The 144,179-nt window shown below is 40.4% G+C and overlaps 2 protein-coding genes and 1 long non-coding RNA gene across 4 annotated transcripts; 1 reads left to right on the top strand and 2 right to left on the bottom strand.

The window, feature by feature from the left end:
- The first annotated feature begins 25,905 nt into the window (after positions 1 to 25,905).
- On the top strand, positions 25,906 to 76,438 carry LOC132405464 (prostate androgen-regulated mucin-like protein 1 homolog). The gene is made up of 4 exons (XM_059990294.1): positions 25,906 to 26,180; positions 26,758 to 27,450; positions 70,367 to 70,445; positions 71,159 to 76,438. The coding sequence occupies exons 1-4, from the start codon at positions 26,129 to 26,131 to the stop codon at positions 71,241 to 71,243; spliced, it is 909 nt and encodes a 302-aa protein (XP_059846277.1). The 5' UTR covers positions 25,906 to 26,128; the 3' UTR covers positions 71,244 to 76,438.
- LOC132405466 (uncharacterized) lies at positions 39,164 to 126,535 on the bottom strand. Its single transcript, XM_059990297.1, has 3 exons — positions 125,604 to 126,535; positions 61,341 to 61,526; positions 39,164 to 42,501 (listed from the first exon to the last, which is right to left on the bottom strand). Exons 1-3 carry the CDS (start codon positions 125,805 to 125,807, stop codon positions 42,268 to 42,270), a joined length of 624 nt encoding a protein of 207 aa, XP_059846280.1. The 5' UTR covers positions 125,808 to 126,535; the 3' UTR covers positions 39,164 to 42,267.
- On the bottom strand, positions 89,399 to 125,007 carry LOC132405467 (uncharacterized). Of its 2 annotated transcripts, none has more exons than XR_009515881.1 (2): positions 117,750 to 125,007; positions 89,399 to 105,956 (listed from the first exon to the last, which is right to left on the bottom strand). It is a non-coding gene; the product is annotated as an uncharacterized LOC132405467 (long non-coding RNA). The 2 variants fall into 2 exon arrangements; XR_009515880.1 differs by lacking the exon at positions 89,399 to 105,956 and adding an exon at positions 112,983 to 113,676.
- Positions 126,536 to 144,179: the final 17,644 nt, after the last annotated feature.

The raw sequence follows: 144,179 nt of genomic DNA, 5'->3' as shown, positions 1-144,179 counted from the left end.
AAAGAAATCAATGTCCATACATTGTAAATATGGAATTGTCCTTTGATATTTGGCACATAAAATATCGCGGCCCGCGTTGGGCCAGCCAGACCTTTCGACCATAAGCATCCCCTGCTGTACCTGGTTTTGTCCAATAAAGAAGCTGCTTTGTATCTATCAGTATTTTTCTCCAGTGACTTCATTCACGCAATAATATTTGGAGCCAGGCGCGGGATACCTTCGTGACCCATTGTGTGGCCAGCGATCTTAGCAGTCTAATAGGTTGAGTATTGTTAAAATTAGTACACGCACTTGGATCTGTTCGGGTCGGTGGTACACGGGAACACGTTGTATCACGAACACTGAGAGCTGAACTGGTAGATATAAAAGTAGTGTGTGAGCATGCGTGTGTTTATGTAAGGGACAAAACTTTGTGTGTTAATTTGGTGAGACAGAGCCAGCAGTTGCGAAAGGTGGTAACCAACTGTTCGGGTATACTCGTTCGGGAAGCTGCATTTTAGCGTACACGTTTTGCGAGTGTGTTGCAAGGGAATTCAGCAGGCATCATGAGTTCAGGTGCTCAAAAGTAGCAGATTGCGGAGCACGTACTCTGCGGTTTTAAGTGTGTTGTGGCGACCCACTTTCAGCGCCGGCCAACCGGCTCACAAATAGCCAGCGTGCGGGGGTGAGACTTTGGTGACGTACCGCGGACGTCATTTCCGCCCGGAGAGGGCGGGCGCTGGGGATTAAATGCCGGCGCCGCGAAGTTTGAATAAACTAGTCTCGAAACGACTTACCGACTGTGTGTCGTTATTTCAGCGCTGTGTGTAGCACATCGCTACATCGGTGACCCCGACGGTCCAAACGGGATTTGGACCACAGATGACCGACTCTTCATCTGTCCACGCAGTTTCGCTAAAACTGCTGACTTTCTGGACGCTGTGACCACGCGTGTGGTTTAGCCGAGCAGAAGGCCAGTTCCAGGTTCGGCAGATATTCTCTGATTCCACGCGTTACTACCACGTGGTGAGCGCCCTTGACCAGGAGACGGCCGCCCAGGTTGCGGATTTCATACAGTCACCCCCGGAAGAAGGCAGATATGAAGCATTCAAAGCGCTGCTCATTGCGACCTTTCGCCTCTCACGGCGTGAGCGAGGTGCCCGCCTGCTTCACTGGACGGCTTGGGAGACAGACTGCCATCAGCATTGATAAATAAGATGCTGTCCCTGGCTGATGGACACAAGCCCTGCCTTATGTTCGAGCAAGCGTTCCTAGAGCAACTGCCCTAAGACATACATCTGCTGCTGGCCGACACAGATTTCAACGACCCCCAGAAAGTGGCGGCCCAGGGAAGACCTGCTGTGAAAAGCCAAGAGGGAGAGCGTGGTGTCCGTTGGTCAGATTACCAGGCCATGTGCCCAACAGCAGACCAGGCCTGGCAGGGGGGCGCACACAACACAGAGGCAGGAGTGAGGAGGCCAGTGAACAGTGGTGTTTCTACCACCAGCGGTGGGGCACAAAAGCCCGCCGTTGTCGCCCACCCTGCAAGGGCCAGGGCCAGCTGCGGCGAATGACTGTGGCGGCTGGCCACCAGGACAGCCTCTTGTACGTCTGGGACAAACAGTCGGGATGCCGCTTCTTGGTCGACACCAGAGCGGAGCTCAGCGTCTTGCCCCCGACAGGGTACGACACCTGCAACAAGAAGCCAGGACCCACCCTGAGGGCCGCAAACGGCAGCACGATAGGGACCTACGGCACCTGCACTGTGCAGCTGTAGTTTGGCGCCAGCCGGTTCACGTGGGACTTCACACTGTCTGCGGTGGTCCAACCACTCCTGGGGGCGGACTTCTTGCGAGCTCACAGCCTGCTGGTCAACTTGCAAGGGAAAAGACTGGTACTTTCCAGACGTTCTCCCTGGGTGAAGCCAAGTTGCCGGCCCCACACCTGGACTCCATCAGGCTGTTGGACAATGAATTCACTAGAACCCTGGCGGACTTTCCATCGATTCTGGCACCGCAGTTCACGGCAGTCATGCCCAGACACGGGGTACAGCACCACATTCCACCCAGGGACCACCCCTCCATGCCCGCACACGCCTGGTGAAGGAGGAGTTCAAGAGGATGGGGGAATTGGGGATTGTATGGCAGTCCGACAGCCCATGGACCTCCCCCCTGCACATGGTGCCCAAAGCAGCTGGGGGTTGGAGACCATGCGGCGACTACCACAGACTGAACGGGGCTACCACTCCAGACCGCTACCCCGTGCCACATGTAATCCAGCTACTCGGAGGCTGAGGCTGTCAGATTACTTGAGGCCAGGAGTTCTGGGCTGCTGCGGGCTGTGCCGATCGGGTGTCCTTACTAAGTTGGGCATCGATGTGGTGTTCCTGGAGGAGTCCGGAATCACCAGGTTGTGTAAAGAGGGGTGAGTAGGCAGGCTGGTGACGTTGTTAGAACTGTCGGGTACAATTACCTCGAAGTGACAGCTGCCAGTTCTGGGAAAGTGGGAAAATGCGTTTGGTTCGACTGGAAGTCAAATGCCGCAGCTGCGCAGCTGGGGGGCTTACCATATCCGTGGCAGGAGATTGGTGGAAAGTTTTTAGGGTATCCCTTTTGGCTAGGGGGGCAGATAAATTGCTTGCGGTGCCAGGGGTATCTGTCAAGGGGATCAGCTCCTCCCTCAGTTGTTCAGTTGATCCGAGAGATGTCGGGAAACTTAGAGGAGGCCCAGTGGGGGAACGGCTTGGGGTCTCTGGGGGGAGCATGTTCCCAGCAATGTACCAAGGAACTCCTGAAAGGAACAGACCCTATTCCTGAAGGCTTAGAGGGGCCATGCATTCAGGTGTCGTTACGGATGGATGGAAGCCAAGTTAAAGCCATCCTCAACACTGGGGTGCTGGTTAAGTTGCTGTACAGTTTGTTTTATAACCGTTATTGGAAGCATTTACCCTTGACGATGTTGAGGGCACTGGAGATTTGGAGTACCTGTGCCGGTGATTATCCAGACGATGGTTGTTGGTCAGTGAAAATGGAGTTCTTAGAGGCAAATGTGGGGGATGTTGCCAGATCCCAATGAGTGGGGCCGACAAGGAGAAGAAGGCTGTTATAAGTTCCCTAGGATTCTTCCTGTCTGAAAAGATGCCACAGGGCATATCCGGAGCCCTTGCAACCTTCCCACGGGGCATGTGGAAGACCATGGGGGATGTGGAGGTGTTTGGAGTTTTGGCAGATGTGGATGACCTCCTGGTATTTGGATTTGCCTCGGGAGAATATGAAGTGAGGTCGTTGCAGGAGCGGCTGAGAACTACAGAGTTAAAGTGTTTTCTGGACATATGCCAGGGCTGGCGAAGGTCGCAGCCCATGAGTGACTGTCTCTACAGAATCAAGTTTGAAATGAAGATGGAAAGACTGGAGAAAGTTGATCTGGAAGGAGTCATGAGGAAGAAAAGGCTGGAGATAAGGGCAGTGAATACTGAACTGGAGGCTAACCAATCTTTAACTGCTGCTTTTCAGGTCAGGGTGGAAGAAGCTGTTGGAGTAACTGCGTCCCAGATTGAGATGGCCGGGATGCGTGAGTCAGAATCAAACAGCAGCTACCGATTGCAGAAATGAGGAAGAATACGGATTCGAAGGATGATGTGCTGGATGTGTGGTACATGCTGCCTTTTGCTGACTTTCCTTCGATTGAGGAAGAGACCTTTGGCCCTTCTCCCGCTGAGTCAGGTGTAGTGGGGAGAGTTAGCTGTGTGCAGTGGGGGGCATGAGTGAGAGGTTGAGAGAGGAGTTGGTAGCGGGCCCGAGGTATCCCCAGTTGTGTCCGAGCCTGAAGGGTTTAGGTGAGGGGATACGGAGGTCTCAGAGGGTTAGGAAACTCCCAGAGAAGTTTGCCTATGTAGTGCCTGAGGAACAGGGCGTGAGGTTTACTGTTTGGGAAGAAATGTCACTGTTTGTGCCTGGGTTAGGGTTTGTGTTGGCAGGAAGAGTGGGCAAGTTATTTAATAGTCATGAGGACATGACTTTTATTTGCTGGGGGGAGAGTGTAAAGGGGGCTTCTTTTTCTTTGTTACTGCGTATGTTAATCAAAATGGCTTCTTTGTTTTGTTATAAGTAGGAACGCTTCTTTGTTGCGAGAGAGTTCTGGAAGCTTGTTTGGGTTAAAATTTACTGATAACGAGAATTGTATTCCTTTGTAAACCAATTGGGATTAATGTTGTTCTTTCTTCTGAGTCTGTAAGCTATTGTTGGTGGGCTTTTGGGGAGTCGGCACGAGGGGGTGAGAGAGAGAGGACACAGTGTTGTAAACTGGGCGAGGAACGGACCCCAAGTGGGAGTCCGAGGCCAGGAGGTACCCCGAGGAGAGGAGATGAAGCTAGATGTGCTTGGTTGACCACTTCGGATGGTCCTGAGCTGTGAGTTGAATTCGGAGGGGATCGAATGGTGGCCAGAAGACTTCAGTAATTGAGCTCCAACAGTAGTGCATGAAGTGGTTTGGACTTTGATAAGTTTGGCACCTTTTCTTTATTTTCTTTTCCTTCATATATACTGTATGGTTATTAATCAGTTATCGTAATCTTTATAAATTGTAATCATTTAATCGCATATGGTGTCCTGTTTGTTCTTTGGCAAGACGGGGACATCAGACAGCATCCACACCAGCTGATTACCTAGTTTGGAGGGGCCGAAGGCTGCTCCCCCTAGACGAGTACGAGCTGAGCGAGCCTGAGGCGACCCAGGGGGTTACACGCACATACAGGACTTTGCAGCAAACCTGCACAGGGCAAGAATCTTTTCCAAAATAGACTTTCTCCGGGGATACCATCAAATCCCCGTGCACCCTGAAGACTTCCCCAAAACAGCACTCATCACCCCGTTTAGTCTGTTCGAGTTCCTCTGAATGCCGTTCGGCCTGAAGAATGCTGCACAGACGTTCCAGCGGCTAATGGACGCGGTGGGACACGACCTGGACTTTGCATTCATCTATTTGGCTGACATCCTTATAGCCAGCAGTTGTCGTCAGGAGCATCTGTCCCACCTCCGCCAGTTCTACTCCCCCCTGAGTGATTTCGGCCTCACGATCAACCCGGCCAAATGCCAGTTTGGTCTTGATACCATCGACTTCCTTGGCCACAGGATTACCAAAGACGGGGCAACACCGCTTCCTGACAAGGTAGACACGATCCGCCACTTTGCCCGGCCCGGCAATGCGATATATTAGTGGTCATAAGGACATTAGTATCTATAAATGACCGACCCCTGCCAACAACTGGATAGGCTATTCATATTAAGGGTGTAGGAGGGAAAACAGAGAAAGCAGAAAGAAGCGACTCGCAGATACTCGAAATTCGTGGGTGCAGCTTCCAGTGTATTTCTGGGTATGTTCAAATAATGAGTGCAGATAATGGAACAGACATCCCTTGGGAAGCGGGGGGTCGCTATAGATTCGGGGAAGGGAGAAATAATATGGACAAATTCAAGGACATCGAACATGTACGAACATGTTCAATGGTCAATAGAATACACAATCTGGCTTGCATGAGCCAGTTAAAATAGAGGGCGGTCTGCATACACCCCATAAGCAGCATCCTATAAAAACTGACGCACTGACAGCTGCTCAGGGTATAGTGAAGAAACTAAAATACCAGGATTACTCAGAGAGACCGTGGCCTGTAAAGAAGCCCGATGGATCATATCGATTAACAATAGACTATACCGCCTTTATTACATCCCATTGTGCTGAGCCTTGCAACAATCTTGAATGGCCTGTCTCCAGAACAGGGGTGGGCAAACTTTTTGACTTGTGGGCCACAAAGGGTTCTAAAATTTGACAGGGGGGCTGGACCAGGAGCAGATGGATGGAGTGTTTTGGTAATCCACCTCATAAGAGAAAATAAAATATCATGGGATATGTAGAAAACATGTGCTTTAATTTCAATTGAAAATGAACGAATGCATTACAACAAAATATCTGTCTTTGAAGTCCCATGGTATTTAGCTATTTATTGAAATGACTTTTAAAACACTGAAAATTAAATGAATAAAATACAGCTTTTTTTAATAGTAACAGTTATTATTTTAAAGCACTGAAAATTCTGTTATCCTTCAAGATATTATCATCATCACTCTCCTCCTGACTGTCTTTATTTCAAAAACGGTAGGAGATGCAGGTCTACTTGTCCTGCTCCTTATTATTCAATTGTCCCCTGAGCCAAAACTCAACAACGACCAGCACAAGGACAGAACAGTGACAGCGCGCCAGTATGCGGAGCGCGTTATTTGATCTGGAGCGCATTTTTTATTTTGAGAACATACGTGCACCTGCGCACTACTCATGTCCATCACTTAACAGAAATGACATGTAACATGTAAGGCTTATTGAAAAAAATATTTTCAAATGCTTTTTTTACATAACACAACGAAGAAACTTATTTTTAATTTCAGTGGGAACAGTGTTGTTGATCTCCCTTTTTAGCCAGCGCATCAAAGTCTGGATTTAGTTTTGTTGTGGCGATTCTCAGGATGGATCTGAGGTGTTGGTCAGTTAACTTGGATCTGTGGCTGGCTTTGTTGATGTTCATGATGCTGAACGCCTGTTCACACAAATAGGTCGAGCCGAACAAAGAGTAAAGCGCAAATGTGGAGTAATACGCTGCACCTCAACAAAGGTCAATGTATATAGAGTGCGTCATCTATTGGGAAAATGCCAGAATTGCGGGGAAAAAACGTTAACAAGGTTTATTAATATAATTTCATCAAGTTCTGCGGGCCGGATTAAAAAGCTTAATGGACCGCATATGGCCTCCAAGCCGTAGTTTGCCCATGCCTGCTCCAGAACATAACGTTTTCTTCAGTCCAGGATATTGTTAATGGATTTTGAGGACACCCCTTAGCACCTGAATCCCATGACCGATTTGCCTTTATCTGTACATGGGCCAGATTCCCCCGGGGATTCCACAATAGTCCAACCAGTTTTCATAAGGTCATGGTGCAGACGTTGGAAAAGCTCAATCTAACGACCCGTTTACAATATGCAGATAATTTACTAATCGCTTCAGAAGATGAAGCAGGTCATTTAGGGGTGATAGCCAGTGTTTTAGAGATTTTGCAGGAAGGTGTGGGGGTTAAAATCAGTCCCCACTGTGCTCAGATAGGAAAACAAACCGTACAGTACCTAGGCTACACCATTCCCCAGCGGAGGAAGGACAGGTCCGATGACAGACAGTCAGCAATCAGCTTCATGCCACGCCCAGATAACTTAAGAGGAGTGAGGAAAGTAATGGGTCTATTCAATTACGGCCGTAATTTCATGCCAGCACTATTGGCCCCAATACAGGCCTTGATTCAAGAAGGGAAGGCCCCTTTGGAGGAAGTAAGATGGGGGCCAGATGAGGAAAAGGCTTTTACAGATACTGTATCACGAAAGCCCTGGTCTCTGCACCGCGCTAGGATTACCAGATGCGGCTCGCTCCCTGTAGCAAAGCAGTAGAGGTGCAGGACCATGGGGACACGAGAAAGCCAGTGGCATATTATTCTAGGAAACAGACATCCATTGCAGTAAGACTTCCCCGCTGTGTCGCAGCTTTGGACTGCGGCGCCTGGGCAGTGCGAGTAAGTGTAATGACGGTTCATCCCATACCATTGTAGAGCTCCTGAATACTGGAAGGCTGACAGTAGAAGGACAGGTATTCAGCACGGGCACCTAAAACAAAAACTGCTGGAAGCAGTGAGTCTGCTGGCAGAGGTGACAGTAATTAAAGTAAAAGCTCACCAGAAAGAGAGTCAGGAGCTGAAAGGAAATGAGTGGGCAGACATCAGTGCAAAGAAGGCAGCAGAGGAACAAGAGGCAATTGAAATTGCAACTGTGCAAGAATAAATGACTGAAGCCAGTTTAGTAAAATTATATGAAGGAGCGGAGGCAGAAGAGAAGGAGAAATGGAGGAGAAAGAGGGACCAGATGAGAGCTCGACACAGGGAGGAAGGAGTGGTGGCACCACCATGTATTAGGCAGATACTACTGAAGTTGTATCCCGGGGTGATGCACCAGGGAAGGCAGAACATGACCATGACCCTTCGGCAGGAGTGGTCGTGGCCAGGGAAGCATGAGGATGTTGAGAAATTCTGCTGCTGTTGTATCATTTGTGCCCAGCATAACCCTGGTAAGGGTAGACAGCTAGAGCTGGCAAATCAACCACAGCCAAATGGGCACTGGGAAGACATCCAAATGGACCTCTCGAGGCCCCTGCCAAAAAGCTGGGGGAAAGCTACTGTCCAGCAATTATGGATCATCTCACCTGGTGGGTATAGGCTTTCCCAACTGGGGCTGTACCACCAGCACAGATTCTAGTTCAGGAAATCCTCCCAAGGTGGGGAACACCCACTTCAGGTGGAGTCGGATCAGAGAGCACACTGCACAGGGAAAGTGATGGAAGAATTGTGCTGACCTTTTAACTTATTGCAAGATCAGTCTAACCTTACCTAGCCACACAGCTCTCCATTTCCACTATCCATGTGCCTATCTAAGAGTGCTAATCTATATCTGTCTCTACCATCACCACAGCAGTGTGTTCCATGCACTTGCCCCCTCTTGTAAAAAACCTACCTCTGACCTCCCCCCATACTCTCTCCATTCACCTTAAAATTATGCCCTCTCATGTAAAACCTATAGCACAATGCTGTGCTGAAAAGGTACTTACTTTAGAAATTACCTCGGGTTACCATAGCCCTCTATTTTCCTAAGCTCCATGTAACTGTCCAAGAGTCTCTTAAAAGACCCTATTGTACTCAAAAGACCCTCTCATAATAGATATTGCCACCTTGGGAAAAGGTGCTGGCTGTCCACTTTATCTATGCCTCTTAACATCTTATACACCTCTATTAAGGATCCTACTCACTGCAGTGTTTGCTTCATTTATGGCTTGTTCCAAATCTGCACCCTTTTCATCAGCTCCAGGCTCAGTTTCACTTCCTGCAGCAGCCACAGTAGTGGTAAAACTGCTTCCTTTAGCTTGAGAATTAATCTGAGACCCAGTTTTGTTCACACCCTTACTTACTGTTGGCTATGTAGCTTTGTATTTCTTTCCAAATATTGGGTGTGCAGCAATCTTCACTTGCCTTTCAATAAAATCAACAGCGTCTGTGAAAGTAACTTTATGGTTGTACCTTTTGTGCAATTCATACACTCCCAATCTCCATTCTTTCCAAAATTCATCAGACAATTTATTTATGATAATCTTCATATTAGCAGGCATGTTAACTCATGCATGGCCTGCACATCTTCTACTCCATTGCAACAACTTCCAAGAAAAAGACTGTAGTCTTGAAGATCTTTCATGTCTTCAGATTTGTTATGTGGCCAAAGAAGAGCCTTTTCCATGTAGGCTGCAGCAAATTTGTGCTCATCTCCAAAATGTTACTATAGTAAAGCTTGGGCCTTTGGATATTCTTGTTCCAGTCTGGCCCACTGACAACTTTTGACAAGCTCTCTAGGGAAACCTTCTGTGTACTGTTCGAGAAAATAAAGATGGTCATCGTAGTTATCAGTTTTGCCTTCAATGCTACTCTTGAAAGCCCTCCTGTAACTTATCATCTTTATATGTTTTCAGACAGAATCAAGGGTTGAGCACTATCAAGGCAACCACTGCCATAGCTTTCACGTCCACCAAACCAGACACAGCAACGTCTGACCACCTCAAAACTGTGTTTCAAATTCACAGTGAACAACAAAAAAGGTCAGACTCGAGCTGTTTGAGGCTGGTGTAAGTGCTGATGTTCATTTGGTATAACTGTCAAAAACTTTACTGTAGCAGCAAAAAATTGATCCAAAATCAAAACAAAACAATTGTTGCTAGCCTGCGACCTCAGACTAAATTGTTATACTTATGTAACTCACCCACAGCTCCAATGAAATGCCTGTTCCAAAGAATTGAAATTTTTATTCACTCCTTTATTAGCAATTAGCAAACATACAATCCTGAAGTGATATTAACTGGTCAGCAAATATATGACCTCCGCAGTCCCAAGCTACAAACTGCCTTGAAATAAGCAAGAATACGAAATTTATTCCCTTTGTTTTTACTACACCCCCCCCCCCCCAGTAATGTGACTAGATACCATAGTACACATAACAAAAGCACAGCTCAGAATACATGACTCCTACAACTTTCTCATCTAAGTCATTTAGAAATATCACAAGGAGCAGGGATTCCAGAACAGATCTCTGTAGAACACCACTGGCCACCAAACTCCAGGCTGAATATGTTCCATCTACTACCACCCTCTACCTTATGTGAACAAGCCAATTCTGAGTCCACGCAGCCAAGCCTTTCTGGATCCAAATACTCCTGACTTTCTGAATAGGGATGTTGATCTCCTTACTAAAATCCATACACTCTACCACATCCACCACTCTACTTCAATGAGGCTCAAGAGGCACGACCTACCCCTCAGAAAACCATGCTCACTGTCATTGATCAGACAATGCTTGTATGCAAAGATTGAGATCACTTTGATAATTGTTTGTGGAGTGTAGCTTCAGATTTAAAAAGCAAGCGACCCTGTTTGGACATTCTGCAGAGCTCAAGATCATACAAAGAAGTTACAGGAGGTTTAAGTGGAGCGACCATTGTTGAAGTGAGGCCGAGTTAAAATGGGGAACTCAGGCTTTGGCTCATAGGGATCTGGTGAGGTCATCGGGATCTCTTCTGGGCAAGGATGATCTGTGCCAAAGGGACATGCTACATCTGAACTTCAGAGGGACCAATGTCCTTGTGGGCAAGTTTGCTAGAGCTGTTGGGGAGGGTTTAAACTAATTTGCTAGGGTGATGGGAGCCAGAGTGATAGGTCAGAGGATGGAACAGTTGATATAAAGTTAGATGTGCCATGTAGAGAGACAGTGAGGAAGGATAGGCAGTGGATAGGACATAATTAATTGTAGTCAGTTGGATGGGTTGAAAAATGTCTACTTTAATGCAAGAAGTATCAGGAATGAGTGTGATGAACTTACAGCAAGGATCAATACATGGAGCTATGATGCTGTGGTAGCAGAAAAGGTTACTGGATGTTCCAGTGCTTAGATGTTTCAAAAGGGACAGGAAGGTTATGTCTACAGAGCCAGTGTTCTGTTCTGGGTGCAGGATGTGGGATTTCCAGGAGACTTCCAGCCTCCCTGATGGCCACATCTGCACCAGGTGCATCGAGCTGCAGCTCCTTAGAGACCATGTTAGGAAACTAGAGCTGCAGCTCGATGACCTTCGGCTTGTTAGGGAAAGTGAGGCAGTGATAGACAGGAGCTACAGGCAGAAAGTCACCCCAAGGCTACAGGAGACAGATAAATGGGTGACTCTCAGGAGAGGGAAGGGAGAATGTCAGATAATGGAGAGCACCCCTGTGGCTGTCACCCTCAACAATAACTACTCCATTTTGAGTACTTTTGGGGGGGGAATGACCCACCAGGGGAAGCATCAGCAGCCATGCCTCTGTCACTGAGTCTGGGCCTGTGGCTCAGAAGGGTAGGGGATTGAAGAGGATGGCAGAAGTTATAGGGGACTCTATAGTCAGGGGGACAGATAGGTGATTCTGTGGATACAAAAGGAAAACACAGATGATAGTTTATCTCCCAGGTGCCAGGGCCCATGATGCTTGTGAATGCATCCACAATATCCTGAAAAGGGAGGGTGAGCAGCCAGAAGTCATGATGCATATTGGTACCAATGACATAGGAAGAAAAAGAGAGGAGGTCCTGAAAAAAGAATATAGGGAGTTAGGAAGGAAGCTGTGAAGCAAGACCTCAAGGGTAGTAATCTTGGGACTGCTGCCTGTGCCACGCGACAGTAAGGTTAGGAATAGAATGAGGTGGCAGATAAATGTGTGGCTGAACAATTGGAGCAGGGGCAGGGATTCAGATTGCTGAATAATTGGGACCTCTTCTGGGGCAGGTGGGACCTGTACAAAAGGGATGGGTTGCACTTAAATCCAAGGGGAACCAATATTCTTATGGGCTGATTTACTAGAGCTGTTGGAAGTGGGGATGGGAACCAGGATGATAGAGCTGAGGATGAGCCTGCAGGTTTACAAATAGATGATGGGTGTACCATGAATGTAAGGAAGGACAAGCCAATGACTGGGTACAAATGCACACAGAGCAAAAAGCTACAAGGTACCACAGAAGCAGTATTTAAAAGGGCGAAGAATACAGGACTGAAGGTGTTGTATTTAAATGCATGTAGCATTCGGAATAAGGTGGACAAACTCAATGTGTAATTACAGATTGGTCAGTATGACATTGTGGGCAACACGAGTTGTGGCTGAAAGAAGGCCATAGTTGGGAGCTTAATATCAAAGGATATACTTTGTATTGAAAGGACTGGCAGGAAAGCATAGACAGTGATGGGGCTCTATTGGTAAGAGATTAAATTAGATCTTTAGAAAGAGGTGACATAGGGTCAGAGAATACTGAATCTTTGTGGTTGGAGTTAAGAAATTGAAATGGTGGGAAAAAAACATTATGGGAATCGTTTATAGGCCTCAAAATAGTAGCCAAGATGTGGGGTTGAAATTGCAAAGGGAGCTGGAAAAGGCATGAAATAAAGGTAATGACACAATTGTAATGGGGGACTTCAGTAGCAAGGGGATTGGGAAAATCAGATTGGTGTCAGATCGCAAAAGAGGGAATTTGTTGAGTGCCTATGAGATAGCTTTTTAGAGCAGCCTGTGCTTGAGCCTGCTCAGGGAAAGGTTATCTTAGATTCGGCATTGTGTAATAACCCAGATCTTCTTAGGGAGCTTAACGTAAAGTAACCCTTAGGAGGCAGTGATCATAATATATATAACCATATAACTGACTGATAAACATATGACTGAATTCATACTGCAACTTGAGAGGGAGAAGCATAACTCACATGTATCAGTATTGCAATGGAATAAAGGGAATTACAAAAGCGTGGGAGAGGAACTTGCCCAGGTGAATTAATGGAAGATACCGGCAGGGATGACGGCAAAGCAGAGATGGCTGAAGTTTCTGGGAATAATTCATAAGGTGCAGGATAGATATGTTCCATAGAGGAAGAAGTTCTGAAATGGCAGGGGTAGGTAACCATGCTGACAAAGGAAGTTAAGGACTGCATAAAAGCCGAGGAAAGGGCATATAAGGTAGCAAAAGTGAGTGGGAAGTTGGATGATTGGGAAGTTTTTAAAACCCAACAAAAGGAACCTAAAAAAGCTATAAGAAGGGAAAAGATGAAATAGACTAGCCAATAATATAAAGCAAGATGTCAAAAGTTTTTTCCAGTTACATAAAGAGTAAAAGGGAGGTGAGAGTTGATATTTGACCATTGGAAGATGATGCTGGTGAGGTAGTAATAGGAGGCAAAGAAATGGCAGATGAACTTAATAGATACTTTGTATCTGCCTTCACTGCGTGCCAAAGATCTGTGAGTGTCAGGGAGCAGAAGTGAGTGCCATTGCTATTACAAAGGAAAAAGTGCTAGGAAAACTCAAATGTCTTAAGGTGGATAACTCACCTGGGCCAGATGGACTACATCCCAGAGTCCTGAGAGAGGTTCCTGAAGAGATAATGGATGCATTGGTCATGATCTTTTAAGAATCATTTGATCCTGGCATGGTCCCAGAGGACTGGAAGATTGCAAATGTCACTCCACTCTTTAAGAAGGGAGAAAGACAAAAGAAAGGAAATTATAGGCCAGTTCGCCTAACCTCAGTGGTTGGGAAAGTGTTGGAGTCTATTATTAAGGATGAAGTTTCAAGGTACTTGGAGAGACTATTGATAGAATAAGCCAAAGTCAGCATGGTTTCTGTAAAGGAAAATCTTGCCTGACCAATCTGTTAATCTTCTTTGAGGAAATAACAAGCAGGGTAGGCAAAGGAGAGGCAATGGATATCGTTTGCTTGGATTTTCAGAAGATGTTTGTTAAGGTACCACACATGAGGCTGCTTAACAAGATAAAATCCTATGGTGTTACAGGAAAGATGCTGGCATGGATAGTAGAATGGCTGATAGGCAGGAGGTATCAAGTACAAATAAAAGGGGCTTTTTCTGGTTGGCTGCTGGTGACTCGTGGTGTTCCTCAAGGGTCAGTATTAGGACCACTGTTTTTTACATTGTTTGTCAATGATTTAGGTAATGAAGTTGAAGGTTTTATGGCAAAGTTTGCAGATGATATGAAGATAGGTGGAGGAGTAGGTAGTGCTGAGGAAGCAATGCGATTACAGCAGGACTTAAACAAATTGGAAGAATGGGCAAAACTGTAGGAGATGGAATTCAGTGTTGGGAAATATATGATAATCTATTTTGGTAACAGGAACGATAGTGCGGACTATTATCTAAAAGGGGAGAATGATCAAACATCAGAGTTGCAGGGGGTCTTGGGACTCCGCGTGCAAGATTCCCAGAAGTCTGACTTACAGGTTGAGTCTGTGGCAGACAAGGTAAATGCAATGTTGGCATTTATTTCAAGGGGAATATAAAGCAAGGAGATAATGCTGAGCTTTTAAAAATGCAAGTCAGGCCGCACTTGGGGTATTATCAACAGCTTTGGGTCCCATATCTCAGAAAGGATATGTTGTCACCGGAGAGAGTCCAGAGGAGGTTCACATGGAGGATTCTGGGAATGAAGGGGTTAATGACTGACAAATTAGGAGCATTTGGCAACTTTGGGCCTGTACTCACTGGAATTTAGGAGAATGTTGGCGGGGGGTGGGGGGGATCTCATTAAAACCTATTGAATATTGAAGGGACTAGGTAGGGTTGATGTGGAGAGGATGTTTCCTGTGGTGCAGAATCCAGAACTAGAAGGCACAACCTGAAAATTGAGAGGTGACCCTTTAGAACAGAGGTAAGGAGGAATTTTTTAGCCAGAGAGTAGTAAATCTGTGGATTGCTGTGTCACAGATTGCAGTGGAGGCCAAGTCCATACGTATATTTAAGGTGGAAATTGATCGTTTCCTGAATAGTCAAGGCATCAAAGGATAAGGATATGGCAGGTGTGTGGGGTTGAGTGGGATCCGGGATCAGCCATGATGGAATGATGGAGCAGACCCGATGGGCTGAATGGCATAATTCTGCTCCAAAGTTTTATGCTCTTATGAAGCTAGAAGAGGTGGAAGCATTGAGGAGCAGGTGGGGAGACAGATTTTGGAAAGGTGCAAAAATGATAGGTTTGTTATGGATGACTTAACTTCCCCAGTATTGATCAGCTCCACCTTAGTGTAAAAGGTTTATATGGGACGGAATTTGTTAGGTGCATCCAGGAAGTATTCCTAACATAATATGTCGAGAGGCTGACTAGAGTAGAGTCCTTACTGGATGTGGTACTCAGCAATGAATCTGCCAAGGTGCCAGATTTCTCGGTGGATAAGTGAAGTAACCATAACTCCCTGAGCTTACCATTGTTTTCAACATGGATAGGAGCAGCCCTCAATTGGGGGAGGCCTTATTATAATGCTATTAAGCAGCAATTTAGGAGTGTAAATTGGGAACAGATGTTCTCAGGGAAATATACAAAAGAAATGTGGAGGTTGTTTTGAGAACACTTGAATGGGGGTTCTGGATGGGTTAGTCTCATTGAGGCAAAGAAAGGATGTCAGGACGAAGGAGTCATGGTTGACAAAATAATGGAGTATTTAGTCAGGAAGAAGAAGGAAGCATATTTAAGGTTTAGGAAGCAAAGCAAAGGTTCAGGAGCATAAGACAGGACTTAGGAGAGCTAGAAGGGGACATGAGAAGGTCTTGGTGTAGGATTAGGGAAAACCCCAACTCGTTCTACTTATATGTGAAGAACAGGAGGATGACTGGAGTGAGGATAGGACTGATCAGGAATCAAAAAGGAAAGGTACCTAGAGTCAGGGGAGATAAGGGAGGTCCTTAATGGATAGTTTGCTTCAGTATTCACCACTGAGAGGGACATTGATGTATGTGAGGCCAGTGTAGAACAGGCCAATGTGCTGGAACGTGACGAGGTTAAGAAAGATGCAGTACTGGAGCATGTGAAAAGCATTAGGACGGACAGGTCCTGGGGACTGCAGGTTACTAAGGGAAGAAAGAAAATAAATTGCTATGCCATTGGTGATGATTTTCGGTTCTTCACTGGCCACAGGAGTAGTACCAGAAGATTGGAAGATGGCATGTGTCTTTCCTTTGTTGAATTAAGGTAATAGGAATAATCCTGCGAATTATAGAGCAGTCAGTCTTATGTTAATGGTAGGCAAACTATTGCAGAGGATTCTTAGAGACAGGATTTAAAAGCATTTGCAAAACATAGAACATTGAACAGTACAGCACAGTACAAGCTTGTTACCCCACAATATTGTGCCAACCTTTTAACCTACTCTAAGATCAATCTAACTTATCCCTCCCTCATTGCCCCTCATTTTCGTTCATTAACTTGTGCCTATCTAAAAGTCCCTAATGCATATGCCTTGACCCCAACCTCTGATGGCACACTCCACATACCACCACTCTCTATGTAAAAAAAAAACTACCTCTGATGCTCCCGCTAGACATTCATCCAGTCGCCTTAAAATTATGCCCCTATGTATTAGCCATGCCACCCTGGAAAAAGTTTCTGGCTGTCCGCTCCATCTATGCTTCTTATCATCTTATACACCTTTATCAAATCACCTCTCACCACCCCTTTGCTCCTAAGTTCATATGACAGCCTCTCTGAGCCAGGCAGCATCCTGATAAATCTCCTCTGCACTCTTTCTAAAGCTTCCATATCCTTCCTATAATGAGGTGACCAAAACTTAACAAAATACTCCCAATGTGGTCTAACAGAATTTTATAGAGCTGCAACATTACCTTGTGGCTCTTGAACTTAGTCTCCTGACTAATGAAGACCAACACACCATTCTTAATCACTCTACAGTAAATTTAAGGATCTATAAACATGAACCCCAAGATGCCTCTGTTCCTTGACACTGCTGGTGATGGAAAAGAGTAGGTCAGGTCCTATGGTTAGGGTCCTAAATTGAAGTAGTGCTAATTTGGGAGGACTTAGACAGAATCTAGCAGAGGTTGAATGGGTGAGCCTATTTGAATAGTAAGAAATGAATGGCAAGAGAGAGGCCTTTAAGAGTGTGATAGCAAGTGTTCAGAAGCAACGTGGTCCTGTTAGTGTGAAGTGTAAACCCCAGCAAATTTAGAGAACTTGGGCTGAAAAGTGATATAGAGGCTCTGGTCAAGATAAAGAAGGAAGCAACATTAGGTTTATGAGACACACACAAAATGCTGGTGGAACACAGCAGGCCAGGCAGTATCTATAGGAGAAGCACTGTCGACGTTTCAGGCCGAGACCCTTCGTCAGTCCTGAAACATTGATTTGTTTGAAACATTGAAACAAGTTATGATTTGGATCTGACAAGTAAGGTTCAGGAAAATCTAGAGGTTTCAGGCCAGGGGTTCTAGAGGTACATTAAGTGTAAAGGAATGGTTAGGGAGAAGGTGCATCCCCATAGAGATCAGCATGGCTACCTATGTTGTGAGCCACAAGAGATGGATGGAAATTTTAATGAAAATTTCTCTTCAGTGTTTACTGAAGAGAAAATCATGGTTGCTCAAGAGATAAGGGAAACAAGTGGAAGCGTTTTAGATGGCATTCATATTACCAGGGAGGACGTATTTGCAGCCTTACAACATTTTTTAAATTAGTTTTTTATGCATTTTCTACATCGCTACAGATAGAAAAAAAACCCCAAATCAAAATGAAGAAAATGAATACAGTGCAAAAATAAACATACAATAATAATATAATACAAAAAAGATAATTGAGAAAGCACTCAAATTGAAGACATGTAAAATTAGTATCCTCCCCAAGCCCCGCAACAAAGAAGAACTCCAGACCAACCACAACACAATATAGAGAGTATACATCAGGACATTCAAACCCCCAAAACTGTAAATACACTTAGCAACAGAAGATAATAATGCCTACTACAAAAAAAAAGAGCTGAAAGCAAGGGACTGTAAAAAAAACCTTAGTTAAGAGGAAGGTTATGAAAGTACTCAATAAAAGGTCCCCAGACCTTATGGAACTTTATATCCGAATTAAGAACTGAATAATGAATTTTTTCAAGGTCTAAGCAGGACATAATATCATTAAGCCATTGAGCATGCATGGGCGGGGCAACATCTCTCCATCTAAGGAGGATTTAACGTCTAGCCAGGAGAGAAGCAAAAGATAATATTCGACACTTAGTCGAACTCAAATGTAAATCTGCCTCACCCAAAAAACCGAACAAAGCAATTAGAGGGTTAGGTTCTAAGTGGTGATTCAGAATATAAGATAAAGTTATGAAGACATCTTTCCAAAATTTCTCTAAGCTAGGACAGAACCAGTACATATGAATGAGAGAGGCCTCGCCCCTTTTGCATTTATCACAAAAAGGACTAATATTAGGTAAAATTGAGATAGTTTAGATTTAGACATATGGGCTCTATGAACAATCTTAAACTGAAAGAGGCAATGGCAAGCACAAAGAGAGGTTGAATTAACCGATTTGAGAATCGAGTCCCAAGTCTCATCAGATAAAGAGATATTTAAATCAAGCTCCAAGCCATTCTAATTTTATCCACAGGGGCACGCCATAAGAATGCTAATTTATCATGAATAAATGGTATTAAACCTTTACCCAGTGGATTAATAGAAATAAATAAATCCATAACATTTTTCTCAGGCATTTCAGGGAAGTTAGGAATTAAAGGATTAGTAAAGTGTCTAATTTGGAGATATCTAAAAAAATGAGCATTGGGCAGATTGAACTTAGCAGAGAGCTGTTGAAAAGATGCGAAGCGATTATCAATAAAAAGATCTTCAACATGTCTAATGCCCTTCCTATACCAATCATAGAATGTTGAATCATACATAGTAGGTAAAAAAAGGTGATTATGTAAGATAGGACTAGGAAAGGAAAAACCGTAGAAACCATAAAATTTCCTAAACTGAGCCCATATTCGCAAAGTGTGTCTAACAAGAGGATTAACAATTAATCTGGACAAACTACTAGGGAGTACAGAGCCAAGAAGTGCAGAAATAGATAAATCTTCAGTGGAACTCAACTCCATTGCCAGCCAGTTAGGGCACTCGGGTTGGCCATGGAAAAAAGACCAAAAGGTAGCACAACGTATATTGGCTGCCCAATAATATAAACGAAAGTTAGGTAAGGCCATGCCACCCTCTGTTTTAGATTTTTGGAGATAAACTTCATTAATTCTAGAATGCTTATTCTTCCACAGATATGACAAAATAATAGAGTCTAAGGAATCAAAAAAAGATTTAGGAATAAAAATTGGGATTGATTAAAATAAATATAAAAATTTAGGGAGAATATACATTTTAACAACATTAATACGACCTACCAAAGTCATAGATAGAGGTGACCAATGTAACAGACTCTGTTTTATAGTATATGAAAGATTGGCAAAATTTTCACGAAAGAGATCTTTAAACTTCCTTGTGACTGTAATCCCAAGATAAGTAAATTGATTATGAACTACTTTAAAAGGGAGGTCACGAAATGTTAATTCTTGTGCTTCTTTATTAATTGGGACAAGTTCACTCTTATGTAAATTAAGTTTATAGCCAGAGAACTGGCTAAACTGGTCAAGAAGTGAGAACATTGGAGGTAAGGATGTAGAGGGATTTGAAAGAAAAAGTAATAAGTCATCAGCATAAAGAGAAACTTTATGCTCAACACCCCCCCTCCAAATCCCGGTCAATTCAGGACAGCTTCGAAATGCCATCGCCAAAGGTTCTATAGCCAAATCAAAGAGAAAGGGAACAACATTTTAAGATGGATAAATCCCCAAGGCCTGACTGAGTGCATTCTCAGACCCTGTAAAAGGCTAGAGAAGAAATTGCAGCGGTCCTGGTGGAGATATTTGCTTCAATGTTAGCTACTGGTAAAGTTCCCAAAGGCTGGAAGATGGCTAATATTGTTCCATTGTTGAAGAAAGGTGGCAAGGACAAGGCAGGGAATTACAGGCTGATCAACTTGACATCAGTAGTTCAAAGGTTCATTTTATTGTCAAAGTATGCACGTACAATACAACTCTAATATTCGTCTTCTCCAGATAGCCACAAAATGCAGAAAAACTACAGGATTCATTGAAAGAAAAAACATCAACCCTCCTCCCCACATGAAAAGGAAAAAGAAACAAAACCCACTAACCACAAACTACCCAACCCCTCCCTCACACAAAAACCAACAGATCACCCACACAGAAAACATCAACTGGAACATCAAACCCCAAACCCCCTCCCTTGCAAAAAAAAGGGGACAACAACATCAAATGCCCAAACCCTTCCCTTGCAGAAAAGAACAGCACCAACAGCACAAAGCCCCCAACCCCTCTCCCACAGACACAAACTAACAGATAGCACACAGAAAAAAAAGCATGAACATTAGACCCCCAAGTCCCCAAAACATCTCTCTTGCACAAAAACCAACACATTGTCCAACTGGAACCCCAACCTGCTAATCAGCCACAAAAAGGAAACCACAGTAAACTAAAAGAGAGCAATATAAACTATAGTCCAATAATCACGTAAATCTCAGAATTTTGAAAACATCCTCCTGCCATAACCCAAGAGCGGCTATTCAAATTCAGTCCTTCTGAAAAGAATGACCACCGCACTGCCGACCTGCAGCTTTCTGACCACTGTGCTGCTGACCTGCAGCCTTCTCAGCACAACTGACTCATCTACAAACTGCCATCGACCTGTGACCTCCGTGGAAAGCAACTGCTCCCTCCTCCACATTTGCCTCAATGCTTCAATATTTCTCAGTGGTTTGAAATGGAGACAGTCATGGTCCTGCACCCCTTCTCTGGTCTTCTGCACAAGGCAGCCTGTGCTCGTGGTCCTCTCCGGGACAGCAGAGTACCAGATCACTCGATCGAACTCCAACCTGCACATCACAGTCTCCAACAGTCTTGGAAACACAATCAAGTCAAAAAGAACAAGCAGAAGGCATAGAAAAAGTGATATAATTGGCTACCTGGAAAATGTCGCCTGTGGTAGCATTCCTTGGCACCATCTTGACCGAAAGTCATGACCAGTAATGGGAAGGAGGACAAGCTAGAAGGTGATAGGTGAAGTCAGGTGGGTAGGAAAGCTAAAGGGCTGAAGATGAAGAAATCTGATAGGAGAGGAGAGTGGACCATAGGAGAAAGGGAAGGAGGAGGGGCACCGGGGGTGGGGGTGATAGGCAATTGAAGAGGTAAGAGGCCAGAGTTGGGAATAGAAAAAGAGGAAGGGGAAGGGATTTTTTAATGGATTGAGAAATCAACATCCATGCCATCAGGTTGGTCCAAGGTGATGCATATTGGGATGACTAATACACGTTGGGCATACACCATGAATAATAGGGTCCTAGGGAGTACTGAGGAACAGAGGGACTTAGGGTAGAAGTCCAAGGAATTCTGAGATAGCAGCATAGGTGAGTAAGATGGTAAAGCAATCTCATGGGTTATTTGCCTTTATTAGAATATAAGATCAGAGAGGTTATGGTACAACATTATAAACCTTTGTCATACCACAGGAGAACTATTGCAAACAGTTCTGATCACTGGACAGGAAGAAAGATGTGGTAGGATTGGAGAGAGCGTGGAAGAGATTCTCCAGGATGATGCTGGGAATGGAGCATTGCAATTAGTTCGGGTTTGTTTTCTTTGGAGAAGAGGAGGCCGAGAGGGGAGCTGATAAAGATATATAAAACTAAGAGGGGCATAGATAGGGTTGATGGGAGAACACTTTTCTTCATAAGTGTCTCAAACTAGATGACATAGCTTAAGATATGGGGTAAGAGTTCAAAGAGGATCTAAGGAAGATTTTTTTCCACCAATACAATGAGTAGAATGAGGAACACTACCTGAGAGGATGATGGAGGAAGACACTCTCGCAGCACTTCAAAAATAACTTGTGACTATGGAAGGCAAAGTGCTTGTTAACAGAAACAGTATGGTTGGGTACCTGATGGTCAGCATGGATGGTTGGGCTGAAGTTCCTGTTTCTGTAATGTATGACTTTCAAATAGTTTAGGGTTTGCATAGATCATGCACAGGCATTCTATATGCAGTCAAATATCCTGTTTTAAAGCATTTATTGATGCTACTAAAGAAATAAATTATATTGCAACTGTTTTACATGCAGAATTGCTCCATATTTGTCCTAAAACTTACTATTAAGCAGCAAAAATAGGTTAAGGTCATTCTTTAATATTTCATTTGTTGAGGTGGAAAAGTCAAGGTTGGTAATGAAGGGAGCTTGGAGAATTGGGAATTCTGGGGGAACAGATATCGGATATTCTCTTATCCACTGAGCTCCAAACTATTGATTCTTTCAACTTTTCTTTTACACAGTCATGCAAAGTTTAGAGCTGGGAATGGCAGATGTGACAGCAGCTGAAAGGCTAGTCTGATAGGTCAAGCCAATAATTTAAATATTTTACATAATTTTATATTTATTTCTTGGGATCTGGGCATTACCATTAAAGCCAGCAGTTATTTCTTATCCATAACTACACTTGAGAAAGTGGAATGGAGCCACCTTCTTTAACCACTTAATTATCAAATGAATATAATTGCACAGAGCTGTTTAGCAAGCTGCTGCAAGATTTAGAGGAATGATGATGAAAGACTGTTAAGATGGTATGTAACTTAGTGGTGGTGTTCCTATGTAGGTCTCTGGTGGAAGAGGTGGTGGGTTTTGGCTGTGCTCTCAGAGTAGATTAGGTGAGTATTGCTCTGCACTTTGTACGTGGTTTGCACTGCAGCTACAGTCTCCTGCTGGTGAAAGGAATAAGTGTTCAGGGTGTGCTTCTGAAGAGTACCAATGTACTAGATGGGGTTTTATGACAATCCCCTAATTTCTTGGTCACTCATATAAATAGAAAAACAAATTGTACTGTAGTAGCCCTTATACCCATCTCTTCCATGTAAGTGTCAAATTTATTGTTGATTGTCATAGGCATACATAACCAAGGTATACATACCTTGAAAGTTAGCCTCTTGCTGCAGCAACACAGTATATAGCAAAAATAAGTCTTATCTAATTTTGTGCCTTCCTCCATTCACCTCCTCAACACTATTTTGAATATATAGTATGCATAGAACCTTTGACAGTACAGTCAGTGTATTAATTGCATTAATTCTTAGTAATTATGATCTATTCTGAGAATTTTCTATTGTTTTTAACTAAGTGTAGTGTGGTGTTGTGTATCTTAAATTCTGTGATGTTGTCCTTACGACTGCACAAACAAAATTCCTTACAGAAAATAAAGTGAATTGAATTGAAATCATCATACAATTAAATCACATAAATTATACATAACCTATATGACAAAATAAACAAATAAACTTAACAACATTAGTGCAAGTTGAAAGAAAGTAAAAAGAAATATAGTCCAAGGTAGTTAGGGGTTTTCTAGTTGGTTCAAGAAATGGATGGCAGTGGGGAAGATGTTATTGTTGACTTCCCCTTGCCCCTCAATTTTGTTGACATTGAGTGCAAGGTTGTTGTTGTGACACCACTCAAGCAGCTGACTTTTCTCATTTCTGTATGCCCCCTCATCACCATCCTCAACAGTGATGTTATCGGTGAATTTGTAGATGGAGTTGGAAATATGCTTAAACATGCAGGCATAGATAGAGTAGAGCAGGGGGCTAAGCGTGCAGTTCCGAGGTGATGGTCAGCCCTTTGTTGATAGTCAGTGAGGAGCAGATAAGGTGAGGAATCTAACTGCAGAGGGAGGTGAAGAGGCCCAGAGGATGATGGTGTTGAACCCAAAACCATAATCAATGAGCAAGATATCTGACACCATATCCCTCTACTTCTTTCCTATCCATGTACCTGATGAAATGCTGTAAAATGGTCTTTCTCAATAACCATTAACCTCTTATGAAAAACTAACCTTCCAGATCAGTTCTAGGCTCCCACCCTCGCCCCACCACCCTGGAAAATTAATTCTGATTATCTATCATATCTATGCCCCTCATAATTCTGTAAACCTCTATAACAGGGGTTCCCAACTGTTTTTATGCCATAGACCCTTACTATTAACTGAGGGGTTTGTGGACCCCTGGATGGAAACCTCTGCTCGATGTCATTTATAATTTCAGTTTACACAATCAGCAGGTCTCCACTCCAAGCAACAACCTAGCAACTCTCTTTTATACTCTCTCTGTTGTGCCACATCCTTCCTATGGTGTGCAACCCGAATTGTACACAATACTCTATAATTCGATCTAACCAATATTTTAATCAACTGCAGCATGACATCCTAAGCAACACACACAAGATTCTGGAGGAACTCAGCAGGAGATGTCAACTGTTCTCTTTGTCATAGATGCTGCCTGGCCTGTCCAGTTCCACCAGCATTTTGTGTGTGTTGCTTGGATTTCCAGCAGCTGAAGATTTTCTCCTGTTTGTGATTGAATGACACTCCAACTCTTGTTGTCTCTAGGGCAATGGAGGCAAACATATCAAATTCTTTTCTTTCATTACCCTTTCTTCTTGTGCTTCCACTTTCAGCAAGCTATGGACTTGTACCCCAAGGCCTCTCTACGTCAATGCTCCTACTGTCCTCCACTTGCTGTGTATGCCCCCAACAGAATTTGACCTCCCAAAGATGGCCTGTCTTGGGGTACAGGACCGTCTATGTGCATGGGTGGCGTGGAAAAACGAGGCTTGTTCAGCTGTTGTTACTTGTTATATTCTGTGTTGTTCTACCGAGTATTGTGGGCCTGTTATGTTGGCTGTCGGCGCGCTACACTGTTTGTATCGATGTGCACGTTATAAATAAAACTGAATCCTGAATCTTGAACAATCTTTTCCCTTGCTTCCCATTATATTCACCCCAGTTTTAACTGAAATCCACCAGCCTACACGGTGAGATTTCAAACTTCTGTCACCGCATCTGTACCAATGGGACTTTATTGAAAAGTTGTGATTTGGTAAAGATCGACATACAGTTACTGTATTAGGTCTTAAATCTGAAACGTTATCGCTTGCTTCTCTCCAAAATGATGCAGTCTAATCTGCGGTGTATTTCCAGCGTTTTCCGGCCATCAGGATTATGCACAGGACATGGATAAAACGATACTGAAACACCGTGGTCTGGTTTTTAGCAGAGAAGGCCTGGGGCTAATGATGTTATAGTAATCTATACATTAGAGAGGATGAGAGGCTCATCTCCGCATTGAATAAATCACGGAGCTGAAAGTACTTCAGTTCAGCGCGTGACGGCTGCAGACATTTTGGCTGAGTCAGACCCCACCATTCGCTATTAATTTTGAAATACTTTATAAATGCTCCAGGTTCACTGGACTCAATGAATCAACCCTATTATAAGGTATAATTAGGGGAAATGTTTAAAGTACTTAATTGAAAAATCAATTACAATGATCATTTATAAATAAGCCAGAATCAGACTTCAGGCAGCACCGGCAACAGAGACAGGTTGCATTCATCGATTCCGGAAGATCGTACCCTTTAGAAACCATTGCAGAGGCGGGGGCGGGGGAGCGGCCTATTTTGCAATATAATTGAATTAGATACCATATCTGATACCAATTTCGGATGGCCGGTAAATTCTGGCCCGTGTAAATAGTCCAACCAGAGGAATTCCTCAGTGCTCCGCCCATTGATGCAGCGCCGTGTTGTGCAGACACCTCTGCGCGGTTGGTTAAGAGATCAGCAAAAAAAAAATGCCGCACATCCGCAACTAGGTTGGCATGCCCGCTGCAACAGGTTACGAATAGTATTTCAAAATTAATTTCTGCCAGTCCCGTTTAACACTGCTCCTGCGTCCAGCCATGACCCCTAGCCCTTGTTTCTCATATATCTACATCACTCCAAGCGCTCTTCGCCGGGGGTTGGAAATTGCGGTGGGCTGGGTTTATTGTTTAACTGACGCGCTGCTCCAACTTACTGGAAGTGTAGAGCACAAACCTAAGTCGATTTCTTTCAGTTCCGGCTGTAGACTGTTGCTGCTCTCATAGGCTGCGTTGTTCATCGCACAATACTGTAAATGCATTTTCTATTCAGGGAGGTTATGGTTTCAATTTTGAAGGCGTGTTTTTCACGACTTTGACAAGTTATTGGAAGGCTGAATCGATTTGGAGGACAATTCAAGGAACCACGATGTGGGCGAAACTGATGTTCATTGCGTGGCAGCACTTTATTTTTTCCTCAGGTATGTAAATACAAGTTGTTAAATTGTGAACGCTAAGCAAAAAAAAAACAAACCCTGCACTTTCAGCTTCAGTATAGCATGATCATTATTTGCGAAGAGCTAAAGAATATTCTGATATTTATAATGCAAATATAGTTGTTTTTTTGACATAGCTAGCATTTATTTTAGTCGGAAAAACCTTGTTTCACCAAATGGCTTCTGGCCATATTAATTTGAGCAAATCTTTCCACCCGATACGGCTACTGTATTTCGCGGTCCTCCACGGCAGCCCAGTGTAATGCTCGGACTACAGTGGCAGGATACCAAAGAATAACAAGATAGACGGTCTTCTGTAAACTTTTGCTTAAATTAGAGGGACTGAAAGCCCTTATTGTGTAGATACCTCAAAATAAACAGCACGGCTCTATGCAGCGGAGCAGTCGCTTCAGAAAATGAACAGGCAGAATACGAAAGTATCTCTTTTAAAAACAACTACATAGCAAATTGTATTTCGCATTTTGGCATCTAAATCAATATATTTTCGTGCACTTTGTGTGGTGCTAAATAATCAGTGAATATTCCCTTTTCTTTTCTCCAGCTAATGACTCGACTGCGCACGAAACACAACGAACAGGTTTTTCAACAGACGTCAGTACATTTCTATCAGAAAATTCACCCACCACTTTTACCTCCGCCACGCCTCTTGTCACAAGCTTGCAAAACACAATGGCACACAGTACAAAAGTAGGTCGCAATTCGGAAAACGGTACCGCGACACGTTCTATATCCTCTATCTTCAATCAAACATTTTTACCAAATACAAACCACTCAAACAAGACTGTGCCCCTCAACACTGCGGCGATGAACCTCACTTTTGAAAACAACACAGATCCTAATGTCACAATCGCGCCGAACACAATAGCTCCCAATGCAACTTGTAACAGTTCGGTAACAGTAACAAGTTACTCACCCACTGTAACAAATAGTTCAGTAGAAGAAGAGATTACAACTAATACAACGGATAGTCCGATTGTAAATAGTACGGCCCAGCCAGTTTCACTGCACTCTTTGACCAGCAATACTTCTTTCACAAGCCAGGAGCCAACCTCCTTTACAACTAGCATTGAATACCGTAAGACCACCGCAATTAATGTCTCTACTACCACCTTTACACATCCTGTTGTTTCTACCACCCTTGTATCATCTTCGAGCATAACTCCTTTACTAAGCAAGAATCATTCAAATACTAGCGCGGAAAGAGGAAATACATTTGCAGCTCCAAGCAAAACAGGTGAGAATTTATAGTACTATGTCAAATATGTATTGTTGAGGCCCATAAATCAGCACTCACTGTAAAATATGTACTGCTTGTCTGTCTGTTTCCATTGCGTTCTTGTTGACAAAGAGAGGGGTAATAATACTTTGAAATAAGAGGATAGATAATGACATTGATGAGAGAGACTTGAATATGTAAATGTATTTGAAAGGCCAACTTATGGAGGCAGACTGGTTCAATAATTTTAAAGCTCTTAACATTCCACTGGATTTCTGAGGCTTCATCTCAAGTGATGGAAAATCAAAATGAGTTATAATGACCAGCCTGTAGAAAACATTAGTAATACCCTGGGCAGAGTACTGTAGTATATGCTGCATTAGGCAACACACTATCAGAATGACATTGAGACTTAAAAGGATGGACAGAGAACATTTAACAAAATGCTTCCTCATATGATGAAATACCAACCTGAAGAAAGACTTGGGCCACATTTGGAATTAATTTAAATTTGCTGTCCCACTGTTGTCTATGTCAATGTCAGTTGTGAAACATATTGAGCCATAATTTGATAGAGCAGTGCATCTTACAAATTCTGGCATTACTTAATCATGCCATTATAAGTTTGAGTTTTGAATGTTTTGTTTTGCTTGGAAAGCTGCTAAGTGCTGTAGTGAACAGAACAAGGAACTATAACAAAATATGATATAACTATATATCAGTATAATCAAACAAACTGATGAAAGCAACAGCTCAACTGTAGAAAGGAAAAGGAGAAAGCAGGGAATGAAGGTTTGGTTAAGTGACAGTAAAATGAGAAAGAAATTGTTATGTATTAATCTCAAAATTTCCAAAATATCAGTTAAATTTAACCCAACGAATTGGTAATTCCCAGTGCAATTGAGATCCAGTAACTAGAATTAATCTAAATGATTTTGGCCTGGAGTTTCTGACATTGGTGAACTGCCTGTACTTGTTGCTGTCTAACCCATTAAGTCTACTTTAACTTGGAATGGATCTTCTTCCACAATTTCCTGAACAAAATTGCATTGAAGATGTTGGGCAAGTTCCGGAGAGAGCAGCCTCTGACTTCCAAAAACAATTTAAAATAATCACCTGATTAAAATTTGGAAATTTAAAATAATTTAAAACAATTAATACATTTAACTCAATCAATTCAGACAATCATGTCCATGTTCTGAAACAAACTATCCAGCTATTTCTCAACCTACTTTGCATGTTGAAATGTCCGTCACTACTGCTGAGACCAATGTTTCATAATGCTGCAGAGAAATTTCTCATGCATTCATTGTATTAGATCTTATTGTCATTAGTTACTCTAAATTTGTTTGTTTTTTTCAGCATGTTAGTTATTTAATTCTGATTCACCTTTTATTCTAAACATAATTGCCAGATAAATTTCATTTTATTTCTGCTAGTTTCTCAAGTTAACAATTTTTACATCTATTCATTTAAACATAATAGCTTCACTTTTATTCTTGATTCTTATGTACTATTTTTAGCAGTTTTGTGGCCCCTTAATCTGCCACATAGTTAAAGCCAGAATTTAAAAAAATCAAATGTTTGACTTTTATTTCTTGGTTTTTATGGCTATATCATATGCATCTGCAATGGCATAATTTTCATTTCTTCACTCTTACCTCATTGCTGACTCATGAAGCACATTATTTACAGATTTTTTTTAAGAATCTTCATTGCAAATGTTTATTTGTCATGTTCCTGATTTACCTTGCTGCTGTGATATGGTCTGGGATTTTTCATTGATAATACAAGTTATTGCCATAGCTGTGTACTTTTTCAGTTTCAGCCATTGAGTGATCAGATATGTGACTGTGTAAAAGAAAACTATCCAGTCTTTGTAGCTAATCAGTTTGACTTAGTCACTCCCTAGTTCTAAGTTATGTTCCCATGAAAATCTGGTATGAACCCTGGAGGATTCTATTCAAGGAGGCAGAGGGCACGGCTGAGCTCTCAGTCGAGTGTTTAAAATATGCCTTTAGTTAAAAACAGACAGCTGTTGGAATTTCAGCAAAGGATAATACAGCTGAGACTCTACAAGGGCTAAAAATTGATGAAGAGCAGGTACTAGAAAGATCTGTTGCACTTAAAGTAGATAAATCAACTTGTTCGCATGTTTACATGGAGAATAAGCAAGATGTTCTGGCCATATTCTTCCAAACATCATATTTAGGAGTGGTGTTTCAAGGAAATGTTACAGCTTCGTTAAAAACAAGATATAGGAATACAACTAGCAACTACAAAACAACTAGTTTAACCTTGGTGATGAGAAGTTCTAGAAACAAAAACCAGGGACAAAACACTCCATGAACAAATGTTAAGAGATGTTAATGTTAAATGTTAACAAATGCTATTATGGATTGGTTAAAAATAAAATGTTTCTATATATATATATAAAAATCAATGAAAAAATTTTTAATTGATTACTTAATGCATTTTCTACAACACTACAAAAAAACCCCAAGAACAAAATAGGAAATTAATACAGTGCAAGATAAACATACAATGGTAATATAATACAGAATATAATAATTGAAAAAGCACCCAAACTGAAGTCGTGTAAAGTTAGTATCCATCCCCACCCCCGCAAGAAAAAAAAACTCCAGACCAACCAGAGCAAAATGTAGGAAATATAAATCAGAACATTCAAACCCCCAAAACATAAATACAATTAAAAACAGAAGATAATAATGCCTACTACCAAAAAAAAAGCTGAAAGCAATGGACTGAAAAAGAAACTTAGTCAAAAGGAAAGTTATGAAAATACTCAATAAAAGGTCCCCAGACCTTATGAAACTTTATGTCCAAATTAAGAATTGAGTAATGATTTTTTTCAAGATCTAAACAGGACATAATATCGTTAAGCCATTGAGCATGCGTGGGTGGGGCAACATCTCTCCAGCTGAGAAGAATTAGACGCCTAGCCAGGAGAGATGCAAAAGATAATATTCGACGTTTAGTCAAACTCAAACGTATTATCTGTCTCAGCCAAGAAACCAACAAGAGCAATTAAACGGTTAGGTTCTCAGTGGTGATTCAGAATACAGGATAAAGTTGAGAAAACATCCCTCCAAAATTTCTCTAGACTAGGACAGGTCCAGTACATATGAATGAGAGAAGCCTCGCCACTTTTGTGTTTATCACAAAGAGGACTAATATTAGGATAAAAATGAGATAATTTAGATTTGGACATATGAGCCCTATGAACAATCTTAAACTGTAAAAGACAGTGGTGAGCACAAAGAGAAGTCGAGTCAACCAACTTGAGAATCGAGTCCCAAACCTCATCAGATAAAGGGATATTTAAGTCATGCTCACAAGCCATTCTGATTTTATCCAAAGGGTTGCGCTGTAAGGATATTAATTTATCATGAATAAAAGATGTTAAACCTTTACACAATGGATTAATAGAAAGAAACAAGTCCATAGCATTTTTCTCGGGCATCTCAGTGAAGTTGGGTAATAAAGGATTAATGAAGTGTCTAATTTGGAGATATCTAAAGAAATGGGCATTAGGTAGATTAAACTTAGCAGAGAACTGTTGAAAAGATGCGAAGCGATTATCAATGAAAAGATCTTCAAAATACCTAATGCCCTTTATAGACCAATCATAAAATGTTGAATCATGCATAGAAGGTAGAAAAAGATGATTATGTAAAATAGGACTAGAAAGGGAAAAACCATAGAAACCATAAAATTTCCTAAACTGGGCCCATATTCGCAGAGTGTGTCTAACAAGAGGATTAACAATTAGTCTAGGCAAACTACTAGGGAGTGCAGATCCAAGAAGTGCAGAGATAGATAGATCCTTAGTGGAATTCAGCTCCATTGCTACCCATTTAGCGCGGTCAGACTACCTATGGAAAAAAGACCAGAAGATAAGACAACGAATGTTAGCTGCCCAGTAGTATAGACGAAAATTAGGTAAGGCCATGCCGCCCTCTTTTTTAGATTTTTGTAGGTAAGTTTTGTTAATTCTGGAATGCTTACCCTTCCACAGATAGAACAAAATAATAGAGTCTAAGGAATCAAAAAAGGTTTTAGAAATAAAAATTGGAATAGATTGAAATAAGTATAAAAATTTAGGGAGAACATACATTTTAATAACATTAACATGACCTACCAAGGACATAGATAAGAATATTTTTTGATGAAGTGACAGAGAGTGTTGCTGTGTATAAACTGTATGTGGACTTTGAAAAGATATTTGATAAAATGCCACAGGATAAGATTCTCATCAAGATTGAAGGGACTATAGCAGTATGAAAGGGAAATTGGCCAAGTAAAGAGAAAGAGTGGTAGAAAAAGATTTTCTTTTGGATTGGAATGAATTGTATGATGGATATTCCTCAGGAGGTAAAACTGTACAATTATCATTACAGCAATGGTTTGGACTTGGGTGTACAGAACCAAATTTTTAAAGATGCAAGTATATTGAGCAGTGAAGAGGATGGTAGTGGACATGGAGGACCTATTGATAGAATCAGGAGACAGATGACAAATGAAATGCAATAGTAAGAATCAAAGTGTTTAATTTTGATAAGAACTATGAGAAAAGATGATATAAATTAGAGGTTGTAATTCTAAAAGAAAAGGAACAAAAGGGATTTTAAAGGTTGAAGTTCACTGAAATTGACAAGGCAGTCTGTGAATGCCATAAAAAAGCATGAGGTTTATCTTGCAAAGCAAGCATGTCATGACAAACCATTGCAAAGTACTAGTTCCGACTAATATGTCAAATTCCAGATTATTAAATATCAGGATGCAAGCGATGAAGAAAAATGATTCCAAGAATGAGGGATTTTAGTTATAGAATCAGAGGTTGACCTCCTAGAAAGGGAGGAGACTGCAAGGCATTATAACATTTCAAACCACAGGTGTATGATTAGAACAGAATGAAAGAGACTGCACCCATTGGTGGAAGAATCAACAGTCAGGAGGTCAAGAATAAAGTTGAATGGCTTTTAATTGGCTTGGTTGGAAATGCACTGCTTGGAGGTGTGGGCAGAATTGCAGTTTAGATGTGGAAATAGATTGAGTCGAAGCATTAAAATGGCTCTGAATAAATAACTCTAAGAAAAGAATTAGCATTATTCTAGAGGCAAAGATGGGGAAATGGGACTAATGCATTGCTCTTAAATAGAGATGATATGGTTCTAATGAGCCATATAGCCTCTTTCCATATTATGTATTAAAAGCTATACATCTTGAAAGAAGTGTATTGAACTGTAATTAATCTCATATATGCATTCCATTTCAATATTAAGTGGGGAAATGATCAATATTGATGCTTCTCATAAGATTATTGTTTTGCATCATTAGACATGGCTCAGGTTAGTGGTCCATAGGGCCCATATGACCAAGGATAAGATGTCTCATTTTTATTTAGATATATCTCCATATTGTGATAAATATAATAATGGAGAAGCTTCACTCATTCGTATGTTTTGGACATGTCCAAGTCTTGGAAAATATTGGAAAGAAGTATTTCAAACTTGCTCGATACTTATCAAAGTAAACTTTAAGCCTAATCCTTTGACCGCTTTATTTGGTATTGTTGGAGGAAAGGGTATTATTTTGGAGTCACCTGACTTGCACATTTTGGCTTTTATTTCTTTTATGGCCAGAAGGATGCTCTTGCTTAAATGGAAAGATGTGGTCCCTCCTATTCACGCCCAATGGTTATGTGATGTGATATCATGTTTAAATTTAGAGAAGATCTGATGTTCAATCTCTGAATCTAGTCAAGACTTTCAAACATTGTGGGGACCTTTTCTGAATTATTTTCAAAACCTTTGATTTGCTGTTAAAACACAAATGCTGACTAATTTTTAAAACTTCTTTCTTTACTAATCAACTTTGGTCTTGGTAGTGGGTTAGATTATTTTATATAATAAAATTATTTTTAAAAAATTTAAAAAAAGACATGGCTCAGGTTGTTTTCAGGCAATTGTGCTTATAAAATAGTTTAAGGTAAGAGCGTAAATGGCCAATTTTATTTCTAGGTTCATTTAACCATTTAATCACCATGGCTAAAACAGCATAAGGTGAAGCTGCGTACTTTTGCTGATGGTTTCCTTTTCCATATTGACCAAAAAACTAAAACTCAATGCTTCAGGTTTGAATACAACATACATATTTTGTTAGCTGAAAGCACTTACCACAAGAGCTTTGTCTGGGTACCATGGTAGTGTAGTGGTTAGCGTGAATGTTCTGGTTTGAAGATCAATTCCAGCGCTGTCTTGTATGGATTTTTTATGTTCTTCCTGTGGAATGTGTGGGTTTCCCTGGGGGCTCCAGTTTCCTCCCACAGTTCAAAGACATCCCACTTAATAGGTTAATTGGTCACTGTAAATTGTCCTGTGGTTTGGTTAGTGTTAATTAGGTTTGTTGGGGGTTGATGGGGCGGGGTCGCTCAAAGAGCTGGACAAGCCTACTCTGTGTTGTATCACTAAATAAAAACTTAAGAAAGTATTTTCTTAACTATAATCTTAAAATGTAAAGTATGTTTAAAGTTCACGGTACTTGAATTGAGATAATCTTATTAATACAACTATTAACTAAGGAAAGCAAAATGGACTATATCAAGGTGTTTTCTGCAGTCTTAGAAGAATGGATAGAGTTAAATACTTAAAGATAAATCATGATTTTGTGCTCTACATAATCAAACTTCTGTCATGAATAAAATACTGTATGAATAGAAATCAGGGACTTAAAGCGTGGTCATAAAAGTTTGTGATTTTCATTCCACGTTCCATTGTGCCTGCTGCATGATGCGACCTTGGAACATGCAGATGTGCAGTTGAATCCAATGACTTGGAACACCACTTCTGCGACTGCAGTTATATTAGTTATGATTGGCGAAATACTAGCAAAGCAGGCTATCGTGACAACTGTGATGTGGGCTTCTGTGCAGCTCAAATGGCTTTTCCTTGAGCAGGTTGCCACTGTGAAGTCCACTTTAACTTACTGAGATAAATGTTAAGGCATATTTGTCTTTGTTGTCATACTACCCAACACTGCAGTGGCTTTAGTTGGGTTGGATATGTATAAAAGTTCCTTAAAATATCATGGTTGCATAATTACATTCTGTTTCCAAAATTCTGTGACGTTGCACTGTATGTTATAGTGATGATGATAACTAAACCATGAGTCACTAACTGTCATTCTTCCATGAAACTGATAGCAACTTTGAGGTTTTGTCATAATTTATTGTGGAAATCAACAGTTACTGTCCTGCTGAAAGTCTTTCCATTACAATTAATCATCATAATTGAAACTGATCAAATTAATCAGTAATCAAAATAATTTATGCTTAGTTATATGATGTCTATAAGTTATATAAATACCATATTATTATTCCAAAAACTCCACAGCCCAAAAGTCTATTATTTAATTTGGATATAAAGTTGATTCCGGTTAATAGGGTCACATCGGGTGCGGTACATTTTGGCTCAATTAAGCAGCTGCCCAAATTAGCTGAAGTTTTACATAAATAGTTAAAAAGGTATAAAAAAAGACAAACGACTGTTTAACTGAGTAAAAAAATTATAAAACCATAAGGCCATAAAATGTAGGAGCAGAATTAGGCCATTTGTTCCATCAAGTTTGCTCTGCCATTTCATCATGGCTGATCCAATTTTCCTCTCAGCCCCAATCCCCTGCCTTCTCCCTGTATGCCCTGACCAATCAAGTATCTATCAACCGCTGCATTAAATATCCATAAAGACAAGGCCTCCACAGCTGCCTGTGGCAAAAAATTCCACAGATTCACCACTCTCTGGCTAAAGAAATTCCTCCTCGTATCTGTTCTAAAAGGACTGAGGCTTTGTCATGTGGTCTTAGACTCTCCCACCATAGGAAGCATCCTCGCCATCAAGGCCATTCACCACTTACAGGTTTCAATGTTACCCCTCCTTCTTCTGAATTCCAGTGAATACAGGCCCAGAGCCATCACTCTTCATATGACAAGCCATTCAATCCTGAAATCATTTTCGTAAACATCCTTTGAACCCTCTCCAGTTTTAGCACATCCTTTCTAAAATAAGAAGGCCAAAACTGGTCACAAGTGAGGCCTCACCAGTGTTTTGTAAAGTCTCAATATTAAACCCTTGCTTTTATATTGTAATCCTTTGAAGTGAGTTGTAACATTGCCATTACCTTCCTCAGCACAGACTCAATCTGAAAATTAACCTTTAGGGCATCCTGCACAAAGTCTCCAAAGACCCTTTGCATCCCAGTTTTTTGTATTTTGTTTCCATTTGGAAAATAGACAACCCTTTCATTTCTTCTATCAAAGTGCATGACTATGTTCTTCTTGACACTGTATTCCATCTGCCATGTTTTTGCCCATTCTCCTAATCTGTCTAGGTCCTTCTGTGGCCTACTTCCTCAAAACTACCTGCCCCTTCACTTACCTTCTTAACATCTCCAAACTTTGCAACAAAGCCATCAATTTCATCATCCAAATCATTGACATAAAACAAAACAGCATCAGCCCCAACACAACCCCCTGTGGATCACCACTAGTCACCAGCAGCCAACCAGGAAAGGCTTTCTTTATTCCCACTCTTTGCCTCCTGCCAATCAACCACTGTTTTAACAATGCTCGAATATTTCCTGTAAACCGTGAGTTCATAGCTTGTTAAGTAGCCTCATGTATGGTACCTTGCCAAAGGCCTTCTGAAAATCCAAGTACACAACATCAATTTATTCTCCCTTGCCTATCCTGCTTTGTTATTTCTTCACAGAATTCTAACAGATTGGTCAGGCAAGATTTTCCCTTGAGAAAATAATGCTGACCATGCCCTATTTTTTCAAGTGTGTCCAAGTATCCTGAGATCTCATCCTTAATAATCGACTCCAACATCTTCCCAACCACTGAGATCAGACTAACTGGCCTATAGTTTCCTTTCTTCTAACTCTCTCCCTTCTTGAAGAGTGGAGTAACACTTTCAATTTTCCAATCTTCCGGAACCATTCCAGAATTTAGTGATTCTTGAAAGATTATTACTAATATCTCCACAATCTCTTCAGTCACCTCTTTCAGAACGCTGGGTTGTACACCATCTGGTCCAGGTGATTTATCTACCTTCAGACTTTTTGGTTTCACAGGAACCTTCTCTCCTGTTCACACCTTCACACCCTCTGGCACCCGGAACTTCCACCATATTTCTAGTATCTTCCACAGACTGATGTAAAATACTTATTCAGTTTGTCCACCATGTCCTTGTTCCCCATTGCTACCACTCCAATTTTGTTTTCCAGCAGTCAGATACCCCTCTTGCCTCTCTTTTACACTTTATGAATCTGAAGAAACTTTTGGTATCCTCTTTAATATTGTTGGCTAACTTACTTTAGTATTCCATCTTTATCTTCTTAATGACTTTTTAGTTGCCTCCTGTTGGTTTGTAAAGGCTTCCCAATCTTCTAACTTTGCACTAATATTTGCTCTATCATATGCCCTCTCTTTGGCTGTTACGTTGACTTTGACTTCTCTTGTTAGTCACAGTTCTGTCAACTTGCCTTTAGAATACTCTTCCTGTTTGGGATTTATATTTCCTGTGCCTTCCAGGTTTCTTCCAGAAATTCTAGCCATTGCTGCTCTGCTGTCATCCCTGTCAGTGTTTTTTTACCAAGTGTTTCTGGCAAACTCCTATCTCATGCCTTTGTAATTCTCTTTCCTCCACTGTAATATGGAAACATCTGACTTTAGCTTCTCCTTCTCGAATTTCAGGGTGAATTCGATCATATTATGATCACTTTCCCCAAAGGATTCTTTTTCCTTAAGCTCTTTAATCCATTCTGTTTCATTGGACAAAACCCAATCCAGAATAGCTGATCCCCGGTGGGTTCAACCACAAGTTGCTCTAAAAAGCCATCTCATAGGCATTCCAGAAATTCCTCCTCTTGAAATGCAGCACCAACCTGATTTTCCCAATCTACCTGCATATTGAAATCGTCCAATACTATTGTAACATTGCCCTTTTGGCATGCATTTTCCATCTCCTGCTGTAATTTGTAGACCACATCCTTACTGCTGCGTGGGGATCTACATACAACTCCCATCGGAATCTTTTACCCTTGCAGTTCCTTAGCTCTATCCACAATGATTCAACAGCTTCTGATCCTATGTCACCTCTTTCTAATGATTTGATTTCATTTTTTACCAACAGACCAACGCCACCCCCTCTACCTACCTGCCTGTCCTTTTGATACGATGTGTATCCTTGGACATTGAGCCCCTAGCTATAATCTTCTTCCAGGCCGTGATTCAGTGATGCCTACAACATCATACACGCCTTTCTGCAACTGTGCTACAAGTTCATCTACCTTATTCCATCTACAGTTTGTATTCAAATAATATCGTGTATTTACTCTTTTCAATTTTGTCCACCTTCTATGTTGCAATTCATCCTGTTAATGGAAATTTTGCCCAATCAACAATCTCTTGTCACTACACATTGCCCCGCTTGTAAACCAACTACCTCATCTTGAGCACTATCATCTCCCTTTCTAATCATTCTTCTTGCATTGAAATATATCTAGCTCAGGACAGAAGTCACATCATGCTGAACATTTTGATCCCGAACTTTTGATCCCACAACCTCTCCACTAACTGTTCTGGCACTCTGGTTCCCATCCCCCTGCAGCTATGTATTTAAGTGAAATACAGAACTAATTAGAACACTACCAAAACTACTACCATACTATAAAACTATGTATTAGTCCCCAGTAGTTATTGATGGAGCAATTCATCCAGTGTACACTACCGTGTTCTTTTGACTGACTTTAAACAAAATGAGCATGGACATCATGTGCACATATTAGACTGCCTTCAAACAATGCTTTCGATGATTGCATCCTCCAGATCTTCACTTCTGCTGTAACATTCCAGATGATTGTCAATGTCTTCAAATTCTAGCAATTCCTATCGTGTTGAAGTAGTGAAATTGTTTCATTTTCACTGCAGGATATTTCTGGCATCTCCAAGCCTGAATGCTTGAAACCGCAGTGAGCAAAACAGTTCTGAATTGTCTTACTGCTTACTTCTTGCCAACTATCAATGACAAAGATCCCTGATTTTTGAACGCAAACACACACAAGTGATACTATTTAAAAACTTTTCATACTAAGCACAGTGTAGTGTCTGATAGCTCCAGGAAGTGCATGCAACTGATACTAATTAGAAACTGTTTGGCAACGGTCCCCTGTCCCAATTAAATGGCATAGCGTCCCAAATAAACAAAAGGAATCCTGGCTAATTTCTCGATTTATTTTTGTTCTTTAAGAGATGTCCCAAGTAAGCAGCTGCCCCAATTAACTGGAATCCACTTTTGAAATGTTCTATTATGAAGATTTCAAAATAATGGATTTTCAAAGATTTTTCTCTCAAAGTTTTTATTTGTTACGTTGTTGCTTTTAACTTAATCAAATATTCATTCAGATTTGTTGCCTGTGAGAACTCGTTATTGTCTGAACAGTTAACCTAAGCTGCTGGAATCCAGGGATACTTCAGAACTATTGCTTGATACTGCATCCCTCAAAAGGACAATGTTCTTGTGACATGGACAGAGAGTCTGTCTGTATGTTTATTTCAGTTCAGAAATAAGCATGATGCTCTATTGCTAAGTCACCAAAATTAATTGAACTGACTTTCATATTAGATATTTCATATCTAACAAGCAGCCCTTGTTAGATTGTATGTTTAGTGCAAATGTTCAAAGGTGAATTTTTATCTCTCTGAGATCCTTCACATTGTCAAGGTTTTGATGAGATCATTTTATTTGTTTTTGGAGAAGCAGAATGGTAACATTACATTTTTCAACAATCTGTGAAACTATCATGACATTCTGTATATTGTATAATGCCACAACTGGCCTTGAATTAAAAAAAAAGGAACTTCTTTTACTGAAGGTATTCAGCAAGGGAAAGATAGAGAGACAAACCCTATAGTCCCAATATCATTTACTTTTAAATGTACCAATTGAATTGAAGAAATTATTGCACTTTAGCAAATTTACTTCCTATTTTTTAACATTTTTCTAATCAATTGACAGTAAGACTATTCGAGTAATATAGAATCGTGAAAATGTACAGCTCACAAATATAAACAAGAGAAAATCTGCAGATGCTGGGTACCTGAGCAACACACACAAAATGTTGGAGGAACTCAGCAGGCCAGGCAGCATCTATGGAAAAGGGTATAGTCGACGGTTCTGGCTGAAACCCTTCGGCAGGACTGGTGAAAAAAAGCTGAGGAGTAGATTTAAAAGGTATCTTATCCTTGCAAGTAGAACAAGTGCTACACCTCCTCCCTCACTACAACACTTCACCTCCTGTGAATCTGTTGGAGTCATATACTGTGATCGGTGCTCCCGGTGTAGCCTCCTGTATGTCAGAGCCACCTGCCATAGATTGGGAGACCGCTTCACCGAGAACCTATGCTCTGTCCGCCAGAAAAAGCTGGATCTCTGAATGGCCACCCTTTTTAATTCCACTTCCCATTCCCATTCCGACATGTCCATCCATGGTCTCCTCCACTGTTGTGATGAGGCCATACTTGGCTTGGAGGAACAACACCTGATATTCTGTTTGGGTGGCCTCCAACCTGATGGCATGAACATCAATTTCTCAAGCTTCCGGTAACACCCCCACCCTCCTTTTCTTTCAGCAATTCCCATCCCCTTTTCCCTCTCTCACCTTATCTCCTTGCCTACCCATCATCTCCCTCTGGTGCTCCTCCCCCTTTTCTTTCTCCCATGGCCTTTTGTCTCTTTCACCAATCAGCTTCCCAGCTTTTTACTTCATCTCTCCCCTTCCAGGTTACACCTATCACCTTGTCTTTCTCTCTCCACTCCAACCATCTTTAAAATCTACTCCTCAGCTTTTTTTCTCTTGGTCTGCTGAATTCCACCAGCACTTTGTGTGCGTAGCTCAGAAATATGCTGACAAGAATGGCTATTTACACAACACCAATTGCCCACATTAGGCCAATATCCATCTATCCTTTCATATCTAAGTACCCATCCTGGTGTCTTTTAAACACTGTGATTGTATCTGTCCCTGACACTTCCCCGGCAGCTCATCCCATACATAACCACCACCCTCTGTGTGAAAAAGTTTGCCCCTCATATCTCCTTTTTTCCTCTCACCTTAAACCTGTATCCACTCATTTCAGATTTCTATGTATGATTCCTGATAAAATATCAGGAATATATCCTTTCCCTCCACTGGTGCTGCTTGACCTAATGAGTTTCTCCTGCAGTTTATTTTAACATCCCCGTGGATCTCTTCTGCACTTTTCTAACGCTGTGACAATTTTCCTGTCGCATGATGATCAGACTGTATGCAGTTTTCCAAGTGTAGGTTGACCAGTGCATTGTACAGCTGCAATATGACATCCCAACTCTTACACTGAATGTCTCGGCTTATGAAGGCAAGCCTTCTTTGTGACCCTTTCCATCTGTGTCACTATTGTTAGTGGGCTATCGACTTGCATTCCAATGTCTCTCTGTACATTGTTGCTCCTGAAGCCCCTGCCATTTACTATATATGTCCTGTTAGTACTTGATATTCCAAAGTGGATTACTTTGTACTTGTCTAGATTAAATTCCATCTGCTGTTGTTTCACCCAGTTTTTCAAATCTCTTTCACAACCTTCTTTACTGTCTACTATACCACATTTTTGTGTCATTGGAAAACTTGCTAATCATTCCATCAAAGTCATGACAAACCACAGTGATGCTAGCACTGATCCCTGCAGAACACCACATGTCTCAGGCTTCCAGTAAGAAAAACACCCCCCAGTCACTACCCTCTGTGACCAAACATGAAGGCAATTTTGAACCCAGTTTGCTAGCACACCATGAATCCAATATATTTTAAATCTAATAATGCAGGGCTCTGATATGATTTTTGCTAAAGACTATGTGGGTCACATCTACTGCGCTGCCTTACCTCATCAAAACATTCAGTCAGATATGTGAGACAAGATTTCCTCCGCACAAAACTAGACTGACACTTCCTAACCCGGCCTTGCTTTCCCAAGTTGACATAAACACTGCCCCCTTAGAATGTTTTTTTTCCCAAATATTTTCTACTTTTGATGTAAGGCTTACCAACCTGTAGAGTCCTTGCTTATCTCTACTGCCCATTTTGAAAAGGGAACAACATTAGCTACCCTCTCATTAGCTACAGTATCTGTGGCTAATAAAGATGCAGCAATCTCCTTTACAGTCTTCCACCCCTTTGCTTTCCATAGCAGTAGAAGTTAGATACCATCAGACTCTAATGGTTTTGAGGTGTGGTCAAATAGAGTTGGACTCTCTATATACTGCCTTAAAATTCACTTCTGAATGCACTTGGTAAATTAACATTGTCACATGTACCAAGGTGCAGTAAAAACTCTGCTTGCATATCATTTATATACCGTTTGTAGATCAAATCATTACATCAGTCCATTGAGTTAGTGCAAGATAAAGCAATAGCAGAATAAAGTGTTACAGTTACAGAGGAAGTAAATAATAAGGTGCAAGATTATAGTGAGGTAGACTGTGAGGTTAAGAGTTCATCTTATACTGTGGAACTGTTCAGTAGTCTTATAACATTGAGGTAGAAACTATCCCTGAACCTGGTTGTATTTGCTTTCAGGCTTTTGTATCTTCTTCCCAGTGTGAGAGGGGAGAAGAGAGAATGCCCAGGGTGGGTGGGATCTTTGATTATGCTGGCTGCTGTACTGATGCGGTGAGAAGTACAGACAGAGTCCACGGAGAGGAGGCTGGTTTCCATGATGTCTCACAGTTCTCTGCAATTTCTTGTGGTCATAGGCAGTGGAGTTGCCATGCCAAGCTGTGACTCATCTGGATAGGATGCTTTCGATGGTGCAATGGTGAGGGTCAAAGAGGACAGGCCAAATTTCCTGAGGAAGTAGAGATGATGGTGAGCTTCCTTGGCCGTGGCATCAATGTGGTTGGGCCAGAACTGGCTACTGATGATGTTCACTCCCAGGGACTTGAAGCTCTCAATCTTCTTCAAAGATAAAAATAAAAGATCAGCTTTATTTATATGTACATCAAAATATGTCATTTGTGTCGACAACAGACACAGTCTGACTATTTTCTGTGGGCAACACTTCCTGCAGCAATATAGCATATAATCAGCTTCCTAACCCTAACCTGCATGTCTCTAGAATGTGGGAGGAAACCCATGAGGTCATGGGGAGAACGTACAAACTCCCTACAGAGCGTGGCAGGAATTGAACCCTGATCGCAATCGCTGGCACCGTGAATCATTATGCTAACCGCTACACCATTGTGCCAACCCTCTTGTCCTCTGTGCTGTTGATGAGAACAGAAGCAGGTGTACTGCCACCCCCTTCCTGAAGTCAATGGCCAGCCTTTGTTTTGCTGATATTGAGAGAGAGGTTGTTATCTTGACACTGTCACTAGGCTCTCTATCCCCTTCTTGTACTGCAGCTCATTATTATATAAGATGCAGCCTACCATGGTGGTATCATCTGCACACTTGTAGATGGAGCTCAGACAGAATCTTGAGTGGACAGGTAACAGAGTGGGGGGCTGAGCACGCAGCCCTGAGAATAATCGTGGCAGAGGCAATGCTGCCCTTCCTTACTGATGTTGTCTATTCGTCAGGAAATCAATAATCCAGTTGCAAACGGAGGTGTTGAGTCCCATATCTAGGTGTTTGGAGATGAATTTGCTTGGATTTATAGTACTGGGGAGTATTATAGCAGAAGCATTATAGTATTTTATGATTTCCACCCACCTAAGAGGAATAGATATTAAGCCGAGAAATATTAAGAGGAATAGATAGAGTGGACAGCCAGCGCCTCTTCCCCAGGGCACCACTGCTCAGTACAAGAGGACATGGCTTTAAGGTAAGGGGTGGAAAATTCAAGGGGGATATTAGAGGACGGTTTTTGACTCAGAGAGTGGTTGGTGTGTGGAATGCACTGCCTGAGTCAGTGGTGGAGGCTGTTAGACAGGTATATGGAGGAATTTAAAGTGGAGGGTTATACGGGAGGCAGGGTTTAAGGGTCAGTACAACATTGTGGGCCAAAGGGCCTGTACTGCGCTGTATTGTTCAATGTTCTATGTTCTAAACTGAGAGACTAACATAATCCCAGTCAATGTCAATAAATTCCTGACTACTCATTCATCTTTTTACACTACATTGCAATTTTCCTACATAGTAGCTCTTCTACTTCCCACTGACCATTGTGAGGTCTATAATATCACCCCATCTAAGCGTTTGCCCAATTTCTTACTTCTAAACTCCACCCATTTAGCTCATTCCATCATTCCTCCAGATATCTTCCTTGAGCACCTCCGTAACTCTCCTGATTAGCAGCGCATCACCCCCTTACTATCATGCCTGAAAGGTCCATACCCTGGGCTGCCAGGTTTGTTCGAATGGCTTGTCATATGAAGAGCATTTGATGGCTCTGGGTTTGTATTCACTAGAACTCAGAAGAATGAAGGGTGACCTCATTGGAAGCTATCGTTTGGTGAAAGGCCTTGATAGAATGAATATTTCCTATGGTGGGAGAGTCTAAGACCAGATGACACAGCCTCGGAATGGAGAGGTGTCCTTTTACAATGGGACTGAGGACAAATTTCATTAGCCAGAGGGTAGTGAATCTGTGGAATTCTTTGCCACAGGTGTCTGTGGAGGTCAAGTTTTTATGTATATTTAAAGCAGGCGTTAATAGATTCTTGATTAGTCAGGGCATGAAGGGATACAGGAAGAAGGCAGGAGGCTGGGGCTGAGAGGAAAATTGGATCAGCCAGGATGAAATGGTGGAGCAGATTTGATAGTCCAAATGGCCTAATTCTGTTCCTATATCTTATGGTCTTATGGTTTGCCCTGCCCTCAACAACATTTCCATGGTTACAGAACTATCGTAATCTCAGGTAATGAACCATGCTGTCAGATTATCCATCTTCCCTGTGAGGCTCCTTGCATTAAAGTAAATTCAGTTAAGTTCATCAGTCCTCTCGTATTTTCCCCACCTGTTTATGTCTGCTCTGCCTGCTAGATTTGCCTGTTCTATTTTCTGCAGGATTCTTACTCCCCACCTGTACCACTGTTATTCTCGGTCTCACCGCCTTGCCTGCATCACTAATTTAAATTTTCCTAAGTATCAGTAACAATCTTCCCTATGAGAATATCAATCCCCTTCTACTGTAGGTGCAATCCGTCCTTCTTGTGCCCCAGAATAGATCCTAATGTTCCAAATATCTGAAGCCTTTCCCACTCTACAATCTATTTAGCCATTCATTCAGTTGTTCAATCTTCCTGTTTCTATACTCACTAGCATGTGGGCCAGGGAGTAATTGTGAGATTACTACTTTGGAATCCTGTCTTTCAACTTTGTACCTAACTTCCTAAATTCTCTTTGTAAGACCTTGTCTTTTCTTATCTATTTTGTTAGTAACAGCATGACCACTAGCTGCATGCCCTCCACTTTAAGAATATTTTGCACCTGCTTTAACCCTGATACCAAAGAGGCAACATCCCATCCTGGAGTTTTGCTCACAGCCACAGAAACCCAGTCTGTCCACGACTATCAGGCCCCTTTCTGTGCCTGCCTAATCTTTGCCATTCTCTGGTGTACGACAGAGCCAGGTATGATGCCGCTGATTTGGCCTTTGCTGTCATCTCATGAGTAGCCATGCACCCCAACAGTATCCAGAACAGTAGGGCTGTCAGAGAGGTGAATAGCCACAGGCCTACCTGCCTGCCCCTTTTGGCAGTCACCCTCCTACTGCCAGGCGTGCTGACATCCCTAAAGCTCCTTCATACTTTCTGCCTCGTGTATGCTCTTTCATGTGTTCAGCTGCCACTGCAACTAATCTCTGCAGTCCGAGAGGAGCTGCAGCTGAACAATACGCTTCATTGACTGAGGTAATATTTAAGAATAGCAACCATGCCCCAAGGGAGAAATTGAAAGGAGCTGGCTTAAACTCTCTAGGACTCATAAGAATGAGAGTTAATCTCATTGAAACATATACATTTCTTCAGGGGAGTGGCAACAGAAATGAAGGGATAATGTTTCCCCTGGCTGAATGTCCAAAACTCTGGGACACATTGCCAAAATAAGGGGTCAGCCATTCAAAATTGAGATGAGAAGGTATTTCTTTACCCAAAGGGAGATGAGTATATGGAATTTGTTGCCCAGGATGCTGTGGGTTCTCAGTCAGAATATATATATATATTTTTTTTTGATATTAAGGATATTTAAGGATATAGATTAGCTCAAGAAAGATCAGCTGTGGTGTTACTAAATGGTGAAGCAGGTACAAAGGCAGTATTCTCTATTTCTACTTGTATGTTCTTATAATTTAAAGAATAAGCAGGAGATCTGACTAAATCAGAACTGACTAAAATGCTTAGCAGTAATACAGATGATTTTTTTGTGAATTGAATTCTCATTAACTGTTATTGACATGAAATATTAACTCTTTTGTTCTCTGCATAGATTCATTTACCTGAACAACTGAATATCTTCAGCATTTATGTTTTACTTAAGATTTCCAGCATTTTTAATAATTTGAATAAGGAGTTCTAAGTATAAATTTGGGAACAGATTTGTTGTGTTTTACTAACATGAGAAAAAACTTGCATTTTATATTTATACTATGTAAACATAGGTGCCAGAGAATTTAAAGAATGATATGTGAGGTGATCATTCACATTCTACCTTGCTTCATTGCTGGGTTTCATCATGGGAAAGGGAGGAAAGGAAATTTCATATTCAATGTTGCATTCACTTTAATCAATATAAGATTGAAAGTGCTATGATTTAGTCTTTAATGTGTACTGTTTATCGTTCTCTTTTTCTCCTACATTGTACATATATTTTCAAAGGAGAAGTACATTCTTAAGCAAATGTTATTACATCTCTGAAATGGACCATTACACAGTGCACAAATCATTCAGGTTGTTACTGTTCTGGCAATATTGTTTGTGTTGAGTCTGCCCTGGTTCAAAGTGCTTAGCCACTGCTTTTCAGCTGATTTAGGAACTTTGTGTGCAAAACACTAATTGTAAGGATTATTCAATGTTTTTAGCATCAGTTCATCAAAAAATAGTCTCAGGGCATGGGAGCAACTAACAAGATTGAACGGAGATTCAAACGAGAGGACATGATTTGAGAGTTAGGGGGCAAAAGTTTAAGGGAAACACGAGGGGGTATTTCTTTACTCAGAGAGTGATAGCTGTGTGGAATGAGCTTCCTGTAGAAGTAGTAGAGGCCAGTTCAATTGTGTCATTTAAGGTAAAATTGGATAGGTATATGGACAGGAAAGGAGTGGAGGGTTATGGGCTGAGTGTGGGTAGGTGGGACTAGGTGAGATTAAGAGTTTGGCACGGACTAGGAGGGCCGAGATGTCCTGTTTCCGTGCTGTGATGGTTATATGGTTATATTACAGTGTTTGTTGCCAGAGAACATGTAGTGGTGACAATCACTTTGGCTGTGGAAATCCCCAGCTACTGCTCATTGAAATCAGTAGGTTGCATTGAGTAAGACATTAAGAATCTTTTGAGAAGAGTGGCTACAAACTACCTTTGCAACAGGCTGTGTAGAAGCCCTCGCAAGGAATTTCGATAAATGAAACAAACCATATTCTGTGGCGAAATGTTTTAAACTGAGGTTGAGGGCTTGCGATCATCTTGATATAACAGCTCACACTGGGAGATTTTTCCTTTTCTCTGTCCCACTTTATGCTGTGCCCTGCATATACTCATGACTATCATGGGTGTTAAACTGCTGAAACATGACATCTGGTGACTGAGTAGGTCAATTTTCCTGACTGAGGTGTTCTCAAAGCTGAGAGATCTTCGTTTTGATTTGAAACCTCCATGGTAGTAATCTCTGGATTGCTGCCTGTGCCATGTGCCATTTGAGGTAAGAATAGGACTATTTGGCAGGTGAATGTGTGGCTGAAGAATTGGTGCAAGGGGCAGGGTCATTGGGATCTCTTCTGGGGAAGGTGTGAACTCAACAAGAAGGATGGGTCACACCTGAACCTGAGTGGGACCAATATCCCTGTGGGCAGGTTTGCTCGAGCAGTTGGGGAGGGTTCAAACTAATTTGCAGGTATATTGGAACAGAGCGATAGGGCTGAGGTTGGGTCAGTTGATATGCATGTGGATGCAGTGTGTAGAGAGACTGTGAGGAAGGACAGGGAGATGACAGGGCAAAATTGCAGTCAGTGGGATGAGTTAAAGTGAAAACAAGACTGAAGGTGTTTGAATGCACACAGTATACAGAAAGGGTAGGTGATCTTGTAGAGCAGTTAGAGATAGACAGGTATAATGTTGTGGGCTTCTCCAAGTCATGGCTGAAAGAAGGGGCCTAACATCCAAGGATGTATTGAAAGGACAAGCTCATGAAAGCAGAGGGGGTGGGAGTGGCTCTACTGGTAAAAATTGAAATCGAATCCTTAGAAAGAGGTGACATAGGAGTGAAAGATGTAGAATCCTTGTGGGGAGACTTAAGAAAATACAACAGTACAAAGACAATAGACAATAGGTGCAGAAGTAGACCATTCGGCCCTTCGAGCCAGCACCGCCATTTTGAGATCATGGCTGATCAATTACTATCAATACCCGGTTTCTGCCTTGTCCCCATATCCCTTGATTCCCCTATCCATAAGATACCTATCTAGCTCCTTCTTGAAAGCATCCAGAGAATTGGCCTCCACTACCTTCCGAGGCAGTGCATTCCAGACCCCCACAACTCTCTGGGAGAAGAAGTTTTTCCTTATCTCTGTCCTAAATGACCTACCCCTTATTCTCAAACCATGCCCTCTGGTACTGGACTCTCCCAGCATCTGGAACATATTTCCTGCCTCTATCTTGTCCAATCCCTTAATAATCTTATATGTTTCAATCAGATCCCCTCTCAATCTCCTTAATTCCAGTGTGTACAAGCCCAGTCTCTCTAACCTCTCTGCGTAAGACAGTCCAGACATCCCAGGAATTAACCTCGTGAATCTATGCTGCACTTCTTCTACAGCCAGGATGTCCTTCCTTAACCCTGGAGACCAAAACTGTACACAATACTCCAGGTGTGGTCTCACCAGGGCTCTGTACAAATGCAAGAGGATTTCCTTGCTCTTGTACTCAATTCCCTTTGTAATAAAGGCCAACATTCCATTAGCCTTCTTTACTGCCTGCTGCACTTGCTCATTCACCTTCAGTGACTGATGAACAAGGACTCCTAGATCTCTTTGTATTTCTCCCTTATCTAACTCTACACCGTTCAGATAATAACCTGCCTTCCTGTTCTTACTCCCAAAGTGGATAACCTCACACTTATTCACATTAAACACCATCTGCCAATTATCTGCCCACTCATCCAGCCTATCCAAGTCACCCTGAATTCTCCTAACATCCTCATCACATGTCACACTGCCACCCAGCTTAGTATCATCAGCAAATTTGCTGATGTTATTTTCTATGCCTTCATCCAAATCGTTAACATAAATGCTAAACAGCTGTGGTCCCAATACCGAGCCCTATGGCACCCCACCAATCACCACCTGCCATTCTGAGAAACACCCATTCACCGCTACCCTTTGCTTTCTATCTGCCAACCAGTTTTCTATCCATGTCAATGCCTTCTCCCCGATGTCCTGAGCTTTGGTTTTACCCACCAATCTTCTATGTGGGACCTTATCAAATGCCTTCTGAAAATCGAGGTACACTACATTCACTGGATCTCCCCCATTTAACTTACTGGTTACATCCTCGAAAAACTCCAACAGATTAGTCAAGCATGATTTGCCCTTGGTAAATCCATGCTGGCTCGGCTCAATCCTATCACTGCTATCTAGATATGCCACTATTTCATCCTTAATAATGGACTCTAGCATCTTCCCCACCACCGATGTCAGGCTGACAGGTTCATAGTTCTCTGTTTTCTCCCTCCCTCCTTTCTTAAAAAGTGGGATAACATTAGCCATTCTCCAATCCTCAGGAACTGATCCTGAATCTAAGGAACATTGGAAAATGATTACCAATGCATCCGTAATTTCCAGGGCCACCTCCTTTAGTACCCTAGGATGCAGACCATTTGGACCTGGGGTTTTGTCAGCCTTCAGACCCATCAGTCTTCTCATCACCATTTCCTTCCAAATGTCAATCTGTTTCATTTCCTCTGTTACCCTATGTCCTTGGCCCATCCATACATCTGGGAGATTGCTTGTGTCTTCCTTAGTGAAAACAGATCTAAAGTACTCATTAAATTCTCCTGCCATTTCTCTGTTTCCCATAATAATTTCACCCACTTCATTCTTCAAGGGCCCAACATTGTTCTTAACTATCTTCTTTCTCTTCACATACCTAAAAAAGCTTTTGCTATCTTCCTGTATATTCCTGGCTAGCTTGCATTCGTACCTCATTTTTTCTCCCCGTATTGTCTTTTTAGTTAAGTTCTGTTGTTCCTTAAAAACTTCCCAATCATCTGTCCTCCCACTCACCTTACCTCTGTCATATTTCCTTTTTTTTAATCCTATGCAATCTCTGACTTCCTTTGTCAACCACTGTGGCCCCTTTCCCCCCTTTGAATCCTTCCTTCTCTGGGGGATGAACTGATTTTGCACCTTGTGCATTATTCCCAAGAATACCTGCCATTGCTGTTCCACTGTCTTTTCTGCTAGGCTATCCGTCCAGTCAACTTTGGCCAGCTCCTCCCTCATGGCTCCATAGCTTCCCCTGTTCATCTGCAACACTGACACCTCCGAGCTGCCCTTATCCTTCTCAAATTGCAGATAAAAGCTTAATATTGTGATCACTACCTCCTAATGGCTCCTTTACTGCGAGATCGCTTATCAAATCCTGTTCATTACATAACACTAAATCCAGAATAGCCTTGTACCTGGTCGGCTCTCGTACAAGCTGTTCCAAGAATACATCCCGTAGGCACTCTACAAACTCCCTATCCTGTGGTCCAGCACCAACCTGATTCTCCCAGTTCACCTGCATGTTGAAATCCCCCATAACTACTGCGACATTACCTTTGCCACATGCCAATGTTAACTCCCTATTCAACTTGCACCCAATATCCACACTACTGTTTGGTGGCCTGTAGACAACACCCATTTGGGTCCTTTTGCCCTTACTGTTCCTCAGTTCTATCCACACAGACTCTGCTTCTCCTGACCCTATGTCCTCCCCTTGCAAAGGACTGAATCTCATTCCTCACCAACAGGGCCACCCCACTCCCTCTGCCCACATTTCTGTCCCTACGATAGCACGTATACCCTTGTACATTCATTTCCCAGGTCTGATCTCCCTGCAGCCATGTCTTCGTTATCCCAACAACATCATAGTTACCCATTCGCACCTGGGCTTCAAGCTCATCTGCCTTATTTCTGACACTTTGTGCATTCAGATATAGAATTTTTAACCCATTTCTCCTCTCTCTGTTTGAATTGTTGCCTATTGTGTTTAACCCAGCTCCCCGAACTCCCATCAGGCTATATGCCCCTAGAATTTTGTTGTCCTTCCTAAGTTTACTTATTCTTTCAACACATTTAACTCCATGTTCTGTCAGACCATCCCTCTGTTCATGAGTCCTCATTATCACTTGTTCCGCCCCACCTTCCTCTACTACACACTTAATATTCCGGAACCGTGTAGTCCCCACCTGTCCTTCATTCTTCCTCTCGCTATCCTCCCTCACATTCTGGATCCCCGCCCCCTGCAAATTTAGTTTAACCCCCCCCCCCCCCAAGAAGCACGAGCAAACTTCCCTGCAAGGATGTTAGTACCGCTCCAGTTCAGGTGTAAACCGTCCCTTCGGAACAGATCCCACCTTCCCTGGAACAAAGCCCAATTATCTACAAACCTGAAGCCCTCCCTCCTGCACCATCCTCTCAGCCACGTCTTAATCTTTATAATCCTTCTGTTCCTTGCCTCACTCGCACGTGGCACAGGTAGCAATCCTGAGATTGTTACCCTGGAGGTCCTGCTCTTCAGCTTTGCACCTAACTCCCTGAACTCCCTATGCAGCACCCCCTCACTCATCCTACCCACGGCATTGGTCCCTACATGGACCACAACATCTGGATTCTTGTCCTCCCTCTCGAGAATAACCTGCACCCGATCTGAGATGTCTCAGACCCCGGCACCAGGGAAGCAACATACTATCCGAGACTCCCGATCTTCCCCACAAAATCTCCTATCCGCCCCCTGACTATAGAATCCCCTATCAATACTGCTCTCTTCTCTTCCCTCCTCCCCTTCCTAGTCGAGGGCCCAACCTCAGTGCCAGAGACAGGACCACTGCAGCTTGTTCCTGGTAGGTCATCCCCACCAACAGTATCCAAAACGATATACTTATTGTTGAAGGGAACGGCCACAGGGGTGCTCTGCTCTCTCTGTCTGCTCCCCCTGCCTCTCTTGTCTGTCACCCATTTGCCGACCTCCTGTCTTTTCGGTGTGACTGCCTCCCGATAACTCTTATCTATCTCTGCCTCTGCCTCCCGAATGATCCGTAGTTCATCCAGCTCCTGCTCCAATTCCCTAACTCGGTCTGATAGGAGCTGCAGCTGGATGCACCTTTTGCAGGTGTGGTCATCAGGAACTGATTTGACCCTGACCTCCCACATACTGTATACGGAGTACACCACTGCTCTAACTGTCTCCCCCATTACCTGATCCTAGATTAGTCAGAATAAATGGAAAACAGGCTTCTTGCCGAAGTCCTCTTGCGCCGAAGCCCACTGAGCCAAAGCCCAGCACTCCGCTGCCCGCACCTGAAAGTGGGTCGCTTTTTAAAGCCCGCGTTTGTTGCTGACGTCACCCGCGCTTGCGCAGCTTTACCTTCCTCCTCAGGTATTCTCCAGGTAGGTCCGAGGGTCTCGGCCTACCTACAATGGCTGATCCTCTGATCTCCAGTCGTCTGTCGATCACGAGCACTCCTTACTCCCGCTCCGCTGCTCGCACTGACAATTGGAGTTATATATAGGCCTCTGAACAGTAGGCAGGATGTGGGATACAAGTTACAAAGGGAGATAGAAAAGGCATGTAAGTGGTCAATGTTGTAATAATCATGGGGTTTCAATATGCAGATAAATTGGGAAAATCTGGTTGGTGCTGGTTCCCAAGAGAGGGAATTTGTAGAATGCCTATGAGATGGCCTTTCAGAGTATCTTATGGTTGAACACACTAGGGAAATGGCAATTCTGGATTACATTTTATGTAATGACACACATATTGTGTTGGTGCGTGGCCTAGTGGATAAGGCATCGGTCTAGTGATCTGAAGGTCACTGGTTCGAGCCTCAGCTGAGGCAGCGTGTTTGTGTCCTTGAGCAAAGCATTTACCAACACATTGCTCTGTGACGACACTGGTGTCAAGCTGCTTGGGTCCTAGTGCCCTTCCCTTGGACAATATCGGTGGTGTGGAGAGGGGAAGGCTTGCAGCTTGGGCATCTGCCAGTCTCTCATACAACCCTGCCCAGGCCTGCACCCTGGAAACCTTCCAAGGCGCAAATCCATGGTTTCATGAGACTAATGGATGCCTAGAATGACACATATTTGATTTGGAAGCTTAAAGTAAAGGAACCCTTAGGAGTCTGTGATTGTAATATGACAGATTTCACCCTGCAGTTTGAGAAGGAGAAGCTAAAATTGGATGTATCAGTATTACAGTGGGGAAAGGAAATTACAGAGGCATGAGAGAGTAGTTGGCCAAAGTTCATTAGAAGGGAAGACTTCAAGGATGACAGCAGAACAGCAATGGCTGGTGTATCTGGGGGAAATTCAGATGGCAGAGGAAAGATACATTCCAAAGGTGAATAAGTATTTTAAAGGAAGGATGAGGCAATTGCCTCAATAATGCTGGAGAGGTAAAAATGAGCCATAGAGTCATAGAAAAGTACAGCACAGAAACAGGCCCCATGGCCCATCGAGACAGTGCCAAACCATTGAAATTGCCTTGTCCCATCAAGCTTACATGCACCACTTGTGCTGGCAGCCCGTTCCACATTCTCATGATCCTCCGAGTAAAGAAGTTTCCCTCAGGTGGAATTTACCCTATCTATACCCCTCCTAATTTTGTATACCTCTAGCAAATCTCCCCTCAGTCTTCTATGTTCTAGGAAATAAAGTTCTAACCTATTCAATTTTTCCTTGTAACTCAAGTTCTCCAGTCCTGACAATTTCCTTATAAATTTTCTTGCTACTGGTACTCTTTCAATCTTATTTACATCTTTTCTGTAGGTAGGTGACCAAAACTGCTCACAATACTCCAAATTACGCCTCACCAAAGTCTTATACAACTTCAACATACCATCACGTTTTTTGGACACAATACTTTGATTTATGAAAGACAATGTATCAAAGCTTTACAATCCTATCTACCTTTGAGGCCACTTTTAATGAATTATATTCTTGTATTCTCAGATCCCATTGTTCTACTGCACTCCTCAAAGCCCTACCGTTCACTGTGCAAGACCTACTCTGGTTGGTCCTAAAATGTAACACGTCACACTTCTCTGTGTAAAATTCCATCTGCCATTTTTCAGCCCATTCTTCCTGCTGGTCCAGATCCTGTTGCAAGCTTTGATAGTCTTCCTCACTGTCCACAACATCCCCAATGTTGGTGTCATCTACAAATATGCTAATCTAGTTAACCGCATTATCATTCAGATCATTGATATAGATGACAAACAACAATAGACCCAGCACCGATCCCTATGGCACTCCACTAGACACAGGCATCCAGTCAGAGAGTTAACTAAAAGCTACCAGCCTCTGTCTTCTCCCACATAGCCAATGTCTTATCCTATTTACTATCTCATTTTGAAAGCCAAGTGACTGAGCCTTCTTGACCAACCTCCGATACTGGAACTCGTTAAATACCTTGCTGTACTCCATGTAGACAACGTCTACTGTCTTTTTTCTGTTAACATACTCAAAAAACTCTATAAGATTGGTTAGACATGACCTACCATGCACAATGCCATGCTGACTATCCCTGATCAGTCCACACCTGTTGAAATACTAATCTATTCAGTCCCTTAGAATACCCTCCAATAGCTTTCCCACCACTGATGTTTAGGCTCATCGGCTTGTAATTTCCTGGTTTATTTTTACAGCCTTTCTTAAACAGTGGAACAACATTAGCTATCCTCCAATCCTCCAGAACCTCACCTGTCACTAATGATGATTTAAATATCTCTGCTAGGGCCCTGGCAATTTCTGCATTTGCCTCCCACTGGGTCCAAGGGAACTCATTGTTAGAACTTGGGGATTTATTCACCATATTTTGCTTCAAGACAGCAAATACTTCCTCCTCTGTAAACTGTAGGATCCATGACCTCACTGCTGCTTTGCCTCACTTCTATAGACTCTGTGCCCATCTCCCGAGTAAATACAGATGCAAAAAGTCCAGTTAAGATCTCCACCATCTCGTTTGGCTCTGTGCACAGATTACCATTCTGATGTTTTGACCCTTGCAATCATTTTGTTCTTACCGTATCTGTAGAATCCCTAGGCATTCTCCCTCACCTTGTCTGCTAGGGCAAACTCATGCCTTCCTTAAGCCCTCCAGATTTCTTTCTTAAGTGTTCTCTTGCATTTCTTATACTCCATAAATATCTCATTTGTTCCTACCTCCCCAAACCTGCTATGCACCTCCTTTTTTTTCTTAACTAGGGCCTCAATGTCTTTTGAGAACCAAGGTTCTCTAAACCTGTTATCTTTGGCTTTTATTCTAACAGACACAAGTTTTTTACTCTCAAAATTTCTCTTTTGAAGGTCTCCCACTTACCAAGTACACCTTTGCCAGTAAACAGCCTGTCCCAGTCCACACTTGCCAGATCCTTTCTGATACCATCAAAATTGACCTTTCTCCAATTTAGAATCTCAACCTGAGAACCGGACGTATCCTTTTCCCTAATTACCTTGAAACTAGATGCAAAGCATTCCCCTACACAAATTTCTGTCACCTGCTTTGCCTCATTCCTTATTAGGAGATCAAGTAGCACACTCTCTCTCTTTGGGACGTCTATGTACTGATTAAGTAAACATTCCTGAACACGTTTGACAAACTCTGTCCTATCTAGTCCTTTTGCAGTACAGGAGTTCCAGGTCAATATGTGGAAAGTTAAAAAAAGCCCATCTATAACAATCTTATGTTTCATGCAACAGTCTGCAATATCTCTACAGATTTGTTCTGCTAAATCCTGTGGACTGTTAGGTGGTCTATAATATAATCCCATTAATGTGTCTATACCTCTCTTTTACTTCATTTCCACTCATAAAACCTCACTAGCTAAGTTCTCCAGTATGTCCTGACTGAGCATTGCTGTGATAATTTCCCTGAGTAGTACCACTCTTTCCTCTTTAATCTAAAACAACAGAACCCTGGAAATAATGAGCTGCCAGTCCTGCCCCTCCTGCAACCAAGTCTCAGTAAAGGCCACAATGTCATAATTCCATGTGTTGATCCATGCTCTGAGCTCATCTGCCTTTCCTGCAATACTTCTTGCATTGAAATGTACGCAGCTCAGTACATTAGTCCCAGAATCCTCAATCTTTTGATTCTTGACTTTGTCTGAGGTCTTAACAACGTCTGTCTCCACAGCCTCTCCACTATCTGTTCTGGCACTCATCTCCCTGCAATCCTCCCCCCCCCCCCAGGATATTAGTTCCCTTCCAGTTCACGTGTAAACCATCTCTTCTGTACAGGTCCCATGTTCCCTGGAAGAGTGCCCAATCATCCAAAAATCTGACATTTTCCCTCCTACACCAACTCTTTATCCACATATTAAACTATATCATCTTCCTGCTGAATGGGGGCAAAGAAGTATCTTGCATCAATCTTCACTGTGGAAGGTACTAGGAGAATGCCAAAAATGTGAGATTGTCAGGGGACATTGCTATTACTAAGGAGAAGGCGCTTGAGAATCTGTAAAGTCTGAAAGTATCTGGACCAGATAGACTATACCCCTGGTTCTGAAAGAGGTAGCTGAAGAGATTGTGGAGGCAATATTGATGATCTTTCAAGAATCACTGGGTTATTGCATGGTTCCTGATGACTGGAAAATTGCAAATGTCACTCCACTCTTTACGAAGGGAGGGAGGAAGAAAAAATTATAGGCCAGTTAGCCTGACTGGAAAGATGGTTGGAAAGATGTTGAAGTTGATTATTAAGGATGAGGTTTTGGGATACTTGCAGGCACATGATTAAATAGGCCACAGTCAGCATGGTTTTCTAAAGGGGAAATTTTACCCATCAAATCTGTTTGAATTATTTGAGGAAATAACAGTGAAAGGTGATTCAGTGAATGATGTTTATTTGGATTTTCAGAAGGCTTCTGACAAGGTGCTACACATGAGGCTGCTTAACAAAATAAGAGCCTGTTGTATAATGGGAAAGGTGCTAGAATGGATAGAAGATTGGCTGACTGGCAGGAGGCAAAGAGTGAGAATAAAGGGGGCCTTTTCTGTTTGGCGGCTGGTGACTAGTGGTATGTCACAGAGGTAGGTCCCGAGGCCGCTTCTTTTCATGTTGTATGTCAATGATTTGGATGAAGGAATAGATGGCTTTGTTGGCAGATGATACAAAGATAGGTGGAGGGACAGGTAGTGCTGAGGAAGCAGGGAATCTGCATAAGGACTTAGACAGATTGAGGGAACGGGTAAAGATATGGAATATAATATAGGTTTGTGCTTATACTGTAAGGAAGTAAAATAAAAGTGTGGACTATTTTGTAAGTTGGGAGAAAATTCAAAAATCAGAGGTTCGGAGGGAATTGGGAATCCATGTGCAGGTTTCCCTAATGGTTAACTTGCAAGTTCAGTCGGTGGTAAGGAAGGCAAATCCAATGTTAGTATTCATTTCGAGAATATAAAAGCAAGATTGTAATGCTGAGGCTTTATAAGGCATTTGTCAGACTGCACTTGGAGTATTGTGAGCAGTTTAGGGGCTGCTTATCTAAGAAAGGATATACTGGGAACTGAGAGAGTCCAGAGGACATTTACAAGAATGATCACACAAATGAAAGGTTAACATATGAGGAGTATTTGATGTATCACCGGAGTTTAGAAGAATGGGGAAAATTGAGGGACATCCACAGAATAGGGATGAGGAAACATTTACCACAGATGTCTGTGCTAGTCAAGTCATTGTGTACAGTATATTTAAGGTTGATAGGTTCTTGATTTTTCAGGGCATCAAAGGTCACAGGGAGAAGGCAGGAAAGTAGGGTTGAGAAGGATAATCAATCAGCCATGATGGAATGGCAGAGCAGACTCGATGGGCCAAATGGCCCATTCTGCTCCTAAGTCTTATGGTCTTATGCTATAAATATTGAAGTTGAAGCTTCTGTTTTGATCTAAGAATATATTTGTACCCTGCTCTCATGCTTGTCTTGAACAGGTATCTCCACCAGCTGTTTAATATAATTTTTTGTTATATTCCAAGTGGTCAAACACAAATTCACTTAATATTTCAAGTGGAAACGCAGCGTTATTTGACGTAGGAATCAGTGCAAGTGGAAAATAAAGATATGAAACACTTCCCATCACCTGCTCTCTGTTCATTTACACAGCTTCAAAATAGCGCTTTGTTTGCATAACTTAAGTGCTCTTTATGTTGGCTTTTTATTCCCAATAGAATTCGGCTCAATTGTTTTTGATTTTCTGTACTTACAGCTTACTTAGGGCAGTATTGTGAACATTTTGGTTCTGTGGACTATCAAAACCCATATGGTGTCAGACAGGGGTTTGGGATTGTTCATTTTCAGAGTTTTTAACTTTCTATACAGTTTGCTATCTTTACTGTAGCAGAGCCTAATTACTGTTGGTAATACTGTTCCAAGACTTGACACATGGTAGTTCATTGGCCTGCATTTTAATTGCAGATGCATTTCCTGCTGTGGTATCACTAAGACAGATAGTTGGTGAGTGGGAGACGGATGGCGATAGTGTTGGGAGAAATGTCTAAGTTATTTTTAACTATCTTTTATCTTTGGCATGATAAACATAAAAAGTCTTTTTTAAAACCTTTTTGGTCATTCCAAACTCACATGCAACTTTACTGCTGAGTTGACTTAGCAGTAAACTGTGACATTGTGGTTTCCTGCTCTAGTTATCTAATTAGAATTCAAACCAGGTCCCAAAGAATCTGCAGTAGTTTAAGGCAGGTGCTAACTTGAATGACGGTGGGGTTAAGATTGCAGGCTCTTGTTACTATTTCTCTTGCTGACTTCCCTTGCTATCTTTGGAGTTCTGTTTTTCTTTGTGAGGTTCATGATTAAGCCACTTTGCAAGGCAAATCTGTACAGGCACCATACACAATTACAGTCCTTCGGATCTTAGTTGCATTATGTAGCTGGACTATAGAGTTCTCTGACTAGTCCGGATATTTCAAACCAAAAATGTATTTATTTTTAGTCTAATGTAACAAAAATAATTGTATCTGATATGAATTTAAAAATAAATAGTAAACTATCATAATCCAAGAATGCAGAGATTAAACCTGATTGCCCCAAAACCACATCCTTCTGGGTTAAAGTGATGGCACAGTGGCCTGCCTTAAAATGAAGACTCACAGCAATGCTTGGAAGAGTTTTTGCTTTCGTAAGGCAACACGGCAGTGTGGAAGGAGGTCACTTACTGTAATGATAAAATCCTTTCTTATTAAAAACAATCAAATTTGATGGTCAGGAAAAGAGCAGATAGTCCATCAGTCTTATTCCATATTATGATAGCCCAAGTATATGACATAGGAGCAGAATTAGGCCATTTGGCCCAACAAGTCTGATCTGCCATTTCATCATGGCTGATCCATTTTCCTCTCAACCCCATTCTCCTACCTTCTCTCTGTAATCTTTCACGCCTTAATTAATCAAGAACCTACCAACCTCTGCCTTAATGATCTGCCCTCCATAGCTGTCCTTGGCAAAGAATTCCACATGTTCACCACCGTCTGGCTGAAGAAATGCCTCGTCATCTGCATTCTAAATAGATGTCCCTCCATTTTGAGGCTGTGTTCTCTGGTTCTAGACTCCCTCCACCATAGGAACTACCCCCTCCACATCCACTTCATCTAGGCCTTTCAACATTCGATAGGTTTCGGAGAGATCCCTACTCATTCTTCTAAATTCCAGTGAGGAAAAGCCCAGAACTATCAGTTGCTCCTCATGTGATAAGCAAGAAGCCATCTGCAGTATCCATTATAAAAAACTAATTTTGCTTTCAGGATGTTCCCTCTTAACTGCTGAGTTGAAAGTATTTTTGCATAATCTTCCAGAATTAGTCTGGAAGATCTATTGCCTGTATTGAAGTTACTGGGTTTTAGATGAGTCCAAATGCCTTATGTAATGCCTAAATGAAGTCTTACAATTTCAGCGAGCCACATCCAAAGATAAATGTCAAGCTGATAGTTTGGTCATTCTAATTTATCCCCTTGGAACCACAGATGCAAGCTTCCTCGCTCGCAGCTTATTATCTGCTGATGGGGGGGGGGGGGGGGTCAGGGATAGTTATTGTTGCTGTTCTTTTCTGCGGGGAGAGGAGTAGAGATTTGTTGCTATTGTTGGTGTTTTTTCTGCAGAGGAAGGGTGTGGAATTTTGGGGGTCTGCGAGTTTCATTTATTTTTATTTTTCATGCGGGGGAGCTGGTGTATGGTCTTCCTGTATTTCATGGCTATCTGGAGAAGACAAGTATCAGAGTTGTATCATACATGTATACTTTGACAATCGAATGAACCTTTGAACTAATATACGAAAACCATCTTCAAGCCTAGTAAACTTTTAAAAGGTTACCCCTTCCACTTGATTACTGTTATTTCCTGAATCAGAGCTGCACCAATTTTCTACCTTACTATATCAAGCTGAAGCAATAACATTACCTGTTATAATATTAATAATGTTGTGCAATAGAAAAACACTCTCATGAAAATATCATTTATCAGGTTATTGCTTGATAGAAAGCAGACTTTAGCAGCTCTGTTTCAACATGACATTCAGTTCAAATCTACGGTACAGATATATATGACCACAGTCCTTTGATCCTAGTTACATTATGTGACTGGATTTCCCAGTTGGTCTGGATTATCTCAAGCTGAAAATGCATTTGGTTTTAGTCTAATGCAATAAATTTATTGTATCTAATGTGCATGTTAGTATGCTTCTAGTGCTTTTAATGGTCTCTTAACTTGCGACTTGGCTGAAGTTTTCTTTTGCCATTACCATCAAAATAGTGCATTGCTTTCCTTACGTTATTTAGGTATTCTTATAGCTGTTTACTGTTTGCTTTGATGGGAAGCAGTATTTGCCTTTCTCATGTAAAGTAGCAACCTTAACTAGGTAGAATATTTTCTACTTTCTTTAGATTTACCTCTCTATATTCTTTGTCAACCATAATGCTTTTGGTATTCTGTACATTTTTCTTCTATCAGGATAGACAATACATTTTCCTGATTGAGAATGGTTTTAAATAGCATCATACAGTGTGACCTCAAGTGCCTGTAATGTAGGATTGGCCATTCCACTTTTGCCAGATCTCTAGCTCTAATAAAATTAGCTCTTAAAATCTGGTACCAGATCTGTAGCTGTAGACTGGCAGTAACAAATCAAACAACATTACTGATGCTGGGCCACGTGACTGAATCAGAGGTGCTGCAAACCTTTTCAGTCTTATTTCCTGAACATCCTGTTCTGTTTTTCCAGGATGAGGATGAAATATAGCGAATAATATTTCCTTAACCTGCTTATAAGACCTGTACTTATCAGATTAAAAGACATGCTTGGATCTATTTATTATTTATTGCTGGAATGGCTTACTGGGAAAAACAAGTAAAGATTATTTATGAACTTACTCACCATTGGAAGTGCGATGTCTCTGCTGGGCAGATTGCAATGTGGGATCTTTCCGTGATGAGATATTTGGTCATCCAATACGTCTTCATGCAATGTTTCTGAGCTATCTGGAGTAAAGGGTACCTCTCCTAACATTTTTTGTTTGATTCTAGTTTTGTCTGATAGTGTGGCATTCTTCCCTGGCTCTTCCTGTTTCAAAAACAAAACCAAAGAGGTATTTCTAGGGAGAAATACATTGCTTGTTATATGAAATGATTTTCAAATAAAGATTGCCACAAAACAAATGTTGTGGTGTTATCTTATAGTGTTAACAATAGGAAAGAAGCAAATTTTCTCTTTAAAAAAAGGGTTGGGAATATGTTTCAATAAATTATGTAACTCCCAAGAAATTTGTATGAACAGGTACTTGTGATATTGCTGGAAAATGAAATGGTCCCAAGGTGGAGCCAGCAGAGCAAAGTGCTGGCTGACTTTCCAATAATCATCACTTGACGTATCAGAGCTAATTGTTGGAGTTCTGCCACTGTGCTTTAAAACAGTACTTTATTTAAAAAAATTAAGATTATCCAATTTAATTTACAAATTAGGGATTATAATAGAAATAGTTACACTTGATCTCCATCTACTCTATGCCAACACATCCTTTGGTTAACAGGAAATATCACAATAAAAACATTCATTTCATCTACATACTGTGTAGAAACAGTTTTGTGTTTCTGTTCTATCTAGGAAATAACAGAGCTAAAGCTATTAACAAAATATCTTTTATCAAGGGTAACACAATCAATGATTGTGACTTGTCCAACATTGTGTCATAATAATTGTACATACAGTTCAGAAAGGTAAATTTTATTACACTACGTTGCCTCCCCTTGAAAGAAAGATAATAAAGTCATACAAATCATCAAATATTTACATGCATAAAATTATACAACTAGTTAACAGTTTACATCAATTTGAATTGTAACTTCAATTAACAACAAATGTACTTGATTCTTGGTCTCTTTGTTCAGTAAATTCTTCACCACGAACTTGACTTGATCTCACTGCAATATCCCATTCAGACATTGATGATTCCATCTGTCATTTCTTCAGATTGACCTCCAGAGCATTCGGCCTCAGGACATGCTCTGTAAATATTGTTTCAACAACCACATATTGCTTGATAACTGTCAAATATTGTAACCTGTACACCAAACTATTTAGGTAATACTTAACAAAAGGCTAATAGTAAAGAAGAGAAAATCTGCAGATGCTGGAAATCCAAGCAACACACCCAAAATGCTGGAGGAACTCAGCAGGCCAGGAATCATCTATGGAAAAGAGTACAGTCAGTGTTTCAGGCTGAGACCCTTTATCAGGACTGGAAAAAGATGATGAAGAGTCAGAATAAGAAGGGGGGGGGGGAGAGGAGGAAGGTGATAGGTGAAACTGGAAGGAGGGACCTGTGAAGTAAAGAGCTGGGGAGTTGATTGGTGAAAGAGATACAGGACAGGAGAAGGGGGAATCTGATAGGAGAGGACAGAAGGCCAAGGAAGAATGAAAAGGGGGAGGAGAACCAGAGGAAGGTGATAGACAGGTAAGGGGATAGGTGAGAGAGGGAAATTGGATGGGAATGGGAAGGGGGTGTGAAATTACTGGAAGTTCAAGAACTCAATGTTCAATACATCATGCTGGAGGCTTCCCAGATGAAATACAAGGTGTTGCTCCTCCAACCTGAGTGTGACCACATCATGACAGTAGAGACCATGGACTGACATTTCAGAATGGGAATTGTCAGTGGAAATAAAGTGGGTAGCCACTTGGAGATCCCACTTTTTCTGGCAGATGGAGCATAGGTGCTCAGCGAAGCATTCTCCCAATCTGCATTGGGTTTCACCGATATACAGGAGGCCACACTGGGAACACCAAGCTAATAATGATTTGTTAACTAACACTATTTAAAAATAGATATTTCTAGATTATTTGAACTCCACAATGATCTCCACTTCGGTAGATTATTAAGATTGCATCTTTGTGCATCTGTTTATACTCAGTCTTCATTCCAGATTTCCACTCTAACTCCATTAAACACAACACATTATTCTTTCCTACTGTCACTGTCCTTGATATTTTCTTTAGATAATCACCAAGGTTTTTAACTCTTATCATTATTACTTTTTATTTATCTCACCACATTCTGATCATACTTAATGCCCATCGTTTGATCTTTGGAGATTTGGAGTGGATGTAGACTTCTTACATTGCAGTTTTGACGCAGTGTTTTACAGTAGAGTATCTTGAAAGAAGACCTTTATTTTGTGTGCATTAAATGTAAGCTGCAGTCTGTCATGTTGCCTTAGTGACAAGTTATTAATGACCTGGAGCTTGGCCTTCAAACACACACAGAGCCATTGTCCACATGGGTCCTGCTTTGATAAGTGATGTTGTGGTGATACTGACTCCAGAGTGAAGGCAGTTTAGATTAAATCATTTGACCTGCTGATTAATTTAATTCCATTAGGAAGCTTGTTTGATGTGAAGTGCAGTACAGTGGTGAAAAAGAATTTTCCACATAATATTCCATCACCAATGTCCTTGCCCATTCAGTTCACCTACCTATATCCCCTAAAGCCTCTCTGCATCCTTTTTACAACTAACTCTACCTACCTTTGTACCTTCAACAAACTTAAGTCAAATTACACCTGATCACTTTATTTAAAACATTGATATAGATTGTAAGCATTCTGGGGCCCACTGATTCCTGTGGTACCTTGCAAGTTAGAGAAAGCAAACTTGAAAATTTTGTGTCTACTATCGGTTTTCAGTCGATGCCATTATATAATCCTCAAAACTGGGTGCTAATTTTGTTTAGTAATCTCTTATGTATCATTTTTCAATGATTGAAAACTAGACAGCTTGTTACAACCTCAAAAGAAGTTCCAAAAGACTTTGAGAAATTTTTCTCAAATCCAAATTGACTCTGCCTGGTCCAATTCTTATTTTCCGAGTATGCTGTTAGCATGTCTTTAATAAAATATGAAGGAGCACTTTTCCTGCTGCTCATATCAGGTTAACTGTTTTCTCTGTCCCAAGCTTTTTAAACACAGTGGTGAGGGGTTAGTATATTTAAACGGTCCTAACACTCTTCTTGGGTGTGCAGTAGATACAGTTCTGAATTACTACCTGCACCTCCTCATTTTTGAGTTTCACTGTGTGAACAGTGTCCTAGCAAGACTTAAATCTGAATTACCAAGGAACCACCAATTTTATAATCAGTTACATTTCTCAGGGATTTGCCTCAGTGCAATACAGTCTACATGGTGACTGAACAGCACGATGGTTTAATGGATGCTTCAGATTCTGGTCCATGCAGGCTTGGGTAGGATCTCATAACATTCAAAGCAAGGCTCTCACCATTTGCAATCCATGTGATCCACAACCATCCAGTTTTCAGCGTTCATGTGACCTAACAAACCCATATGTAGCATCTACATGGCTTAATGTGAAGTAGAAAACCTTAACACTATTATCCATTTCAGTAGTCTTGTACCAAGATTCCCAGTTAAGCTAGTCCATTTGTCTGCATTTGACCCATATCCTTCCAGATCTTTCCTTTCTATGCACTTGCCTAAGTAACTTTAATGTTATCAATTTATCTGCCTCAACCACTTCCTCTGGCATCTGACTGCATATAGTTACCATTCTTCGGTTGAAAAGGTTTCCCCACAGGTTTCTTTTAAATCCCTCATGAGGTGCAGGATACGGAAGTGTATAGTCATGCACTTTGGTAGAAGGAATAAAGGCATAGGCTGTTTTCTAAATGGTGAGCGAATTCAGAAATTGGATATGCAAAGGGACTTTGGGAATCCTAGTGCAGGATTCCTTAAAGGTTAACTTGCTGGCTGAGTTGGTTGGTAATAAGGAAGCCAAATGCAATGTTAGCAGTAGTGTCAAGAGGGCTAAAATATAAAAGCAAGGATGTAATGCTGAAGCTCTAAATGGCATTGGTCAGGCCACATCTGGAATACTGTGAACACTTTTCAGCTCCATATCTAAGAAATAATGTGTTGGCATTGCAGGGGACCATAGGAGGCTTATGAAAATGACCCTGGGAATGAAAAGGTTTGATAGCTTTTGCCAGTAATCACTGGAGTTCAGAAGAAAGAAGGGGATCTCATTGAAACCTACTGAATATTGAAGATATTTTGAGTGGATGTAGAGAGGATATTTCCATAGTGGGGGGAAAAGGGGAAAAGGCAAGAGAATGAGGTTGAGAGGGAAAATAAGTCAACCATTAGTGGAGCAGACTTGATGGACCAGATGGCCTAATTCTGCTCCTATGTCTAATGGTCTCCTATCACTTAAACTTATGTCCTCTCATTCTTGGTTCCCCTTTGCAAAAAAGGATGTGCACATTTATGCAATCTATGCCCCTCATAATTTAATACATCTTAACTGGCTCAACTTGTCCCTGCTAGCTAAACCTCTCTTCATATCTGTTTCTCAAGCCCTGGCAATGTTCTTCTAAATTTCATCTGCTCAATTTCAATTTCATCCAGCTTAATGGCATATTTCCTCTGCAACATAACATCCCAACTTCTAAACTCAATGCCTTGAATAATGCAAGCCAGTGTGCCAAAAGGTTTCTTTACCAGCATGTCTACCCGTAATGCCATTTTTAGGACACTTTGTACTTAACTGAATTAAACACCATTTGCCATTCCTTAGCCCACTTACTCTTACCCTTTGTATGTCCTATTATTCTTCATTTCCCCCCCCAAATGTACTCAAAAACATATACAGTGGATTGCTGTTAATTGGGACACATTGGGACCAGTATATTTTGGCCCAATTAAGCAGCTGCTCCAATTAGCAGAAGCTTCATGGAAATGGTTAAAAGTTATAAAAAAGACAAACTATTGTTCAACTGAGTAATAATTTATATACTTAGGGGAAATACAGAAAATATTAGAACACTACCAATATCTCTACAGAACTATAAAATTCCTAATAATTACTGCCAGAGGAATTTATCTGCTGCGTTCTTTTGCTTGATTGTACATTAACAAAATTGGCAGACACCTAGTGCAGATCATGAACTGCCATCATTTAATGCTTTAGACAATTACATCCTTCAAATCTTCATTTTCCTTGTAACAAGATGGTTGTTGATACAGTCAAACTTTTTGCAATTAATAACTTGATGCAGTATTGAAATCATTTCATTTTCACTCATGCCCATTTCTGGCATCTCCAAGCCTGAATGCTTGAAACAGTGGTGAGCAAAACATTTCCTAAATGCCTTATTGCTTATTTCTTTCCAGCTATTAGTGATAAGCATCGCTGTGTTTTGAACACAAGCACATGCAACTGACACTATGTAAAATCTGATCGTTCTAAGCAGAATGTGGTGTCTAATGACTATGCAATGCTCACGACTGGTGCTAGTTAGAAACTGTTTGGCAACTGTCTCCTGCCCCAATTAGTGTCCAAAATAAACAAAAGGAATCCCTGCTATTTTCTCAATTTAGGTTTTGTTCTTTAAGGGTTGTCCCAAATAAAAGGCTGTCCCAATTAACTGATAGCCCAATTAACCGGAATCCACAGTATATGCCAATTGTTAATTAGCTTCATTCTGATACTGGCACTGGGTTTTTCAATGGGAATATTCAATGGCAACTAACTCAAGCTACATGAAAGTGCATCAACATAAAATACTGGAGGAACTTAGCAGGCCAGGCAGCATCTTTGGAAAAGAGTACAGTTGACATTTAGGGCCTAGACCCTTCAGCAGAACCGGAGAAAAAAAGATGAGGAGTCAGAGTTGGAAGGTGGGGAATGGGAGGAAGAAACACAAGGTGACAGGTGAAACTGGGAGGGGTGGAGTAAAGAGCTGAGAAGAGATTGGTTAAAGAGATACAGGGCTGGAGAAGGGGAAATCTAATAGGCGAGGACAGAAGAAAGAAAAGGAGGGAGGAGCACCAGAGGGAGATGAGGAATAGAGAAGGGGGGCATTGATGTTCATGCCATCAGGTTGGAGGCTACCCAGATGGTATTGCTCCTCTAACCTGAGAGTGGCTGCATCACAACACGCATGGACATGTCAGAACGGGATTGGGAAGTGGAATTAGAATGGTCAGGACATAGATTGAGAGACCGCTTTGCTGAGCACTGATGCTCCATCACCAGAAAAACAGGATCTCCCAGTGGCCACCCATTCCAGTAATGGCCCCAACCTTCTCTAATCCCCACCCTCTCTCACATTATCTACTTGCCTGCTCATTGCCTCCCTCTGGTGTTCCTCCTCTTCTTCATTCTTCCATGTCTTTCTGTCCTCTCCTTCTTCAGCCCTGTATCTCTTTCACTAATCAACTTCCCAGCTCTTTATTTCACCCCTACCCCTCCCAGTTTCACCTGACATCTTGTGTTTCTTCCTCCCCTCCCCCACTTTTAAACTCTGACTCCTCATCCTTTTTTTTTCTGGTTCCGCTGAAGGGTCTTGGCCCGAAATGTCCACTATACTCTTTTTCATAGATGCCACCTGACCTGCCGAGTTCCTCCAGCATTTTGTGTGTGTTGCTCAGATTTCCAGCATCTGCAGACCTTCTCTTGGTGGTGAAAGCACAGCAACCTATTTGCATACCCGTATCTGTAGACAGCTACAGGTTCATGTTTCACTTTGGTTGACATTAAATCCACGCAGTGTCTTCTATTATTAAAGTACAGGTGGCATCACCAAGGTTCATCAATAATTGCTTACATTCTACAAAACAGTTGAATAGCAACATGTCATGTTTTCAATTGTATTTCATGAATGATGGCATAATAGGATGATTAAATATGATTAAGTGCCTTTAAATTTGCAAAATCTTACAAGGTGCTTGACTGGAGTATTATAAAACATTTGGTAATGAATCAAAATGAGGAATATCAGATAATTCATTTTTGAAGAGTAACTTAAGCTAGAGGTAATAGGAGTTTTGCATAGTTGAAAGCATATATTTTAACATGGGACCAAAATTAAATGAGCATATTCTGGATGATGCCTGTGAAAATACCAGCATCATTATTGCCACCAGAATATTTTCAGCTGCTGTGCAAAGTCACTAAAAGCATATTGCATTACAAATAGAATGCCTCGAGGACACATCCACAATCTACTTAATTAGGAATCTGCTTTTCTTACTGGTGTCACCTGGGGTCTGTCGTTCCAATTCCATTTAATAATAGGTGTGACATAAACAAAGATCAATGATACCTACACTGTGGGGGAAGTCCATTTAGCCCATGCCAGCAATGTGATTTAGCTTGTTTCTATCCCCTGTTCTCCCCATGAAGTCTTCCTCTGCATGAGTATTTATCTATTTCCCTTTTGAAAACTATAACTGAATTTGCCTTCAACATTGCCACTACCTCTCTCAACCCACACAGTGAATTCCAGTTGCTAACTATATGCTGCATAACAGATGTTTCTCCTTATGGCTGCTTTGCTAGTTACCTTCATTCAGACAATATAGTCAAAACCTATTTCCACTGTTTATCGGGAAGCTGCAATACATTTTGCACCTTACTCAAAAGAAAGTGTCAGATACAACCAAACCAAAAACACTCACAGTCACACGTGCACAGACATGATTCCCTGAAGAAACTAAAAGCAAAATATTTTCCGGGAGGACAATACTACAGATGCAAAATAGGAGAGCACGTTCATTTAGGTGTTATATAAATAAAGGAAATATGATCGTGTTCATGTTTAGGTCAAGGCTGAACAAGAAGAGGAACAAGAACAAGAATGAATAAACAAAAGTGAAAAGAATGTAAATCTGAAGGGCTAAAATTAGTCTGCAAGCTGCCATTGAAGTAGCCCAGCTCCACTTTTCTCAACTGCTAAACTAGAGATAATATTGTTTGATTTTATTTGCCAACAATGCATAAAAAGATTTCATAGGGTGTCTGCAAATATTTGGCCAGTAAATTTCCTCTGAAAAGCGCAGTGTTATCTGATCTGCTTAGTATTTCCAGAAAATTTTGTTTTCTGTTTATCTGGTGTGGCCCCTGCTCCACTTTTAAAACATAAATGCAAAATTCAGTTGTGAATTTGAATTTGAATTTTCTCCATACAAGTAGCTGAAGTATGAGGAAATCCTCAGTAATAAGAAAGGGATGAGTTACAATTAAGTTGGCCATTCAACAGGCTGGAGAAGAAACTATTAAACTGCATTAAGGTACGGTAGTGCTTTGAAAGTGAAGTCTTTTGTATATTTGCACATGCACACACATGCACTACAGCATGAATTAAGGTCATTGTTATGTTCTTAGATCTAATTGCATAATGTCTTATTATTGTATCTTGACAACATTCTATTTTGTGTTTCTCATATGTAGCATGATTATTGATCTTTCATCACTTGCCTCTTAATTCTATGTTTCAAAACTGAATTTGATAGGGCACTTTGCAACATTTTGATTGAGCTTTCCAAAGTCTGCTTAAACTTCAATGTGTACTTCAATTTATTAGCATTCATATTCAATTTCCCTTAAATAAAGTTCCTCTAAATTAATTTTCCTGTTATGTTTTTCTCTTAGTCATTTGTTTAACTGGTGGTTTTGCTTTTTGGAAAATACTGCCATTATGTTGGCTGTATTTTCTTGTTCGTGTTCGAGTAGATGCAAGAAATGTTATGACAGATTTCAGAACCTGTCCCTTAGGTTTTAACTTATTTTCATTTTGGAAAATTTTGCAAACTTAAAAAAAATGAATAAAATAGTTATAATTACAAATGAAAGTAGCTATGTTTTCTATTTTTGCGGTTACATTAACTTACAGACAGAAACCAAATAGCTTTGAACATTTGTAAAGAAAACTGAAATGAAAGTTTCTAGTTAAAAGCCATATAAAAAGTTAAATATATATACATCAGAGAAATAATTAGGCTTAATATATTTAGATAAATAGTCTTGCAGTTTCAATGATTATTTTTCTCTGGAAGGAATTCATTTGTGAGGAAAATATAATTAATGTGTTAATGTTTTGTTTAAATTGACAGGGACCACATTAATTGCTGCAGTGTGTTTGGTTCTTGTTGCTGCTGCATTATTGGGAGTGGTGATGTATTTGAAGAAAAGGTAGGTTCCTAAATTACAATAGTAGAATAATTCTGATCAGAAAACCAAACATTTTTTAGCTGTAGTAATCAGTTTAAACAGATACTCCTCCAAGCTCATTAATGTATATTTGATGCACAGATTTCATATTCTGTAAAGAAAATATATATTTTTAAATGGGAACATTTGGGCAAATCTTTTGGAAACAGGCACATTATTCTAATAGATTGGCTAGGTTCTGGAGAAGAAAAAAATAAGCCTACCTGCAGATCAAATGAAAATGGTGTACAGGCTTTGAGCAACAGGAATTTCTTATAACCATGTACAAACAAGCTTCTTACCTGGACTGTCAATCAGATTTCTTTGTTGTGGAAGAAGTGTGCATTCTGCTCAGTGGGCTTTTACTGTGATTTTTGATTGGACATCCAGACGATAAAATACATTCATTTCCTCTATTTTGCAATTCTAGATGAAACAGCATTTTAAACAATTGTTGCCCAACTTTGTAGTGGTTAAAATACAAAGTTTATAGTTTCTATTTTCAAGCCATTTAAATGGTGAAAGTTCAAAAGCATGGGAGAAGTGAATTAAATCTATATAAGAGATTGTGCTCAGTGTTTGATGCATAATTTACATATATTCAGTGATTTATACTAATTCAACTTAGAATTAATTTGCTGTTAACAATGAAATAGTGGAACAGAAAATTAAAAATCCTTTTCATTTTCTTGTAGAAGAGTATTCTATAGCCGACTACAGGAAGACAATCCAATTGAATCTTGGAGCAATTACAATAACCCTGTGTATGAGGATCCATGACATTAAATCAAGAAACCACTTGGCAAGAAATTACATGGATCTTTAAATATATTTCTTTTTGTTTAAAACTTTAAAAAAACACAAAAACGGTGAAATTAATCTCGGGTGTCAGCAAAGTCAACAGTAAACAGTTTGTATCCATGCCATTTTTCATTTGTTCTGTTGCTTATTTTGCATCTCTGCCAAAGATCAAAATTACCCATTGGTACTTCGTATTTGTAATTTCTTTATAGGAATGAATTTCAGTGTTTGTCACAATGTTTGAGTCAATGGCATCAAGTATATATGATAAAAATATTAAATTACAGTGTCAAGGCCTCAAATACAGCCTGAGTTAACACTCCATAAATTGATCTTGCTTGCTTATATTTAGAAATTATAGAATCCATTCTCTCCAAATTTGCCAAAGCAGGATATTAGCTCAATGTTGTTGAAATGCACTTTATTTTCTGCTAATGCAGATTATTTTGAAGTGCCATGATGAAGCTTTTTTTTAACCTACCCAGAGTGGCTATTGTACATATGGACAGTAAATTTGCCTCAGTACAAACCAATGTATGAGGAACAGCTCCTATTACTTGGAGGAATATGATATTTCAATGAATTAATAGTCTTCAACTTTGTAAGTTATACTCTGAGCTTTGAGGCCATTGTCAATGTGGTAAAGCATGGTATTTATCCAAAAAGTTTCTTCAAATAAGGGGACTTTTATTTCAGGCAAACTTGCAGTTTACCAATATTTAGTTATAACAACAATCAGATAACATATTTTTAGGTTGACCTAAATGTGGATTCAAAATGAGTGTGAAGCTGCCTTTAACATTATTCCAGGAAAATACCTCAGTAGGAAAGGATCACTGTTAAAAATTCAAACAGGAATCTTGACATATGCCTTTTAACAAAAGATTTATACAGAAGAATGAAGCATAGCAATGCATTTTTTTCAAATATATGCCAGACAATCATAACCTTCTTCAAAAGCAAGAGGCAGGCAATCAGAAATTAAAACTGAAATTGCAAATAATACTCAGGATTTATATACAGAGAAATGAGGGAAGAGTTCAAGTCAATTATTTTCATTAACCACTTTTGGATTTCTTCTCTAATGTACAGCAGGAATTTGTGAGGTGTTTGGATTGTGCAAAATAACAAATACATTTATTATGTGTCATTGAATTCAATACTCTGCTTTGGATTTTAAAGAATATCTAAATGTGTTGTGAAATAATATGCTTAGTAAGTGATGCATTTTTGAGATATTTGTTTAATAAACATTCAGATGTAATAAATTTTATGTTCTCAACATTTAGATGTGAACGTGTTATTACTGATTGTCTTGAATATTACTGCTACTATCCTTGGATAAAGTTGAGAGTACTGGGTTCCATTTTCTTTAATAAAATAATAAAACCATTTTGAATATTTTATCTGTAACAACATTGACTACAATCACAGATTCCAAAGTTTTCTTCACATTCCTATTACCAAAAAGTGGAAGCATGAAGCTTAACAGTCAAACATGTTATAATTGTTCAATTCAGTCTTGACGCATTTAATGTCAGCTGGTAAAATTTCAACAAAACCACAATAATAGATTATACGACGTTCATCCTTTGTCCATGATAATTTATATCTTGATATTTACCCAATGTCCTACAAAAGTATAGCTATACTTATCAATAATCAATAACTGTTGTCTGGCAATATATTTATGAATCTTAAAATTATGAAAAAAGGATTCAGAAATGTGCTCCCATTATTAACATTAAAATTAACTTTATTTATTGGAAATATTATTGTTCAATGTATGTTTTTGATTAAAATAAAACAGGAATTTCACACTTCACACCTTTCCCAAACTCACTTTTAACCTTAGAAAAAATTCAGTTTGTCCAAGGCTCTGTTTACCTCTGTCCTCAGAGAAGCATAAAGAAAATTGACAATGATTCATCCATGGAAGAGAAGAGAAGGGGGAGAAATTACTGGTAATTGGAGATATCTACGTTCATCCCATCCGGTTGGAGGCAACCCAGATGGAATATGAGGTGTTGCTCTTCCAGCCTGAGAGTGGCCTTATCATGGCCGTAGAGAAGGCTATGGACTGACAGGTTAGAAGGAATATGGGGAGTAAAATTAAAATGGCTGGTCACTGGGAAACCCTCCCTGTTGCAGATGGAGCAAAGGTGCTCGACAAAGAGGTCTTCCAATCTACGTTGGGTCAGACCGATACAGCGATGGCTGCACAGGGAACATCAGATACAGTGGATGACCCTGACAGACTTGCAAGTGAAGTGTTGCCTCACCTGGAAGGACTGCTTGGGGCCCATAAAGGTGGTGAGTGAGGAGGTACGTGGTCAGGTGTAGCACTTGGAGGAATAAGTGCCAGGGGGAGGAATCACTGGGGAGGTGTGAATAGACAAGGAAGTCATGGGAAAGTGTTGTCTGCAGAAAGCAGAGAGCGGGGTGGGTGGTAGAGGTCTGTTTGGAAGTAGGATTCCATTGAAGGTGACGGAAGGCATGGAGAATGATCTGTGGGGTGCAAGGTTAGGACAAGAACAGCCATACTTTTGTTGAGGCAGCGAGAAGATGGATTTTGCCAATGTCCAGGAAATGGAGACGGGAGTGAGGACAACATCAGTGGCAGATGACGGAAAACCCCATCCTCTGAAGAAGGACAACATCACATCACTTCAATGCAGTACTTGAGTAGGTGGAAATGTGAATAGAGTTCACATCTTAAAGACCAGGAAGTCTTTGGTATCAGTTATGAAGCTGCATTGAATAAAAACAAAACAGTCAATTCCATGAGGCCCCAAGGCACTCAGTAAGGTACTGGAAATACTTAATGACTTCATACAACATGGAACAGTACAGTACAGTACAGGAACAGGCACTCTTGATGTCTGTACTGACCTTGAATCCAGTCCATCTACCTGCAAATGATCAATTTCTCTCCATTTCCTGCCTGTTCTTGTGTCTATCTAGTTCCCCCTAAATGTTACCATCAAAAGATTCAACGTATGTGTGTGCAGTATAGAACTCTGATATTCGTCTTCCCCTTTGATAGCCCTGGGATAAAGACCCTGGAACCCACTCAAAGGGAAACATCACCCCCCCATGAATAAAAAAATTGTGGAAATGGCAACAAAATAAAGAGTGAACTGCACAGAATATAAAACACCAGATTGAAAGAGTCTAGGCATGTTCAGTTCAGCTCAGTTCGTTAGCCACAGTCTGCCTCGATCAAAATCACCCAAAATAGCCCCCAAAAAAGGAGCAACCAGACACACATCATAACGTGAACCACAGAGTCCAATCTACAAACTGTGTCCATTCAACCTTACCCAAGACCCACAAATCCAGCACCACCCTCCCACAGCATCGAAGGAGAGAGACGATTCGAACGTGGGGGCCCTCCTCCGGCAGTGGCGAGCGAGAGGCTGGTTGACAGCACTGAACACTCACTCGCCCTCTGTACTTGCCTCAACGACTTCAATCCTCCTTGGTGCTTTGATTGGCAAGATCGGCGGGGAATGGAATTGGTGAGGGGCTCATGCCCCTCCTCCAGGGCTCTTGGCCACAAAATTGACTTGAAGCCTCACGGAGACAGCAAAACACCAGATCACTCAATTAGCCCAAAAAACGTGCCACCAAAATGTTGATCACAGGCTCCAACAGTATCAGAACCCCATTTCTGACTGATCAGATTCAGATCTAATCCTACTACCATTCTTCACAGTATATTTCAGGCACCCACCAATCTGTTTTTTTCAAAAATTAACTCCTTTAAACATCCCTTATCTCACCTTAAAGCTATGCCCTCTAAAGGACCATAAAGCCATAAGACATAGGAGCAGAATTAAGCCATCTGGCCTATCGAACCTGCTCCATCATTTCGTCATTGCTGCTCCAATTTTCCTCTCAGCCCCAATCTCCTGCCTTCTCCCCACTATCCCTTCATGCACTGACCAGTCAAGAATCTAACAACCTCTGCCTTAAAAACACATAAAGATTCGGCCTCCACAGCTGCCCGTGATAACAAATTCCACAGATCCACTACTCTCTGGCTAAAGAAATTCCTCAGATCCATTCTAAAAGGATGCCCCTCTATTTTGAGGCTGTGCCCTCTAGTCTTAGCCTCTCCCACCACAGGAAACATCCTCACCACATCCACTCTATCAAGGCCTTTCACCATTTGATAGGCTTCAATGAGGTCATTCCTCATTATTCTGAATTACAGTGAATACAGGCTCAGTGCCACCAAACGCTCTTCATATGACAAACCATTCAAACCTGGAATCATTTTTGTGAAACTTCTTTGAACACTCTCCCGTTTCAGCATATCCTTTCTGAGATAATGGGTGCAAAACTGCTCACAATATCCAAGTGAGGCCTCATCAGTGCTTTAGAAATCCTCAACATTACATCCTTGCTCTTTATTATAGTCCTCTTGAAATGGATGCTAACATTGCATTTGCCTTCCTCACAATGGACACAACCTACAAATTAACCATTAGGGATATCCTGCTCAAGCACTCCCAAGACCCTTTGCGCCTCAGCTTTTTGTACTTCCTCTCCTTTTAGAAAATAATCAAACCTTTAATTTCTTCTACCAAAGTGCATGACCATACACTTCCTGACACTGTAGTCCATCTGCCACTTCGCCCATTCTCCTACTCTGTTTAAGTCTTTCTATAGTTCATTTCCTCAACACTACCTGTCCCTCCAACTATCTTTGTATCATCTGCAGACATTCCATCAATTCCATCAACCAAATCCTTAACATATAACAACACAAACCCCCTGTGGAACACTACTAGTCACTGGCAGCCAACCAGAAAAGGCTCTCTTTATTCCCACTTTTTGCCTCCAGCCAGTCAGCCACTGCTTTAAAAGCTAGAATCTTCCTCTTAATACCATGGACTCATAGCTTGTTAAGCAGCTTCATGTGTGGCACCTTGTCAAAGGTCTTCTGAAAATCCAAATATACAACACTAACTGATTCTCCTTTATCTATACTGCTTGTTATTTCTTCAAAGAATTTCAACAGAATGTCAGGCGAGATTTTCCCTTGAGGAATCAATGCTACCTTTGACCTATTTTAACAAGTGCTTCCAAATACCCTAAAACCATATCTTTAACAATCAACTCCAACATTTTCCCAACCATTGAGGTCAGACTAACTGGCCTTAGTTTTCTTTCTTCTGCCTCTCTCCCTTCTTGAACAGTGCAGTGACATTTGCAATTTTTGGAACCATTCCAGAATCTAGTGACTCTTTACTAATGCCTCCATAATCTCTTCGGTCTCCTCTTTCAGATCCCTGGCTAGCTTACTTTCGTATTCCATCTCTGCCTTTAAGAAGACTTTTTTAGTTGTCTTCTGTTGGTATTTGAAAGCTTCTTGATTCTCTAACTTCCCTCTAATTTTTGTTCCATTATACGCCCTATCTTTGGCTTTTATGTTGGCTCTGACCTCGTTAGCCATGGTTGTGTCATCTTGCCTTTAGAAAACTTCTTCCTCTTTGGGATATATACACTGTGCCTTCCAAATTGCCAAATTGCTTCCAGAAATTCCAGTCATTGTTGCTCTGCCATCATCCTTGCCTCTGTTCTTTTCCAATTAATACTGCCCAACACCTCTCTCATGCCTCTATAATTCCCTTTACTCCACTGTAATACTGATATGTCTAGTATTTGACATTTCCAGCCTGAAAAAAAGGTTCTGACTATCTACCCTATCCATCCTACTTAATATTTTATATATTTCAGTCAGAACACCCCTTAATTTTACTTCCCTTTCCAGTGAGTCAAATAAACAGGGGAGATAGATCTCAAGCAATTGACAGAAGGAGTGGAAGGGAGATCAGGAAAATGTTTTCAACAAGGTAATGCCTGAAAAGATGATAGAGATAAATATCCCAACAAGTTTTAGACACACTTTGATGTGAATTTGAATGCCCAAATCCCACCGAACTGTAGGTCTATTGATGAAAAATTTGATTAGCTCAGATTGGTTGCTGGTCTTTTTGACTGAATGCACTTTAACCAAAAGTCCAAAAAATATAGGAACAACTGTAGGCCGGCTTTCCTCGTGTGCCTCTCCACTATTTAATAGGATCTTGGCTGAACTGACATTCTTTGAGTTTATTCTACTGTCCTTGCTCCCGAATACATGTTCGGCTTACTGATCAGAGATCTTTCTCAGCCTTTAATACATTCACCGTCACTGCCCCCAGACAAAAAGATGCTTCTGCATTTCTCGGTGTTTATAATTCAATTTGATACCCAGAGTCACCAGCTCAGATAAATGCACTATTTACCTAGCGGTATGGTACAAATGACACGGGTTCAATTCCCGTTGCTGCCTGTAAGGAGTTTGTATGTTCTCCGTGTAACCACTTGGGCTTCCTCCAACAGTTCAAAGACATACCAGTTGGTAGATTAATTAGTCATTATAAAATTGTCCCGTGATTCGGCTAGCATTAAATCAGGGGGTTGCTGGGTGACATGACTCGAAGGGCCGGAAGGGCCTGTTTTTTGCTGTATCGCTAAATGAAATAAATAAACTCATTCAAAGCGCTGCTGCTAGACTTTTAATGAAAACCAGGATGAGGCACGTATTACTCTCATCCTCACTACTATGCTTTGGTCCTGCCAATGGGTTTCGGCCGGGAACATCGACTGTACTTTTTCCATAGATGCTGCCTGGCCTGCTGAGTTCCTCCAGCATTTTGTGCGTGGTGCTTGGATTTCCAGCTCAGCAGATTTTCCCTTGTTTGTGCATTGGCTTCCTCTTTCTTTTCCTCACTTGTTTTAAAGCTTTCAGTAGTCTGGGCCTGGAGTACATCACAGGAACTCTTTCGTTTTATAATCCTGCTCAAGCTCTCTCAGGTCCTGCTCAAGCTCTCTCCAGCAGTCCCTTAAATTTAAAACTCCCTCAAAAGAAAATTGGCAGGTCAGCTTTTTTGAACTGTGCTCCTAAACCACGGAATCAATACCTAAAACTATAAGGAATGAAGACTCTGTTGACAATTCAAAATGCCAGGTCGAAACCTACTTGGCCAACGTCATTTTGACTTTTATTTTTATGTTTGCACCTTATCCTGTTGTAAAACACATTGTTTGTATGAGAAGTGCTCTATAAATAAGTCATTATTATTCCAAACTGTTGGTGCCGATGGTGAGGCTGAACAGTTAAGGTGAGCTCCAGATCACAGCATTGCTCGAGATTTCCCTTTAAGACTCAGTCATTTCCTGTAAACAAGTGTAATGGAGAACAGAACAATTGGTATTCTGGACCTGATGCAGCACAAAACCCCCCACAAAATATAAAGAACACACTAACTGAAAAAAAACAAGACATGTAAATACATAATTTATATACAAAGATTGATTGTATGCCCATAAAGTGATGTAAGGCAGTATGTTAGGTGATTGAAAGGAAATAATAAAGTAATGGTGGAGTTAGTGGGTGGTGGTGTTGCTTGGGAAAGGTAACTGATTTTGAGTCTGGTGTGGATGCTACACGGTCTTCTTCTTGATGGGAGTGGGACAAACAGTCCATGGACAGGGTGGCTGGGATCCTTCATGATGCTATTGGCTCTTTTGTGGCACCTTTCAGTATATTTGTCCTTGATGGCAGATGGCAGGTAGGCTGATACCAGTGATGTGTTGGGCAATTTTGACTACCTGTTGTACAGCATTCCTGTCTGCCGCAGTAAAGTCTCCATAACAAAAGGTGTTGCTGGGCTTCCTTGACTGTGCAAGGTGTGTTCTCGGACCATGAGAGCTTCTATGTAATGTGCACTCCCAGAAGCTTGAAATTGCTTGCAGCTTCCACTGTCGTGCCACCAGTGTAAAGGGGGGATGTGTGGTGAGTTCTCCTGCACTCGATAGTCATCTCCTTTGTCTTGTTGACCTTAAGGAAGAGGTTATTTGCCTGGCACCAGGCCTTGAGCTCTTCCTCGTCCTGTGGGTAAGCCGCCAGGCCTGGGGACTTGAGCCATGCCACCGGATTGGGTTTGGAAAAGCTGACCTGGGTGGAGACTGTGCTGCTGCTTGCTATTCGGAGGCACCGGAGTTGGTGCTTTTGAGTGGCGCAAAGGTGGAATGTGGTGACACCATGACACCATAAGACATAGGAGCAGAATTAGGCCATCTGGCCCATCGAGACTGCTCCGCCATTCAATCATGGCTGATCTTTTTTTCCTCCTCCTCAAACCCAGTTCCCGGCCTTCTCCCTGTAACCTATGATGCCAAGTTCAATCAAGAACGTATCAACCTCTGGCTTAAATACACCCAATGACCTGGCCTCCACAGCTGCACTTGGCAACAAATCCCACAAATTCATCACCCTTTGGCTAAAGAAATGTCTCCACATCTCTGTTTTGAAAGAACCCCCCCTACCCTGAGGCTGTGCCCTCTTGTCCTAGACTCTCCCACCATGGGAAACATCCTTTCCACATCTACACTGTGTAGGCCTTTCAACACTTGAAAGGTTTCAGTGAGATCCCCCCCCCCCCCAATCCTTCTGAATTCCAGTGAGTACAGGCCAGAGCCATCAAATGTTCCTCGTATGATAACCCTTTCACTCCTGGAATCATCCTTGTGAACCTCCTCTGGATCCTCTCCAATGCCAGTACATCATTTCTAAGATGAGGAGCCCAAAACTGTTCACAATACTCAAGGTGAGGTCTCACCAGTGCCTTATAAAGCCTCAGCATCACATCCTTGCTCTTATAATCTAGACCTCTTGAAAAGAATACTAACATGGAATTTGCCTTCCGGACCACTAACTCTACCTGCAGGTTGTTCTGCCCAAGCTCCTTTGCATATCAGAATTTTGAATTTTCTCCCTGTATAGAAAATAGTCCACACATTTATTTCTACTACCGAAGTGCATGACCATGTATTTTCCAACATTGTATTTCATTTGCCACTTTCTTGCCCATTCTCCTATCTGTCTAAGTCCTTCTGCATCCTAACTGTTTCCTCAATACTACCTGCCCCTCCGCCAATCTATGTACTGTATCTTCTGCAAACTTGGCAACAAAGCCTTCTATTCCATCAGCTAAATCATTCACATGCTTCATAAAAAGAAATGGTCCCAACACCAACCCCTGTGGAACACCACTTGTCACTGGCAGCCAACCAGAAAAGGATCCTTTTATTCCCACTCGCTGCCTCCTACCAATCAGCCAATAGGTGATAGGGAGGAGGAACATTTCTGCATTCTGACTATCGGAGGTATGTTTGTTAGGAAGTCCTACACCCAGTTGCACAATGGTGTACTTAGACTGAGGAGTAGGAGTTTGTTCACCAGGGTCTGTGGGACAATAGTGTTGAATGCTGAACTGAAATCCAGAAACCACATTCTAACATAAGTGTCCTTGTTTTCTAGGTTTGTCAGGGCCAGGAGCATCTGTTGTAGAGCGGTTGTGTCGTTAAGTGAGGGTCCAATGTGGCAGGGATGGAGTTTTTGATATGTGCCAAGATCAGCCATTCAAAGCACTTCATGACGATTGGTGTCAGTGCCACCGGCCTGTAGTTGTTTCGTTCTGAAGCTGAAGAGTTTTTTGGTAGAGCGATGATGGTGGCTGATTCAAAGCACGTGGGGACAGCAGCCTGGATAAGTGAAATGTTGAAACTGCCTGTGAAGATGTCAGTGAGCTGGCGTGCAAACTCCCTGAGACAGCCTGGGAGTTTGTCTGGCCTGGCTGCCTGGTTGATTCTCTGCAGAGTCCTTCTCATGTCTGCTGCTGCTACTACAGCCTATGAAATAGCCTTCCATTAGCCCGAGAGGATGAGAACAGTAGAACAGCCAAAGACAAATCGAAGCCTGATGCAGATGCTTTGCTGACAGTGACTAGTAAGTCATTGGATGGTTTCTGAATAGATTAGATCCACAGGTTTGGCTGCTTGATCCATGATTTATGCTGAAAGAAATTTGCAACAGAGATAAGGTAACATAAATTGCAAACACAAGAGATTCTGCAGATGCTGGAAATCCAGAGTAACACACAAAATGCTGGAGGAACTCAGAAGGCTGGGTTCTGTCTATGGAGGGGATAACCAGTTGACATTTTGGGCAGATTGGATAATGGCAGTTCCATGTCTTGTCAGAGGCAACAGTCAGGGGATTCTTATTGGAGATGATGATCACCAGCACACGACGCAACCTCTCTATCTAGTTATTAATTAGTCGAACAGGGTCCGCATTTGAAATAGCGGTTCAGTTCAGAGAGTCTCTCATCTTGTTCTCCTTCTTGCATAATTCTCTTAACTTCGGTTGTTGAAGGACAGCAGGCAAGTGGTATGGTTGCATAACTACCGGTTTCTGGAAGGTGCAATAGGCAATGGTGAAGCATGAGTTTCATTGTCGGATTGGTTCAGACATTTGCAGTGGTACCAGCATAGCCATCTGCATTATGGTATGGGTTACATTGTTTCTCATGCTGTATGTGGGCTCAGCACTACTTGAAAGGAAAGAATTAGCGATAAAGAAATCAGGCAAAGACCTTTATCCCCCTTACTGGTTGAGTCACTAGGCTGATAGACAACTAAGAATGAAAAAACCATGAGTTTTCTGAGCTTCTGATTTTGACCAACATGATTTTCTGACTGTCGTTATATCGTTATTTCCTGCAGTGAATCCAGCCTGGCTTTCTTTACAAGATAGCATTCCATGCATGCTATCTATTGTTGCTCCAAATATGGAAGAACCTATGATCAAATCAATGCTCTCTGCTGAACTCCACTGAAAGAGAAGGAGATGAATTCTTTGCTATGTATTCAGGACCTTCCATTAAGTTCCATATGAAACATTGAACTGCAAATGGAGAATTTGCATCTGGGGAGCAAAGGGATGTGGGAGTACTAGTGCAGAATTCCTTAAACGGATGCTTAAGTCCCAGATGAGCTAAACACCTTTTATGCATGGCTTGAAAGGGAGATTAAAATGTCACCTGTGCGAATCCTTGCAGCATCTGGTGAACCTGTAGACTCTGTCTGGAAGGCCAACATCAGAACATCATTCTGGAGGGTGAACCCACACAGGGTGTCAGGCACTGATGGTGTACCGGGTAGGCCACTGAAAACCCGTGTCAACCAACTGGCAGGAGCGTTCAGGGACATCCTCAGTCTCTCACTTCTGCCTCAGAGGTTCCCACCAGCTTCCAAAGGACGACAATCATACCAGTGTCCAAGGAGAGAAGGGGAGGCTGTCTCCATGACTATCATCCAGTCACATTCACATCTATTGTGATGAAGTGCTTTGAGGGGTTGGTTATGGCCAGAATCAACTCCTGCCTGAGCAAGGACCTGGACCCAATGTAATTTCCTTATTGCCATAATAGATCTATAGCAGATGAAACCTCACTGGCTCTCCACTCAGCCTTGGATTACCTGAACAATAGCAGTATCTACATTCGGCTGCTGTTCATTGACTATGGCTCAGCATTCAATACCATTATACCTTCAGTTTTAATCAATGAGCTCCAAAACCTGGGCCTCTATATCTCCCTCTGCAATTGGATCCTCGACTTCCTCATTGGGAGACTATTGTCAGTACAGACTGGAAATAACATCTCCTGCTTGATGGTAATCAACACAGGAGCACCTCAAGAATGCATGCTTAGCCAACTGCTCTACTCCCTCCACAGCCATGGTTGTGTGGCCAGGCACATCTCAAATGTCACCTATAAATTAGGTGGTAGAATTTCAGATGGCGCTGAGGAAGCATTGAAGATTGCAATAGATCAGCTGGTTGAATGGTGTCACAACAACCACCTTGCACTCAACGTCAATAAGACCAAGGAATTGATTGTGGACTTGAGATGGCGAAGTTGAGGGGACACACAACAGTCCTCATTGACGGATCAGTAGTGGAAAGGGTGAGCAGTTTAAAGTTTCTCTGAGTGTCAATATTTCTGAAGATCTATCCAAGGCCTAACATATTGATACAATTACAAAGAAGGCACGACAGAGTTTGAGGAGATTTGGTATATCACCAAAGACTTTCCCAAATTTCGACAGATGTACTTTCCAACTGTTTGCATCACTGGCCGGTATGGAGAGGCGACTGCACAGGATCAGAATAAGCTGCAGAATGTTGCAAATTCAGCCATCTACAACATGGACGCTTGCCTCCCCAGCATCGAGGATATCTTCTAAAGGTGATGTCTCAAAAAGTTGGCATCATCATGAAGGACTCTCCTCACCCAGGGCATGCCCTCTTCTCATTGCTACCATCAAGGAGAAGGAAACTAAAGATACACATTCAACATTTTAGGAATAGCTTCTTTCCAACTGCAATCATATTTCTGAATGGACAATGAACCCATATTCTGATTCTGAGGTTAACTTGCATGTTGAGTCAGTTGTATGAAAGGCAAATGGAATATCTGCATTAATTACAAGAGTACTGGAAGAAAAAAAAACAAAAGTTTAAATCTGCTGCTTCCTCAGCAGTTTGAATGGGGCACAACTGCGCAAGGGCATGGAGGTCGGCCAGTGAGAACAGCGGGAAGAGTTTAAAAGTGAGCAGAGTTGAAAAGGTGATGGTTATTTCTTCAGCAGTTTGAACGGGGCACAACTGCGCAAGGGCATGGAGGTCGGCCAGTGAGAACAGTGGGAAGAGTTTAAAAGGAAGACAGATTTACAGAGTTTGGCATCGGAGGAGCAGGCGACAGAGTAGAGAGTGACAGAGTAGGAAGGCTTTGGCAATAAAGGGTTGAGGCCAGGTAGGTTATCTGTTTAAAATGAAGACAAAGTATGTGTGTGAGGTCAGCTTTCTGTGCTTGGTGTCAGATGTGGGAGGTCCTGGAGACTCCCAGCCTTCTGGACGACCACATCTGCACCAGGTGCACCGAGCTGCAGCTCAGTGACCTTCGTCTGGTCAGGGAGAGTGAGGAAGTGATAGAGAGGAGCTATAGGCAGGTAGACACCTCGGGACCACAGGAAACAGAGGAGTGGGTAACAGTCAGAAGAGGGAAGGGCAAGAAACAGGTACTAGAGAGTACCCCAGTGGCTGTCCCTCTTAAGTATTCCTGCTTGAGTACTTTTGGGGGAAGCAACAGTGGTCGCGCCTCTGGCGCAGAGTCTGGCCCTGTGGCTCAGATGGGTAGGGAAAGGAAGAGTATGACAGCAGTGATAGGGGACTGTATAGTTAGGTGGTCAGATAGATGAATCTGTGGACGCAGGAAAGAAACGTAGACGGCAGTTTGCTTCCCAGGTGCCAGGGTTCGGGATGTTCCTGATGGTGTCCACAATATCTTGAAGTGAGAAGGAGAACAGCCAGAGGTCGTGGTACATATTGGTACTGATGACATAGGTAGGAAAAGGGAGGAAGTCCTCAATAAAGACTACAGGGACCTCAAGGGTCATAATCTTGGGATTACTACCTGTGCCACATGACAGTGAGAATAGGAATAGAGTGAGGTGGAGGATAAATGTGTGGCTGAGGGATTGAAGCAGGGGGCAGGGATTCAGATTTCTGGATCATTGAGACCTCTTCTGGGGCAGGTGTGATCTGTAAAAAAAGGACGGGTTGCACTTGAATCCAAGAGGGACCAATATCCTGGCGGGAAGGTTTGCTAAGTCTATTGGGGAGATTTTAAACTAGAATTGCTGGGGGCTGGGAACAGAACTGAAGTGACAGTGGAAAGGAAGGTTAACTCACAAATAGAGAAAGTTTGGAGACAGAGCGAAAGGGAGGATAGGCAGGTGATACAGAAAGGATGCACTCAGTCTGATGGTTTGAGAAGTGTCTATTTTAATGTGAGGAGTATCATGAATAAAGCGGATGAGCTAGAGCGTGGATGAGAACTTGAAGCTACGATGTTGTGGCCATTACAGAAACTTAGATGGTGCAGGGGCAGGAATGGCTACTTCAAGTGTCAGGCATTAGATGTTTCAGAAAGGACAGGGAGGGAGGCAAAAGAGGTGGGGGCATGGCACTGTTGATCAGAAATAGTGTCACAACTGCAGAAAAGGTGGATGTCATGGAGGGATTGTCTACGGAATTTTTGTGGGTGGAGGTTAGGAATAGAAAGGGGTCAATAACTCTACTGGGTGTTTTTTTTTTAGACCACCCAATAGTAACAGGGACATTGAAGAGCAGATAGGGAGACAGATTCTGGAAAGGAGTAATAATAAGAGGGTTGTTGTGTTGGGAGATTTCAATTTTCCAAATATTGATTGGCATCTCCCTATAGAGTGAGGCGTTTAGATGGGGTGGAGTTTGTTAGGTGTGTTCAGGAAGGTTTCCTGACACAATATGTAGATAAGCCGACAAGAGGAGAGGCTGTACTTGATCTGGGATTGGGAAATGAACCTGGTCAGGTGTTGGGTCTCTCAATGGGAGAGCATTTTGGAGATAGTGATCACAATTCTATCTCCTTTACCATAGCACTGGAAAGGGATAGGAACCGACAAGTTAGGGAAATGTTTAATTGGAGTAAGGGGAAAAACAAGGCCATCAGGCAGGAACTTGGAAGTGTAAACTGGAAACAGATGTTCTCAGGGAAACATACAGAAGAAATGTGGCCAAGGTTCAGGGGATATTTGCGTGGAGTTCTGAGAGAGTATGTTCCAATGAGACATGGAAAAGGATGGTAGGATACAAGATCTGTTGTATACAAAGGCTGTTGTAAGTCTAGTCAAGAAGAAAAGCTTACAAAAGGTTCAAAAAACTAGGTAATGACAGAAGATTATAAGGCCAGCAGGAAAGATCTTAAGAATGAAATTAGGAGAGCCAGAAGGGGCCATGAGAAGGCCTTGGCAGACAGGATTAAGGAAAATCCCAAGGCATTCCACAAGTACAGTACGTGAAGAACAAGAGGATAAGATATGAGAGAATAGGATCAATCAAGTGTGACAATGGAAAAGTGTGTATGGAACCAGAGGAAATAGCAGAGGTACTTAATGAATACTTTGCTTCAGTATTCACTATGGAAAAGGATCTTGGCGATTGTAGGGATGACTTGCAGTGGACTGAAAAGCTTGAGCATGTAAATATTAAGAAAGGGGATGTGCTGGAGCTTTTGGAAAGCATCAAGTTGCATACCGAGACCGGATGGGATGTACCCTAGACTACTGTGGGAAGTGACAGGAGAGGTTCCGGAGGGTTCCGGAGGATTGGAGGGTTGCTGATATTGTTCCTTTATTCAAGAAAGAGAGTAGATGAAGCCCAGGAAATTATAGACCAGTGAGTCTTACTTCAGTGGTTGGTAAGTTGATGGAGAAGATCCTAAGAGGCAGGATTTATGAACATTTGGAAAGGCATAATATGATTAGGAATAGTCAGCATGGCTTTGTCAAAGGCAGGTCGTGCCTTACGAGCCTGATTGAATTTTTTGAGGATGTGACTAAAAACACTAATGAAGGTAGAGCAATAGATATAGTGTATATGGATTTCAGCAAGGCATTTGACAAGGTACCCCATGCAAGGTTTATTGAGAAAGTAAGGAGGCATGGGATCCAAGGGGGCATTGTTTTGTGAATCCAGAGCTGGCTTGCCTACAGAAAGCAAAGAGTGGTTGTAGATGGGTCATATTCTGCATGGAGGTCAGTCACCAGTGGAGTGCCTCAGGGATCTGTTCTGGGACCCCTACTCTTTGTGATTTTTATAAATGACCTGTATGAGGAAGTGGAGTGATAAGTTAGAAAATTTGCTGATGACACAAAGGTTGGGTGTGTTGTGGATAATGTGGAGGGCTGTCAGAGGTTACAGTGGGACACTGATGGGATGCAAAACTGGGCTGAGAAGTGGCAGATGGAGTTCAACCCAGATAAGTATGAGGTGGTTCATTTTGGTAGGTCAAATATGACGACAGAATATAGCATTAATGGTAAGACTCTTGGCAGTGTGGAGGATCAGAGGGATCTTGGGGTCTGAGTCCATAGGACACTCAAAGCTGCAGCACAGGTTGACTCTGTGGTTAAGAAGGCATACAGTGCATTGGCCTTCATCAATTGTGGGATTGAGTTTAAGGGCTGAGAGGTAATGTTGCAGCTACATAGGACCCTGGTCAGACCCCACTTGGGGAGTATTGTGCTCAGTTCTGGTCGCCTCACTACAGGAAGGACATGGAAACCATAGAAAGGGTGCAGAGGAGATTTACAAGGATGTTGCCTGCATTGGGGAGCATGCCTTATGGGAGTAGGTTGAGTGAACTCGGCCTTTTCTGCTTGAAGCGAAAGAGGATGAAAGTTGACCTGATAGAGGTGTATAAGGTGATGAGAGGCATTGATCATGTGGATAGTCAGAGACTTTCCCCCAGGGCTGAAATAGCTAGCATGAGAGGGCACAGTTTTAAGGTGCTTGGAAGTAGGTACAGAGGAGATGTCAGGGGTAAGTTTTTTACATAGAGCGTGGTGAGTGTATGGAATGGGCTGCTGGTGGTGGTGGTGGAGGCAGAAATGATTAAGTTTTTAAAGAGGCTCCTGGATGGCTACATGGAGCTTAGCAAAATAGAGGGCTATGGGCAAAGACTAGATAGTTATAAGGTAGGGACATGTTTGGCAGAGCTTTGTGAGCCAAAGGGCCTGTATTGTGTTGTATGCTTTCTATGTTTCTATAAAGCCTTGGTCAGATCACACTTGGAATATGGTGAGCAGTTTTAGGCTCTTTATCCAATAAAGGCATTGGAGAGGGTCCAGAGAAGGTTCACAAGAATGATCCTGGGAATGAAAGGGTTAACACGTGAACAGTGTTTTTAAATCTCTGGCCTGCACTCGCTGGAGTTTAGAAGAATGAAGAGGGATTTCATTTAAACCTATCAAATATCGAAAAGCCCATAGGGTATATATATTGAAAGATTGGTCATGGAGAGGATTTTTCCCTTTGTGGGGTGAGTCTGGAACCAGAGGACACACAACTTCAGAATACAAGCATGTCTTTTTAGAGCAGAGAAGAGGAGGAATTTCTTTAGCCAGACAGGTGGTGAATCTGTGGCGGTCATGGCCACAGAGAGCTATGGAAGTCAAGTCATTGGATATACTTAAAGCGGAGGTTGATGGCTTCTTGACTAGTAAAGGTGTCGAAGATTACAGGAGGAAGACAGGAGAGTGAGACGGAGAAGGATAATAAATCAGTCATGATGGAATGGTGCAACAGACCACGGACCAGATGGCCTAATTCTATAACTATGTCTTATGGCAAATGTTAGTAGGCTCTGCCTAAAATGATTCAGGCGGTATGGTTCAGGGCTCCTGTGACTTTAACTAGCAGGTAACGTTCTCTCCTTTGAGTCATATCTTGGCTTGAACCCAGAACTTTTAGTCGAGAATGCAAGCAATTGAGCTAATGGGCTGAATTTACTTGTTAATACACCCCATCTGTAGCCTTGAGACTTAAAACAGCAATTAGGAGAGTATGTTAGCAATTTTAAAAATTAATATTGTATTTTGTTCTGAGGTTTTCCAAGTGGTGTTCGTTAAGTTTTGCAATTGTATTTCTCAGCCTGATTTCCTACATAAAGATTATCCATGTGATTTCAATCATATATCAGAAAGACATTTAAAAAAAAAAGTGCATTGTAAAGGTTGAAAAAAAAGGGGAAGATACATTGGAAGTACATTTCATATTCCAAGCATATCTCAGTGTACTTTATAAGTACGTATTTTTTGAAACGTTTGTTATACAGAGAACTACACTTGTGTAATTGGTCAACTTGATGAGAAGTAATACAATTTATCACTACCTGGCGCTGGGGAGAATTTTGCTTCAGTCTACAAGAAACAATTCAAGCAGCTCCATATCTCCATCAATCTGATCAATGTTTATTTTAATAGCACTAGATTAGCTTCCCACTAAACCCACAATAATTGCAGATTGTTGTCTGAAGACATACATCAGAAACTGATGTAATTCATTTTAGTTCAACTGGAAAATTCCGTAAGATGAATTGCTTAGGAATTTCAAAATCACTCAAGGACAGGTAAAAAGTAATCTAATATAGTGGGGCTTAGAGGATCAGGGTGCTGCTCCAGATGTCAAAGGGAGTATCCACACTTCAGCTCTCTGGCTACAGTTGCACCGTTCTAGGACAATTGTGTTGTTTAAAGCTGCATGCATGTGTTCAGGTAACTTTCATTCCCTTGCCGGTAAGTTAGATTTCTGCAGGAAACAATAGCATTCACAAGGGACCCAGGTGTTAATATCCATAAAACATTTAATAAAAGCAACCACATGAGATTACTATTTGCACCCAATGAGAGAGAAGTTCGGCCACTGTGTATTTTCCATGTTGAGATATTTATTACATCTGCAGAGCTTTTCTTCATTTCTTTTTAACTTTCTAACATTACAGTCATGAACTACAGTAAAAACATTAGCTATATTTAGACACATGTTGAAAAGAAAGTGTTGAGTGGAAAAGAGGCTATCATATCTTTGACAGCTGAAGAGCCTCATAGTTAATCGTATATATTAAAATTGAAGTGAACAACCTAGGACTTGGATGCGCAGGTATCTAGCAATACCGGAACTACAATACTCCACCATTCACAATATTGCTTTAATGTTGTGATGTGCACTTTGCAATAAAAAAGCACGTTATTTGGCTAGAATGTGTTATGAGCAATGCTGAGGTTTGATGATCTGTGAATTTTGTGTTTGTAGTTGATGCAGCATTTCCATTTTAGGTAAAGAATGTCATTTTTATTCACATGAACTGGAAATAGATCTGTGGCTTCAGAAAGACCTGCTTATTTTTTAATGAAAATATGTGACTTTTTGGCTGACCCTCTAAAACACAATATATCTTTTATCATATGGGAATTAAACAACTCAAAATAATGAAGTCTAAAGAAAGAAATAACCTCTAAGAGGCCAGAGTGTGGGAAGTTATGTCTTCCCAAAATTTTCCCAGAGCTATTATTGCTTCATGTTAACTGGAAACAGGGTAAAGAGAGGTTCCTGGAAACTGCCTGTGCTTCGTTCTCACCCATGTGATAAGTAGAATGTGCATTCGTCTACTTTCTCAGCCTTTTTTTTATTTCTGTCAGTAACTAGTCAGCAGACTGTAAAACAAATCACCAACAAACAAGATGCTGGAGGAACTTAGTGGGTTAGGAATCATTTGAGGAGGAAAGTGGGCAGTTGATAGTTTGGGTCAGCACCCTTCATCCAGATTTGGATTTGGGCTGAGCTGAGCTCCTCCAGTATCTTGTTTGTTGTTTCAGATTCCAGCAATTGTCGTTCTTTTGTCTTTACTAAGAAACAAAATTAGCTACAAATATAATATCTGACTGAATCTTTGCCAGGTTGAATGATATGCTCAGTTTTAAAAAAGGAATCTCCATTCTATAAACAATTTACAATGTCAGTGATTATCGTGATTATTAAAGATACCATTCATTTTCTGGTTATGATGATGTAATATGTAAATTTTGTCATTTATCAAGTAAAGTTTAACTGGACAAATATCTAAATTCACAGGATACTTCAATTCACATACCACCTCAAAATCTTGTAAGTGTGCAGTTCTGTATAACAAACACAAATTTTGATGAAGTGGCTCAACCCAAAAAGTCAAATGTTAATCGTCTCCAAAGATGCTGTCTGAACTGCTGAGTTCCTTAAGGACCTTGCGTGTTTTGCTCTGGATTTCCAGCATCTGCAGAATTGTTTGTGTTTAGCAATTTTATATAACATAGCTTCATTTAGAATTTTTATATCAAGATTATTAGGTGGTGGGGTGGAGTTATGTCTCTACCAAAGGAGGTGTAAGACGCTCCTTCCCTCCACTAGCCCGCAGGTCATCTTTGGGCAAGGTGTAGCACCTACTTAGTCACCTGATCAGGGTCACATCAAGCCAGAGAGCAAGCAGGTTCTGAATGGTCGTATGAATAGCTGGTGTATATCCTGGTTAATGTAATTGGTGAAAATGTTCTGCATTAAGTGTTTGGAGTACAATAATTGAGTTGTTACAGCTTTTCTTTAACACGGTTTAATTTGTGAAAACCCAGTAGACACTGCCCAGAAGGAGGCAATGGCAAATCACTTCTACAGAAAGATTTGCCAATAATCTTGTTCATGGAAAGACCACGATCTCCCACATCAAACAACACGGCACATAATGGTGGTGATTATATCAGATTATATGTATTTCAAGTATTAGTCCACTAGGGATTGTAATTTTAATTAAATCTCCTATGCTTGGTGTCAGTTTGAACGATTCTAACTGCATTTACTCCATTTTTCAATGAAATAATATCAGTTGGCCTTGCCATTGAAATAGTGTAAACTTTTTTTTAATCCTAAAGGCTGCAAATCAATCATAGTTCACAAATATACATGAAAAATTTAGATAATAGATCATATTGTGCATGCTTTTTGATATACTGTATGTAATAACTGCTTTTGCTTATTAAAAATGAAAGTTATATGAATATGAAGTTTCAGGTCCAACTTAAAATGTGTTACATTCATTAGTTTTTAGAAAATATTGGTCCTAAAAAGTTCCAGGGAAGAGTATGCACATTAATCACAATATGAATTCTTAAACTGGTGAATTAGAAAACTTATCAAATTGTTCTTTGAGCTGCAAATTCTTGTGATATTACAATCACAGTCTGAGCAAACAAAAATATTGGCTTAAAACTGGGGTTCTAATTTGTCTAGCATCAAAAGCAATCTACATTATAAAATATTAAAATTACACTGTCATTTACAGACTCCTTCTGTAAATATAACTTGTTGTTATTTCCAAACAGAAAGCTGGCATTTGGAAACCACAGATTTGAATGCACATGGGCCGTACTATTCAGGAGAAAGCACTGTGCAGCTCTTGTTGCCTATTGTATGTTTAGTCAAACGATCTGCTCTCGATGCGTGCTCTGAAATTATGGGGAAGTCAGCTGCAAAAAGTAAACAAACCCTCCAGCCTATTACATCTTTTAACAGTGCAATATCCCAGAACACATCAAATTGTAAACAATGGATTGGTTCTTAATTTTGGTGAATCTAATGATGCACACCTTTTCTGATGTAGCATTTATGGAAAGGTGATATGCAAGACTTATTAATGCAAGTACTTTCACAATAATTGCTGATGCACATTTTGAATATGGGGCTTTGTAGGGTTTGAGCTGTGTTGAGCAGTAGATCCTACAATAGGTGAAGCTAATTCAATGCAGGGGAACCATTTGGGATATGTTCAAAGAATTATTTCAAATTCACATGCTAAAACACTTTTCTCAGGATGATCTTATTAGTTAAAGACATGTTACCTGTCTTCACAAAACCTTCAAAGTTATCAATTATACAAAAAATTTGATCAAATTGTGTGTCAGGAAGTTGGCAGTGTAGATGTACATTTACTTCACAAAATGGAAACTTACTTAATAGACTGAAAAATATGCTGTACTTAATATGAAATTAAATGAGTTGAAGCATACAGTGCCATCAGGCAGAAAATTCAACAACATTTGGCTTATTTTACATATCTCACAAATGCATTTGATTAGCTAAACTATTTTAACACATCCTTTACATTGAACGTTCAAAAAACAACTTTTTCTATGGACCCATAAGCTTCAAATGATGAGATTTTTGTTGTCTCTCTGCAACACAATGGAAGTAAAATTCCCCTAGTTGTGAAACGTGAAAATAAAATCAGCAATTGTTTAAGTAAATTGTACACAAACTTCTGAAAATACTTTTCAGAGAATGAACTGAAGCAGCTCTTCTGGGGTCAGACTGGAATGCAGTCACTTTTAGAAAGATGTCCGTCCCTTGGAGGGAATAGAAAACTAAATGTTGAAAATGTTGCCAGTGATTTTCCCTCAAAGTTGATTTCTGTCTTTACAAATTTTCAAGTATTCCATTTAACTTGTAGTATTTACCTTTAAAGTTGTGCCCAAAATACTGTTTTCTACTGAAAATATTCTTTGGGCCTTGGTTGAATCACAAAGTTATCAAATAAGTTCTTGTACAAAACAGGTTGAGAACCATGCTGATCAAGTTGGTCTCATATCCCTCTAAACCCCTCTTATCCAAATGTCTTTTAAATGTTGTTATTTATTTTAACCACTCCTCTAACAGTTTATTCCATATATGCACCACCCTCTGCATTTAAATCCCTTGTAAATCTTTAACCTCCCACCTTAAGGCAATGCACTCTGTCTCCTCCTCATGATTTTCTATACCTAGCCTGTCCAACCTCTCCTCATAACTCAAAACCTTGGGTTCTGGCAGTATCCTCTTAAATCTGAATCAAAATCCTCATAATACCTTCAATAGGTAAAACAACTGATTCATTTTATGTTATTTGCATTCCTTCTGGCTAATGTGTTACACATTTATCATTATTAACATTACTGTTGTAAGTTATTTGTATATGGAATTATTGTAGCATTTTAATCCTCTCAAATGAACTGCAATCTTCCTTTTTTTTAATAAAACTCCCTTCATTTTATTCAAACTAGTAAAAAAAAATTATTGTTACGTTTCTCAAGTTTTTTGTTATTTTTGACAACTATTTTTAAAATTATCAGACATCAGTCTTCCGCAAAACAATGATACTGTAGTTTTGCTTCATACATGTTAAGGCAATCATATCCCTACTTACAGTATCTATTCAGGCTTTTGCTTCTGTACTTCTAATAAGCTTTGCTTATTCAAAATTGAATATTGGAATCAAAAGCTTAGGCTAATCTGAGAAAGTAGAATCAAAGCTAGAATTTCAATTGTATTTACATAAATCCAACAATACATTTGGTTTTCCCTAACTCATTTATAAAAATAAGGTGAAATAATTCCTGGAAAAATTCTTAATAATTTTGCCCATGTCCATAAATATTAACAACTCTCCATAAATTTTGACCTTTGAAAGATTGTAGAAAGAAATCTCTAAAACTGGATGGAAGTATTTATTTTAAGCATCATTGAACAATTACTCTCCAAATCTATCCCCTATCAAGAAAGACTTAAAGCTCTCCGCTTCTTTGTCAAAAGAACCGACCAATTCCCTTCCCCCTCCTTGGTCTTGCAGAACTGGTCCTCACTCTCAACAATTTCTCCTTTGGCTCCTTCCACTTTCTCCAGACTCAGAGGGTCAAGCCATGGGAGTTTACGTGGTCCACAGCTATGCCTGCCTTTTTGTTGGCTACACAGAACTGTCCATGTTCCAAGCCTTCCCCGGTAATGCTCCCCAATTCTTCCTCCGCGACATTAACGACTGCCTTGGTGCTGCTTTATGCATCCACGCTGAGCTCATTGATTTCATCAACTTTGCCTCCAACTTCCACCCTGCCCTTAAATTGTTATAACTTCTGGCACCTCTCTCCCCTTTCTCAATTTGTCTCCATCTCTGGAGACAAACTGTCTACTAACATCTTTTATAAACTTACCGATTCCCAGGGCTACCTTAACTATACCTTTTCCCACCCTGTCTCCTCTAAAACTGCTATTTCCTTTTCTGAGTCTCTGGCACAGCTGTCCCCAGGAAGGTGCTTTCCTTTCCAGGGCATCAGGGATATTATTCTTTTTCTTCTTCAAAAAAAATGGGGTTCCCCTTCCTCCACCACATGCTTTACCTCCACCTTCTGGACATCCACACTCATCCTATCTTCTCTCTGCCTTAATAGTGATAGAGTTCCTCTTGTCTTCACTTACCACCCCATGAGCCTCTGCATTCAGCACATCATTCTCCGCAACTTCTGCCACCTTCAACAGTATCCTACCACCAAACATATCTACACACCTTTAACCACCCCCACCCAGCTCTCCGCTTTCTTCAGGGCTCGCTCCCTCTCTGATTCCCTTGTCCAGTTGTCCTTCCTGGCACTTAGCCCAGCAAGTGGCCAAAGTGCCATGGATTGCCCATTCATCTCCTCCTGCACCTCCATTCAAGGCTCCAAACAGTCCTCCCAAGTGAGGCAACAAGTCACCTGCTAATCCGCAGAAGTTGTCTATTGTATTCGGTGCTACCGATGCAGCCACTCCTACACTGCTGAAACCTGTTGTGAACTGGGAGAACACTTCATCAAGCACCTCCACGCTCAAGCACCAGAAATGGAAAGTGGGAATCAACATTTTAATTCCAATTCCCATTCCTGTTCCGACATGTCAGTTGATGGCTTCCTCTTGTGCCAATAATGAGGCTACCTTCAGTGTGGAGGAGCGCCACTTTCCATTCCGTCTGGGTAGCCTCCAACCTGATGGCCCGAGTATCGATTTCTCCTTCTGATAAAATAATTTTCCCCTCCCCTTTGCCTCTTCTAATACCCACTCTGGCCTCTTACTACTTCTCATCTGCCAACCTCCCCCCCCACCACTTTCTGCAATGGTCCACTCTCCACTCCTATCAGATTCCTTCATCTCCAGGCCTCTACCTCTCCCACCCACCTGGCTTTACCTATCTCCTTCTAGCTACCCTCCTTGCTCTCCTGCCGTCTTTTTATCCTGGCATCTTCCCCTTTCCTTTTCAGTCCCAAAGAAAAGTTTTGGCTTAAAATGTCAACTGTTTGTTCATTTCCATAGACGCTGCCTGACCTGCTGAGTTCCTCCAGCATTTCGTGTGCGTGCTTTGGATTTCCAGCATCTGCAGAATTTCTTGTGATTACAATTAATTGGTCTTTATAGGAAGCTAAATTTATTAAAAAATTCCACTGACTAGTACTTGTTCTTGAAAGGCAAATCAAAAAAAGCAAGGATGTTTGAAGTTGTTCTAATCAGACCTCCACTACATCAGTGGCATTCTAAAACTAGGTTAGCTTCACCTTATCAAAATTAACAAGGTCCATTTAAACTGGACCACATTCTATTGCTGTTATTGGATGGAAGGATAATCTTGCACTATAAAGAGTGCTCAACTATTCTCTATTAACCATTTATGATGAGAGGTGTAATCATGCTTCTTGCTTAGCTAATAGGTCTGACAATGTCAATATTTCAGTCAGCGGCTGACCCTGAGCTTTGTGTTTAATTGACCTTTTTGACAAGGAAACTACTGATTGCACTATCTGGTCACAAGTTTAACCACTCATCTACAACCTCGAGAACTTAGTGCCACTTTTATCCTGCAATGACAGCAAATGCCGAGAGTTTTGTCACCATTGCTATTGGAAAATCTGGGCCAAAGAAGTTCAGGTCTGGGATGCCTGGCAGTACTCAGAATCAGAATCAGGATTATTATCACCAGCATGTTTCATGAAATTTGTTATTGAGGAATCGAACATACAAACTTATGAATTGATAAACTAGGAACAAGAGTGGGCACGCAATCCCTCAAGCATGACCTGCAATTCATAAGGTCATAGCCAACTAGATTGTGATTTCAATTCCACATTTCTGCATACTTGGTAACATTTGACTACTTCAAAAAAACTGTCCACTCCATTTCCTTTAAGAAAGAGATTGGTATTCCTTTTGAACTCCATAATAAAATATCTGATATAAATGGCCGTTTTATTATTGTTTCTGGCAAACTATATAACACTAAAGTTGCACTAGCAAGCCTGTATGCCCCCAACTTTGACGATGTTAATTTTTTTGAACGGATTTTTTCCTCACTACCAGACTTAAACTCATACTCTCTTATACTGGGTGGTGACTTTAATTGTTGGTTAGATCCCAATTTGGATCGATCGTCCTCTGTTACTAGACCACCTACTAAATCTGCCTTAGCTATCCAATCGTTTCTCTCTAATTATGGTATCTCTGATATATGGCGTTTCCTCCATCCTACAGAGAGAGATTATTCTTTTTTCTCACATGTTCACCATACCTTCACTAGAACTGATTATTTCTTACTCGATAACCAACTTATTCCATTTGCCCACTCTTGTGACTATCAGAGTATACTGATCTCTGACCATGCCCCAATTACTCTCTCTCTGAATTTGCCTGGTCTCCCTCAGAGGAATAAACACTGGCGGTTTGATTCAACTTTACTATCGGATGATGATTTTTAAAAATTTATTAAGGATCAGATAACCTTTTATTTTAACACTAATACATCACCTGAAGTGCCATCCCAGATTGTCTGGGATGCCATGAAAGCATATCTGAGGGGGCAAATAATCTCTTACACAGCAAATCTCAACAGAAGATCCCGTGCAGATCGATTAGACCTCATTAACCAGATTAAAGAATTGGATCAAATATATGCCCAAACTAAGAACCCTGAATTATACAAGAAGCGTGTTGAACTCCAAACTAAATTTAACCTTCTGTCCACTCAACCTGTCAAATGCCAACTTCTCGAAAGCAAGAGTCGCTTTTACATTCATGGGGATAAGTCTGGTAAATTCCTAGCCAATCAGCTGAGGCGTTCCAAAGCCAAACAACATATTACAAAGATCCGGAAGGAGAACAGAGACTTTACATCAGATCATTTAGAAATTAATGATGCATTTAAACATTTTTATTCTCGGCTTTATTCCTCTGAATCTCTGAATGACAATATCTCTGTTGATCAATTTTTTACAGAATCTGAATATCCCCTCACTTGCATCTGATTTCAAAGCCAAACTCAATGCGCCTATGTCATTAGAAGAAATATTCACTGCAATTTCTGCAGTGTCCTCAGGGAAATCTCCTGGACCTGATGGGTTCCCTGTAGAATTTTATAAATCATTCTCTTCTCTTCTTTCTCCTCAGTTACTTTCAGTATTATCTGACATTACGGCAAATTGCCACCCTCTTTCAGTGAGGCATCTATTATTCTTCTTTTAAAAAAGGGCAAAAAGACCCAACAGAGTGTTCCTCGTATAGGCTGATCTCTCTGCTCAATGTTGATGTAAAGATCTTAGCTAAAGTTTTGGCTCATAGATTAGAAACCGTCATTCCCTCCATTATCTCTGATGACCAAACAGGCTTTATTAAAAACCGTTTCCCTTTTTTTAACATTCAGCATTTATTTAGTATCTTATACTCACCTCCAACTGGGATTCCTGAATGTGTTATTTCCCTCGATGCAGAGAAAGCATTTGATCATATCGAGTGGAACTACCTTTTTGCAGTTTTAGAAAACTTTGACCTTGGCCAAAGTTTCATCTCTTGGATCCAATTGCTGTACCTGTGTCCTACTGCCTCTGTTTTAACCAATTTTCTGAAATCCCAAGTATTTAATCTCAAACGTGGCACCCGCCAGGGATGCCCCTTAAGTCCCTTTCTCTTTGATTTGGCTATGGAACCTCTGGCAGTAGCATTTTGAAACTGCCCTGAATTGACTGGGATTTGGAGAGTGAGTGTTGAGCATAAAGTTTCTCTCTATGCTGATGACTTATTATGCTTTCTCTCAAATCCGTCTACATCCTTACCTCTAATGTTTTTACTTCTTGACCAGTTTAGCCAGATCTCTGGCTATAAACTTAATTTACATAAGAGTGAACTTCTCCCAATTAATAAAGAAGCACAAGAACTAACATTTCATGATCTCCCTTTTAAAGTAGTCCATAATCAATTTACTTATCTTGGAATTACAGTCACAAGGAAGTTTAAAGATCTCTTTCGTGAAAACTTTGCCAATCTTTCATATGCTATAAAACAGAGTCTGGTACAATGGTCACCTCTATCTATGTCTCTGGTCGGTCGTATTATTGTTGTTAAAATGTATGTTCTCCCCAAATTTTTATACCTATTTCAATCTATCCCAATTTTTATTCCTAAATCTTTTTTTGATTCCTTAGACTCTATTATTTTGTCATATCTGTGGCAGAATAAGCGCTCTAGAATTAATAAAATCCATCTCCAAAAATCTAAAAAAGAGGGTGGCATGGCTTTACCTAACTTTCGTTTATATTATTGGGCAGCTAATATACGTTGTGCTACCTTCTGGTCAACCCGGCCAACCCGAGTGCCCTAACTGGGTGGCGATGGAGCTGAGCTCCACTAAAGAATTATCTATCTCTGCACTTCTTGGCTCTGCACTCCCTAGTAGTCTGCCCAGATCAATAGCTAATCCTCTTTTTAGACACACTTTGCGTATATGGGCTCAGATCAGGAAATGCTATGGTTTCCAGGGGTTTTCCATTTCCAGCCCTATTGCTCATAATCACCTTTTTTTACCTACTACATACGATTCAGCATTCCAGGTTTGGTATAGGAAGGGCATTAGACATTTTGAAGATCTTTTCATTGATAATCGCTTCGCTTCTTTTCAGCAGCTCTCTGTTAAGTTCAATCTGCCCAATGCTCATTTTTTCAGATATCTCCAAATCTGACACTTTATTGCTCCTTTAATTCCTAACTTCCCTGAAATGCCTGCGAAAAATGCTATGGACCTATTTCTTTCCATGAATCCACTAGGTAAAGGCTTAATATCAATCATCCGAGATAAACTGGCGGCCTTACGATGGGCCCCCATGGATAAAATCAAAATGGCCTGGGAGCAGGATTTAAATATCTCCTTATCTGAGGAGAGCTGGGATTCAGTTCTCAAATCGGTTAACTCAACCTCTCTTTGTGCTCGCCACTGCCTTTTACAGTTTAAGATTGTTCATAGAGCCCATATGTCTAAATCTAAACTATCTCGATTCTACCCTAGCGTTAGTCCGCTCTGTGATAAATGCAAGAGGGGCTTGGCCTCTCTCATCCATATGTACTGGTTCTGTCCTAGCTTGGAGAAATTCTGGAAAGATGTCTTCACTACGTTATCGTGTGTTCTGAATCAGCACCTAGAACCAAACCCCTTAATTGCTGTTCGGTTTTTGGGGCGAGACAGATTTATGTCTGGGTCCGACCAAGTGCCGAATATTATCCTTTGCCTCTCTCCTGGCTCGATGCTTGATCCTCCTCAGATGGAGAGATGCTGCCCGCCCACTCATGCTCAATGGCTTAACGACATCATGGCCTGTTTGGACCTCGAAAAAATTCATTATTCAGTTCTCAATTCAGATCTAAAGTTCCATAAGGTCTGGGGACCTTTTATCGAGTACTTTCATAACCTTCCTCTTGACTAGGGTTTTTTTTTCTTTTTGGTCCCTTGCTTTCAGCTCCTTTTTTTTTCTGGTAGAAGGCATTATTATCCTCTGTTGCTGAGTGTATTCACAGTCTGGGAGCTTGGCTGTCCTGACTTATTCTCTCTATATTGTGTTGTGGTTGGTCTGGAGTTGTTGTTGTTTTTTCTTGTGTTGTGGGGCTTGGGGAGGACACTAAGCTTACGTCTTTAATTTAGGTGCTTTTTTTTTGCTTAATTCTCTTCCTTTGTAGAATATTGTTATTGTATGCTTAATTTTGCACTGTTTTAATGTTCCTCATTGGGATTTGGGGTTTTTAATTTGTAAAATGTTTTGAAAACTAATAAAAAAAAAAGAAAGAAAGAAAGAAAGAAAGAGATTGGAACATTGACCACTCCAATCTCTGCCTTAAATAGACAACCCCTTGTTTGTTCCACCGGTCAGGTTTCAGTTAAGACTCCTTTCACTTTCTAAACTCCAGCAGACAGACACCTTTACAAACTTTGCCTGTCCAATCTACCTCAAAAATGAACCTGCCCATTCCAGATATTGAGCTAATAAATCTTTTTCTGATTTGCTTCCAATACCTTAGCAAGTATTCTTAAATAAGGAGAAAAGAGTTCACAGTTCTCCATATGCAGCTTCACAAACGTCTTAGATAGCTGCAGCATTTATTTCCCTGGATTTAATTCAATTCCTCTCATAGTAGACTCCTACTGTTAACTGCAACCTAAATCTTCAAATCACTTTCAGCAAGAAAGATACAGATATTAGGTAATAATACAATTTCAGCTATCTTCACAATGGGCAAACAATTCACTTGAGATAGACTAGTTAGGTCCTGTAATGTTTTTCAAAGAATTTTCTGTTGATTGCAATTGGCATATCACATTTGCGAGCTCCGCACTGGGTTCCGAAATTTACATGTGGATACCTTATCTAATTTGCAATCTCAGTATATCTCTCAGTAGTGCCATTATTGAACATGGCTCAGATATACAGATAGGCAAATTCTAATTGGTTTGCATACTACTAAAGATTAAACTTCAGTTCAAAATTTCAAATAAGATGTCCACGAAATGGCTGGTCAATCACTCTGGCCAATTGGTCACCACCAGTCACATTCTTCCTCCAGATTAAACAGATCATGCATCTCCCTGAGCATAAACCTACCAAAGTACTCACTGCTAAAATAGCATTAATTAGGGCAAAACCAAGATACTGATCCAGGCAATGATAAAGTGCCCTTAACAGTGTAGAATTTATGCTAATGAGATGTGGAAACATTTAAGTTCAAGTGAAGATGCCTGTCAGGTCAATACTATCACGGATAATCCCCAAAATACTAAAGTAGCCTGTGAGGATGAAGAACACGTGGTAAAATCTGACCTAACCACTGAAAACAATGGAAGTGTTCTTGGAAATCATTGATAACTTTTGTTTCTGACACTGTGTTTCAATGTAACTTTACTCTTTGTGTGATGGTATTGTGTTTGCTGACCTCGAAGTTCTGATTCAAACAAAGACCTTCAGCCCTATTGGAGGATATAGATAGCCACAGATACCCTGACTAAAAGGAGATTATACTGTAACTACCCAATCTTCAAAGACTAGTTCACTTCCCAGTTTATACTCCATAGCAATTTTAGCTGCTAGTACCAACTATTTGAGTAATGGGTCTCCCCTCCCTATCAAAGAGGAGATACTTCCAGCTAACAAAGGCATTTAAACACAGTTCATTTATTTTTAGTGATACATGTTTAAAAACAGACATAATCCTTAAAACAGATATAAAACTCAGAGGTTTTCTTATGAAATTCTTAGAAATTACAACATTTCTAAAACTGAAGGGTACAGTTCCTGTAAGCTAAAAAGACATATCCGTATGTCACAAATGAACCAGTCACCTGTCACAGAAATTGAAAGCAGAGGAATGGATTTAGTTCTCCCCGTACTTCTGTCATTCTTCTTGATGTTCCTGGACTATTTCTAAAAAGCCTGGACTGAACTTTACAGTTATACTGTTTCTCTGTCACTTGGGTGAGTTCACACACATGCGATATTTTTTCAGATGCCTTTTAACACAAATGGTCTAAAATGCTGTGAAGCTGACTCCCTGTGTACACAATTCTTCCAACTATTAACAGATTAGCTATTTGATGTGCTAAATGGTAATATTAATTTGGTCTATAAGTTTCCTTAAACTAAATAACCCAGCCAGTGTTGTCTAGTCTGAAACTAGCCAAATTAAATAATTTAAATGACTTTTCTTTTTGGAGCGTAGAAGAATGAGAGGGGACTTGATAGAGGTCTACAAGATTAGATAGGGTGTATAGTCAGTACATGTTTCCCAGGGCACCAATAGCAAACACCAGGGGGCAGATGTACAAAATTAAGGGAGGGAAGTTTAGGGGAGACATCAGGGGTAAGTTTTTTCTTTAACACAGAGGGTTGTGAGTGCCTGGAATGACTTGCCACAGATGGTGGTGGAGGCTAAAACATTAGGGGTATTTAAGAGCCTCTTGGACAGGCACATGGATGAAAGAAAAATGGAAGGTTATGGGGTAGTGTGTGTTTAGTTTTTTTTGAGGATTATATGGGTCAGCACAACATGGAGGGCTGAAGGGCCTGTACTGTGCTGTAGTGTTCTATGGTTCATTGTCTTACAATGCACCTCTTAAGCAGTAAGCCCAAGTGCGGTGGGCTCGCAAGTCTGCTCTATAGGAAGTGCTTGTTTACAAAGCTGTTCTTTTAATTTCAAACTGATTACTGCTTGCTATTTACAGTAAGCACTGAAGACTGGCTCCTGTTTAGGACAAGAAGCTAAACAAAAAATGTTGCTCAGCAGTTTAGAGGTTTAACTTAAAAACAACGCTTTGTTCTCTAGAACACAGAACACTTCTATTAAATTTGGGATAGAGTTGAACTGCACATGGACACAAAGCATTCCCCAATCTGTTTGATGGCTACAGTGTCATTTTAAGATAAACCAGTGTTTTTGCAGCAGTTCTTTCATAACCACAAACATGCTAAAGAAGAAAAACAAACCAACAAATGAAGTGTCGCCTAATCTAAAAATAAGCTTGAACAGTATGACCATCAGAAATTAATATGAAGCAAATAGGTTCAGTTGACAGATTCTGATAAACCCATGTTAACAGCTGTGAATAGATTTAGAATGACATCTTGCAAGTATAACAGCTTTACTGATAGCTGTGAAGGTTATTACAACCAATCTATCTACAAAATTGCACTGTGCATGTGAATGACCTTACTATGTTTATTTCTTTTATGAGAGCTGTGATGAAAAGTTGAGATTTTTCAAAGAGGAAGCTCATTGATTGCATTTACAATCTTCCCTTGTAATAAAATGATAGAGAAAATTTTAATCCTGAATTATAAGAAGCGTTTTTTAAAATTGTTGTGACACCACTCAAGCAGCTGATAGTGTTGCTTCAAGGCAGCGGTATCCATCATTAAGGACAGTAGCCATTCTGGACATGCTCTCTTCTCATTACTATTGTCAGACAGGAGCCTAAAGATGTCCACTCAACATTTTAGGAACAGCTTCTTCCCTTCAGCTATCAGATTACTGAATGGTCCATAATCCCATGATCCCAACCTCACTATTTTCCTCTCTTTTAGCATTTTTTATTTATATGCATTTCTTATTGTGAAAGTCATTTTTATGCAGTGCACTGTATTGCTGCCATAAAACAAATTTCACAAGGTACGTCAGTTATAATAAACTTATTCTGATTCTTTTACACCTCCTTGCAGCTATCTGAAATTCAGCCAACAGCAGTGTCACCTGTGAATTCATAGATAACGTTTGAGCTGTGCCTAGCCGCACAGTCATGAATGTACAGAGCAGTGGGCTAGGCATGCATCTTTGAGACACCCCTGTGCTGGATTGTCAGTGAAGATTGAAGCAATCACAAAGAAGGTATGCCAGTGGTTATATTTCACTAGGAGTTTGAGGAGATTTAGAATGTCACAAAAGACTGGCAATTTTCTGCAGAGGCACCGTGGAGAGCATTCTGACTGGCTGCATCACAGCCGGGTACAGAGCTTCAAAAGCACAGGATCACAAGAGGCAGTGACTCAAGAATGTGGCATCCATCATTAAATACCCTCATCATCCAGGACATGTCCTCTTCACCATTGGGGAGGAGAACAGGGGGCTGTAGACTCACGCTCAGTATTTTAAAAATAACTTCTTCCCCTCCACCAACAGATTTCTGAATAGTCCATGAACTCATGAACACTATCTAATTAATTAATCTTTTTGAATTATTTAACTTTGTAACCAACAGTGATTTTTGTCTTGCCCTTTACTGCTGTACAACACATTTCACAACATACTTCTGTGATAATAAACTTGATTCGGATTCTGATACTTCATGGTTGTCAAGGTGCCGAAAGACAATGCTGTAGAATAACACTATATTAGATATTTACACACCAATCAATTATGTCAGGGGTCAGATGCTTTTCTCAGCTCCATAATCACTACTAATCTAACCTTATAGAATTCCACCCATTCCAGAGATTCCACTGAGATTCCAGAACATCACTATGTGGTACAACTGGCTTCCACTTGCACCTCATGAATTCAAATCCCCAAATCAATCTGAGAGGTTCTTTGGGAATCACATCCAGCCCAAAATTTCCTGCGAAAATTAATGAATTGCATGAGAAGACTGAACAGGCATCCATAGCTCATGAAAATCTTTCAGATGAAGCCTAAGCTGTGAGTCAGTTCTCCTGCTAGCAAAAGTAATGATCATTTTCAGACTGGAGCAGGAATTAAATCCAATTTCATCATCATTTCTGACTTTCACCAATAAAATGTGTCGGCAATGCTAATGACGAAGAGACTTCTTGGACTAGGAGTGCATTCAGTTTCAATTGCCACCTGACAGCTAAAACAGATTCAGCCAGGATACTGTGATACTTAAACAAACCAATATTACCTGTATGAAATCTGTCTCCACTCACTGACTTCTTCCAATGAAACAAAACACTTGCTTTTAACAGCCAGCCATCACACTGATCTCAAGCCTCAGCATCCAAAAATAACCAATTTCTTATGCTAATCCAAGAGAATCAATGACAAGCAAATTCCTGCATTAAATATTCTACTTTCAGAACTGCTCGTTTCTCACACACACGTGCCTTACAACCACATAGGATTTTCTCCACTCTACCCTATGCGCCAACAAGATTATTTTTGACTGAAAAGTCAACAGCAGCTGCAATATATGATCAGACTCTTGGGATGAAAATGGGTATTCTCTCTTGCCTCAGTCTTTGGATAAAAAGGGACAGCCCTACTCTGTTATGAACATACTTCTTTCAGTAATCAATATTATGCATAACTGCCAGAAGCGGAAGGTGTCCATGCCAACTATTTCTTGAGGAATTATGTTCTGCTTACAATGGTGACAAATAAAAAGTTCTGACATAATCAAGACATCACCATATCCTTCAGTGACTCTGTACAGGGTTTGTGTGATGTGATTTCTCTACATAAAGATGGATAGACTTGCTCAGAAGTTTTGGAATATAAGTTCATTAGATTGATTTATGTATGCCCTATAAAGGCAAGATTGTCCATGTTTACAAAGTCTGTTAGAATATACGGTGATCAAATAGTACTGAGAATCAGATTCCTCAGTTCGGAGAATATGAGCTACAGCACAATCTCCGGATAATGGGTCAACCAATTAGAATTGAGATGGAAGGAATTTTCTTTACTCAGAGGACTGTCAATCTGCTCTTCCACTGGCCCGACTCTTGATCCTGGAAGAAAAACATACCATTAACCTTGGCTTGCTGGAGCAATATTTTGGCTTAATAAGCAGTGTTAGAGTCATAGAGAAGTAAATTACAGAAACAGGCCCATCAATCCATCTAGACTGTGCTGAACCATTTATATTGCCTAATCCCATTGAACTGTACCGGGGCTATAGCCCTCCATACCCCTATTTTCCATGTACCACTTGTGCTGGCAGCTCATCCTACACTCGTGTCCCTTTTAGTAAAGTTTCCTCTCATGTTCCCCTTAAACTTTTCAACTTTCTCCCTTAACCTTTGACCTCTAGTTGCAGTCCCAACCACTTCAGTGGGAGGAAAACCACTATACCCCAGTGTTTTTATATTTGACCAATTCGTATAGTTTCTCCTCCAGTGCTCTGTAATTCCCTGGCATCATTGTTTTCTCTGCAGGAGACATACATTAGGTTCATTGACTGCTGCAGTTGTAGAGATCTTGCAGTTATAGGATTTGTAGAATAGAAAGCATTACCAGGTAAATCTATGAAGAAAATTTTAAGTGAATAAATGTGCTTCACACAATATGAAACAATTATTATTCCCCCAACTAGATTGACTTTGGAGTAAGAAACAAAAGTGCCACAGAACATCGCCGTGCTCACTATATGATTAGCTGTAAGTTTCTATACTTTGGGAGGCTGCTCTGCTCTGTGATTCAGCTGACTGTATTCTGGCAGGATCCATGCATTAGGGTTAGGTTTAGGTTTGACTGTAAGGTCAATGAAGTTATTACATTCCACTCTGATAAGGGCATCAGCGTGAAACATGAATTTTGTTTATTTCTCCACAAATTCAGTCAATCTTCTCGGTATTTCCAGTATTTTGTTTTTATCTGAAAGTATATTTTTGCACTTTTCTTCTCATACTGACCATGCATTACATCCAATGAAGGACTTCGAATGAATTGTGAATTGCAGTTATTATCCCAATCATAGAGGCAAGTGCAAAATTACAGTTTAAAACAAAGAACATATAACAGGTCGTTTGGCTCATTATCTTATGCTAACCTTTTAACCTAACTCTTCCCTCCTACATAGCCATCCATTTTTCTATCAACCCTAAACCTATCTAGAGTTTCTTAAATGCCTGTAATCTAACATGGTAAGATCTTTCTACTGTCCATCTACCTATTCACAGTGAACAGTACAACTCTAAAACCTCATTCACTTGGACGAGATTGTTCCATTCCTTCTATAAACTTTTTTCAATAAAACTTTTTTTTCTGCATTTCTTAGTTTCCTTTTGATGTAATTTATGTGTTAAGCTTAAATGTTGTACAATTAGAAAGGATGCCAGGATGCAATTGGTCTACTTTTTCATAATTTTAAACATTTGTATCACTTTCTCTGAATCTTCCAGTTTTTAAAAAGACAAAAACAAAGTAAAGGTAGCTCATCTTTTTTCATCAAACACTTCTTTACTTTCTGGAATCAACAATAAAGTCCCTCCTTCTGAACTTCTTTTGAAAGTACAAAGATGAAGGGTATACACAGCATTCTCAATGTCATCTCACAAAGACTATATACAGTTTTAAAATACTCTTTGAACTTGTTTATTTTAATCCCTTGCTATTCATTCTAAAATATTGTATGTTTAACAACAGAATTATTTTGCTGAAGATTCTCATAGCCCATTCATACACAACATATTGATAAACAAATGGCATATTTTCTTAATGAAATTAAACTGTATTTACACCAAAGTTCATGAGGACTGTTAAAGGAAATCTTGAAGAGTTTCCAATAAAGTCTCTGAATTTAAATCAAACTCTTACTATGGATATTCCGGCAAGAAATCAAAAAGGCAGTCCTATTGAAAGATTGACAGATGTCAATTTCCTCTTTGTAAAAACTAGCAGGATTTTAACGTGTTAAAATTATTTAAGAATAAACAATAATTCCCAAATTTAATTGCAGCAACTTCCACTTCAGTAAAATGAGGTTTGTACTGCAGGGGTTAAAAACTAGATAAAGCTTTAATTTTGATGTCACCTCTAAAGCATGAGACTTGCTCTATTATTGTGCCACTGTGTTATAAACTTGAACTAGTAAACTTCTGACTCAGGAGATAATACCAATTAAATCCAGCTGCTCAAAATATTCATAATACAGAACAAGTTCAAAGCAAATCAAAGATCTGGAAATGCATAGAGGTTTGTTCAATGCATATAAAAGGGAAAGATGAGGAATTTCTTTGGGGTTAGGTCAAGTTTGAATCAATGAAAGAAAAAAATAACATGGATCCCGTCTGGATCATGGGTAAATGTCTGTTAATGTACCTGGCTGAAAATAAAGTGTTAATAATTATGCAGTTGAGCTAAGTAGAAAACATTATTAAAAAACACATATAGACAAATTGCCAAGATGGGGAAAAAAGAACAGAATATTCCCAAAAGTTAAGAACATGTAGAATATAAAAAATAATCAAACTATGGTATTTGAAATGAATCAAAATGTTGAAATTTGTTAGGTCTGCTCATCTTGGGGGGAAAAAAAACTTAAACCTGGCAATTGCAATTGTTCTAATTCAGCATTAAGGTACTTTACTTGAAACCATGATCGCTATTCCTAATCAATAAATATGAAGATACTGTATATATCAAATAAATATCTCACTCTGTTGAGGATGTGTGTGCTCATTATTTAAGGTCAACGTAGAGTAAATAAAAACAGACTCGTCAAATTAGATCTGCATAACAATGCACTGATAAACCCCATGTTTGTCCACTTTGGGAGTAAGAACAGGAAGGCAGATTATTATCTGAACAGTGTAGAGTTGGGTAAGGGAGAAATACAAAGAGATTTAGGAGTCCTTGTTCATCAGTCACTGAAGGTGAATGAGCAAGTGCAGCAGTCAGTGAAGAAGGCTAATGGAATGTTGGCCTTTATTACAAAGGGAATTGAGTACAAGAACAAGGAAATCCTCTTGCATTTGTACAGAGCCCTGGTGAGACCACACCTGGAGTATTGTGTACAGTTTTGGTCTCCAGGGTTAAGGAAGGACATCCTGGCTGTAGAGGAAGTGCAGCGTAGATTCATGAGGTTAATTCCTGGGATGTCTGGACTGTCTTACGCAGAGAGGTTAGAGAGACTGGGCTTGTACATGCTGGAATTAAGGAGATTGAGAGGGGATCTGATTGAAACATATAAGATTATTAAGGGATTGGACAAGATAGAGGCAGGAAATATGTTCCAGATGCTGGGAGAGTCCAGTACCAGAGGGCATGGTTTGAGAATAAGGGGTAGGTCATTTAGGACAGAGATAAGGAAAAACTTCTTCTCCCAGAGAGTTGTGGGGGTCTGGAACGCACTGCCTCGGAAGGTAGTGGAGGCCAATTCTCTGGATGCTTTCAAGAAGGAGCTAGATAGGTATCTTATGGATAGGGGAATCAAGGGATATGAGGACAAGGCAGAAACCGGGTATTGATAGTAATTGATCAGCCATGATCTCAAAATGGTGGTGCAGGCTCGAGGGGCCGAATGGTCTACTTCTGAACCTACTGTCTATTGTTATGATGAACAAACTATATGGAAAATCTTTCTGCTTGTCTATGTATCTGAAAAGCACTAACAAACACCTGATAGAAAGTTTGGGATTTCAGTACATGCATGCACCTACAAGGGAATCCCAAGCCCCATAACACTTATAGGTTGCTGTCTGTAGAACGGAAAGTAGGTTCTAATAAACTAACACATTCTCTAGGACTTTAAGGCTCCATCATGCTCTGTTTGCCTGCTGCTATATACATTCCTCTGGATACACCTTTTGATTTTATAATTTGTTTCACCTTCTCTTTCCTTAACTTTGTACAATCAGTACATTATCAACTAATTATATGTGGCAACCTACACAATCACAGATCTCTCATTTCTTTTCCTTCCCCCTCTTTCTGCCCAGTTTTAATTTCCACTGAAGTCACTCAAGAATCATATTGGGCAGCAAGCAAAAAAAGACAGCCCAGCTCCACATGCAAATTTGGCTAAAATTATTTGAAATGTTTTCCTCTTCATAAATTTTGCGTGACTTCTTTGTTGTCCTTTTTTTTTTACAAAACAATTTTCTGCTTTTATCATAGCTATAGTTTGTAGATTATAAGCTGATAATATTGCCACCACTACTATATTCCCCATTAATTGTGGGCACCATCATGAGTTCCCAATGTTTGTCTTGCGCACATGTCCAAATGGATGTTCCATCTCAGCTTTCTCCTGAGATCCCCGTAATCACAGAAACAATTCTCTGGGTCCAAACAACATTCCAGAAACAGGATTGTTTGCTGATAATTGCACAATCACTTCTAACCACAATTCTTCAGAAAATTAAGCAGACCTTGAAATACATGAAGGCCTACATTCCTTCAAAGGTACGTGCTTATACATGACAAATAATACTCAATGATTTTAGTGCCAAGCGATACTCCATCATATCCAATAAGAGGGAATCACTTTACCTACCCTTACATTCAATGACATATAGTATTCTGGGGAACGCTGTATGATCGGAAATTCGGCTAAATCAGCCACATAACAACTGTCTATGTGAAAGCATATCCAAGATCAGGTCACAGAGAAACTGAATCATCTGCTGACATCCTAAACTTTGCCACTGTATTCAGTTGCTATACGGTAGCATAGTGGTTAGCATTATGCTATTGCAGCTTGGAGGGTTCTGGAGTTCAATTTAGGTGCCTCCTGTAAGGAGTTAGTATATTCTCCCTGTGAGCACGTGGGGTTCCTCTGGGTGCTCTGGTTTCCTCCCACAGTCCAAAGACATACTGATTAGTAAGTTAATTGGTTATTGTAAATACACTTGTGATTAGGCGAGTATTAGGTGGGTTACGGACAGTGTGGCTCGTTGGGCTGGAAGGGCCTGTTCAGTGCTGTATCTCTAAACAAATATCATCAAAGGAGAGACAAACAAAGCTGCTGTTTCAGGTTGTTAACCTTCATTTCTAGATTAGGATAGGATAGGTCGCTGAGCATTAGGTTAGTTACCCATAAGAATTATCCTCTTCATAGATAATTAACCTAACTCACCTGAAAGAAAACCCCTTTTCAGATGGATATCTTGGGGTTCATAAATACAACCCAGTGGTACAGAGTATGCCAGATTATCATAATATTTACTTTAACTGATACTACTTTACTGTGCTAGCAAGTTGACATTCACAATTATTTGGTTCATATTTTAACAAATGAACAGAGAACAGTTCTATTGAACTAGACATGAGGGTATATTAACAGCCTTTCTCAACCCTTTTGCCTTGGAGGAACCCCTGCATAAACATTATTATAGCCATGGCTCATGGTACATTAACATGATCAGAAAGTTGTAAATATAATTATCTAAAAATAATTGTCAATGCTCTTTTAAGTAGAGAATGAAGTTTTAGCCAACCTTCCTTGAAAAAAAAAGGTAGTTAAGCTTAGCTTACCATTCTTGAAATTAATCTTTCTTTCCCTTGAATAAATTTTGAGATCTCATAAGACAAAAATAATAAATTTTTGTTAAATAACTGGCTTAAGTCAAAATGGGATTTAATTTTTCTAAAGATAGGCTTGGTAGATTTAACTTAAATAAAGGTTGTAAATTGATTTTAATTAATGCTATTTACAACATGATCATTTATTGACAATGTAGAATAGTAAAGTTACTGAAGACCATAAGCCAAAGCAATATGAATAAAAATATAGCCTTGGACAATTCTTGTACAAGACTTTGAAAAGACATTTTCTTACTAAGTGATGTGATCAGACTCAAATATAGGCCTAGCCTGTGAAAGTGTGCTTGCCTTTTGCTGCAAAAATACTCAATTCTAGGTTGAACTTGAGATAAGTATACACAGATTTCAACTGAAACAGGATGATTTCCATCCTTGCTCTTGATGCTTGTTACACAAGAAAAAACTTGCTCGCACATGTAAGAAGTTGAAAACTGCAGCAAAATGTTCATTGCTTTCCTGTGAATAGCAGGATACTCTTCTTTCACAGAAATCAAGAACTTGTCAGTAAATCTCATCGTGAGTGCAAGACGAGAGCGCAGCTCACAAAGTTCTCCCTCTTCTCTCAAAGTCAAGTTTTCAGGCTAAGCAAAAGATTCAGAGAAAGGGTCCCTCACCCAGTCATACACCTGTTGAAAAGGAGGAAAAACACTGTTCAGTTTTGGCCTTCAGTTCTTTGAGGTGGTTTTCAATAAGATTCTAGACTTCCTGATATCATTCCTCACTCTCAAGCCCAATAGCAGTGGAAACATTTCAGATTTCCTTTCGCAACATTATTTTTTCAAAGATTCAGTTACCTTTTAAATCCAAGAATCTTGCCACTTGAAGTCAAAACTTTTTCTCCAGGGCCTCGCAGAGACTTTTCCAACCAGTTCATATGATGAAAAGTGTCTGGTAAGTAGACCAATTTGGGGGAGGTAATTTGGGAGGGAGAGGCTGACATCACAGCCTAAATTGGGCGAGTCCATTCAATGCTCGGAAAACACACTTCATGCTCTTCACCAGGCTATCCTCCTCCTTTCAGTGCAATACAGCACTCACCGATTATCAACGGTCTCCCCTATCTTGTGTCAAAAACTGAGAATGGACTCAAGCAAATAAACATAGTCCTACTGCGCACTGCCTTACTGGGCCGAGAGACCTCTAATGAAATTGATAACAGGGCTGCTCACCACAGTGGGTGCTAGCATCATGCGTTGAGTAAAGTTCAAATTCATGTTTTTTTAAATCACAATCTCTCGCGGAACCCCAGTTGAGAAACCCTGGGCTAAACAGTAATTTAGGAATGCAAATACAATGTAAAAATAAATAAAAGAACAAAACTGCAACATTGAGATAGACTGGTCTCACAAAATACATATTCTGAGCAGAAACTCTGTCGGATCCTGACAACTATTGTGCTTAATCATTTTTACTTCATGTATTGACTAATATTTAAATCTTTTTACATTGGTAACATTATTGTAGCTAGAATTGTACAAGTTGGATAAGAATATAATTCAGATTCAGTTTATTGTCATTTAGAAACCACAAATGCAATGTAGTTAAAAAATGAGACAACGTTCCCCCAGAATGATATCACAAAAGCGCATGACAAAACAGACTACACCAGAAAATCCACATAACGTTTGGCAATCCCCAATCCAGAGTCCAGAGAGGCTGCTGCGTATTAATATTGTGCTACCATCTTAGCGCATTCCCCGGAAAGGAGCTCCAAATCTGCCAGACAAAACAAGACCAAAAACTAAAGATACAAGACCTGCACAAAACCAGATAGTTACAACAGTGCAAACAATAGCATAATTGATAAAAAAAACAGATCATGGGCACAGTAAAAATAGTCCAAAGATGTTAAAAGACTATAAGTTCGAAAGAAACCATCACACAGTTTCCACAAGTCCTCAGGGTCCCGATAGACTTGTCATCCCACGCAGACAGCAGAAGGGAATACCCCTGCTATGGACACCCACAGCGCTCTCCGGCACAGCCTCTCCGAGCATATTAAGACACCCCCGCCAACAGCCACCGGCAACGCGACCCCAAGGACTGGGGGCCCGTTCTTCCCAGCAGAGACCCGGACTTCACAGCAGCAGCTGCAACGAAGAAGGTCTTCCTGGAGATTTCCAGATGTTCCTCTGAGTTCCCACGTCCGTTCCTCATCAGATTAGGATTGCGCACGGCACCTCGCTTAACAAATAAAACAAATAACATATCAGCTCCGGAGCGGCCGCTGCAAGCTGTGTCGTGCCGCCATCTTGGCCTGGTACAGGAATTTGTGGCCTGGTTTAGGAATCTGAAATAACTATTTCCCAACATGTACCAGTGTTTCTTATCAATTGTCAAAGAATTTACTCTGATTTACCAAAAAATAATTTTGTCGCCACTCACTATGAGAGACTTTACTTTATTAGGGAACAGAAATAAAGACACAGACCTTGGTACACGGTTAACCCTTTAATCACATGATCACAGGGAGCCATTGTCTTGTGACTCCAACAATGTCAGCTTACAACTCAAATTTATACAGTAAATTTTGGGCAATAGCCAACAGCTAAACATACTTAGTCAGCAATTTCCAAAGCACTTGTTAGGTATCAGCAAGTTTACTAAAGTTCCCATGCAATACACAAAATTAGGGATTCATGTCTGCAGTTAGTTCTTCTATTTGCTACTTGCTACACAATCTCAGAAAAAGATTAACAATACTTCATTGTTGGCATGATCTATATCTGTGTGTTGTCAGCTTGCACAAGCAAGGCAGTTTCTGCCTCTTATCCTGTCACCCTCATGACCCAGGTCTTGAGCAATATCTAGCCAGTCAAACATGGCATCAACATTTAATTCAAAATTAATCTTAACTTGATAATTTTCTTCAAACCCTATTGATGAATACGTTATGTTCTAGGCACACACTAAGAAGGGGTAGACTTTGCAGAGACCGAATTTTGCCATTTGGTTGTAAACGGGAATACACAGCTTAACCGTCAAAAGACAGGATTTGACTCGCCACCGAAGGGACACACACATTTGGGGCAATTATTTACAGAAAATAAATCCAAAGAAAACATAGAACATAAAAATCTACAGCACATTACAGGCCCTTCAGCCCACAATGTTGTGCCATGTGACCTACTCTAGAAACTGCCTAGAAATTCCCTACGAACATAGTCCTCCATTTTTCTAAGCTCCATGTACCTATCTAAGAGTCTCTTAAAAGACCCTATCGTATCCGTCTCTACCATTATCACTGCAGTGCATTCCATGCACTCACTACTCTGTGTGTGAAAAATTTACCTCTGTCATCCCCCTTGTACCATTTCCAAGCACCTTAAAACTATGCCCCCTCATGTAAGCCATTTCAGCCCTGGGAAAAAGCCTCTGGATATCCACACGATCAATGCCTCTCATCATCTTATTCTGTATACCTCTATCAGGTCAGCTCTCAACCTCCATTGCTCCAGGGAGTAAAGGCAAAGTTCACTCAACCTATTCTCATAAAGCGTGCTCTCCAATCCAGACAACATCCTTGGAAATATCCTCAGCACTCTCTCTACAGTGTCCACATCCTTCCTGCAGTGAGGTGACCAGAACTCAACACAGTACTCCAAGTGAGGTCTAATTAAGGTCTTACATAGCTGTAACATTACCTCACGGCTCTTGAATTCAATCCCACGGTTGATGACGGCCATTACTCCATATGCCTTGTTAACAATACTGTCAACCAGCACAGCAGCTTTGAGTGTCCTATGGACATGAACCCCTAGGTGTCCCTGTTTCTCAAACAGTCAAGACTGCCAAGAACCTTACTATTAATATTATATTTTGCCTTCAATTTTGATCTACTGAAATGAACCACTTTACACTTATCTGGGTTGAATGCCATCTGTCACTTCTCAGCTCAGTTCTGCATCCTATTGATGTCCCACTGTAACCTCTGACAACCTTCTAGACTATCCACAACACTCCAAACTTTTGTGTCATCAGCAAACTTACTAACCCACCCTTCTACTTACTCATTCAGGCAATTTACAAAAATCACTAAGAGTAGGGGTCGCAGAGCAGATCCCTGCAGAACACCACTGGTCACCATCCTCGTCCAGAATATGAACCATCTACAACCACCCTTTGCCTTCTGTGGTCAAGCCAATTCTGGGTCCACAAAGCAAGGTCTCCTTGGATTCCATGCCTCATTACTTTCTGAATGAGCCTCGCAAGGGAATGGAATCCATATATAATACATTGACTGCTCTACCCTCATCAATGTGTTTTGTTACATCCTCAAAGAATTCAATCAGGTTTGCATGGCATGTCCTGCCCTTAACAAACCAATGCTGACTATTCCTAATCAGATTATGTCTCTCCAAATGTTCATAGATCCTGCCTCTTAGGATCTTCTCCAACAACTTACCCACCACTGAAGTAAGACTTACTGGTCTATAATTTCCTGGGTTATCTCTACTCCCTTTCTAGAACAAGGGAACAATGTCTGCAACCTTCCAATCCCTGGTACTTCTTCTGTCCCTATTGATGTTGTAAAGATCATTGCAAGAGGTTCCACAATCTCCTCCCTCACTTCTCACAGTAGCCTGGGGTATATCTTGTCCGGTTCCATCGACTTATCTAACTTAATACTTTTTAAAAGCTCCAGCACATCCTCTTTCTAAATGTTTATACATTCAAGCATTTCAGTCTGCTATATGTCCTTTTCACTGGTGAATACTGAAGCAAAATATTCATTAAGTACCTCCGCTACCTTCTTTGGCTCCATGCACTTGTTTCCTCTCTCGCTCCTGATTGGTCCTATTCTTACATGGCTCATCCCCTTGTTCTTCACATACCTGTAGAATGCTTTGGGGTTTTCCTTAATCCTGCTCACCAAGCCCTTCTCATGGCCCTTTCTAGCTCTCCTAATTTCATTCTCGAGCCCCTTTCTGGCACCCTTGTAATTTTCTAGAGCTCTGACAATTTTCTTGAACCTTTCATAAGCTTTTCTTTTCAACTAGGTTTTCTATATCCTTTGTACACTATGGTTCTTTTACCCTACCATTCTTTCCCTGCCTCAATGGAACACACCTATGCAAAATGCCATGCAAATGTTCCTTGAACATTTGCCACATTTCTCCCATGCATTTCCCTGAGAATATCTGCTCCCAATTTATGTTCCCAAGTTCCTGCCTAGTGGCATCATATTTCCTCCACTCCGATTAAGTATTGACATAAACAGTCTGCTCCTATCCCTCTCCAGTGCGATGATAAAGGAGATAGAATTGTGATCACTACCTCCAAAATGTTCTCCCACTGAGAGACCTGACACCTTACCAGGTTCATTTCCCAATACCAGATCAAGTACAGCCTCTCCTCCAGTTGGTTTATCTACATATTGTGTCAGGAAACCTTCCTGAACACACCTAACAAACTCCACTTCATTTAAACTCCTTGTTCTAAGGAGATGCCAGTCAATAGTAGGAAAGTTAAAAACACCCATCATATCAACCCTATGATTACTGCACCATTCCAGAATCTGCCTCCGCATCTGTCTCTATTACTATTGGTGGTGGTGGTGGTAGGGGGGGGGGGGGGGGGTCTATAAAAAACACCCAGCAGAGTTATTGGCCCCTTCCTGTTTCTGACTTCCATCCACATTTCCTGTGATTCAAAATAACTAGAGACATAATTAATGGCCACAAAGTACATTATTCAAAAAATGCAACAACTGACTATGAATCTTCAGAAACAATCGCAATATATTTGAATCATACCTGACAACTCTGGGATTTTGAACATAAGGAGCAGCTTTATTCTGAGTATCTCTCTCTCCAACCATGTGTTCCAGCTTTTGACTTGGATGTAATTTATTATCTGTTGTTATTGGGCTAAAGATCAATTTATTCCCTATTTAGCACAAGCATAGGGAACTGTCATTGCAAAGACTGCAGCAGCTCAGTGCCCACCAACGCCTTCTTAGAGAACCAGGGAAGGGCAATAGACATCATCATGGCAGTGACCTCCCCATCCAGAGAACAACGAAAGAATTCCTCTGGAAATTAATACAGAATTTTTTATATTTTCAACCATACCTTCTAATAGTTAATGTAGCATCACCGAATCTTAAAATGAGATGGTGCCATCTGTTGGTGAAAATATCAACACACTACATTACATTAATGTTTTGGCTAATTTGCTGGGGAGATTTTAGAGACAAACTGAGGTTAAGCAAGTTGGTTGATAGGTTATAGGTACCACTGAACCTTGTCATTTACCTGGGTGCCATGTGGAGTCCAATGACAGTGCCACGTCTTGCTAGAGTGCTGTGATACTAAGTTGGAGGATCTGCATCTCTGATTCTGTGTCATATCAATCCTGGTGTGGAATCAGAGACTCCACTCCTGTGAATGAGATTCTAAGCCTGCAAAATAGGTGAAGTAAATTATCTTTTAAAGTGATTTTATTTTTGTTTTAATGATCTTTAACTCATTATCTGCTTCTAATTCATTTCTCTCTCTTTAGTGGAAATTTTAATTATTTACAACAATATTAATAGGTTTTAAGTATCTTTGATTGTCAATGACATTAATTAAGTTCATTGATAGCTTTCACACAAAGCAAAGGTCCTTTCTCTGACTTGCCTTCCATCAAAGGCTGGTAGGGGTATTCCTGGCAACACATACACAAAATGCTGCTGAAATTCAGCAGGTCCAGCAGCATCTATGGAAAGAATTAACAGTTGATGTTTCGGGATGAGGCTCTTCATCAGACTGGAAAGGAAGGTGGAAGCTGCCAGAATAAGAGGGTGGGGGGAGGGGAAAGAGGACAAGCTGGAAGATGAGTGTTCTAGAAGCAAGGTCTCAGTCATATACTGCTTGAAGCTCAATTCTGGGACCTTGCAGAAGTGTCCAAGAATTGAAGGTCCAGCAAATTCCACTTAAGCAAGCATGGTATGCTCTTATAGGTTGGTGGAGAGGAGCATCAATGTCAACTCTACAGTCGAGGCACAATGGTTAAAGCTTTCAACTAGTAATAAAAAGAACAGGACAAGTAATCCAGAGGTCAGAGTCCAAACAACAATTACGGAATTTAAATTTAGATTTATAACCTGGAACTTAAAAACAAAGTCAGGACCACCATCAAAATCCGTGAGTTTCACTGATGTCCTTCTCTACAGCACAAAAATAAATACTCACTGTGAAATGGTCTTGCAATGCACTCAGTTGATGTGTAACTAAGGGTGAGCTACAAAAGCTGGGCTTGCCAACAATGCCTAGATCTTTAGGAACTGGTGAGGATAAAAAGACCAGGTCCAGTATGATTGCAGCCCAAATAACAGAGTGAGACTGCGTGCACTATAATGAGTTCATGACTAATATATCACCCAACTCAATTTGGTGCATTTGCTTTGGAAGCTTCAATTATTTTGGTTAATGAAAATATATCATTCTAAATTTTTAAATTAATAACTTGGCATCAATTGAAATAAAACTGTTTCCTGTCTTCATTGCTGAGACTGATTTTTCAATACAATGCCCAAGTCCTAGACACTAACCAGTTACAGTAATTTGTACCTACCACATCATTTCCCTGAATATCCTGGAAACATGAAACAAACCACCCATCAGTCCATGGAATACAATGATATTGCCAAGTAGCATCGTGATAAAAAGCAAACTGCTGGAGACACATACAGACCCGTTCAAGGGCAATATATCCTTCAAGGTATAGTGCCCAGCATGATCTGAATCCAATAATATTAGGAGGATGAGAATAACCAGAGAACATAGAAATTTACAGCACATTAGAGGCCCTTTGGCCTATAATGTTGTGCCGACCATGTACTCTAGAGACTGCCTAGAATTTCCCTAGCACATATCCCTCTATTTTTCTATCTGAGAGTTTCTTAAAAGATCCTATTATATCTACATGACTAAAAATTCCATTGGTCTTTTTAATAATTTTCAGTTCCTGCTGCATTTAGACCTTAAAATTTATTCAGATTTCCTCTGTTGTAGCTTTTCACTATTTATTTTCATGTATTATTTTTAAGTGTTATTTTCTGTGTCCAAATAGATGATTATATATACACTGTGAGCTCTATTAGTGCAATTGTTTAATCTTCTATCTGTTTTCACTTGTATTCTTCAGTCTAGCTCCAATACTTCATCTATTTTCTATTCCATTATGGTAATCATTAATAAATCTAGAGAATACACAAAATTCATCAAGCATGCAAATAAACATGGCAAAAGCTTCTTTTTTGTTTCACTAACGGTCTCTTAAGAGACCTGGAACTACACCTGAAATAACATCCACTACTTGAACCTTCATCTGCCATAAAGCATGATCTAACGTTTCACTGACCAACTGAAAACTTTCAGAACCGGGCTAACAGGTCTGTAAAACAGATGTAGATTTGCTTCTGAATAGTTCTGCTGCACTCCAATATTTGTTTCTTTTTCATTAACCCTGGTTAACTATTCACCATGGCTGATGGAGCTCTCAGTCACTGCTGCTCCATTTCTCATACAGCCCCTCTCCTCCAATGAGAATTAAAGCTTTCCCCTTATCCTCCACCAGACCAATCAAGAGATCAGACTCCAGACAGCACTTCACTGAATGCTCATTTCAGCATTCATAAGGGCTGTTCTATTCACAGCACTATAGTCCACACTTCCATTGACATCACCTCTACACTCCTTTACAGCCCTGCAGTTCATACTTCCATCAACATCATATCTACTCTCCTTCACATGCAACCTTAGTACAAGCTATGCCTGTTCTATTATCTTTTCCTTTTGTCATCCAGTACCTAAATATACCAATCAGATGCAGACTCACTCACACTTCAACCAATTTTAATATATTACATTTGGTGCTTACAATATGGTCTTCCTCATGGGGAAAATCAGACAGGTTGATGAACTCCTTTCAACTTACTGCCCAGCCAGGCATTCAGCATCAAATTCAACAGCTTTCTGTTGAATTCTCCGACAGTTTTCATCAGCCATTCCAGTTTTGTACCTTACATTTCCAACATTCAGTATTTTTGCCTCCCTCGTTTTCTGGCATTTTAGATTTCATTCCCATTTATTTATATCTCCTCCAGACAACCTTTTCCATTTTCTTTTAGCCAGCTCCACCAACACATGTCATTCAATCACAGACTTTCCCTGTTGTCTCACCACACTTCGTCCATTCTTCTGGAACTGTCAGCTTAATTCTAACTTCACTCAGCTCTGATGAAAGGTCATTGTCCTGAATAATTAACACGGTTCTCTCACTACAAATGCTGCACGAAGTTCTGGTATTTCCAGCATTTTGTGTTTTAAATTCGGATTTTTGGGAGTTTGCTTTCTATATTTTATAATACTCTGGTTTCCACCCCACATACTTCTCAGAGGAGTAACCTGGTCAATTGTCCAAATTAAAGAAATGATTCCCTGATCAAGGTGGTGCTGGATAGTAAAGTCCTCAGTGCTTAAGCTTACAAGGTAATTGTGAATTTAATGTAACCCTTGCCTTGGCACAGCCTGTACTCTTTTCCTAAAACTACCAAAAACTGTCTTTACACACAAAAGGCAATAGTGAATTTCATATGAATGTGGAAACTCATAAGTGTTGAATTAGATCCCCCAATTCAATTAAAAAATCATGGTGTTATTCAGCACAGGGCCAAAGTAAGAAGGACTCGCAGCCATTAATGAAGTACAGAAAAGAAGAACCAGAGTGGGACTGTGCCCAGTCTGTATTCAGAGTGATTTTGAGGGATTGGTTTAGATTGGTCTATGTTGGACCATTCTGATCCAGAATTCCAAGTATAGGTCTGCTATTTATGTTTTTAGTAATTTTAATAAATAAGTAAATAAAATAATCTGTAACAATTTTATATGGTAAATGTTTATAAATTGGAACTTGCATATTTAATGGAAATATTTCACTCTTGTTAAAATTCAATTTATAACCAGAAAAGTTACTAATTTGAGCAAGCAAAGACGAAATAGCAGGAATAGATCTTTCAGGGTCAGATATGTATAATAACAAATCATCAGCATATAATGATACTTTATACGTCCTCTCCCCATGGGTAATACCCAGAATATTGGGTAATTCACGAATAGCTATAGCCAAAGGCTCTAAAGCAATGTCAAATAGTAAAAGACTTAAAGGGCAACCTTGCCTTGTACCACGAAATAACTGAAAAAAAGGGGATCTTTGATTATTGGTAAAAACCGAAGCTAAGGGTTTATGGTATATTAATGTAATCCATGATATAAATTTTGAACTAAAATTAAATTGTTGCATTGTATTAAATAAATATGGCCATTCAACTCTATCAAATGCTTTTTCAGCATCTAAAGAAATGACACATTCTGGTATTTTAGATGAAGAAGTATAAATAATATTAATTAATTTTCTAATGTTAAAAGATGAATAGCAATTTTTAATAAATCCAGTCTAGTCTTCAGAAATAATTCGAGGTAATATATTTTCTAATCTAATAGCCAAAATTTTACTAAAAATCTTAAAATCTGTATTCAACAAGGATATAGGCCGACAGGATGTGCATTCAGTAGGATCTTTATCTTTTTTAAGAATTAAAGAAATAGAAGCTTCATAAAAAGATTGTGGTAATTTGCCTATACTTAATGCATCTTTAAAAATTTTACAAAGCCAAGGAGAAAATATAGAAGAAAAAGATTTGGCCTCCCAGATTAAAGATATCACTTTTACATAGAACAGGAACCCAAAAACCAAAAGAAAACTGATTTGGGTCAGATAGAAGTAATCCCTTTTACAATGCAGTTTCCAGCTAATAAGACTCAATGGATAATGGTAGGTGCTTGAATATTGATTTATTCTACTCTTTATTGGTTGTTAAATGGCTGTTATTCTTAGTTGTAATGAAAACCTACACGTTTTGTTACAAATACGCAGAGTTGCATTAACTCGTGCAAACCAGGCGTCCCCACCCCATCACTTCGATAGGGGCAGTCAAATCCTTCTCGAAAATACTCGACAAATGTTAATGCAAAACCACAAAAAATAGTGAAATCAAACTTCATAATCTAAACGAAATAATATGCGTACAATTCACGTGACGGCCACCAAGTATCAAGTTGAATTGACATAATTGCCTAAGTATCTCCAGTCCTCTCGCAAAAGTAACGTATCAGCTCGAGATTTCACATATAGTAATACACGTACAAACTGCTGGAGGTCAGGGAACATCTATGGAAATGAATAAACAGCCGACGTTTCGGGCAGACACCTTTCTTCAGGACGAGTGCAAAACTAACCGAAAGTAGCTATAAGCAAAGAGCACTGCCCTCTCACTGTTGGTTGTCATAGATTGTATGCACATTATTTTTGCTACAATCCCCTCCCATGAATGCAGAAATTCTGTTACCGTTTATGATCGTCTTCCAGGCAGTTAGGGTGTTTTTTCTTTGTACCTTACTCTCGTAGCGAGCTCAGCATACTATTGGATGCGGAAGACTCCGTTATGCTTTTGGATAGAAGGTCAGGGCTATTTAATAAACATTGCAATTTTCTCTTAACAGGAGGGGCACTAAAACAAATAGGTCATAACACATTGATTAATAAAATGAGAGAAAATAGTTAATACAAATTAGCTAACAACTCTAAGTGGTCAATTCTTGCAATGACTAAAAGGATAAAGCAATAGATTAAGAAATTCCAAAATGTATAAAATCAAGTTAACATTCAAAACAGTAAGAAAGCATTTAGGAAAAAAATGATATTGTATATTAGACTTTAAAAGTGCGTTGTATATTCCTGTGAGACTGTGTGATAATTACCAACAATAGTTCTGCTCTACAAGAACATTTTGGTATTGGAAGTTAGCAAACGTTTTTAAATAGTAATTGCTGATGGGTTATCTTTAAACCTGCTGACAGAGATTCTCGCTCGTCACATTGACAATAGCAGCTAAGATGATACAGTAGCTCAGATATTTGATAAATAAACAGCTTGGACAGATGGGGTGCCACCAGTTTTGAATCGCCCTCTGCATTTTCGTGTCCTATTGATTGATACGGCCAGGGGCTCTCAGAAGTTAAGCAATTACCTCGTGGTAACTGATTTCAATCAAAAGCTAGGCCTTTAGATTCCGATGGCAAGCAAGAAGGATGATAGTAAAAAAAAGTTTCACAGAACAGACTGCGTTCAGTGCTTAGGTTCGCCCCTGGCTTCCCAGGTATTGCCGCCGATCCTCGTTCGTTCTGCAGATTTTGGATGATGGGTTTATCATTGCGCAGCCTGCGGAGAAGAAGACGTTCGCACAAAAAATAATCCGGCCTGCCACCATCATCCTTACTTAGCTTCAAAATGATGAAGGAAGCCGCCGTTATTAACCCTTGATTCACCAAACGCCAGAGCTCCCCGCTAGAAGAAAAGGAGACCGAGCGGGAAAATTGCAGCCATTTCTGGCGCGACAGAATACCGCCGGAAATAATGTGCGTCCTGAGACTATTTTACTATCTGTGATTTAGTACGAATATAGCTATTTATACTGAAATAACAGCTTCTTCTCCTCCGCCATCAGATTCCTGAACGGTCCATTAATCCATGAACGCTGCTTCCCCTCTTCACTTCATTTGCAATTTCGAGTAATTTTAATCTTTATTATTGTCTAGCTCCCAGAAAATAACTAACTTCAAGTTGTACAAGACAGTGATCATATAGCTGATTCTGATATTTTTTTCACTGAGATATCCTTATGCAAATCAAAATCACTGGCTAAAAGTACAAATCCCTGACGGATCCAATTCAGTGAACAGTTTCGTTCATCTCACAGACATTCCATGTTGTCTGATGCGTGGTAAACTCAGTTCCTTTCTCATAGATTCCGATTAAATGTATAAAAAAGCAAGTTTCTATTGGGGAAGAGGACAACGACCGTGGAAACCCTTTGGCAAAGTGATTACTTTGACAGATTCTCCAGTTACTAATATCATTCCCAAATCTGTGAATAGTGTAGCCCTTTTGACGAATAAGAAAAACAACGGCAATATGTTCACACAGAATTGCATCAGCCCCCATGTACGACTCTTTCACTACCAAGTATTTTTTTAGCGGTCCGTTTTATTTGCATCTCTTCCCAGACCATCCTGCCACCCCCAATTTCAATTTAACATAGTGCAACATTTCGTACTTGCCGATTATCCATCATATCCTTGCCAAAGTAACAAGCTATATTTTCTAGGGTATTTAACGTGGTTTGGTAGGCATAGAAATATACAAATAATTAAGTTGAGGCAATGTTGTTCCCTTGATTTGAACGACATATGAAACAGTTAAACCTTACTAAAGCATTTACAGTAGGATTATGTCATTTTAATATTTCAAGGTTCTTGTTCAAGGGAAGTAACCCTTATTGTTTGAATCGAAAATAACAAAATCTAAAATCGAAATCCACAGCCTGTCCCAAAGTCGCGTTCAATCACGCCACATTTAAATGGGAATATAATTAAAACGATATCGAGGATGACAAAACAGACGCTTGAAATATTTTTTGTTTCTCCCCCCCCCCCACCCCCACCCCCCGGCATATCGACATGGTTTCTTATTTCTTCAGGACCTAAAGCAATTCCCTTTTTGTTAATAGCCGCGGCGGGCAGGTGCCGCGGTCGGAGGCGCTGCTACCCCGCAGTCCTGGTCGCGGGGGCCCTCACTTCTGTCGGAGTCGGAATGTGATCGCTCGTTACTACAATTGCACTGAGTGAAAAACAAAAAATATCCACAAGATGGAGTCTACTACGGAAAAGACATACAAAATGGACAAATATTGGCTCAAAAATGACGAGCAGCCTGAGATTGCAGCTCAGCATGTTGTAGTACGGGATCCTGATACAAAATGAGCAGAAATCGCGGGATAGATAGATTGTCAACACCAATTTCATCCATAGTTGTTCTTATTTTACGGGTCTGAAACTTCTGTAATCATCCATTTCCCGGCATCGGGTTAAAGAAGGTTAATGGCAGCGGCAACAGTGATTGAAAAGAAAACCAAGGCCATGTTAGAAGTGATTTACCTACAACACAAACGTAAGCTACGTAGAAAACTGCGCATTTCGATAAATCACAGTCTGCATTAAACTTACGTGCATTGCCAGAGTTCCCGAGATGCACGCGAGTAACATCGATGGACAAGAGTGGGTTTCAGATCCTTTTAAAATCCTAGTCAGGTCTAGCATTAATTTTGGCGCATCATAATATCGTTGTAACGAAAGGGACGTCCGGGTTGCAAATGGACAAGGTGTAATCTCCATTGGCAAATTATTTTCAGATCGTTCCCGATTCTTCATTTAGAGACCTTGGGCCACGATTCAATCATTTGTCGTATGGTATAGATTCGATTGTAAACGGAGTCATGTCAGGTCAGAGTGTTAATCAATTATTAGGCAACATGTCCTGATAGAAAAGGTAGAAATAAACAGGGTAAAACGTAAACTCTGGTACATGAAACCCCAAAATGTTTTGGAGAGTAGGGCAAAAACGCGAATAAACGGTGAACCAGGCCGTTGTCAAGGTGGTATTGAAGTACAGGAAACAAACTTGCACGTACTTGACACTCCAAATAGGCGTCTGTGGGTCACGTGGCACGTGTAACTACTCCTGCGTTTTATAGAACTTCAGTTCTCTGTAGTTGAGCATCTTTATTTTGCGTTAGGAGCTCCGCTACGAGAAATTGCAAGAAGCAGTCCAAAGAAAACCAAAAACTGAGCAGTGCGCGAGGGAACCAGAGGCGAAAGGAACTCGTTTCTCCATTGACATCGCATCGATCAGTAACAGTGATTTTGCTGACACTCAGATTTCGGCTGCTAGAATACCAGTTCACAAACTGAGCCGAACTAAACTGAGAAATCAATGGGTTCAGCATATAGCTTACTCCGCACAGGGCACGTCATCAGACGCAGCGCATATATTCCTAAATAGTCTCCTGGCTGGGCCTCAAAGGTCCTAATGTTCATAAAAAGATAGAAAAACAACACTCTTGGGATGGCTTGTGGCCCTGGTGGATGTGCTGTAATCTAAATTTTGTAATCTCATTCTTCTTCGTTTAAAAATCACAAAAGAGTAATTGTTTTCTATCTTAAATTCTGTTCCAGACATTACCTCAATTATGGTGCTAATAAAGCACACTATAACATGATGACCTCCACTTTAAGAAGGTAGTTCTGTCGGAAGAAGTGTGGAGTAGTGCACTTGATTAAGACAAGGAACTGTGTGTTGTTTGCATCCTAACTAGTGGGATTCTTTGAAGCACAAAGGAAACTTGGAGTGTATGGCTGTTCATCCCTAATATACCAGATAGATAAGTCATATAAAGTACTTGACTTTTGCCAACAAGCCTCAGAATGCAAGTTAAAGGGTATTTTAGAACTATGTAAAACAAAGTTTTACACGAAGGCCACAGCCACTGCACTGTGAAGTTCAAATTAACACACTACTGGAAGTATGTGGTGGGTGCAGAGATCTGAGGAAGTTGCTCGGAATTGAGATTAAAATTTAGATGCGGTCTTTTAAAAATCCCTAAATTTCCCTCCACCCCCACCACAGGCAGCACTTTCCAAGCACCCACCTGTGGTGTCAAAAACTTGCCCTTCACATCTTCTTTGACTTTACCTTAATTAATATCCTCTGATATTAGATATTTCAACTTTAGGAAAAGGATACTGTCATAATCTCCTCTCAGACTCTTGCATTCCAGAGAAAATAACCCAAGTCTGCCCAACCTCTCATTATAGCACATGCTCCCTAATCTGGGTAAACCTCTTCTACACCCTCTTCAACGCCTCAACATCCTTCCTATAATGGGGCGACCAGATCTATATTCAATACTCCTGATGCAGTCAAATCAGCTTTATAAAGCTGCAACATAACTTCCTGAGTTTTGAACTCAATACCTTGACTAAAAAAGGCAAGGATGCCATATGCCTGTTTAAACACCCTGTCAATCTGTGTAGCCACTTTAAGGATTCAACAGTATGAACGTGGACCACAAGATCTCTCTGCTCCTCAGAATTGTTAGGGACCTTGCCCTCATCAGTGTACTGCCTCTATACATTTGACCTGCCAAGGGGCAGCACTTCACACTTGGCCAGAGTAAACGCCATCTGGCATTGTTCCACCCACAACTGAACTGATCTATATCCCATCGTATTTGTTGCCAATCTTATATGCTATCTGTAACAACACTAATCTTTGTGTCATCTGCAAATTCATCTACAATTTCATCCAGGTCCATAACAAACAGCAGAAGTCCCAGTACAGATCCCTGAAGAACACCCCTAATCACAGACCTCCAGCTCAACTAAGTCCTACTGATTATGACTATTTGTCTTTTATGGGCAAACCAGCTCTAAATCTAAACAGCCAATTCATCACTGGATCTGATCCCATGCATCTTAATCTTCAATATAGATAACATCCACAGCACTTCTTTCATCAATCACACTCGTCACCTTGTCAAAAAACTCAATCGTTTGTAAGACATGATTTGCCCTGCACAAAGCCATGCTGGCTTTCCCTAATTATGCCATGGTTTTCCAAATGCTCATAAATCCTATCTATAAGCATTCTCTCCATCAACTTTCCTACCACTGATGTGAGACACACTGATTTATAGTTTTCAGGATTATCCCTGGTTCCTTTCTTGAATAATGGAACAACATTAGCTACTTGCTAGTCCTCTGGGACTTTAGCTGCAGCTAGAGAGGACAAGATATTGGTCAAGGACCCAGCAATCCCATCTCTTCCCTCTCTCAATAACCTGGAGTATATCCCATCAGATCCTGGGAGCTTATCTACCTTAATGCTCTTTAGAAGACCCAACATTATTGTCTCCTTTACCTCAAAATGCCCTAGTATATTAATTATTAATACACTTGGCATTGATCACTCTATCCTGCACATCCTTCTCCTTGGTAAATACTCATGTAAAACCGTCATTTAGGACTTCACCTACATTTAAGCAAAAGCTCTCCTCTTTATCCTCAAGTGGTGCTACCCTCTCCCTAGTCCTACCCTCTCTCTTATAATACCTTGGGATACTCTTTCATCCTAATTACATAGGACTTTTCATGGTCCTTCCTGGCTTTTCTGATTTCCTTCTTGAGTTCTTTCCTAGCTTCTTTATAATCCCCAATGCTTTATATATTTTGTCCTTTTTCTTCTTGACTAAATTCCTCACTTCCCTTAACATCCAAGGTTCTCCTACCTTGCCTTCCTTGTCCTTTCTTCTGGATGGAACATACCCATCCTGTACTCTCAGCAGTTATTTAAATACCCCCTGCATATCAGTTGGTGGACTTGCCCAAAAACAACTCCTCTTAGTTCCTGCCTAATGGTCTCATAATTTGCCATGCTTCAATTTAATACTCTCCGGCAAGGTACTTCCTTATTTATAGCTATCTTCAAACTTAAGGAGTTATGACTATTGTTCTCCAACTGCTCACCCTTTGAAAGGTCACTCACCTGCTCAGGCTCATTACCCAACACTGTTTCCAGTACGGCCCCTCCTGTTGGAGCTACTACATATTGATTTAAGAAACCCTCCTGGATGTAAAATCTAGAATTTAAAGAAGACTAGGTGAGTAATGGGAAGCATAAAACTATTGGGCTGTAATAACAAAGTGCAATCTAGTTCACTAACAGTCATTGAGAAGGAAATTTACTTCGTTTTCATTGATATGAAATTCCAGATATGCCCACGTGTTGTCTTTTAACTGTCCTTTCATTTTAAGGATGTACAGTACAATAAATGCCACAAGGATTGTGGGTGTGTTCATCAAACATTTTCAACTGTCAGTGATATCCACCACCCATAAATAAGACCATGTGACATAGAAACAGACTTGATTAGCCATTCAGCCCATCAAGTCTACTCCACCATTTGAGCATTTCTCTCTCAACCCTATTCTCCTGCCTCGTCTCACTAACCTTCAATACCCTTACTCATCAAGAACCCATCAACCTTTGCTTTAAATACATCCAATGATTTAGCTGACCATGGCAATGAATTCCACAGATTCACCACCCTTCTGGCTAAAGAAAGTCCTTATCAATTCTGATCTAAATACATGTCCCTCTATTCTGAGTCTGTGCCCTCTGGTTCTACTTTCTCCCACTATTGGAAACACCCACTCCATGTGCATTCTATCTAGGCCTTCCAAAACTTGGTAGGTTTCATTGAAAAACCCCTCATTCTTCTAAACTCCAGTGAATACAGGCACCAGAGCTGTCAAATGCCCCTCATACATTAACCTTTCATTCCCAGGATCATTCTTGTAAACCTCTTCTGGACCCTCTCAAATACCTGCATATTGTTTCTTAGATATGGGGCCTAAAACAGCTCACAATACCTCAAATGCTTTCTGACCAGTGTATTATAAATTCAACATATTACATCCTTGTTTTTAAATTCTAATATATTTGCTAGCTGGAATATCAATTCCAGCAACCAGATCTTTAATGTATTATGTGAAATGTAGCAGACCCAACACCACTTGTCACTGGCAGCCAACCAGAAGAAGTCCCTTTTATTCCCATTCTTTGCATTCTACTAGTCAGCCAATCTTCCGTCCATGCCACTATCTTTCTGGTCATACCATGGGCTCTTATCTTGTTTAGTGGCCTCAGCAGCCAAAATCCTAATGCACATAAAGGCTAAATGCAAATAAATTTTATCCTTGATGTGTGACATCTTGCCAAAGGCCTTCTGAAAATCTAAGTAAACAACATCCACTGACCCTCCTTTGACTAAACAGTCTGTTACCTCCTCAAAGAATTTCAATAAATTCATCAGGAAAGATTTCCCCTTAAAGAAATCATGCTGGCTTTGAGCTATTTTGTTGCGTGCCTCCATGTTCTGCAAAAGCTCGCCCTTAATAATGGACTCTAACATCTTGCCAACCTCTGAAGTCAGGCTAACAGGCTTCTAATTTCCTTACATCCTTGATTTAATTTAATTTGATTTAATTTTTTTTTACTAACAGAATCACTACTACCCCAGCTGTTCACCTGCTTATCCTTTCAGTAGGATGTGTATCCTTGGGTGTTTAGGTCACAGTTGTGATATTCTTTCAACATCATACCTACCAATTTTTTCTGTGCTAAAAGATAATCTACCTGTGTACATTCAAATATAACCCCTTCAGTCCTGAATTCACCACCCTTCTTTTCAATTTTGTCTATATGCTGCCTAAAGTTATAATCTTACCCTTTTTGAAACTTTGTCTTTTTCTGTATTCTGGAGATTTTATTTATCTGTCCTGCATTCTCCTTCCCTTTTACTTTATCCATACTTTTCCAAGCTGCTATTTAGTTTAAAACCCTACACACAGCCTCAATTATGAGATCACCAGGACCCTGGTCCGAGCATGCTTCAGGTCTCACTGAAACCTCTCCTTGCTTCCACAATCCCACAAATTGAAACCCACTTCTCCCACATCAATCTCTGAGCCATGCATTTAGCTCTGATCTTATTAACCCTGTGCCAATTTTCAAGTGGCTTAGTTAACAATCCACAGATGATCATCTTTTTGATTCAGTGTTTTAATTAAGACCCTAATTGCTCATTTTACCTCAAAAGAACCTGTTTCATTGATCTTTGTACCTATGTCGTTTGTACCTACCTGGACCATGACAACTAGATCTTTCTCCTCCCACTCAAAATTCCTCTGCAAGTCAGATGACATGTCCTGAAGCCAGGCAACAGACAGATGACACAGCCTTGATCCTTGTGACAGAAAGTTATGTCTATTCCCTTCATATTTATTATCTCCAATTACCACAACACTTCTCTTTCCTCCCCCTTGAACCACGGGACCATGGTTCAGTTGCTTGCCCTTTCTACAGCTCCCACTCTCATCCTCACAGGGAGCAACAATCTCAGACTTATTGGGCAAGCTCAAGGGCTGGGGCTCCTCCAGCAACATCTCTTGGATCCCTCTACTTGCCTCACTCACAGTCACATCCTTTTGTCCCTAGCCACAGACCAAATACGTAGTAGTTAATCTAATGGGTGTGACTGCCTCCTGAAGAAATGCCCATGTAACATCACAGTCATAGAGCAATAGAAATCTCCAGCACAGAAATCAGGCCATTCAGCCCATCTTGTCCATGCCAAACCATTTAAACTGTCTGGTCCCATTGACCTGCATCCAGACAATGGCCCTTCATACCCATCTTATCCATGTATCTATCCAAATTTGTCTTAAACATTAATATCAAAATTGCATCCACCACTTGTGCTGGTAGTTCATTTCATACTCTCACTACCCTCTGAGAGATGAAGTTCCCCTTCATGCTCCTCTTAAACATTCACCCTGCACCCTTAACCCATGACCTCTAGTTTTAGTCTCACCTAACCTCATTTACCCTATCTATACCCCTCATAATTATGTATACCTTTATGAAATCTCCCCTGAATCTTCTATGTTTTAGGGATAAAGTTCTAACCTATGCAATCTTTCCTTACACCTCAGGTTCTCCAGACCCAGCAACATACTGGTAAATTTTCTTTGTACTCTTGCAACATTATTTATATCTTTCCTGTAGGTAGGTGACAAAAATTGCACACAATACTCCAAATTAGTCCTCACTTATATCTTATACAACTTCAATATAACATTCCAACTCTTATACTCTGTACTTTGATCAATGTAGACCGATGTGCCAAAGGCTTTCTTAATGGCACTATATACCTGAGACACCACTTTCAATGCATTATTGATCTGTAGTCCCATTGTTGTACCACACTCCTCAGTGCCCTATTGCTCATGGTATAAGACCTACCCTGGCTGGTTTTCACAAAGGGCTTGACTGCATTAAATTCCATCTGCTATTTTCAGCCTATTTTTCCATCTGGTCCAGATCCTGCTACAAGCTTTTGAAAGTCTTCCCCATTGTCCACGACACCCTCGGTCTTGATGTCGTCCACAAATCTGCTGATCCAGTGGTGCACATCATCATCCAGATTGTTGATATAGATGACAAACAACAATGGACCCAGCACTGATCCCTGGGGCACTCCACTATTCACAGACCTCCAGTCAATGAGGCAACTAAATTCTACCACTTTCTGGTTACTCCCATAGAGCTAATATTTATCCAATTTGCTACCTCAATCTGAAACCTAAGTGACTGAACCTTCTTAACCAACCTCTCATGTGGGAACTTGTCAAATACCTTGCTGAACTCCATGTACACAATACCCACTGCCTTACTTTCATCAAATTTCCGGGTAACATGCTTGAAAAATTCTGTAAGATTGGTCAGACACAACCTGCCATGCTGACTATCCATAATCAATCTGTCAGTCCAAATACTCATATCCGGTACGTTAGAATACCTTCCAATAACTTACCCCTACTGATACTTATTTCAAGAGCAGGGATGTCACACTGAGGCTTTAAAAGGTCCCATCTGAGGTTTACTTCAGTATAGTGAACCATTTTGGGCTTCTCATCTAAGAAAAGATGTGTTGTCATTGGAGAAGGTTCAGAGGAGGTTTGCAAGGATGATTCCAGGAATGGAAGGGTTATCATACAAGGAACATTTGATGGCTCTGGGTCTCTATTCACTGTAATTTAGAAGGATTGGGGGAGGGGGGGGATCTCATTGAAATCTTTCTAATGTTGAAAGGTCTAGACAGAGTGGATATCGAAAGAATGTTTCCTGTGATGGCGGAGTCTAGGACGAGAGGGCACAGCCTCAGGATAGAGGGGCGTCCATTTAAAACAATGGAGACCAGGTTGTTGGGTGTATTTGAGGCAGAGCTTGGTTCTTGGTTGGACAAGGCATCACCAAGGTTACAGGGAGAAGGCAGGGAAAAGGGCTGAGGTGGGGAGAAAAGGATCAACGATGATTGACTGATGGAGCAGACTTGATAGCCCAAATGGCCTGTTTCTGCTCCTGTGTCTTATGCTCTTATGATATCAGGCTGACTGGTCTATGATTTCCTGGTTTATTCTTACAGCCTTTCTTAAACAACAGAACAACATTAGCTAATTAGCTATCCTCCAATCCACAGGCACCTTTCCTGTTGTTAAGGGTGATTTAAATATCTCTGCTAGGGCCCCTGTAATTTCTACAGAGTGCGAGGTTACACATTGTCAGGCTCCAGGGATTTGTCCACCATGATTTGTCTGAAGACAGTGAATACCTCTTCCTCTGTAATCTGTATGCCCATGACCTAGCTGCTGTTTTGCTTCATTTATATAGACTCTGAGTCCATCTCCTGAATAAATACGATGCAAAAAAAAAATCAATTTAAGATCTCCCTCATCTCTTTTGGCTCCATGTGTAGATTACCATTCTGATGTTCTAGAGCACCAATTTTGTCCCTTGAAATGCTTTTGTTCTTAACATATCTGTAGAATTCCTTAGGATCATCCTTGACCTTGTCTGCTGGGGCAACCTCATGTCTTCTTTTAGCCCTCCTGATTTTAATTTGTTCTCTTGCATTTCATTCACTCCATAAGTATCTCATTTGTTCCCACCTGTTATGCACCTTATTTTTCTTACCAGGGCCTCAATATTTCTTGAAAACTAAAGTTCTGTAAACCTGTTATCCTCACCTTTTATTCTGACAGGCACATACAAGCTTTGTACTCTTAAAATTTCTCTTCAGAAGGCCTCCCACTTACCATATACAACTTTTTCAGCAAACAACCTGTCCCAATCCACACTTGCCAGATCCTTTCTCCAACTTAGAATCTCAACCCGAGGACCAGGCCTATCCTTTTTCTATAATTACCTTGAAACTAATGGCATTATGATCACAAGATGCAAAGTGTTCCCCTACACAAATTTCTGTCACCTGCCCTGTCTCATTGTGCATTTTCTCTTTGGAAGGAAACTCTGATGAAGGAAACTCTCCTGAACATATTTCACAAACTCTATCACATCCAGTCCTTTGACAGTATGGGAGACCCAGTCAAAATATGGAATATTAAATTCACCTATGTACTATCGCAACCCTATGTTTCTTGCAACAGTCTGTAATCTCTCTACAAATTTGTTCCTCTAAATCCCATAGACTGTTGGGTGGTTTATAATGTAACCCCATTAACATGGTCATACCTTTCTTATTCCTCAGTTCCACCCACAAACCCTCACCAATTGAGTTCTCTAATCTGTCCTGACTGACCACTGCTGTGACATTATCCCTGACTAGTAACAGCAACCACCCCCCCCCCCCCATCACAACTAAAACAACAGAACCCTGGAATATTGAACTGCCAGTCCTGTCCTTCCTGCAACCAAGTGATGCTAATGGCTGCAATGTCATAGTTCCATGTGTTGATTCATGCCCTGAGTTCATCTGCCTTTCCTACTATAGTTATTACATTGAAATATACACAACTTAGAACATTAGTCTTCCTTTTGCTTCCTGGTAGCCCCACCATGCTCAAATTTTTGTTACCTGACTTTGTATTTGGCCTTAACAACATTTATCTCTACAACCACCCCACTGGCACAGTGATTCCCATTCTCTTGCAACCTCAGGTTCCAGGTCATCAACTTTGAGTCTGAGTTCCTTGAGCAACAAACTGTTGCTGCAGATGTGCTCACCAGGAACCACAACAATGTCCGTCCAGCATTTTCCACATCATACAGCTACAACAGATCATTTGACCTGCATCCCCACTTTATTTAATTGTAATTGCTATCTTTTTCATTAACTTCTATTAAAATAACTTATTTATTCTTACCTGCTACTCACCTGTGCCTCTTTGCTGAAGCCCTTTGAGCCAAAGCCTCAGACTTCAGACTTTTACACTGGCACACTCACACAACGGCCAGATTGCATTAAATAAACAACAAAAAAAAGTAGTGCATAGGATCAAAAGAAAAAGAGCCATACAGAGGCTGCCAGGATCGGGCAGAGTTGATAAAATGACGTAAGTATTAAATAATTACTTTGGTATTTACCAGGGAGTTAAGCAATTCAGACATGATACAAAGTACATAAAAAATTATGAGGAGAAATATTAAATAACTAATCAAATGCAGACTATAAACCCTGGGTCTGGTGGATTCCATATTTTAATTTTAAAAGAATGCAGGGATGAATGAATATTAATTATTAGAAACCAAGGGACCCTGCTTCCTCATTATGAGGGACTTACTTGGACCAGCTATGTAAAACAGGAATAGGTCAAAGACTATACTGTACCAAGTGACTTACCTCAAAATTTCATTCAGTTTTTCTACTATGTACAAACAAATCTGGAGTATGATAGAATACACTCCAATTGCTTTGGTGAGAAGATTGAAGTGCAAACTTCAAATGGGAGTTTGTAAAGGCTCTTCCAACAAAATCTTAACCTTTTTGGATCTCTTAAAAGACTAGTATCTGTGTTTTTTTTTTGATTGTTTTACCTTTATGCCCTAGATTTTAGTAACTTATGTACCAGGATATTAAATTCCATTGCTTTCCTTGATGCATCAGAATATTTTAACTCATGCTCTATCTCAATGCTTTTGAGCTGGAGTAGCTCATGTTTAACCAAGATCAGTCCACAAATCACTGCATCCTACAGACTTGAGTTGCCATTATCTGCTCTATACTTACTTTATGGTAGTCATTCACTTCGATTTTTAACTTTTGGCTTTCATTTGTCATGGTACCATTGCACTTACCTCTCAAATTTACATAAAACTATACCTTCTTTTGGTCTTGTATTTTGTACTCGGTTTTAAAAATGTAGTCACCTCAATCTCTTAGTCATACAGACTGCCATGTATGACATTGTGGGTGTCACTGAATCGTGGCTATAAGATCATCGTTGGGAGCATAATGTCCAAAGATACACATTATATTGAAAGGACAGGCAGGTAGGCAGAGGGGTGGGGTGGCTCTGTTGGTAAAAAAAAATGAAATGAAATCATTAAAAAGTGACATTGGATTGCAAGATGTAGAACCATTGTGGGTAGAGCTAAGAAGCTGCAAGGGTAAAGACCCAAATGGGAGTTGTATACAGATCACAAATGGTAGCAAAGATTTGGTCTATGGGAGATAGAAAATGCATGTCAAAAAAGCAATGTTATGATAGTCATGAGGGGATTTCAATATGCAAGTAAGATTGGGAAAATCAAGTTGGTGCTGGATCCTAAAAAGGGGAATTTGTAGAATGCCTATTTAGAGTAGCTAATGGTTGAGTTCACTAGGATCAGCTATTCTGGATTGGGTTTTGTGCAATGAACTAGGATTGATTAGGAAGCTTAAGATAAAGGAACCCTTTGGGCCCAGTGATCATAATATAATAACATTTGCCCTTCAATCCGCGAAGGAGAAGCTAAGGACAGATGTATCAGTACTACAGTGGAATAATGACAATTACAGAGACATGAGAGAGGAGCCGGCTGAAATTGATTGGAAGGGAACACTAGCAGGGATGATGGCAGAGCAGTAATGGCGGGAGTCTCTGGGAGCAATTTGGAAGGCACAGGATCAATACTTCCCAAAGATGTAGTAATATTTTAAAGGTGGGATGACACAACTGTGGCTGAGAAGAAAAGTCAAAACCAATATAAAAGGCAAAGAAAGGGCACTTAATAGAGCAAAAATTAACGGGAATTTTTTAAACCCAACAGAAGGCAACTAAAAAAGTCGTAAAGGAGGAAAAGATGGAATATGAAGGTAAGATAGTCAATAATATTAAAGTGGACATCAAAAGTTTCTTTTAATCTATAAAGTGTAAAAGAGAGGTGAGAGTAGATATCAGCCTGCTGGAAAATGATGCTGGAAGGGTAGTAATGGGGGACGAGAAAATGGCGGATGGACTGAATAGGTATTTTGCATTAGTCTTCACTGTAGAAGACATTAGCAAAGCGTTTGAGAGTGTCAGGGGGCAGAAATGGGTGAAGTTGCCATTGCTGGGGAAAAGGTGCTTGGGAAACTGAAAAGTCTGAAGGTAGATAAGTCACCTGGACCAGATGGTGTACAACCCAGAGATCTGAAAGAAGTGGCTGAAAAGATTGGGGGGGGGGGGGAAGTATAAGTAATGATTTTTCAAGAACCAATAGATTCTGGCATGGTTCTGGAGGACTGGAAAATTGCAAATGTAACTCCACTCTTGAAGTAGGGAGAAAGGAAGAAGAAAGGAAATTATAGACCTGTTAGTCTGACCTCAGTGATCGGAAAGGTATTAAGAGTCGATTGTTAAGGATGTGGTTTTGGGATATTTGGAGGTACACAATAAAATAGGTCGAAGTCAGCAGGGTATCCTTAAAGGAAAATTTTGCCTGACAGATCTGTTGGAATTCTTTGAATAAATATCAAGCAGGATAGACAAAAAGGAATTGGTGGATGTTGTGGACTTGGATTATCAGAAGGCCTTTGACAAGTTGCCACACATGAGGCTGCTTGACAAGTTAAGAGCCCATGGCATTACAGAAAAGACACTGGCATGGATAGAGCATTGGCTGATTGACAGGAGGCAAAGAGTGGGAACAAAGGGAACCTGTTCAGGCTGACTGGCAATAACTAGTGGTGTTCCACAGGGTCTGTTTAGGAACCACTTCCTTTTACATTATATGTCAATGATTTGGATGATAAAATTGATGGCTTTGTGACCACATTTGCAGATGATGTGAATATAGGTGCAGGGGCAGGTAGTGTTGAGGAGGCAGTGAGTTTACAGAAGTCAGATTAGGAGAATGGGCAAAAGAGTTACAGATGGAATACAGTGTCAGGAAGTATAAGGTCAAACGCTTTGGTAGAAGTAAAAGTGAAGGCGACTCTCTAAATGGAGAGAAATTTCAAAAATCTGTGGTGCAAGGGGACATGAGTATTCTCATGCAGGTTGAGTTGGTGGTGTTAGTATTCATTTTGAGAGGAATGGAATACTGAAGCAAGGATATAATGTAAGGATTTATAAGGCACTTGAGTATTGTGAGCAGTTTTGGGCCTGTTATCTAGGAAAGGATGTGCTGACATTAGAGAGGGTTCAAAGGAGGATTAAAGGCTTGTCTTATGAGGAGCATTTGATGGCTCTCAGCCTGTACTCACTGGAATTAAGAAAAATGGGGGGGGGGGGGGATCTCATTGAAACCGGTCGTACGTTGAAAGGCCTCAATGGAGTGGATACGGAGAGAATGTTTCCTCTGGTGAGGGAGTCTAAAAGCAGAGGATACAGCCTCAGAATCTATTTAGAATGGAGATAGGAAGGAATTACTTTAGTCAGAGAGTGGTGAATCTGTGGAATTTGTTGCCACAGATGGCTGTGGAGGCCAAGTCATTGGGTATGGTTAAGGGAAAGACTGATATACTATTGATTAGTCAGGGCCAGAAGGAATACTGGAGAAGGCAAGAAATGGGCTTTGAGGGGGAAATGGATCATGATGAAATGGTGGAGCAGATGATGAGCCAAATGGCCTAGTTCTGCTCCTGAATCTAATGGCCTTATTGCTCAGACTGGACCAATGCAAGAAAGGAACAGATGTGATATAGCTTTACAAATTCTACACGTTTGTTTCAGTTCTGTCATCACTTTGACATGCTGCAATCTCTTTAAATACTCTTACTGGGTACGTCCACAACTGGCATACATATGCTGAATTTTGCAGTTATTGTGCCAAGGGCAAAATACACTGATAGTGCAGACTAAGATGATAAAACAATTACAGTTATAATAGCAATTGTCTGCACTAAGAATTATATTTTTTTTAAGTCACAACATGAGATGAATTTTAAGGATACTACAACAGAAGGCAGAATCAGAATTAGGTAAATACCTGGTAATGCAAATCCTTTCCTATAACAACCATCATTTGTCAAATATTTATGTATTTTAATAATATTTCTCAGTACCTTACGCCATTGCACCAACTCTCCCAATAATGCTCCAACTCCACCGACACAACTTTAGCAAAGATCCCGCCATTTTTGGTTCCAGCAAATCAGATTAGATTGGTGATATAACTGTGTTTAACGTGCATACACTTAGCATATGCGTGACTATCATGTAAAATATTAAAACCGCACAACATATTTTTATAAAAAACTACGCTAAATGTTTTCAAATCATATACCTTGGGTGGTATTCATCTATCAAGAACATTCCTCCTGACATGTAGACTCCATGTCAGGTGGTGTCTGGATGACCTTGAGAGTAGATATGACTAGTAACCCTTTCAGCTATATTTTTAATAGACCATGTTTTAGATGCAATGTAAGTACAGGTATATCATGCAAGTATTTAGTTATGAAATGTCTACCACTTTTCTGCAGGAAACTTGACTCTCTCTTTAAAGAGGACTTTATTTTGGCATGTAATCAGTCAAACACATCCCAGTGGAAATATTAAACTTCTTTTCAGCAGCTGTAGGCAATACTTCTGACATAATGATTTGCACACGATGTACTAGACAGGTCACTAGCAACCATCTAAACAGCAGTCAGATGATGCTTACACTGTACAGATAGTTGCTGGCTTGAGCAATTATTCTGATCATCTGCCTCCTGCTGTTTCTGGAGTGTTGAAGTTACACACTTCTACCTATGTTATACATCAAGGAAGAGATTGAAATGATCAAAACAAACAAAGAAGCTTTTCATTAATAAATAGTACTAAATTCGTGTAGCTAGTGCATTTTGGGCTAAGAACACTAAATATTTAATGTTTAGATATTGGGGGTATTGAAGGGTATGGAGCAAAAGCAAGAAAGTGATGCAGAACAGGACCAGTGGAAAAACAGTAACCAATTAAAGACCAATACATCTTTAAGATACAGAAAAGAATTATATGGATGCTGAACCAACACAACTATTAATTTATATTAATTGAATTCTACATTTATTGGGTAGGATCCTGAAATTTTTATCTATGTTGAGATTGTATCTGCTTGAAATTAGAACTACTTGTTTATGGTGATTGAGTTAGATTCCATTTTATTACATGGGATTGAGAATAATTAATATCATTGAACTTATTGAAATTCGTGCTTTTTCTGTGAAAACAGAATGTTCATAAGAATTTTAAGGAAACTATATCCACCATTATACTCACTATTGAAAATTCAAGTATATTTTGATACATAGAGCATACATTGAGTGATTTATTTTAATATGTTGTATGTATTCAGTAAAATGTAAGAATGTACTTTTACCCAAATTTATTTGGAGGTAAAGAGCTGGAATTAAATTTTCAGGAAATTATACATTTAAATAACAAGATTTAATATTGATTTGTTAGTATTTTTCAAAATAATTATTCCACCATGAAAGATTGCAACCAAATCAACATATGATTTTTTCTAGATAATATCATTCATAAAATTTTTCTTACATTTTTCATCAAATTTATTTTCAAATTTGATTTTCATCTGTCAAAGTGGACCTATAGATCCCAAGTCAGGTTGGTACAACTATATCATATACATTTTCTGTGGGCACATATGCACAAATTAGCTTTGGTTAAACGCTGATTTTAAATGATAGCAGCATTTCATTGTAATACATTGTATTTGTAGGTTAAAAATCCTACTGATATGGATATTTATTGAGTGCGCCACATTTACATTAGAATTATTTGTATAACATTTTGTCGTGATATCTTGAGTGGATTTCAGTAAAATCTCGGTACTTACCTTCAACACTAAACTGGGATTATCTAGCATGTCTCTACAAGACATTATCTTTTCCCTTCATTCTTGGGAACCTGAAGAATTATTTTCTATTATGAGTAACTCAAACCTACATTTCTGAAACATGCAAAATAAATGGTCTTGAATTGTCTTTAAATTAAATGTGTTTAATAGTTTCTAACCAGCAGTGAAAGATTAGTAATATTTTGGTAATTCCATTTGTATTAATATTTAAGTATTTTAAAACCAGTCTATGTTTGGGTAGACGTTCAACTCGCTGCAGCGTAAAACTAAATTAGGCAAACAAATTTCAGTCTCTCCCAACTAAGTTTCATAAACTTCATTCTCCAGCGCTCTCAAAATGCATTAAATTACTGGCATTCTGAAATGAAAAGGAATGAAGTGAGAATTCACTGAATTAAGTCATACAGCATTAGTGAAAAAAGGAAGTAATTCTGGATGGTAATTTAGCCTCAGGCCTGAAATATTAACCTTTTGCTGAGCATGCACAGCATTTGCTCAATTATACTGAATGGTAATATTTCTCATAGTATGTAGGGTGCATGGGGTGTCCGGGAATGTAGCATCTCTGGTTAAAGGGCTTGTTGTGTATATTTTGGGGCAGCTCACTCATTTTTAGCCCCCAGTGAACACTCAGCTCTCACTCGTGGCTCCAAGTAGCTGTCTGTATGTGACAGTGGACACATTCCAGTACACTGCTTCAACAGGCTAGCTAAATCAGGTGAGGGTAGCCTGTGGCCTCATACCCCAGTGAGACAGGGCACAGCTGTCCTAGTATGCGATGTCAGCTCCAGTGGACTGAGTGGATCAGATCTACAGTGAGATCTGACAGCCAGGAAAGCAGTACTGCAACACTCCATGTAGAGCAAAGGGCACAGAAGATGTCATGGTCATCCACTGTAACCAAGGAAGACCCTAGTTTGTGATGCTTGCTCATACCACTGGACCTGGACTTCTGAGGTCAAGAGAGTGGAACTACCCCAGTGCAACGGCTTTTCCACTTTAAAAACTTCCTGCACAGGTTTCTGTCATTGTCAGATACAATGGATAATTACCATTTCAGTATTTCTACAACATGTAATCTTTAGCTTGTTTTATATCTTTTCATTATTTTGAACAATTATTTTTAAATGGTCAAAATTATATTAAGGGTAAAGTTTATGTTACTTTGCTTTTAAGTACTTAAAGTGCTTTAGTCATCTTAATCATACAATAAACATTGTGCAAAATTGGAGGTTAAACTATGAAATTATGTGAGTATTCTCTATGAGTCATACATTACTGCTCACCACTATTATGGTAAGATTATATGCTAATTAAAGGCCATTTTAAAGTCATTAAAGATTGTTTAAATCATCTGATCTTTTAAGTATAAAATCAAAAAAATTCAAAAGATGTCAGCACATGAATGTATCTTCATGTCTACACAAGAAATGTGAAAATAATTGCAATATCCTGCCTTTCATATTCCTCCATCTCAAATATTTTTGATTTTCCTTATACGGTAAACAAAATTTTCTACCTCAGTAACTTGCTGTACCAAAGTGCAATCATTGCAAAAACTCTTAGAACAAAGGCATCTTTCCTCATCCTCCTAGTAGTAGTAACTAAAATAATTGCTTAGCTCTAGATCTTCACAATGAAGTCGCCTTAATCCGTTTGTTCAGTTAATAAGCTTGTTAATAAGTTAATTAAATGCACCCATTTAATAAAACAGTACAAGTAACTTTTAACAGGATAAGTATCAAGTAAAATCTGACAATAGCTACATTATGGGATATTAGTTGCGTGATTATTTTGTGATTATATTATTTTGTCAGCAGCAGGTATTTTTTAGGTAGCATCTTGAAAGCAGGAAAGAAGAGTTAAGAGGCTGTAAACTTTAGAGATGATGTTTCAGTGGAAAAATTAAATTGAAGGATGACCAAGTGGCCAAAAATAAATGGTATAACATCAACATTTTCAAAAGCTTGCTCAACTCTCATAATATACTTTGTTCCAACTGTAATTAATTCTCAGTTTTTCTGCTATAAACTATACTTCATGTGCCTGATGAACTGATGGTGAATAGTTGCTCAAAGGTTAATAAATTTCTATAATTAGGTTGCACCAATATCCCCTTTGTATTGTATTCCAAGTGCGGCACATCTCAGTATTGTTCATTACTCACAGCACACCAGTAGCTAATCAGCATTCCCAGATGCGACCGCACTTTCGCTTGTGTGAATTCCTGCACTAGTTACTGTTTATTTGTTAACGGCTGAATTAAGGTTTAACACTGATATTCCGTTTAGAGAATCGGAGTAATCGGCAGAATTCAGTGAAAGACAAGGTCAAGTAAATGGGTGAGTCATCACTTTTAGCAATATACCGAGGAGAGCAAAGTGCCATTTCAAAGCGCGGTGCAAAAACCTAGAAGCCAGGACCAAGAAAGCGTTTAAACAAATGCGTTATTGATAAGTCATTTACTTCAACATGAAGAATGCAGTTAAATTAATGTAGCTATGATTAGCGATTTAAACTGGACAACTGTGCTCCCATTGGTGCATGCAAAAAGACTCGGCGCAACCAGAAGTCTGGGAGCGAATATCCATTTTTGTAAAATGAATTAATTTGTCCCTTGCTTAATTAGATCATCCATTCAGGAGGAAACACGATCAAAAGGAATCACTTGGCCTTTTCCGATTAAAAACCCGTACGCCAGACAGTTACAGCCAATCGACATAAATAAGTTATTTAAATCAAAAAATGATTAGCCTTTTACAGCTTTTTTATTAGCACTCCGACTTTGAGGGAGCCATACTTGTAATCCCCTCCATCTCTTTACTAGAAACATTTTTCCCTTTTTTTTGCTCCAGTTACCACCCAGCCTCGAGTTTATACATTCCAGGCAGCTCTAACGTTTATCATTAGTGCTGTCAAACCTGGGTGATCACGTTCCAAGGTTGTGCTTCCTGTGCCAAACCCAGTTCAATACTAGCCTGGAATACTGTGAACAGGCGTGATTTCACTACCTTGAGGAAATATTTGAAGTAGATGGCGTATTGCTCCTTGGGACG

This window comes from Hypanus sabinus, chromosome 15 (genome assembly GCF_030144855.1).
Source record: "Hypanus sabinus isolate sHypSab1 chromosome 15, sHypSab1.hap1, whole genome shotgun sequence".
Taxonomy (NCBI): domain Eukaryota; kingdom Metazoa; phylum Chordata; class Chondrichthyes; order Myliobatiformes; family Dasyatidae; genus Hypanus; species Hypanus sabinus.
Note: the sequence above shows the minus strand (reverse complement) of the source record. Positions and strands in the feature narration are given on the sequence as shown.

What these genes read in the sequence shown, in the direction of transcription:
- LOC132405464 (XM_059990294.1), top strand. Translation starts at nt 26,129, where the DNA reads ATGTGGGCGAAACTGATGTTCATTGCGTGGCAGCACTTTATTTTTTCC. An exon ending in GCACTTTATTTTTTCCTCAG is followed by an intron (nt 26,181 to 26,757) that starts GTATGTAAATAC and finishes TCTTTTCTCCAG; the next exon opens with CTAATGACTCGACTGCGCAC. An exon ending in GTGATGTATTTGAAGAAAAG is followed by an intron (nt 70,446 to 71,158) that starts GTAGGTTCCTAA and finishes ATTTTCTTGTAG; the next exon opens with AAGAGTATTCTATAGCCGAC.
- LOC132405466 (XM_059990297.1), bottom strand. Translation starts at nt 125,807, where the DNA reads ATGAAGAATCGGGAACGATCTGAAAATAATTTGCCAATGGAGATTACA. An exon ending in CGGGAACTCTGGCAATGCAC is followed by an intron (nt 61,527 to 125,603) that starts GTAAGTTTAATG and finishes TTTTTGAAACAG; the next exon opens with GAAGAGCCAGGGAAGAATGC. An exon ending in GAGACATCGCACTTCCAATG is followed by an intron (nt 42,502 to 61,340) that starts GTGAGTAAGTTC and finishes TTATCTTTGAAG; the next exon opens with AAGATTGAGAGCTTCAAGTC.